At 41.2% G+C, this 124,848-nt stretch overlaps 5 protein-coding genes and 1 non-coding gene across 9 annotated transcripts in view; 5 read left to right on the forward strand and 1 right to left on the reverse strand.

The window, feature by feature from the left end:
• Positions 1-1,783: 1,783 nt before the first annotated feature.
• Positions 1,784-30,975, forward strand: RFX8 (regulatory factor X8). The gene is made up of 15 exons (XM_041468405.1): positions 1,784-1,833; positions 5,176-5,299; positions 8,004-8,065; positions 9,385-9,471; positions 15,261-15,324; positions 16,351-16,485; positions 16,565-16,642; positions 17,167-17,280; positions 17,937-18,087; positions 19,105-19,163; positions 22,261-22,417; positions 23,939-24,033; positions 25,182-25,296; positions 28,934-29,221; positions 30,893-30,975. The coding sequence occupies exons 1-15, from the start codon at positions 1,784-1,786 to the stop codon at positions 30,973-30,975; spliced, it is 1,662 nt and encodes a 553-aa protein (XP_041324339.1).
• A 4,044-nt stretch (positions 30,976-35,019) lies between these two features.
• CREG2 (cellular repressor of E1A stimulated genes 2) lies at positions 35,020-51,455 on the forward strand. Its single transcript, XM_041468406.1, has 5 exons — positions 35,020-35,063; positions 35,118-35,628; positions 37,545-37,714; positions 49,296-49,409; positions 51,148-51,455. Exons 1-5 carry the CDS (start codon positions 35,020-35,022, stop codon positions 51,293-51,295), a joined length of 987 nt encoding a protein of 328 aa, XP_041324340.1. The 3' UTR covers positions 51,296-51,455.
• A 6,558-nt stretch (positions 51,456-58,013) lies between these two features.
• On the forward strand, positions 58,014-80,631 carry RNF149 (ring finger protein 149). The gene is made up of 8 exons (XM_041468366.1): positions 58,014-58,623; positions 65,941-66,191; positions 69,056-69,124; positions 71,936-72,018; positions 72,529-72,625; positions 75,287-75,482; positions 75,839-77,874; positions 80,033-80,631. Exons 1-7 carry the CDS (start codon positions 58,158-58,160, stop codon positions 75,895-75,897), a joined length of 1,221 nt encoding a protein of 406 aa, XP_041324300.1. The 5' UTR covers positions 58,014-58,157; the 3' UTR covers positions 75,898-77,874; positions 80,033-80,631.
• On the forward strand, positions 78,184-78,296 carry LOC121354176. Its single transcript, XR_005955240.1, has one exon. It is a non-coding gene; the product is annotated as a small nucleolar RNA SNORD89 (small nucleolar RNA).
• A 2,040-nt stretch (positions 80,632-82,671) lies between the features above and the next one.
• CNOT11 (CCR4-NOT transcription complex subunit 11) lies at positions 82,672-94,723 on the reverse strand. The gene is made up of 7 exons (XM_041468365.1): positions 94,256-94,723; positions 92,918-93,082; positions 88,335-88,487; positions 87,583-87,785; positions 86,614-86,816; positions 85,256-85,352; positions 82,672-83,023 (listed from the first exon to the last, which is right to left on the reverse strand). The coding sequence occupies exons 1-7, from the start codon at positions 94,659-94,661 to the stop codon at positions 82,826-82,828; spliced, it is 1,425 nt and encodes a 474-aa protein (XP_041324299.1). The 5' UTR covers positions 94,662-94,723; the 3' UTR covers positions 82,672-82,825.
• Positions 94,724-115,879: 21,156 nt separating this feature from the next.
• TBC1D8 (TBC1 domain family member 8) overlaps positions 115,880-124,848 on the forward strand; it is a 49,059-nt gene continuing 40,090 nt past the window's right edge. For all 4 annotated transcript variants that reach the window (XM_041468416.1, XM_041468417.1, XM_041468419.1 and 1 more), the window contains exon 1: positions 115,880-116,110. In XM_041468416.1, the coding sequence (XP_041324350.1) occupies positions 115,984-116,110 (127 nt within the window). In that variant the 5' untranslated portion in view covers positions 115,880-115,983. The remainder of the gene's footprint in view (positions 116,111-124,848) is intronic.

Consider the following 124,848-nt stretch of genomic DNA (forward strand, 5'->3'; position numbering starts at 1 on the left):
GACAGGCACACCTGAACTGGCAGGAGTGTCCCAGGCAGCACCTACTGCCAGACCTGCTGCAGAAGCTCTGGGAGTACTTACATGGCAACACCGCAGCAGCCTTACAGCTGCTGCAGTAACCACCCTTAGTTCTTACAACAGCTACTTCAACCTGAGAAAGCTTTTGCTCTACAGTATTTGCAGGAGTATTTGCTCTCTAAATGCCCCACAGAGGAGGTCAGTAGACTGCAGACAAACAAAATCAAGACCAAAAACCGCAGTCACTGAGGGAAGCTTCCGCAATCAGCCATTAAGCACAGTTATTGATGGCAGACTGTACTGGTTACAATGCATATACTAACACTAACCTGGGTTTTTGGCTGACAGCATTTTCAAGGCTTTGGTTCAGGGGCCCTTGAGTGAACATCGTCTCCCCATGGGCTTCTCAACACAGCACGAGGCTTCACAGATTCAAAGCAATCTGTACCGTACATGACATCTGTGTGCACTGCTCCTCAAAAACAAGGTACATCAAGGGACCAGAAAACCAGTAACCTGCCACTTTAAATTCCCTTTCCTGGTGTCGTGCTCCCTACCCCCGCTTTAATATTGCTGTCTACCAACGTGTTGGCTTTGGTCATATTGTCATAACGAAGGAAGCAAGCCAGTCTGTGTCACATATGGGGATTTCAGGAAGCTAATTAACAGGAGGGAGCTGTGGGAGTTTCTGAGAAGCTGAGCTCTGATGTAACCCAAAGCCGTGGACTAGTAAGCTTTTAGATGCTCCAGCCATACATAATTTATGTTTGTCAGTCACATGGCAGCAAGGCTCATTTTGCATAATGGATACTTGTGATGGAAAAGTGCTTACAGGGTTTCAGCAGAGCAGACAGACCTTTCATCTATGTGTATCAAAGAGAAATTAAACAATTATGGGAGTTTGCAGCATCCCTGTTGAAAACTCTGAAAGTCAGGCCTTAAAGATGTACAAAACCCTCTAGGACGGCACTTGTGATCACAGAATCATGGAATCATAGAATGGCCTGGTTGGAAGGGACCATAAAGATCACCGAGTCCCAACCTCCCCTGCCATGGGCAGTGACACCTTCCACCAGACCACGCTGCTCAAAGCCCCATCTGACCCGGCCTTGAACATTTCCAGGAACAGAGTACCCACAGCTTCTCAGGGCAACCTGGGCCAGTGCCTTGCACCCTCACAGCAAAGAATTTTTTCCTAACACATAATCTAAACCTATGCTTAGTTTGAAGCTATTCCCTCTTCTCCTGCCACTACATGATATTCAGAAGTACCGCTGCGCGATCGGCCATTCACACCGCTTTTCCATTCGGACAGAATTCCTTTTCTCGCCTGCAGTTCCTACAAAAAAACAAAAAACAAAACAAAACAAAAAAAAAGACAGAAATCAAAAAACCAAAAACAAGCAAACAAAACCCAACCCCCCCCCCCCCCCCAAAAAAAAACAAACCAAAAAACAAAAAACCAAAAACCACCCAAACCATCAGGCAGCAGAGCAGTGGGTGGGTGCCAGGAATGCCGCATGGCACCCGCCCTTCGCGCCGGGGCCGTGGCTCGCCCGAGCTCTCCGCAGGGCGCGGGCACCACTGCGGGGCCGTGCGGGGCCGTGCAGGGCCATTGGGGGCAGTGCGGGGCCCGGGGTGGGGCCGCGCGGGCGGGCGTTAGCGCCGTCCGTTAGGCACGGCCCCGGCACGCAGCGGCCCCGGCCCCACCATCGCGGTCCCAATGGACGACGCGGAGCCGCAGCCCGCCCCGGAGCCGGCCGACATGGCTTACTTCGGCCCCACCTCCCTCACCTACCTCCCCGTCCTGCAGTGGTGCGTGCTGTCCCTGTGCCCGCCCCCCGGACGGGCCGGGGCGCGGGATGGAGCGGGGAGGTGGCGCGGCGGTCTCTGCTCTCCCGTGAGGCTCGCAGGGTCTGCCTTGCCACAGGGAGTGGAGGAGTCCCGCTTTTAACTCTTCTCGCCGTTTCGTAGGGCAAGAGTGTGGTTTGCTGCAGAGGCCCCATCATCATGGTGATGCATTAACGATACCAAGCAAGCAGGGAAATTTCCCTGAAAGACCATCCCGTGCCACAAGCCTTAGTGATATGGAGGTGGCTTGACATGGGGGAAACGGGGCTTTGTCTCAGCCTGTGCACTGGCCGGGATGCAGCCCTGGCAGCCATCCCCTTGGTGTGATGCTGCAGGGCATCTCCCTGGAGGATCTCCCTGGCTCTACCACTGGTGCCTGGTGGGATCTTACAGCACACAGGTGGCTGCGAGCAGGTGGCACACTGGCACTCAGGGTGATGCTGGATGTTTGAGATTCTCCAAGGTTATTTTTTCCTGAGATGAAGGTCTAACACCTTAATGAGACACTTGGTGTAGTGGAGGAAGGTTGACACCATTGTTTTCTTGGGCTTTGAGAAGAGCATCCTCTGGCCTGTGACAGAGAAACCAGGGTTACTTTGCTTGTCTCCCCAAGCACAAATGAGTCCTGCTCATAAATAATGTTGAAGCTTTTGTGAAACAGTAACAACACGTACAAACTTTTAACTCATCAGCAAGTGGTCTTAAATAATTTTACTCCCCCCATCAGTCATACTGGAGCAGTGGGAGTTAGTCTTGTGTTTTCCCTGTGATATAGATACCACTGCTCCCATTTTGAAAGGACTGAAGAAAGAGATTCATACAAGGTCATTCATCCAACAGGTCTGAGACACAGCATAAAACTGTGTCTCATAAGCAGTCCTTGAAAGGATGAACTAATGATTCTTCTCGTCATGACAATCCTCTTTTCATGTTCTGAAAATTTTTGAATGTTCAGCTTCATTTTACAGTTGGTGCATTTCCAGTAGCAAACCAGATTTTGGTCTAGAAATGGTTTAACAGCAGACTTGCCAACCTGTATAATGGCCTGGCTGCTAAGGGCTCACACAGAATAGGTGGCAAACCCTAAATATTTGGAGTCTGTGTGAGGTCCTAAAATCAATCAGATAAAAACCCCTACACAGTGTGTGGATAGACAGTAGATGAATGGAGGAGGCCTTTCCCCCTGTGCTTTCACTTTAACCTCTAGCTTTCTCCCTTACCACACTTTCATTTTGATTTTTTTGTCTTTATTCACAGTTTTGTTTTGATGCATGCCATAAAAGCTCAGGTTTTGAAAACCTTGGGGCTAATAAGCAAGAAGAGGAGTGCTGTGCTCTTTTCTGTGTAGTTTGCTTTCCTGATAGAAATATTTTTGTATTATGTGTCAGCACTAAGAAGGTGTTTGACTTACTATTTGAAAAAGACTGGCAGCTTAATAGACAAAAAATTTACGAAATTGAATTCCCAAATACTTTGTCGCTAAGTAGTTAGATGCTGAGGAAAAACTATTGGCAGAAACCAGCTACTGGAGCATGAATTAATTTCTCATGCACTCCCAATGACTCTTGTGATGTTATATTAAGGATGAATTTGAACTTAAGGTTAATCTCCTCTGAGACTGCTCAATTGTGAAGAGTTTTGAGATGCTCTAGAAGAAAAAGCACTTCTGCCTGTTGGGAGGCAGAGCTCATCAGGATTCTTATGTAGAATGAATTTCATTTACCTTTTAGCCTGATGATGGGAAATACCCCATTAGAGCAGCAGATCCCCTGTCTTTGGGTGCAGGTTCCTGCTCAGGTCTGGACAGGAAGCCTTTGCTCTTGGATGGTGGGGCTGGAGGTGGTGAGGAGCTGGCAGGGAGCCCAGCACAGCCTCTTGGACTGTTGGGTGAGGAGATGGTCTTCAAGGAGGTATAGGTGAGGCATTTGGGGGTCCTCTGCTAGGCAGAAGGAATGCTGGGGGAAGCAGATAGCATTCTTCAATGGAAAGAGAGGAGGAGGCACAAATAACAGGGAGGTAAACATCATCAACTGCACAGAGACCATATTCTTGCTCAGTCTGTTCTAGCAAGCCAATTTGCCGCAGACCTTATCCAGTGCCTCCTGACAAAGCAACCAAGATAAACAACTGGGTTGCCTGAAGTCAGGGCACTAAAGCAGAGGATGCTGATTTGAAGTCCAGCTGGCTTATCACACCCAGTGGATTGAAAAGTCTGCTTTCCCAACCAACTCGATTGTCAGTAAAGACACAGTGAGTAACTGGCACTGTGCTGCACTGGCATTCAGCTGATAAATTAATTAAATATGCATAAATAATTTGGTAGAACGGAAACAGAGTCAGAGCAAGAAAGCCCCATGATATGAGCAGTGTGTCATGCTTTGAAGATTAATCCCTCTGCTCCTTTGATTCATCTTTGCTCTCGTATTTGCACCGTAGCCTATTATCTTATGACATCAAAACCATTGGCATTATTTTATAATTAAAGATCATTTTTTCCTGGTGAAGATAATATCTTAGGCTAATAAGTAACCAAGTTTACATTTCCCTCACCTTATTCACACAAGTAGTTGCATTTACTTGACTATGACCATTCTGATTAGTAGGATGAATCAGGGATTTGGCAAAAGGATGGATATTTAAACACCTAAGCCTGTTTCAGTCCTGGCAGTTCTGTTATATAGTAACTGTAAATTAAAACTCTGTTCTCCTATTAAACTTGTCCTAAAATCACAAAAACAGAATGTGGTCTATTATAGTTTGTGCACTCTGTCCCAAAACACCATATTTAATATTTTAGGTGGAAAAATTCTTGTATTATTATTTTTGGTATAGTGGATACCCTTCTATTTAGAAGACTGAAGTTAGATCCTTTGATATAACAACATTTTGCGTATGAGAAATTCTAATACTGTCTGTATTGGTGTTAATATTATAATGGCATTACTAAGCACTATTGTTTTAATTTAAAAATTATGAGAACTAGTTAATTTCTTAGCAGAATCTCACATCACCTCTCTTACATGTTGAAAGCAAGGAAAATAGGGCTTTAAAAGTTAAAAGTAAACAGAGAGTATACATGTGTGTATATATATATATATATATATATATATATAAATACATATATGAAAAAGTATATTGTTTCCCAGGATACAGAATAACACAAAGGAAGTAGCTCTTTTTGATTCTATGCTTCTATAAAATCAGAATGACTATTACAGAGCCCACAGTAAATCTGATGAACTATAAAAATCTGACTATTCTTTCTTCTAACTTTGACATAAACCATTGATGACTTTTGTTTTGAAGGCTAGCTGATAATTTCTATTTGTGTGGAGGATGCACTGTACCCTGTCGGCTGCTATATGAGCTGTATATTGAAACCTGCAATCCAGATTTCAAGATTCAAGTACATCCATCCACCTTTGGAAAGGTACAGAGTAGATAGGATATATAGGATAAGAAGTAGGGATGCCTAAAGAGAAAGCCTGATCATCAGCTTTACACACTGCATATCAAAAGACATTAAATAACAGAGAAGAATGAATATGTCATTAATTATGCTTGTGCATTTTCTAATGTATTTCTGCTAAGCCTTGGTGTAGATGCATTTGTACCAGAGGAAAGAGTATTGTTTGGCATGCAGTTTATTTTCTTCAGGGAGCTGGTGCGTGATACACTAGCAAAGATTTCTTTTGCCAGTATATTTTAGAAAGTTTTACAGTTTTCTTTTTTTAACAGCAGAAAATTATGCAGCTCATTCCAAGGAGATGACTCTTCTGTCTTTAAAAGATACCTTTGGTTGTTACACAATTTTATACTTTCCCTTTTCAGTATACTTGAGGAGATTTTGCTCCAAACATGCCCTAAAAAGTTGCTACAGAATCATCCATGCAAAACAAATGCAGATGTAGAACTGAATCTCCTTCTAACAGTTCCACTTTTCTATTACGTACAGGTTGATACAACCCATGGAAATATTGACACTTAGGAATCCAAATTGCAATCAACACCCATAGCTAGTCAACCTTTTTTAACTAATTAAGGAAGATATTGTGATTATTTCTTGTTCAAGACTTCTTACTCAGATTTCAGAACTTCCTATTTTATATGGGTAACTTTCTGTTAATTCCCACAGTAAGAGCTACTAAGCATTGTTTTAACACAAGCCCAAAATAATTTAAGTACAAGTTGTACCTGAAGTCAATTTCATTTGTATGGCTAACCCCATTCTATGAATCATTTATCTCAATTCAGTTGAATCTAATTTTTTTACTGGATAGGTTAAATCACTTTTGCTGAAAATTAATATTTGAGTGAGTGATCTGGTGTAATTTATTACCACAGCTTAATGGATCATCACCCATCAGCTAAGACCACGGGTAGAATTTGCCTGGCTCAGCATAGACATTGGCCATGAAGCTTGTCACCTTAAAAATCTCTAGGTAGCCACTGGAGAGAAATAAGTAGCTACACATTTCCTCAGACTAAGTGAGTCACCTCAGACAGCTCAGATGAACGGGGCCTCAGAACTGCCATTTGTGTTTCTCATTGACTGCGCAGTCTGCAGTGACTATCCCAGACTCCTCTGCCTTGTAGCCATGTGGATGAGATCAATCCCATCCTGCCTGTACCCTTCCAGTGCTCCAGCACAGCTGAGTTACCGCCTGTAAGCCAAGCCTTCATGTGGTTTACCTTAATGTGTTTGACTTTTAAGCTGGGACAGGCACAGATGAAGCGTGTCTGGTGACATGGAAGAGCTGACGAGCCAGAGCTGCTGTGGGCTGGTGCTTGCAACTGTTTGCTTACAGCCTCAACCAACCCAGGGCATTGCAGTGCAAGCTGGCACACCCCAAAGCAGCAAGCTGGGGTGCTTTGAAATGGTCTGGCCTTGTGCACCAAGAGAATGGACCTTGTAGCAAGAAGCCGAAGAGAGCAGGAACCACAGCAATCCTGGTTTAACCTGAGTGCATGTGTAATCACTGACCACAGCCTGTAATGGGCTGAGCTATTAATAATTTACCAAGCTGTAGTAACCTGACTGTGCTCCATGTGTGTGGACTGCAAGGGCTTTTGCAGTCCAGCCCCATGTGGGTCAAACTACGGTGGTTGAAGACACTACTAGTCTCATCTGCCCTGTCCCTCTGCCCAAATACATCACTGTCTCTGTAAGGAATAGCAGCGGGAGGAAGGATATGTCCTGTGCCACAAAAGTCCCAGTTTCATAGGCTGTCCTTTTAGAAAAATGGGGTTATACTATGCTATCAATTTGAGAAAGGGAGCAGCTGGGGTGGGTGCATGCAGAAACGTGCAATGAACAGGTCCATCATAAACCCTAGAGGTGCATGTTGATGAGTCCTTTACCAGGGCTTTGGGCCACCCACACACTGAGCAGAGTCCAAGCTCTGTGCTGCTGAGTGGAGACTCTCCTCACTCCTCGCTAACACGGAGTAAATCCTCTGCTCCTGCTATATTGGGAATATTGGAGTGTCCTGGGTTAGTCCTGGACCCAGGTGTCCTGAGTTAGTCTCAGGACAGCTCATGCAGAATAATCGTAGTGAAGTGGATTATAACCCTGACAGTATCTAATTACTCTGTAGAGCCCAGCCTTGACAGATGCTGCATGACCTCAGTTCACACCACCACAGTGGTCAAAAGGTTGCTTTGCAGCTTGATGATTCAGGTCCTTTTAAGACAGATAATCTGGCCCTATCCTGTCAGTACATCTTCCAAGAGTAAGTGGGTAGATGAAGCCCCTTGGGTAAGTCCTTCATAAATGAATAGGGCTTGAAGGTCTGGCAGAGCATGGGACCGTCAGGGCACCTTCAGGTTCCCCCAGCTGATTGATCTTGCCCTGGCTGCTGGGGATCTCTTGGTGTGAGCACTGTTTTCTAGTGCAAACTATAAAAATAATTCCTACCTGAGAGAGGTAATCCTTTAAATTATTTAGCCTTGGATCCACAAATGCCTGATTGAGTTTAGTTCAACAGTTACCATTTGAGAGGTATGTAAGAACAGGTATTAGCCTGGAAATTATGAAAAGCAAACAAAGTGATTAAAGACAAAAAAGCGTGCCAGATACATTTTTGCATCTTCTAATGAATTTACCAAGTATCTCTAATTTTCTGTTTATACAGCTTATTCAGTTAGTTTTCCCAGGCCTGGTGACAAGAAAGCGGACCACAGCAGGGAGCATCAGGTATTGGGTTTTTGTCCTTTCTTTGAAAATGTTACTTATAACTATTCTAATAAAAAATTTAAAGTGGGTGACTTTTCAGCCCCAACACTGTAATATGTCAGCTGAATTGTTGGTTGCAAGTATGTAACACAACCCAAGATCCAGAGTAATTCATGGTGTAACCAAGGACATTAAAATAGAGTTAATTCCATGAAAACCACCACATCAGATCTGTTTTGGTAAGGCATGATTTCCAGATTGGACTGCTTTTTAAAAGACCTCAGTGCTCCAATTTGTATTGGCTTTTTGTCCTTGCACACATCCATGGAGTGACCCAGCATATACTGATGGTCAATGGAAATACTGTACAGTTTCAAACCATTTAAATCAGACAACTTCAGGTCCTCCTCCTAAACGTCCTTTCTTTTCCCTTCCCTCTCTTCTGGAGCACAGAGAGTTTGATGCATTTTCATGTCCAAAGTTATACTCACATGCTGAACATCTAGACTAGGAAAAGGGATGTTTTAAGCTCATTGAAACTGAATAATTTTACAAGCATTTTGTGTAGCTGTCAAGTATGGGCTTTGAGAACAACATGCCTTGACTTGTTTCCACTAGTCTGGACTTGCTATCAGCTTGAGCTAGGAGATCCTTTATTTTGGGAGACACCCTGGGCTTCTGCTCACAGCAGGCAGGATTTGGGATGGTGTTTGGTGGCCTCCATGCTCTCTGTTCCCATCAGCAGAAGGTTCCCTGCTCCTCGCTGCCCCAAAGCATGGCACTGCTCCCCTTCTCCTGGTGGCCCAGCCTGGGAGGAGCCGGCTGGCAGCACCGTGTAGCAGAGATGGTGGCTCTGTTTCTCACTGAGCTCAGATAAATCTTACAGAAGGTCTGGCAGTTTCCTTGAGTTTTAGCTTGCCATGACACTGAGGGGCCATCCAGTCACTGAGCTACTGTAAATGGCTGAGGAACAGCTGCGCTAAGTCCTTCAACTTCCGCGGGGATGTGGGGACCTCTGTCTGCTCAGAGTCTGTTTCCTGACTTCACTAACTGTCCTGTACAAATCTGAGGCACTCCATTCACTGGCTTAAGTTTTATTTCATTTAGAAGAGGGTATCATTGCAGGACAAAAACTGTTAAAAGGAGTTTGTAAAAAGTTTGTGTAATTATTTTCTGTTTGGGAAAATAAACATTCAACAAAATTTAAAAAAACAAAAAAAACTTTTTCTACTTGATCTTTTCTTGGTTAAATAGAACGATCATCTGCTTTCAAAAGAGGATTATGAATTATTTGCCGACTTGTTGAAAATCATACAGTTAATATTTTTTTTATTTTCTAGATATCATTATGATGGAATAGCTATCAAGAAGGAGTCTTCCTTTTATGCACGTTTTTGCTGTCTTCTGTATGAACAAAATTATCTGAGGTTTGTTTTTTAAAATGTTTTAATCAAAAAATGTCACATGGCTGTCTATATGTTTTCTGTCCATGAAAATCTGTAAATCTTCTGTTGAACACTGACAGTAGCATTACATTTTTGTTCTCATTATAAACACTATGAAAGTGCTGTGCCATTAAATGCTGTGCCCTAATAGACAAGCTGCATTTTGGAAACAGACACTGCCTAATTAGACTTCCAAAAATTTGACATTTTAGCCACATCTTAAGAGCAGGAACTCATGCTGGACCTAAAAGAAGAGCTTAATATGTTAAGACCCTAAATGGGAGCTCAAAAAAAATCATTGAAATGGCATCTTGACATTCTATCACCTTCCTCATTAAACAGTAGGCTGGAGAAATGTGTTACAGTATAAATGACTGCGCTGTTTTGAAGAGTCCTACACACAATCTTGTTATCTGGGTTTTTGCTGCTTGAAACAGTATTTCAAAAATGCTTCAGTCACTTGGTTTTAAAATATCAGATTTTAAAATCACCTCTTGTCGAGAACATCAATTATAAAATGCATAAGACAAGTAAAAATGGATTGCAAAACTTAAAAGCGTAAAGTCCTAAAATGAATGTAAGATACTATGGTAGGTTAAAGGGTAGACAGGAGCATGTTGTGGGCAGGAGAGGAAGAATTCTCGTGGCTGAGCTCATGGTTCAGATAAACAAACCCAGGCTTGAACTTCTTCCCAAGGAAAGGAAAAAAAAAAAAAAAGGAAGAGAAATGTTTTACACTGCTTTACAGTGAAGAAAAAAATTAGGTACAGTCTGTGCCTTCGACTTTGAAGACCATGTTTGTATCCTCATTCTCTTACAGTCATATACATTACTTTAGTGTGTATATGGGTAAATTCTATAATTAGGTTTTCATCCTTTAATATGGAGATACAGCATTATTCTGTGGCATGAATGCTAGGGGCATACAAGTCCATATAAGGACCCAGATATCTGGTGATGCTGAAAGTGTTTCAGTGATATTTTGTATAATATTTACTTAATTGAGTGCATGCGTTGGAAGAACATGGAAAAATTATACCCATAGGTTTGTTGCCTTTCTTCACAGGTTTTATGGCAGGTAATGTTGCAGAAGTCCATAGAGGGACAAGGGTAAATGTTGAGACAGGACAGAGGATCAGGTTCTGCAGATGATCGACTGGCAGTCTGTGAGACTAAACAAATTATTAATAGGAAATTTGAGGCTGGTTTCCCATGTCACACTTATTGAAGGATATCCTTCACTTTCTCTGTACCCAGTATAACCAGAACAGGCCTAAGGTTTGACATCCACAATGAGAAAGGTCTTGTCCACTGTTTAAGGGATATTGCAGGTCTCTGGCTAAGTTTCTTTCCTTTTCACGGAAAGAAAGGTGTTTCCCGGCAGCATCACTTAAAAATAGCAATCTTGATGGGCATAAAAGGAAAGCTGATTGCTCTGGTCGTATGGGAGCTGAGAGAGAGCAGAATTACTTGAATTGTTGCCCTTTTTTTTCTTCCAGTGTAGAAACATGAGGAAAAAATTATAAAGTAGGAGGAACCAAAGAAGCAATGTTAGCTGAGTTTGGGGCAGGTGGAAAAAGAAGGACTTTAGCCACTGCTGGGAGACAGACACACCACATACGCCAGGATAGCTTGTCTTTAGCCCTCCTCATGGAAATGAGCCTTCTCCTTTGTGGGCTGGGAACAGCCTGTGGGTCATGCTTAACCACAGGGGAGATGCTGCCCTGGCTGCTCCAGGCCTCCTCCTCCTTCTCCACAGCTGCAGAAGTGCCTGCCCAGACACCCACTCCTAAAAAACTGTGTTTAATTTGGCCAAGGCAAGAAATAGGATGTGCCTTCCAGGGAAAGGACTGACATCAACCAGCCACCTACTGATCTTGATATTGGTTCTTAAGATAAGCACCTGTCCTATTGAGAAAAGGCTGAGAGTTGGCATTCTTCAGCCTGGAGAAGAGAAGGCTCCAGGGAGACCTTAAAATCACCTTCCAGTACCCAGAGGGAGCCAACAGGAGAGCTGGGGAAAGACTTTGTACTGAAAGAAGGTAGGCTTGATTGGATATTAGGAAGAAATTCTTTACAATGAGGGAGGTGAAGCACTGGAACAGGTTGCCCTGAGAAGCTGTGGATCCCCATCCTTGGAATTGTTCAAGGTCAGGCTGGATGGGGCTCTGAGCAACCTGCTCTAGTGGAAGGTGTCCCCGTCCATGGCAGTGGAGTTGGACTGGATAATACTTCACAGTCCCTTACAAACCAAACTATTTTATGATTCTGTAACTTTTCAGATTAAAAAAAAATCAAAATATAAAGATCATATTCAGACAAAGATCATATTTCTAGCTGCAGTAGAAAAGTCCCTTAACTACAAAATTATCTTGTCTGATGCTCCCTTCATTAAAGACAATTTTAAGAAGACACTAAAATATTGAGGCGAGCCAGACAACTGAAATTGGAACAGCTTCCATTCTAAATTCAGCTACATGTCCCTCTCCCAAGCCAACATGCAGGCCCACAACACCTGGGCAGATGGGTGTCACAATTACTTCTTAGTATCTCATATAGCACAGCAGGAGAAAACAGAGAGAAAGCAGTTGAAAAGCACAAAAGGCAGCTAGAGAAGGATGAGTAGCAGGACTCTGAAAGAAATAATTAGGTCTCATACTAAAAAAGCATCTGCTTCAACCAAATAAGTGAGTTAGTTTCCATTTCTGTGGAGTTTTGTAAATTTTTTTGCAATTAAGTAATGAAGGAAATAACTCATCTTTACTGTCCTATCAGTAGGGTTCAGTACTTTTTGAAAGCAGCATTAATTTTTCATGATCCAATAAAACTGATAAAACCAGCAATGGAAAAATCTATATTGTTTTTTACTTTAAAAAATTGGAATTTTGAAAAAGTAGTTAAAACTTGATGACTCTTTTACCTGCAAGAAGAAGTTGTGTTCTCGTATAAGTAATCATATGTGTAAACACAGCAGGGTATATGACATATAATGTAAATTTTTGAGAGTGTATTTGTGTGGAAATTTCCAAATCAGAGTGAAGAAGATTTATAATGTAGCATTTCAGTGCAGTCCAGTGCGAGTCTGTTGTCCAGACCCCTCTGATGGGATAACTTCTCTGGCTTGTTGCCATTTCCCTCAGGCACAGGCTGGGATATCTGTTTCAACAGTAAACGTGTCCTAAATAGCTACTGCGCCCTCCCATGCCTGAATAAAATCCAACATGCAGATGCTTTTTCTGTCACACCTACCAGAGAGGAAAGTGGATCCCTGAGCCCAGCTGAGACACCACGGCATCCATCAGCCAGTGGGCTGGCAAGGAAAAGAATGGCTCCAAAATTGTGGACTCTTTCTAATTACTGCAAAGGATATTTCTTGACCATGATAGCCAGCAAGTGACATGGTGCTGGTAGTGAGGAACTAGGCTGCTGAAGGATCTGGCAGCCTGGGAGCTATGCTTGTGGGTGTCACAGAAATGGCAGTAAGATTATAGTGGTTTGCCTTTAAACACAAAGAAGGTGTTTGCATTTTGGTAGTCAGTGGGACCTCGCATGTGTCTGGGTTGGAATATTTTCATACAAGGGGTGATGAGGATGGTCTTACACAGCACCTGTGAATTGGTTCATTGAGAGATCTTCAATTCTTTGAAGATATGTGTACCACTGCTCTGATGGCGTTGCTATGAAAATAGTGTAAATATATGCAGCTGTAGTCAGTGAGGTCTGCAAATGTATTACAGACATGAGGGAATATGGTATTTACTGATTTGTATTACAGCAGAATGTGATCCCTCTTGGAATGGGAGCTTTGAGGACAAGCTCTCCCTAAAATGGTACCTGGTCTGGCTCAGAGTACAGCAGTGTTTAAAAACTGTCATTGAATTTTGGTTCTGTAATAGCTGTTTTTTTGATTCTAGTAATAGACAAGGTTTAGGGTCCTGACTGGCTAGTGAAGCAAACATACTATTTTTTCATTAAAAAAAAATATTTTGCTTCCAGCAAATTAACTTTTCCAATCTCTGTGTAATCTGACAGTCAACAGCAGGCACATTCACCACCTTCCCTCCTTTAATTTTTCTTTTGTTCTTCCCATTTGCTTTGCTGTTATTCTTTATTTCATCCCCATTGTTGTATTTCCCATTTTAGCTTCAGTTCCCACCCCAAAGCATTGCCCAAACTCTGCAAGAGAGATGGTGAAACTCCTTGTGATTTTTTTGTCTCCGATTTTCCCCTTCTCCCACCCACCTCCTCTTTTGTGCGTTCTGCCTTTTCCCAGGCACTGCTCTCCGGGGGAAGTGAGCATCTCAGATGTGCAGCCGAGCACCAGGTGAGCCCCAGCCCCCTTTGGTAACAGTGGGAGCTGTTTGTCAGTGTTCCATAGGTGTTTGCACTTAACCAGCACCGAGCTCCTGGCTGGCTGCTGGGCACAGAGGACTCCTTGTCTGTCCTCCGTGTCCCTGTGTCAGGGGAGTGGGGAGCCAGGCTGCCGAGGGAACCCAGGCACTGGAGGCGAGCCATGCTGATACCTGTTGCCATAGCAGCAGCAGCAGAAGATACAGCTGGCCGCCCTCTCAGGGAGAGCAGGAGCTGGAAAATATTCATTAATTTTATTTCACCGGCTTTAGAAATCTACAGGAAGGACCTATTTGAAAGGAGTGTTATGAAACATCTCTACTTACATGTGTTTGCTTTGTCCAGTCACCACTTCTAAAATGTTTGGGCAAAGGAGTCACCAGCCCTACCAAACGTACTCAGCATGAATGTTGTGCCCTGTGTTGGGCAGCTAGATTGGTGGTTTTGCTGGAGCACAGCCTTCAAGGCACAGAGTAGGGCAGAGGGAAAGGTGGCAAGGGCCAGTCCTGTGGATGGCAGAGAGTGGAGAGGAACATTTTCAGTGGCTGGAGTTTACAGGAGCATAAGTTGTTACATTTTGTCCTCTGTCCCTTCAGGGCGTATGGTGGAACCCTGGTTTGTAATGCATCCCAGCAGTGAAACCCAGTAGCCAGGTTCTGGTTAGATTGCCTGCCACCCTTCCAGACAGGAGCCTTGAGTTTGAAATGCTTTCATAGACCGTGAGCAGCTGTCAGCAGCAGATGGAGGCTTGACTGGAGACATCCAATTTTTGCAGCATGTCCCTTTTACTAGCAACATTGCTTCTCCCTCTGCTACCATCAGCCTCACAAAACAGGCAGGGAGAGAGCCAGGAGAAAGTCCAGCAAGAAAGCAGCCTGTTGTGCCTGCTTTCAGCAACAAGCCAGAGGTCAAGCCTTTGCAGGTCTAGGTAAATTCTGACTGTGTGAAAAACCATGGCCAACTTGCAAAGTTAATGGGAAGTAGTCAGAAAGAAAATGCCATCTAAACTTATGTGTGATGCCGAAAATGTAATAACTGTGAAACCTAAAGCAAAAGGATTATAATGTTTTTGTTATTTTCATATTTGTGATAGTTATTACCATTCCAAACAAACTGCAACTAGAAATATAAACCCACGGTTCTGGTGCAAGAAGTTCAAAGACATTGCACTGTTAAATGGTCAATTGTCATTAAACTGAATGTTCCAGTTTAATCCTAAAATTCAGAAGTTGGTCCCAGATTTGTTAGAAAATCATGGGATTGCCAAATGACAAGAAAGGCAGCGGGCTTTGTTTCCCAAATACAATTCTCCAGTCTAGTGTAGTCTATCCAGTTTGAGCTCATTTTCTTGCTAAATACAGAATGAATCAGTGAACTTTTGAATGTTTGTTTGGTTTTTTCTGTTATTTATTTTATCACAGTAGAAGTCCCTGGAGTTCTGAAAATGCAGCTGATTACAAGAAGAATAGACAAAAAAAAGGAACAGTGAGTTTCAGATACATTAGACATAACAAAATATCTATCTGTGTGTTTAATTACAACTTCTATCTAATATGTTTTGATGAAATACAGCTAGTCCATCTTCCTCAAAATAATCTTGGTCTGTGTAATCTCACTACATGCTTAGTTCCCCCACTCCTATTTCATCCATTAGCTAAATATTTTTGTTGTCTTAACGTCAGCTCAAATAATTTTTTCTGGACTGAGAGCAGAAATTGTGGCTGACAGATCAGGTTTTGAATATTAGGGAGTTAGTGGGGCACAGCTTTCCTTGCCTGAGGCCCACAGTAACAGACCCTCATGCTGTTGAGATGGTGTCTTTTCAACACGTCATTTCTTACTCATTGACAACATCTACATGCTCGGAGTTTATTGTCATGAGAAGTATTTAATTAATGGGAAATGATTAAGAAAAAAGAGCAGAACCCCTGCCCACAGAAAAGGGCAGATGCAAAACTAACCTGTGGCAGTTCTCCCCTCAGCCAGCTGTCATGGGATGTCCTGACACCAGGCTTGTTGGATCAGCCAGCAGAGCATGAGCAACAAACTAATGTGGACCAAAGTGAGGAAAGAATGAGAGGCTGGATGTGTGACTTACTTCCACCGAGAGCTTGGGTGCAGTAATGAGTGCTGTGACAATGACAGACAATGGGAAATGTCCTGTCATCCCCCCAGCACAGCCAGCTATCTGCAGCCTTATGCAGAGGGTAACAAGTGTGACACGAGTGCTACAGAAAATATATATGGAAGATCTGTATAGCATTAAATATTTACTGGTTTTGAAAAGAAATTTATGTACAGTTTAGGATTTAAACATTTAGGCAGCCCTTCTTGTTTTTTTTATCCACCCTATTTTCTAAAAAAAGACAAGCATTTCTCTAAAGAAATACATCTTATTATAAAATCATGTCCTACAACTTCAAGAAAATACTTAACACCTTTAACCAAACTGACAAAGTAATTGCAATCTTTTTTTTTTTAATTGTCCAAAATAAATTCTGATGCATCAAGAGTAAGAATTTGCAGTATTATCCATCTGTCATTTATCTGAAGACTGAACAAGAGACATTTCATTACCTTTCTCCTGATTTCAACCAGTTCTTCTTTGGAGAACAAGCACAAAGTGAGACATACCCCTATGAACTGGTACGTTGAAAGTACATGGCCATAAAACAAGTTAGCTCTTTTCCTGTGAGATCATTTTGTACCCTCTTTTTGGTAACAGATTGCACTGCTTGCCAATGACTACTACAACTATTGTCAAGTTATTTTACAAATGGTGAGAGAGACCAAGCTTGACAAGGTATGCTTTTTCTTTAACAACATTTACTCCAACAGCAAACAGCTGTGAGGGCAAAATTGTGTCTGTGTAGCTTATTTTTACTTGATGGTTTGAGCCAAGGTAGATGATGATTTACAGACAAAAGGAGCATTTAGTCAAGTTATTTTAAAATTCTGAATTAACAAAACTTGCTCCAAGAATCTGAGTTTGTACACATATCCTGAGCCTTCCTGGCACTCCAGTAAGTCTGAGCTGAGCACCTAACACATAGCTATGGATACACACCTTTAACTACATCCTCATATCCATGGCACAATTCTTTGTTTCTTTCCTCTTTTGTACACTGCCTGGTGAGGTTCAGCTTGTTGCTGCTTCCCCAGCATGCTTCTACTTACACTGGAGCCCAGCCAGGATGGGCCCAGGCAAAGAGCCCATCTCCATGGTCATTCCTTTGCTTCTGTGTCTGTGTGTTGTCTTACTGAATTATATTTCATATTCCACGAGTGTAAAATCAGTGAAAATTCATAAAGGGCTCTGTGTGACAGGTGGAAGATTGTATCATGTCATTCTGGACATCTCTGCAGCCTGAAAGAATAGAACTGATGTGCCTGCCAGATGTGTGCCACCTGTTAAAAAGCTATGATAGGTATCTATTCAAGGTACTGCACACACATTTCCTTGCTGTAGTTATGCTATTACGTGTTTGTGTCTTTTTGGTAGCTCTAAGGAGAAGGGCCCTCTCTTTCTTTTGTGCCGTACAATAGGATTTCTGTTTATTCCTCAACTCTATCCTTTTGCTTCTTCTGAGGCAGCCTGGTATGGGTTTTGGTTTTGAAAGGAGATTATAGTAGAATTTGGGATAGCTTTCATTTTTCTCCTATATATTAATTTGAAAGTTCCTAATATCAGTGGAGTGTGCTGTTATATGGTCTGTGGTTCTGGCGTGGGGTTATCTGACTGAAATTTCAACTGATGATGATTTTCCAGATTATGAGAGTTACTTTTCCTTTGAGAACACTACTGCATTTCTCAGTAACCTTCCACACAGAAATATGCAGTTTTCTGATAAAAATAATTTGCTTCTTGTTCCCAGCAGGTCATTAAGTATTGTCTAGAAATTAATTCAGGAAGCAAGATTTACTCTTAGGGTCTTTGTCCTTCTGCTAAAAAAGTTAGCTTAGCTCTTTCTTAATTGGAAGAAAAAAAATGTGTTTCTTTACATTTACATTTAAATTATCAATATAATTTTATTTCATGCTGCTGTAAATATCTGTGGTACACCAGTCAAGTGTAGCAGCATGAATTTGTATTCTAGGAATTGGAGAACATCCTACTTCCTGATTTCCTGGAGGAGGTGCCTGCACAACACATAGACTCAATCAGATCATTCAGTGAAAATGTTAAATGTTGGATGCTTAATCCTTTGGGAGGTTTTCCATTACTGCTCCAAACATCCAAGTCTAATGGTAGGTTTGAGTAAGAGAGATATTTTCAAAAATAATCTTCGGTTAAACTGCAGAGAAGATTGTATTACAAAACTCTTAAATGATTTAAAAAAAAATTTAGCTGATGTAACAGTGGTAGTAGCAACAATTAGAGTTAGTTGGGATTCAGTTAAAAATAAATGGTTTTGCATACATGAGAACAAACTTAAGCCAAAAGTATTCCAAATTCATGGTAAATTGAAATGTACTTAAATTGAAATGTACTTAAATCTTTTTACAGATCTGTCTCTTGCCATGATTGCTTTGGCTGTGTAGATGACCAATGATATGCAGCATGCCCTCTGAAACTCAGATATTATTGTGTCTCTTCCTCTTACAAGTGGCTTTATGCTGATAAATAAATTAATGGCTATAGCAGTCCAATATGAAAGGGAAAAAAGCCATAGTCCCGTAGGGAAAATATGACTGACATTAGAAGACAATTGGAAAAAAATCTGTTCTCTACAAAGCTGTGGTATATGTGTGTGTTTGTAAACATGTACACACACACAATTATATTTATACCTATTAAGTTGAAGATTCTGACTAAAACATTGTGTTGGTCAGTTGATCACTGAGTGAAGACCAACTCCACAGAGGTAAAGCAGGGCTCCTGTGTAGGCAAAAGTTTGTGTTAGGATTCATATGCTCAAAGTTGCAGACAGACTTAATTTTGGCATTTCTTACATTTGAATGCTTGACAGGGCATTAATTAGGAAGTATTAAATGAAAATAAGAAAATATTGAAAGACTTTTTCCTGCACATCATGGATTAATAGATTCAGAAGGAAGGAAGAGAGGTGGGCCGGGCAGTTTCTCCTTGCAAGTTTTGACTGCAAGGGTCCCCAGCCCATCCCATAATGCTACCTCAGTGCCCCTGTTGTGCCCTCCAAATCTCCCCCAGGGAACTACTTTCTAACTTAAAAGATGTCTTCATTAATGTATTTTAGACTGTAAAATATTAATGATGTGAAACATCTGCCTCTTCTTCTTTAACAGAAGCTAAAGAGTTTGTAAAAAGGCTCAGGAGACAGACAGACCTTTGCAACATGGTCAAGGTATGTTCCAGAATTAATGGAAAAAAATAGGTTGGAATCTCATTCCTGTGAGCTGTTTGCACTGTTTTTGACATGCTCCATTGGAGAAGAAGTGCAGCAGCATGGATGTTCTTAACTGTACACCGACCGTGTCACGCTCACACTCCCACCCATCTCTTCCCACACTGTGAAGCACGCTGAGAGGACATTTTCCTCACTCTGAATTCTTCTGAAAGCCTCTGAGATGTAGTTGATGGTAGCCCATGGAGAGGAGAACACAGTAGCTGGAAGGGTCAGATGACAATTTCCAGTATCTTTGCCCATCCATGCCAAAGTCAGTTGAGAGCACATGCTGGAGCGTTCCTTCCATTGGTGTCCTTGGATCCTCCCAAATCCTTGGGTTTTGAGGTGGTCTGGGCTATAGCAGAAAAAGGAAGGTCACAAATAGGGAAGAAAGCAAAAGAGAACAGGGGATATAGTCTCTCCTTCAAACATGTACAAGAAGTTTTTTTATATTTTCCCAACATGCCATCTGATTTGAATTGTTACTCAGATGGAAGAAGGGAAGCAGGAAGAAAACAAATGAGGGAGGGACGGGAGGAACTGCATCTTCTTGAACCAATAAATGTAGCTTTTCTTTGTGAGAAAACTTCATCACCAGTAGCATACAAAACACTCCCTCCTCTTACTTTAACAAAAAAAAAAAAAAAAAGAGTAAAAAATAAAAAGCACAGACATGCATAAGGGTGCCTACCCATGCAAAAAGTTGACTTCCATGTAGTACTGAGCACTCATAGTTTCCACTAACTGCAGCAACCCTTGGAGATACAAATACCTGAAAATCTCAGCTTTATGTGCTTCTAAACAGGTCTTTTTATGCATTGAAGAGCATGATCATGAGTGTCACCTATTCCCAGATATTTGCATTTGATATGCATACTTCTTGTTTTCAAGCCATGGTGTCAAAGGGCTGGTTGTAGTAGCTCTTTCAGCCTTCCTTCCCTATTCTTAATGTGTGGAAAAGCTGCAGAGTCAAAACTGGATTTACACCCTAAGATTTAGAGCAAGAGAATTGCAGCAATTGGGGGAAGTTCTCTAGAAGAAGCCTCTGGGTGCTCTGCATCCCTTTTATACAGTTTAACCCACACAAACTGAACACATCAGACTGGAGAATCAGGGTCGAATTTACACTTCTAGCTCTCACAAGTAAAAGTTGTTTGTACCTTCTCTAGAGCCTCTTCAAAACACAAGGGAAAAGTAAGAGTTTTACTGTACTTGACATTTTGGGGTAGTGAGTTCCAAGATTTAATTATTTGTTGTATGAAAAAATACTTTCTTTCATTATTTTAAAATTTCTACCCTTCTTCAAGCAATGCTTTCCACAAACCTGCAACACATCCTGTTTCAGTTATTCCTATCTGAAGGTTAAGTTTATCTCATCTTCTCACACAGGAGTAATTTGATATTTCTAATCAACCTTCTCAGTTTTCTGTCTAAAATGCATCTGGAATTTCCACTAAAGACTGATGGTCAGAGCAGCAGAGTGCTCCTGATGAGAAGTGCTAGAGAGGCACTGTGCAGCTGCAACCTCTGAACACTGTAACCACATCATTCCTTGTAGAGCACTTCACAATAATTCAGCCATCTGGTGAGAAAGTAAGAACAATTTTGGCAGGGTCAACATTCAAAAGAAAAAAGCTAACTTTCCCACCATGTGTAGATAAAGCAGGCTGACAACTGCTACTACCTGGACACGTAGAAATAATTAGAGCATAAAAAGGTGCAAATTCCCTGTGAGAAAAGAATGTGAATATGATGCTTGTCATTTTCTGGGGCTGATTCCTGCCTCTGGTAAGTTGCATTTCAGTGTTGAGAGGGCTGGCTCTCAGTCATTTTGGAGAATCATGTTTAGTATAGTGAAATCCAATGGCTAAAGGGATCAGTCCAAAGTGTTGGGGCATGGAGTCAGGTATTAGCAGCCTACTGAAGGTGCTGCCCCAGTAGTTCCCAGCCTTGGGGTCATGTATTCTTTTTGCAGGCTCTTTTTCTGTCACTGAAAGCTCCAAGTCAAATAAGAGGGGTGCCCTTGTCTTTAATTTATATGGAGGAGATTGCTAAGTGAGAATCAGATTGAGTTTGGTATTTAAAAAAACTTAGCAGAGTGATGAAAAATAGCTGTATAATTTTTGCAAAGAAATGGTCAGCTGCATTTTTTGCTGCTTGTGGGGTCATGTTAAGCACCTGGTGAATGGGATTTGTTAAAACAAGTATGAATCCTGAAGTTTTCTGGAATTTTACAAAACATATTTTTCCTCTGAAAAGCCTGAAGTGCAAAAAAGGCTTTAGGATCTTACTGACTTCAGTATGAAAGACTAAACATATTTGTTAACAAAATTTAATGGATTCAGATTTAGTTTCCTTGACCATTTTCATTGTTTTATCCAGAATCTTAAGGAATATTGTGTGATATTAGCAACTAATTAAAAAGAGTGAAGAGATTATGATAAGTGTTAGTCTGGAAATTGTTTGCAATATATCTATGTGAGTAGTACTTTTTGAGACAAATATGAAGACAGATTCATTCACAAATTACTCATAAGCAGATAACTAGGATAAAATACCAACTAATACTGTTTTAACTAATACCTATTTCTAATGTTATTTTTACTCTCTCAAAGGCTTGAGCAATTTGAGAAAACTTGCAACAATTAAATTGCAACATAAATTAAGGACAGATAACACTGAAGGAAAGTCATCCCTGATACACCATTCCATGCTTTAGATAAAATATCATTCTTTAGTGTAATTATAATAACTCTAGGCAAAGCCAATTGCCCAGGCAATTGCCCAGATAATTCAAGTATGTTAGCCTTGTCTGCTCCATCACAGGCAACACAGAGCATCATTGAAAAGGACATCTCCCAGAACAAAACTCTCTTGAAGACAACTTCAGATTTATCTCCTTTGATCCTATAGCCCCCCACACCCCCAGTTTGGAGACTGGTCATATGAAGTCTAGTATTGAATAAGGGAAGCTTTCCTTTTTAAATTCCCTTATTTGGCTGAGTTAAGGGCTTGAGAAAATGAAAGGCATTAACTGCTTTTTTATTCTCTCCAGACAGTAAGAGCACTCTTGAACAACAACAGCACAGTCACTGTTCTGCGATCAGGCTTGCATGCCATCTTCAATGAGAAATCTCTGGATGTGACTAAAGACCTCTTTCAAGAGAAGTTTAGGAATCCGAAGAAGCGGCAGAAAAACATACAATTAAAATGTAATTAATTGTTGCTATTTATTGTCTTTCCTCTTAAGCCTAACTTGTCATTGTTGAAGGTTCAGCATTTCCTCTTGTTTATTCATGACATCTGCCTTACTGGGAATTACATCTTCCTGTAACCTGAAGGGCTAGAAAAGAGCCAATAAATCTGAGAATCAAGCATGAGGTAATATCCTCCTAACTTTAAAGGTTAAAAATTAAAGGCTTTTGGTTCTGACTCTCTTAAAGCTTTTTGTGACAGCAAGAGTGGGGTTTGTGTTACTGAATTATCTATCTATCTATCTCCCAGAAGAAGGTTGACAAGCAGGGATATTTTTTCATGGTTTCTTTTGACAGGAGAGATGTTTTTAGTCATTGCATTTTCCTCTGTTATTAGTTGAAGCACACAAAATCATTTCTTCTGGCCAGATTTTAAAATACTGTATGCTGAACTGGACAAGGCCTGTTAGCTTTTGTGTCCTTTTGCCGTATTGTGGCCTGTGGGATCAATGTTGTGCTGTAAACAATAAAATACACAGTTTGTGTGCAGCCATGACATAATGATTTGACAACTTAAATGAAAAGGAAGAGAATGGCAGCTTAATTTTTAAATTAATGGTCTGCCATTTAAAATATTGGGAAGAGATAGGCAAGTTGGACTAGGCTGTGCACAGAACTAACTGGGGGAACCTCAGCTCTCTTCCTGGTACATCACCGACTCAGGCACTGACAAGGGATTTGTCACAGACTTTCTGTGACTGCTTTCAGTAGGAATAATAACTTGCCTGCTTCACAGAACCATCAGGAGAACCATTTCAATAATATACATATATATGCTAAACCCAAAACCCCTGCATAGAACACTTATTACATTTTTCCGTTATATCACCGATGTTCTTAGTCTTCCCAAGGTGGTTTTATTGAATTCTCTGTTTTCATTGCTTTTCCAAACTGTCATTTGTAATAAGCAAGGTTTCACTGAACTTGTCCATATGCTTTCTTGAAGGAAGAGGTGTCAATTAGAAGGGTATAAATTCAGGGAAGTGCAATTTACCTTTTGGCATTAGGTGGTAGGTGCCAAACTTGTGGGGGAACAATTGCATTGATATGTGGCAACATTATCCATATTTCTGTTGGTCTACAGAATATTCTGCATTTTCTGTTATTGTTTTAAATTTTTGTTCTCCCATTAACAGCAAGACCAAGATTTCTTTTTTCTCAACCACATAAAATCTCAGATAAATAATTTATCAAATTCCAGCTTTCTCATTGGAACTGTTTTTTCTTGCCACCTTTGCCATGATCATGTCTGGTCAGTGCAGGTATGCTGGAAATGGACATACACATGAATTCTGACTAATTCAAAGTAGCGTACTATTCTTCACTAAAGAAATGGTGTATTAATCAAAATGCTAGAAACAGATGTCTTAATCTATCTTAAGGTAAAGATAAAAGAAAAAAAAAAGCTTAAAACTGCAGAAAAAACCCAAGAGGCAGACCAATCACTTCAAGTAATGATCTCCCTTCTGTATTTCACAGGTCTGAAAAACTTCATTTCTTCACTGACATCTTCCACAGATATTCGGGATCTCCTGAGCTGTTTGTCTTCAGATCTCCAGACTTTTGTTATTAAGGTATAAAATTAATAATTTCAGAATAGAAGAAGTGATCACATCACTTATCCTGCTACATGCTGACTGTCACTAGTCTGCAGGAGCTACATTGCACACTAGCAACCTGACCAGACTGCAGATTTGCATAAATACAATTTATGCAGGCTGTGTAAAAGGAGAGAATTAATTGACATACAAAAATTCCATCTGTGCAAACAACTACAAGCATATTTCCGTGCACATATTCTCTCTAGTGGTTTCAGTATCTGCTCTCATTTCAAAGACATATCATAGCCCCTAATAAACCAAAATTCAGAAGTAATGTGTTGGTATAAATGAAGAAAACACTTCATGGTTCCTTACATCTTTGTTTCACCAAGCTGTTGACTTTTAGCAAGAACTTCTAGTAGAAAGTCTCTAGCTCTTGTGAAAGATTCCAGTATGACCATCCTCACATGTGCACCTTTCAATAGATTACGAACTCTACCACCCCTCTACCTTCACTGACTCACAATTTGTGTCACCGTGTTGTACTGCTGCATTTGGTTGATTACCATAACAATTAACTTGGCTTTGGGTAGTGCTTAGAGTTTGGGGTTTTTTTCTCCTTTCTGAAGAAGCAGAGTAAACTGTGTTGCCTTGGCTTAATTATTTGCTCTTATTTTTTTTCTTTTTAAATGAAGAATAGTTCTTTGCAATTCTGTAGTGCCTCCATCTTACATAACCCTCAACTACATGATGAGAGGGTATAGAGAAGATGGAGTGGGACTTTTCCTGGGGGTTCATAGTTATAGACCATTAGGCAATAGACACAAGTTGCAGCAAAGAAAATTTCCAACAGATACAAAGAAAAAAAATTACCATTAGAATAATTAAGCATAGGAAGAGGTTACCTGGAAAGGCTGTAGAATGTTTATCCAGGAGATACTCAGAACTTGGCTGGACAAGGCCTGAACTAAGCTGGCCATGCTTTGGACAAGACATCAGAATAGGTAATATCCAAAGATGTCTTTCAACCTAAGACATTTTAGGATTCTAATAGGAAAAAAATGCTTGTTGCTTTTTATGCAACCTTTGTATGCAGTTTGAACAAGCAAAATGGTCTGACACACAGAAAGGAATTCTTTTAACCAACTTTATAATAAACCTTTTTTTTTTATTTTCTGCAGCCAAGCAAGAGCAAAGAGGCATTTAAAGAGCAGGCATCAGATTTCATGTTGAAATGGAACCTCCTACTGAGCAATGTAGGCAAGATTCTGACCATCAACAGGACAGACAGTTTTGGTAAACAGGATCTTTGTGACTCTAATTTGATGTGCCCCATTTTGACCTGAGATGGCAGAGGCAATAGATCCAAAAGTACCTAAAGGGGGCAATGAGGGCTGGTGATGTAATGACAGGACAATGGAGAATGGCTTTAAAATGAAAGAGAGCAGGTATAGACTGGATATTGGGAAGAAATTATTTACTGTGAGGGTGGTGAGGCATTGGAACAGGTTGCCCAGAGAATCTGTGGATGCCCCATCACTGAAGTGTTCAAGGCCAGGTCGGATGGGGCTTTGAGCAACCTCTGGAAAGTGCATGGCAGGGGGTTGGCATTAGATGGTCTTTAAGGTCCCTTCCAACCCAAACTGCTCTGCGTTTCTGTGATTCTGTGATTTTAACTGATATAAATGCATGAAACATTTAATAGAGGCATCTCTTCTCCTACTCCTTTCCTTTTATCACCATTCTCCTGGTGATGTGGCTAGCCAGGTCAGGGAAATGAAATGATTAGGTTTTGGCCAAACCAGTTCTCTGAGCAAAACTCTAGGATGAGCAGAAGAGAGGAGAGTAGGAGCATGCGGCTGTAGATGGCAGGAAGGCCGGGACTCCCTCTTTTGGCAGAAGCTGTACTTTGTGGGGAAACAGGGAACAGTACCCTGAGGTGAGAGCCTCTGCTTTCCCTCCATGCAAGAGCTGCACACCACAGCAAAATGGTTTGATGGACACCTGGGGCCACTAATATTCCAAACCGTAAGCATTCCAGACATCTCAAGTGATAGCTCTGAGTCCCCAGGTTCTTTCTGTATAATACAGCCAGAGCAGAGCCACTGCAATAACTAGTTGCCAAAAAAGCAGTTAGTTCCTCTGACAACAGATATAGGCTCATCTTACTTAATGTCTTACACTGACCTAAGTTCTTGCCTAGCCAGCAGCACACCTGTTGAAGGTATTGAACTGACTGAAAAATAGCCACTTCTTTAGCTGGGTTATTTTTCTTTCCTTCTTATGGCTCTGAGCTGTCAAACATCAAATCCATCATAAGCCAGTGCAAGGTGGGAGAAGGAAAGGAACTGTGCAGTTGTGTCCACTCAAAAGAGGCTTGAAGTGATACAAACATGTCTTTAATCAGTCCAATCCCTACCCTAACTGCTCTTCTCTTCACTTGTAACACCTCACAAAGGTGCCATTTCTGCAGAAATGTACTGTCTCCTCTGAGTTACATCTTATCCCAAACTGTATGAAATGCCTTTTAGATTTTCAAAGGAGTACCTTCATATTTTTAACTCTTCTGTTGGATACAACTTCATACAAATAGCCAAAGAAAACCTCATTATTTTCATTGAAATGCCCCTTCAAAACCATACTTTCATGTGTTTGCTATAAATACGTGACAAAGGGATATGCCAAGGTTGTTGCTTTTTGTGTTCTTCAATATTCTTACCCCATTAATGCCTGTGCTTGTGCATGTATGAACACGCTCTTCTTCTGCATCAAGCTGCTGCCTTTTTCCTTCTGTTTACTTGTAAACTGTCTGGAGCAGGATCAGAGTTTTGTTCTGTGTCTGCAGGGAACATAACACAGTAGGGTCCCTCGTCCATCAGCTGCTGCATTACAGTGAGAGTAAAATAATCAGTCCTTTCTCTCTCTCCAGAGGAGTTCTGCACAAAACTCTCCAATGTTACATGCAATATTTTTGGCAATGAATAAATTGAGAATGCATTCCAAGAACTGCACTGGAAGTATAATGGTTATTGAAATCCCCCATGATGAAAAAAATCCTCTTCCCTCTTTCCACCACAAGAAGAGTTTAATGAATTGCCTCCCTGTTCTGCAGTTGTGTTGATGAATGGGATACAATGGATAGAAAACATTTCTTGGTCTGCTGAGTCTTTGTTAAACTAATTACAAATTACATTTTCGCTCATTTTATGACAGTTTTCCTACTATACTTAAATAAGAGTAAAATTGAATTTATTTCAAATATAAGAGATTTAAAAATATTGTTTAGTATTTTGCTGTGATGCTTCAATAATGTGGTCATTATTATCTTTCTTTACTCCTTAAGATGTTGTATTTGATCTATCAATGTCCCTTTTTTTTTTTTTTTTTTTTTTTATATTTCTATTCCTTTAGGACACTGAGTTTTAGCAGACAGGCTGAAGCAGTTATGTTAACAAGCCATCTGGTGTAAAAGTTCTGTACTTGGGAACACTGCTTTCCAGAAATGTCTTAAATCTCAGAATTTCTTCAAAATATGAACTATGTAGCATCCACACTGAGGAAACACAATTACCTGGGGAAATGTGTGTCATCTTAATCCCGTAACCAAAACTAATCTTACTTCTGACTTGACCCCTTGCCTTCTAGCTTGCCACATCCAGCAGACATAATACACTGGCATACTCACACCTCTCAATTTGGGATTGGCTTTCACCCTGTTCCAGCCCAGCTCCCACTTGGGTGATGTCCAAGTGAGATCAGAGGAGCCCTGCAGTTACCCCTGCTGTAAGGCCTCTGTAGACCTCTGCAGCTCCTTCAGCTCCATTTCCTTTCCAGAAAATGTGCCTCTGCACACCTCCCTTACCGAGTTTCATGTCAGCTCACACACCTCTGCTGCTTTCCAAGGCATTCAAGGCAGCACTGCCAAGCCATGGGTAGCCACTGAGTAGTGAGCTGTGCATTCCTCTTCTGCAAGCAAGTTGCTTCAACCTGGGTCCTCTTGAGAACTGTGTTCCTCTGTATTATCCCAAAAGGGAGTGGCAGCTCTGGCTTCATGCTTACTCTTAGAGAATGTATTGAAAACACCTGTAAGACTGTTAGAAACACTCTTGAACTACTATTTACAAATCAATATAGTTTCAACTCCAACCATAAAAATCCCTTTCCTTGTTCCACAGGCAAACAAGCACTTCCTCCTACTTTCCTAGTTTAAGGATCCTCAAAAGGATGAACAGCAGAAGCAGCAGCTTCTTAGACACATATAACATCAAAAGAGAGTATTTTTCATTTTTAAAGCTCTGTAAACTGTGGTCATTAATATAAATTGTGATATCTCCTTGTTGATGTCCATATAAACTAGTTTGTGGGATGCAGAGGTTATAAATTGCTTGATGAATTCCTATGCAGATTTATGGCATGGAAGATCTACTTTTTACTGTAAGGGCTTTCAACCAAGGTATGATTCAAAAGTCAATGGCCTCAGTGAGTCTTTCTTGGCTTTTATCACTTATGGTCCAAGCTGCAGGGTGGGCCATTTAATGTCATAGATACAACACACACAGATGTCTGTGGGAGGTTTCACTTGGGAAGAGGCGGAATGATTTATCTGTCTGAGGAGAGAATGGGGATAATATGTGGTTATTGATAAGTCCTGTAGTAGAAGTGAATGTAGAGGAGGAACTTGAACAAGAAAGTGAACGAACACAACTTTCCTCTCTAGTTAAATAAGGGGAAAAAAATTGCATATGTTTAAAATTAGCAGTGGTGATTATTTTTCTGGGATATTTGGAAGTGCATAACTTTATAAGGACTGTTTGATGAGTGCTAGTCCATTACTTTGTCTAGCTTATTACTATAATGAAACCCTTCAAAAAAGAACACATCATAAAGATATGCAAATGAAGAGGTTGTCATAATTATCTTTGCTTTTCTTTAGGATCCTGGCTTTTGTTGAATATGCTACTTGTTGATTTTGCGGCTCACATTTTCCAGTCCTATATAGAAGAGGAGAAGGAAGAAGGAAATGCCTTGGTTGCAAAGCAAAATGAGGTCCCTGTTCTGTGTGTTTATGAGCCCAACCATCTCTCAGCCTGTTTTGCTGAGGAGGAACCTCAAGCCAATGCTCCACAGACAGCTCTTGTGATGCAGAACCAGAATAACTTCGGATTAAGCGATGCTTTCCAGAGTTCTGAGTTGTTTGGTGAACACAACCACTGTCAGCAAGGTGAAATTAACATTAACTTAAAAGAAAATGATAGGGAAAATGTTATAAATTGGGCAAATTAGGACAGATTGGGAGGTGTGTGGCTAATTGGGGTATTTTCTGCATGTAAAGTAGAACTAACGAAATCCAGATTTGCATGGAGCTGTGTCCAATGTCACTGAAACCTCAACTCACAAAGCATCCTCCACATCCTGCCCCCACCCTACAATATCAATGGATTGTAATCTCAACATCACCCACCTCCCCAGCACCACAGGTTCCTGATTCTTTCCTTAGGTTTCCAGCAGACATCAGGATCTCCTTCTGATTCCCCAGATGTTGTCTAAGGAAGAGCAGTGCTGTTCTGGTGGGCTGGGAGCAGGCCATGGGCTAGCTGACAAACAGACTGCATGTATTTATCCATCAAAAAAGAGAGGGCACAGTGTGGTCTTTCCTCACTTTAGGAAGCACTGAGAGGCTCTCTGCCCCCCAATTATCTGTTACTTTTATCAAAAGATATGAAATATCTTCAGAAATATGAAATACTTGAGACCTTTCTCCTCTACCAGATTTTCTTGCAGTCAGTCCACTGCTCCAAACTTACTAGCATAAGGTGTGACATACAGGTAAAAAACAAGATAGACTCTAAGTCTTCCAAAATACAAGAACACATGGGAATATGGATCAAGCCTCTGTGGTTAATGCAAGTGATGAATTAGACATTCAGCTGTTTTCATATTTCTCTTCCATGCAGTAAGAACACTTGTCTTATGTCTCAGAGAACATGGTGTTTTCCATAAAACTGTGAAAGAAAAATGTTAATCGCACCAGGACTCACAGAGAAAATGACATTTTTGGGGTGATGCTACTATTGTTATTTTATTCCTAAGAGGTATTCAGTTTCCATACACTAGCACAGGAGTGGAAATTGACTGTTTTTAAAATATCTTTATTAAGTATAAGGCCCTGTAAGGGACCCTAATTTTTTTTTAAGTATGCTAAGACTAGGTCAGCAAATAAAATTGGAGTAAGCAGGCACACAGAGGACAAACCAAGAATGATTTATACATGTGATGGGCGTGTTTGACAGCTTTTGTTATTTTTCAAATGTAAAATAAAGACCCATCCTGCCATATCACCTTTATGCAAACTGTGCTGTCAAAATGCAAACTGTGCTGGGTACTGACAATTTGCAAGAGAGCTCTAAATCAGTGATGGTCAGAAATGAGGAAATGAACCACTAGAAATTTTATTCAATATCTGCCCTTTTCCTGTGCTCTTCACTGTGCTGCCTTTTGTATATCCTATGCCCATTGCAGTGCTTTTTGCAGGGGTCATCAAACAAGGGCTTGACCCAGGTTTGGTCTGTGGAAGTAATGTGCTTATAAATATGTACCAGTTTTGAATTTTTTGTACCTGATCACAAGAACAGAGCAAGGCTGATTAGAGTGAGGGATGAGGAATGATCCCTTTCAGAATAAGAGGGGAAGAGTGTAAAATGTGATATGAGGAGTATGAGGACTTGGTAGAAGGTGTGCATGAGGGAGGGACACAGTGAATGACTGAGAAAGTGTAGAAGTTTAAATATCAAATAACCCAACAGATGATGGAATCTACCAGTCCATGTGCAAGATGCTAATAACTGGGATGAAAAAGATATTCTAGTAAGCACTTGTTATGTTGTGGTTCAAGCGCTTACTGTTTATGATGGAGTCAAAAAACTTGAACCTGCAGCTCAAAAGGGCTTCAGGAACTGTGAGAGAGTCAGTGAGTGAGTGAGTGAGCACTTCTGCCCACTCATGCTCTTCAGATGGATGGTGCTCCCACCTTGACTATTGCAGATCCTTTCTTTTGTATAGCAACACTGATGCCATGGGTTGCTGAAAAACACAGTTGCCAAAAGCATCTTGATCACCCACTGCTTTTTATGTATTGTCATCTCTGTAGTTCCTCTGACAAGATTTCCATTGCATGAGGATTTTTATTCTGTGACTTTTGACCACCAAAAATCATCATCATGCTTCCAAGGAACCATCTGTCCCTGCCCTTGACTAATCCCCCTTTGGCCACAGCCCATTCTCTTGGGTATCTAAACCCTCAGCAGCCATAGCAGCATCCATCAGCCACACTGCTGTTTCCTGGACCACATTTCTGCTGTCTGACATATTGCTCAGGTTTATTTCATAATTTTTGCTTTTAATTCCTTCACCTTAGGCAGGCTTGGCAGCTTTCTGTAACCCAGAGCTTTTCATCAGTTCTCATCCTCCACTCCATCCATTGCCAGCATCACCCAACCTCCGTAGTTTTTAATCTTGCTCCACAAGACATTTCTATGCCTTCTCTACAGCCTGTTATGCTGTGGAAAAAAAAAAAAAATCTGTTCATCACACCTCCCCACTCAGCTCATTGAAATTAGTGCTAACCACTTGGTCTTGCTACAAAACCCTGGAAAAATATGAGAGAAGACTGGTAACACAAATCAGAAAAGAATCTCCCAACCTTACCCTGGTATCAGCAGCACCAATATGTGTGGCTTAGCAGATCCCTTCCTGATCTTTTAGTTGTCACCTTTATTCTTCCTCTTCCTTCTCCATCTGTTTCTAGTCTTCCATTCCTAGTTGATGCTGAATATAAATTAGACTCCTCAGCAGGGAGACCATCTTTTCCCATTTATTCTGAACAGCACAGTACATTTATGAATATTATCTTTAAATATGGTTTAAATAATTAATACATAGAATTAATAAATAGAATTAATACTCTGGAAAGCAGAATACATTCCAGGTTGGTGGCATCTCCCAAGGAAAACATTGATTTTATATGAAAAAAAACATAGAGGGCAGGGGGCAAGATAGTAGAAGATTTGTACACACTGGCTTAGCAGGGAAGTGTGGCAGATGAAATGCTATAGAGCCAAACACACATAGTATGAACTCAAAACTGATGAAACCAGTGGCAGTAACAGAGATGCTCTGAACAAGCCATAATCTATAAAAGTGCAGTTCAGAGAAAATTGGCCAGATCTTTATTCCTTATCACGGAGCTTGCAGTTGCTTTCTCTCAGCATGAATAGCATTTTTTTTTTTTCATATAGAAAATCTCATTCTAGGTTTCTGCATTTTTTTCACTTGTTACCAAATTAAAATCCTATTAAGCAGCACACCTGCAGTGGGTTCATCCGCAGAGCAGCGTGCTGTAGCTTTTAATCCAATTCCACACCTTCACAACATACAATATACTGCAAATCAGGGCACGAAGAGACTGAGGGTATGCTATTCCTAGCTCTGTTGGCAGAGAGCAAATCAAACACTTTGGTTTGTTAAAAAGGGAGAAAAAATAGGACATAGTTAACTACTTGACTTGTAGGAATGGTAAGTGTTCATATGAGTGGTCTGTATAAACCAGGATACAGAGATCAAGTGAAATCATTAACAAAAATGATCAAAAAATGAGAGCAAAAACATGACCCTGCTTGAATTCAGTGTCAAAACTTCTGCTGCCTTTAAGAAAGCCAGAATTTCAGCATGAAAAAGCAGTGCCCATCAGGAGAGAGGCTGAGACTGTGTGTCAGCTGTAATCCCTTCTATTCATTTTCAAAACAAAGTGTGAGAAGTGTGAATGATGTATTCAAAGGGGATATGCCCTTCTGCCAGACCTTTGCCATCCTATGATGAACCCCAATGTGTGCTTCCTCTTGTTGGGTTTATTTGATGTAAAATAAGGCTGGATATCTATAAAATACATCAGGTTCAGCAAGTAAAAATAGAGAAGACTTTTTTGTTCAATGAAGGGAGAAAAAAATGATTTACAATTCCTACAGTCAAAACATTTCCATGTTTCTTTTCTAATTTTCAGCACATCCAGGTGATTTAGGAAGAGAAAATTATTATATCATGTACTAAGTTGGATCTTCAAGTTGGAAAGGAAACGTTTCTTACTCAAAAAGATGAAATTATATTTATTTGCCTCCAATGAACAGCAAATCTTCAGAGAAAAGCATCCTGGCTGTAGCATTCTATATGATATGATATATCTATATGATATATGATTCTTACTTTTTGATAAAAGTTTAAGAAATACTGTTTTCATTCTCTTAAAGATCTTTTTTTTTTTTAATACAAAATGAAAAACTGGGCTAGCAATGCAATTATTTTAAGTTGCCATGTGATTTGATTTTGATTATTTGAATAAATCTTCAAAAGATAAAGGTGAAGTACTTGTGGCTTGGTTTTATGTATTTCTTGTATATTTCTGTTGTCAGTAAAGCTGAAGATGTACCTGAGGTAATCATGGTAAATTATCTGGAAGCTACAGCATAAATGAATGACTCTGTGTTAATGCTGCTTTGTGTCTACGGTGTTTAATTTAACATTTATATTTATTGAATAAAAAACCTAGCACTAATTCCTGTCTTTAGAAGTTCCTGCTTTATTTACCATTTCTGCAGGATACAAGAGTCAGTATCTCACATATAATTCTATTAACCAAAATAAAATAGGCTGTATATAATTATACTATTTTGTTATGTTCAAAACTAGGTTGTTTGGGCTTGTTCTGTAAGTAAAGTACAAGCAAATACATTTTTAAAGAGAAACTCTGGCATAAATTCATAGAAAATAGTACATACAAATGATGAGATTTGTATCTTGCATGCATCAGATTGTGTGAGGAAATTCCCTGAAACACCATGGAAATGAGGGGTTTGGCTATTTTTGAAGAGCTTGCCTGCAGTGAGTTGTCTGTGCCTGGTTACTATTTCAAGAAGGGACAACTGCTTCGATATTTTAAGAAGGGACATATCCTGAATCAGAGAGAAGCACTTGTCAGGAGCCTGGGGAGCTTTCACTCATTTTGGGTTTGGAAATCTACATTGATTTTCCGCTCGCATCTCCATTCCTCTGTCTCAGCTCGAGCTCTGAAGTGGGAATCAATTTTCAAAAGTGTGGTATTGCAGCAGATGTAGACAGGACCACGTGCTAAAGGAAAAGGTACTCGTGTATTCAATTCTGCAGATAACATTAAGAGTTTCGTGCCAAAATTACATTTTCTTGGGAAGTATCTTCACAGTCAGAAAAAATTATTATGGTCTTAAGGCCCATTATACCCATTTCCACTACTCCTTAGGTTTTTTATGGTGAAGGAAAAAATGGAACAGGGAGCACAGGAAAAAATATAAGCTAAAAATACTCAGTGTTCTCCAGTCTACTTTTATTTATAAGAGTTTAAATTCTAGATTAGATATACCTGTTCTCATGCCACAATTAAGCAGAAGTTGTGTCAGCAGACTGATCTTGGAATCTGTTCTTCACAGATATGAAAAAGTAAGATGTACCTGAGAACATCTTTTAGATGTACCTGAGAACTTTCTGACAGCAAAGGCTTCTGAGAGATTCATTCTCCCCTGTCTCCTACTGAACCTGTGTTCCTTAAATAATTTGCATTAATGCAATGGAAGTTTACAAGCATGTGTTTTAAAGAATTACAGCTTTGCATTGCCATATTGAACAGGTCTGCTGCCAAGAAAAGAACTGTATGCACATGTGCCTTTATTAAATTGGGCTATTGATATAAACTCATATACATGTGAATCTTTGCCTGATTAAAACCTCGCCTGGAAAACGTTTAATAGTATCTCCATAAATTTGCATATCAAAACCACATCCCTGCAAGCACCAAACTAATGCTGCCTGCCACCTCGGACTTGGGGTATTGCTGTGACTTGACCCCAGTGCCCAAACGAAGCTTTCTCTGCAACGGGAGCGTTCACATGGACGCATGGAGATCTCCCTCGTGGATCATCTCTTCTTTAATAAACCGAGATGTCGCACCGCCTCTGCCCGGACAGCTCCATCTTCTTGGTTTTGTGGGGCGTGTAGAGAACTTAATACAGGCGATAGCTGCTGGACCTGCACCTGAGCCGGGGGCTGCAGCAGTCCCGCAGTGCCCGCAAAGGCAGGGTGACCCCGCGCGGCAGGCCGGGGCTGGGGCGATGCGGAGCTGTCCGAGCGCGGCGCGGCGCGGCGCTGCGGGGCGGGCGGCGGCCGCGGGAGCCGTGCTGGCTGCTGCCGGCGCTGCTGTGCGGCGCCGCGGGGGGGTACGTGGTGGTCAGCTCCGTGTCGTGGCCGCTGCCCGAGGCGGGGGCGGCGGCGGACGAGCTGCACAGCTCCTCCACCGAGGAGGCGCTGCCCGCGCTGCTGGAGGAGGCGGGCGGCCTCTGGAAGCAGAGCTACCCGGCCTCGGCGTACCGCGAGGATGCGGCGCTGGGCTCGGGGCCGGGGCCGCGGCGGCCGGGCCCGGGGGCCGCCCCCTCCAGGATGTTCTCCTACCGGCGGGAGGGCGGCGGGGCGCCGGGACGCGCCGGGAGCGCCCGCTTCCTCGCCCGGCACAGCACCTGGGGCTTCGTGGCGACGCGGGCCGCCCGAGGAAAGGTACGGAGCCCGCGGCGCCCGCGCCTCGCGTTACCCGGCGGACGAGCGGCGCAAAGTCCCGAGGAGAAATCGTGCTCGGAGCGCAGGGAGGGAGGATGCACGCTAAAAACCGCACCAGACAGACACCAAAAAAAAGCAAAATCTCAAGGCCGGAAGGCAGAGCTGCATCGCAGGGTTTGGAAAGGGGCTGTTTCAGGAGGATGAGGAGAAGGAGGAGAGCCTGCTGGGCTACCACAAAATCTGCCCGTCCGTCCAGGTGTACCAGCTTAAAAGGCGATTTCTCTGTCAGGAACAATGAACAAAATAGCTGGTCTGCTGTTGGGGTCATTCTTTTCTCCAGCTTTAAAGCATTTCGTTTTTTAAAGTGAAACGTTGGATGAGACACAGCATCCAGTACCACTCAGACAAAAGAGGGAAAAAAGAGAAATAAGTAAATTTAAAAAAAACCAAACCCATTCTTTCTGTTGAAAGTATTCACAGCTTAGTTATCTTATGATTTTGAATTAAATTTAGAAGCACGCAAGTCTGGCTGAGTTGGTGGGAGTTAATGTTATTGTGCAATACAAAGTAACAGATTGACAAAAAGATACTACTAAATGAATATGATTCGTAATAAAATTTGAAATTCGGGTGGTGGTGTTTGCTGCTTTGAATGCTGAACTATGCTGCCTGTGATCACAATTATTTTTGAGAATCCAGAGTAACATTAACTTTGCCTGACATTCTGACTATATTAGGCAATGGGAACATGCCCTGCAATATTACTGAGAGGGTTTTTCTTTAATTGCAACTCTTAATAATAAACAAGGATTTGTATTTTCTAAATTATGTAATATCATTAAAGCATTACTTCTAAGGAAAGCCAACAAAGGCCATTTATAGGCACTGTAAGCATTAAAACTTTAAAGGCATATAAACATTAAAAATCTGAAAGCAGGCTACCCAGGCAACAACATCATCCAGGGTTTTCTTATTATCTATTCATATTTAATTTGATTTTGTTGTAAAAGATTTAATGTATTGACAGATAATTTTACTGATTGACATTTAATAGACCATGAGGAAAAAATATCTGAAGACATGAAAAAAAGGAGCAATTAATTGAATATCTGTCATTGCTATTTATAGTGGGATGAAAAGCATAGTAGGAGTATATGTCATGCTGAAGCACATTAATGAGTGTCACAACTGGGCAAGGACATTTTTGCATGCATTATAACCACTGTGTGTACACAGGGCAGTGTATGGCAGAAAATCTTTTTGAAAACTTGGCTCCTTCGTGTCCCTTCTCTGCCATGAGGGGAGATTTTACTTTGGCTGGCTTGGTAGTTGAGACACCCCCCCACATCAGGAACTTCATGTTCCTGCCCAGGAAGCTGAGCTGATGTCCAGTTTGACTTCAAAAACAATTCTAGTTCAAATGCTTTCTTGTTTTTGCAAACCAATGCAATCACATTGCAAGTCAAAACCAAAAGAGGAGGCACTATTAGAGTAAAAAGCAGCCTGAATCAAGGCCAAATTAGGCTCTATATTTTTTTGGGTTTAAGGAAAGGTGTGAGCAGTGGTTTAGAGTAAACATTTCCTGGCATCAATGGCAGCAAAAAAAGATATTCATGCACTTAAACATTTTTAATTTGGTAGTTCCTTTAAGCTTAGTGTAAGAGAAAATGTTCCTGATAGTGTCATGGACAGGACTAGAGAGAAGAAATAGAAGCGAGATCTGTTTTCAAAGAAGCATGGTAGATCTAATTTAGAGGAGGTAGGTCTAATTTAGAAGAAATGCTCTCTCATGATGGTAACAGAAAGTGGGAGCAATGGGGCTGGCTGTCCTCTCTGCTAGAGCCCTTGAGGGAATCCCCCACCTTGAAAAACTCTGTGTGCAAAGATGTAACCAGTTGCTTATTTGGATTTTGCAGATCCAAGGTATGCCCTATGGGAACTGTTTACTTCTCAGCGATGGTCCCATCAATAACAGCACTGGAATCCCTTTCTTTTACGTGACACCAAAAGATAACACTGTGACGGATCTTCTGAAGAATCCCATGGCCTCTCTGACCCTTCCAGAGGCAGATGGAAATTTCTGCAGGTAACAGTTTTATTGCCTCTTACCTCCTTCAGTGAGAACAGAGACCTCAGAGCAGAATGCTGGGTCCCCACCTTCAATGATCTGCATTTATTTTTGGCTCTCAGAATCTCAGAAGGAGCTACATGCTCCTTCCTATATTGATTTTGTTTGTTTGTTTGTTTGTTTTCCAGTAAATTCCCCTGGTAAAGCATAGTAGAGAAAAGCAGAGGTGTCACTGAAGTACATTGTAGTATCAACAGGTGGAGTGGCTTTCAGCTTGAACATTAACATACCTAAAGTTTAATATCTTATTGGACGTGCCTACATAAAATCTAAGTGTTCAAGATCCTGTAATAGTCTATAGTTATCTAGCCAATAAAATCCATAGAGTTTTAGAGGCTATCCAATTCGCATCTTTGCTCTGCTGAAAACTCTGGAGGCCTTGCTAAATGCCTCGACAGGGCTCCAGCTCTCTGTGGTCTGTAAGAGGATCTCAGGCTCTCAGTTCACAAGTTATATGCTCAGGCCTGTGACACTCCATCTGATTTCCTCCTCTTCAGAGAATATGATGGAATGTGATATCTTTGCAATTTTTTTACAGCTTGTATATCACCAACAGTCAGTAAATGACCCTCCAAGTGGAAAAAATTCATGTCTGAGGTTTACCAATCTACATCCAATCGCCAGTGCTTCTCTGCAGAGACAGCAGTGAGTTGACTTCTTCTGAATCATGTCATAGAATCTTGGATGGCCCTTAAGGTTTCTTCCAACACAAACCATTCTGTGATTCTAAGTCCAACCCCCTGCCACAGACAGGGATACTTTCCACTATACCAGGTTGCACAAAGCTGCATCCAGCTGGCCTTGAGCACTTCCCAGGATGGAACATCCCTCAGCTTCTCTGGACAACCTGTTCCAGGGTCTCATCACCCTCACAGCAAAGAATTTCTTCCTAGCATCTAATCAAAACCTGCTCTCTTTTAGTTCAAATCCATTATCCCTGCATGCCCTTGTGAGAAGTCCCTCCCCAGCTTCCTTGCAGGCTCCCTTTAGGTACTGGAAGTTTGCTTATGAGGTCTCCCTGGAGCCTTCTCCAGGCTGAACAACCCCAACTGCTCTGCCTGTCTTTTCTGGAGAGGTGCTCCAACCCTATGATCATCTTCATGGTCTCCTCTGGACTTGCTCCAACAGCTCCATTCCATTCTCTGCATATAATGAATAACTTCAGATCCCCAAAGCTTTACATGTGTAAAATGCATGTATGTAACCTCAAAGATGATTCAATTTCCCCCTCCATTCTTGTCTCCTTGAAAAAGACATATCTCTACCATATGTTTGTTTACAGTCAATCATGTGGCACACTTGGCTGGGTCAGCCTTGTGTGAAGTGTTATTTACAAGGGCCTCTTTACGTGACGAGGTGCATGACACCGAAATTGTGTCAGACAGAACTCTGTTACCAAAGCAGGTCTTAGCTGATGTTCCAAGGAGAGAGAGCGAGAGAGGACTGGTAAGAACAAACTCCTTCAGAAAGAAATGGTATTAACAGTTTTTATTCCAACTTAAGGTCCTCTTTGGGGAAGGAGAGGTTTTATCTTTCTTAGATTTCCCCAGCTGAGGATTGCCTTGAGTATCATCCCAGCTCTCAAGCCTGCTAGCTGAGAAGAACCCTGGGAAAAGCAGGGAATGGCAAATATAAAACATCACTGTTACACTTATCTGTATTTGTCTTCAGAATATATTGTTTTCTAGGGAGTTATATGGCGGGAAAATGAAATGTTTCTTAGTCCGAAGCAGTACAGGTAATTTCAGGCTGACATCCTGTTCACAAGGAATGGAAATCATGGCTTCCTCTTACAATGTCAAACACCTAATAGGAAACTTCTATCACCAACATTTGTTAAGGTAATTCAGTCTTGAATGCTTGAGGAGGTCAATGAAGTGCTGAAGTTAACACTGGAATGGTTCTGCTTATTGCTTAGATATTTTCATTAAATATTTTGGATTAATAATTTAGAAAACAAATATATCCGTTCTTTCACTGCAGGCTTAATGGCATTTATTCCTGCTTTCTGAGCTTTTTCATTCAGTCTAATAGTAAACTTACTATCCAGACTAAGTGCTTAAAATGTATTTTAAGTCCTATGTCCTACTACTCAATGCCCTATTTTCAGAGGCCCAAGACTCAGAGAAGCTTCCATTGATGATGTGGTAATGTTGAGCACTTCTGAAAACCACACACCCACTTAGGCACTTAAAGTGTGGCCTTTGATCTCTAACTTTAAACAGCTACTCTTGAAAGTCTTTGCCTCTTATGGCCTAGCAACATCACTGCCCTATTTACCTGTTTGGGAAGTGCCAATTCACAACAAAAGAGAAATGCTGCATGATTTACAGAAATATGAAATCCATATACACCACAAACCTTTGAGGATATTTATTCGATGTCTTTTTATTACACCACTATTAATTTTCAAATCCCTACTCTTTTAATCAGTATGACAGATGTTTGCTGCTGCTTGTTTTGCAGCCAGGGAAACCTGGATTCTGTCACCTGACTCTCCAGTCCCCTCTGCAGCCTGAGACTGTGCTCTCTGGTGAGAAGAGTTCTCTGGGCCAAGAAGCTAAACGTGGATTTCCAAAACAGCTTAGTCCAAACTAATTACCATTTGCCACATCCCTACTCTCCCTCCCCACTATCAGTCATGTGCTACCCTGCCCCCCTCACTTCTGGGCTTTGCCTCAGCCTGAGCTGAAACACAAATGTGAAGAAAATGATCCTGACAGCAAGAATAAATTTTTCTGTTGATCCTTCTTCTTTTCATCCTGTGGCCAGTACTGCTCCTGGCCTTGGAATCCCACCCCCACCCTCCAGCTGACCATATGGTGGGCCTATTTTTGCTCAGTAACCCAGCGGAAACCTCTTGGGTTTTTTTTTTTTTTCTGGATGAGATTTCTACTGTCTTAGTAACTTGAATCAGCTCCTCAAGAGCCAGAGACGAGCAAAGGAGAGGGGAAAGGAAAAGAGAAGGTGGTGAAAAATAGAATATTCTCATTTTAGCAGGTAACCATACTCCAAATATTGAGCTTGCTACTGAATTGAGTACACAGGTTCAGAGTTTGATCAGTGTTCCATGCATTATTTATTTCGTTTTCACCTTCAGTTTCTTTTTCATTATTTCTGAAGTTCTCATCTAGAACAGATGTTGGTTTGCATTAGAGCAAAGGACAAGCAATACAGACAATGAAAAGTTGTGTTTTTATTTGAGCTACAATTTTTGGTTTTGATGGTATGAAAATGTGAGCAAGCTTTGAGGCTGTCTCTCAGCAAGGAAAGGTATAGGCACTGGACTTTACCTTTCTTCTCTTTCCTTCTCCTATAAGTGGGGTCAGAAATTAATGTATGTTTTAAACTAGGAAACCATGAGCGATTTTTGCATTTAAAAGCAGCACCATCTGAAATTGCAGCCCAGCACACCACTGCACTGTTACCCCACTCAAAGGGCCTCTGTGTGACACTGAAGAAAACAACAAGGTGTCAGGCCCTACTGCCAGTGCTTGGGATGGCCTGTTCCCAGGTTCAGTGTGCCCTTGGCCAGCTGAGACAGACAGGCTGTGCCATGCAAACAGCACGCAGCATCCTCAGTGCAGAGCTTTATGTGATGGCTCAAGTTTGGTATAGCAAAAGTCTTCTTTACTAGCACTACATGGGAGGCAAGACCTTTCCCTCAGTGAGACCTCAGGTCCTGCTAGTATTAAAACGGTATCTGTGAGGTTTTCTTTCAAAGGAAAGTGTCATTCTTGTCAAGACATTCTCTTCAAGTGCATCATTAATTGTTTTGGTTTCAAAATAATTATGTAAAACAGCTAAATGAGTAATGTTCTGTGTGAGAAAGTTCATGTCCTTGTATGCCGGCAATGCATTTGTAGCTTGTTTTCATGTGGAACTTCATTAGAATTCCATTATTAATGTACTCTGAGTTGCAAGAATCAAAATAAATGTGAAAGCTGATCGGTGCCTGTAGCCAATGCTCCTGGGAGTATTTGGCACTCTCCTGAAAAATGTTTCTGACCTATTGCATGCAAAAGAAATCTCTGGCCTTTAGAAAGAAAACATAGCTGACATTTCAATGTCTTCGTGTACCTAATGAGTTTCAAGTGACTTGTGTACACCAATTTGATATTAAATTTATTTAGTAGCAAATTTCATTTGTTTTGTTTCAGAACAGACTCAAGTTCCAAACCTTGACAATGAATATTTTCCCTTTCAAGGATGTGAGGAATACAGACTGGCCTTTATGGTGTTCCAGCCTCAATATTTAATCAGCTGGAGAGAAAATTTGAAAACCCTAGACTAATAAGAAAAATAACATTTAATATTGAAAGAAAGCAAGCCGAGACATATCTGACTAGGCACTAATTGCAAGACATTTTAGTATTGCAGTTACAGTTTGGATTCCTCATCTCTGACCTAGAGATTACCATTTCCCAGAGGGAGACGGGCTGCCCCTCTCTGAGAAGACTCTGATGGCCAGGATAGAGACAGCATTTGTTAGTAACTACACAGCATTTTATCTGAAGGCTGATAAATGGATAATAGAGGCAAGAAAAATTAAATGGTTCAGGGCTATAAATAGACTAAGCTGGTATGTCTGTGCCACTGACAAGCTGAAAAGATTGAGTTCCATTCCTGCAGCTTTCAGAGGGAGTAAGACCAAGCCCAACATTAAAGAATAGAGCAGCTATTGTTCTAAACACATTTCACAACACACAGGCTGCTCAGAGGATTCCTCTTTCCAAGTAAGCTCCTGAGTCTGCCTCATTACAGCTGCAGCCTGGAAAACAGGCAATTAATTTTAAATGTGTGTCACCTCCTTGACATCAGGTTCAGCACATTCACAGGGACACACTGCAGCTTTCTTAGAGAAGGAGCAGTTACTGTGGCTGCCATGAACTGGCTTTCATACAAGGGGAAAGCAGCGAGCTTTGGAGTCAGTCCACCTTTGGTTTTTTCCTGCTATTAGCTGAGGATGGTGTTTCAAATCCACACTGCAGACCATGAGTGATTTTAATGAATTCAGATTCCCCTCCTGATTTATGATCTCCATCAGAGCCATTTTACCCACCATGCTCATCTGGTGCTTGAGGTAGCAGATTGGCATGATCAGGCAGATGTCTTCAGTGGGCATAAGCTGACTCTGTAGGTTTCCTAAATGCTGCATGGAAAATGTTGGCAGGAAGTGCTGAGCCACCAAGCCATGGGAAGAGAAGAGGAATTTTGTGGGTCTGGGTTCCTGCTGTGTGGTGGATTGGCAGCATGCACAAACATCCAGCTTCATTCCCTGGGCAATCCTGAGGGACAATAAGGCTGCCATGGGTGGAAGGCACAACCTTTGAGACGTCATATGGCCACTCAACATAAAATTACTGCTGGGTTTGTAGAGTCACTGTTGTTAATACAAGGATTAATATGACAAAGAAATCTGGTACTGTACCTTCACACAATGAGAAATTACACATGCAGAAGACAAAGACTGAATTCAGACATCCATCAATTCTTGAGATCCACCTCCTGATTCTGTGGCACAGACATATTTCTAGTTCTGGTATTTATATTGGCCCTTTTTAGTCATATGCAAATAATTATGTCAGTAATTGTTCCTGAAAAATGTGTAGTTAAAAAAATCTGTATGTAAAAAAATTTTAAAATGAAGGTACCAAATTAGAAAGTCAAACATGAAACCTATTATCATCATGACCCAATGCACACAATACAGCTCTAAATTACTATTTTTCCTGTATTCTTAAATAACCAACTTCCTAAAATCCCTTTTCAGTGTTTCTCTGACTCTGTTTACAAAAATAGTTGATGCTGTGATTCTTTTTTCTTTCTCCATGAATGGTCTACGGTTAAACTATATAAAAGCTTCCTGTCTGAAACACAGAGTTCAGCTGAAGAAATGCATTGTTATTGTCAACAGAGAGAGGCAAACAGACTGGCTTCACGTAACACATTGTAATTAAAACAGTTTACGAAGGATTATCTTCTAGAAAGAATGAAATTATTTAAAACACATTAACTATTATTAACATTAAGATATGAAACACCTTAACATATTAAAACACATGTACTAGGAGCACAGGCTCACTTAGATGAATAGAATAGTCACTATGCCAATACACTTTAGCTCCCTGACTTGACTTCAGATTCAGAAGACCTATTCCAAAAGCAAAGATGTTCTAACTAACATCTGCTCCCAAACAGGGCTGATAAAGAAATTCTTGTCAAAATCAGAGCAGGGCAGATCTGCCTAGCCATATCCGGTTGAAGGCCAGCAACAGCTTTTCAGATTATGAAATTGCTTTCAGTGGAGATTTTGTTTGACGTTCATGCCATGCAGATTAGCAGCACCAATACATTCTTTCTGCTTCAGAGATTGGTAGTTAGTGGTGAACAAATGAAGTGAATGAGAAGAGTAACTTACTTTTCCAAATTAATCACATTTATGAATCAAAATTATATGCACTTTACAGTAATTCTCTAAGGACTGAGCATTCCCTCCCTTCCTTTCTGTAGATTTTTGGGGACAAAAATCCTATGATGCATTTTATATAGTAAAAAATAACTCTGCCTTTTCACCTTGTGCCAGTTTGAAGCTATGTGAAGAGGAGCCCTGTGTAGGGTGTGACAGAGTCACCTACCTTGCATCCATGGGAGGTGACAGGGATGAGCTGTGTCAGCAGCCAATCCCCATCTCCTAATTACATGGGTTTTCATGACTGCTAACATTATAGAAGAGCTTAGATTGTGTAGAAGCAGTCATTGCCCTTATTCCACTCATGAGCTGTGTGCTTTAAAATAGAAAAAAAAAAAAATGTAGGGAAATTGTTCTCTGGACCTTTCTTCTTGGCTCTCTGTCTCTTCTTCTCTGCAATAGGAGAAAGCTCTTTCCTAACTTCTTTTCTCTTCAGCTCTGAAGAAGTAGAGGGACGAGAGCAGTGATTTCTCACACGGCAGTGAGAAATGTGTTCAGGGGACATATTGTGTATCCTCCCAGGGAGGGTGGAAGGTCTTGTTTCCTCAGGGAGTGGAGGAGAAGGATGTCAGCTCCTTTGTGGGAAAATGAGTCTGGGGAAGAAGAAAAAGAATGGGATTCCTCTGTATAGACCCAGAGTGGAACAGTACTGAACCCTCCTGCCTTTCTCCTACCAGTTCCTTCTTGGGAGTACCTGGCTTTCCTTCCCAAGTGCCTTCCAAACTCTTAATTTGCTTTTCCTGTTGATCTGTGGCAGATCAGTGTCACCTCACTAATGGATTGCAGAGGCTGAGAATGAAGATAATACTCAGGGATACTTTGGTCAGAAACCAGGAGACAGACCATCATCAGTCAAAGCACAGATCTCACCTGTGAAAGGGAATCCTAACCAAGTCCCAACATCATCATCTTGTGTGCCAATATAACCACAGCAGCTTGAAGTACAGGTTCATAACGCCTGGACTTGGATAGTTGCTGTATAAAAACCTTCTAATTAAACTCCAAGAGATGGCTAGTGTAGTAAACAATTTAATGAGTAGGTGGCACTCTTTACTCTGAAGCACTCTTGAACCAGGACCCAGAAATTGCGGAAGTGTTACATAGTAAAATAAGTGGGACATGGTCATTAGCAGTGTGCTTTGCAGCATTGCATTTCTGTTGGGAAATACTTTTTACTTGGATGCAGGCCTTTCCTTAAGCTCAGTAAAGCTGGCACCTTTGTAGGTGATATCATCTCACACACTTGGAAGAAAACTGCCTGGACTGGGTCAAACTCTGCATACCTACTTTGCTCACTGTAAGCAGAGGAACAGGAACAATCAATTCTTCTGTCTTCACAGACCAGATGAATAATTAAGATGATATCTCTTAATACACTGTTGTCTTATAAAATGCGTAAACTGAATCTTCTTCCATTTTAATCTGGCCTTCCTAATTTTCTGCAACAAAGCATATGCATTTGAAATAAGCATGAAAAAAAAGAATGTGTTCCCTATTGCTTGGTTTTCTTTCACAGTTACCTGCTTTCTCTTCCCCTCAGTTCATGTTTTACTATGGCATTCATGAAGTCCTCTCCATGGAGGCGGAGGGCTTGATTCTGGAAAAGACAAACCACCTGAGACACCACTTTGGGTTTCCTCAACAGAGCATTATGTCTACCCCGACTCTGCCTCCCCCTCACACCCAGTCAGCAGCACACAAATGTTACATAAAGCTGCTCCTTGCATGTACTTGTTCTTGTGCCAGCAAAGATGAGAGGAACTCAGGGACTGGGAGCTGAATACGTATTTATACAGAGGCAAGAAATGTCTAGTGAATGCATGACTAGACCTCTACAGATGCAAGTGAGGAATGTTTTAGTAAATATCCATTTATTATCTTTAGTAAAAATATGACATAAATCCCTGACTATATCACCTTGCTCCAAGGAAGCAAATCCTGCATTTGTATTAGTTGCACTGGCAATAACACTGAAAACTGAAGACCCATTCACAACATTTAGAAATGGTTGTTGTAAGTTTAGTGGGTTTTGATGGTTTAAGAAGTATAAAAGTAATCAAACATCATTAGGGAAATACTATGCCAAAAAAAAAAGCAGAAGCAGATCCACTTCAGAATATGAAGGGTTCCTTTGAAAAAGAAAATACTGATGCTAATGTCAGATTAGAATACAAGGTTCCTAATCTGAAAAAAAACCCCTATGATAACAGGCAGGCCTGAAAGCAAAACCAATAAAGTAGTAACAGTATGCTGAACTCAAATATATCACTGCCCTGTTCAGCTCTTCCAAAACTTCACCTCACATAATCTCAACAAATAATTTGTTTGAGTCATTTCCCAGAAAAACAAACCGACCCTCTAGAATATTATTCCAATATGCAAAATTCAGTTTGAATAATTTTTACTGGGAAGATAGTATTATTTGTGTCAATCAGTGTAGCACCCTGCTTCATGAGAATGTACAAAAAACTGCAAACAGAAGAAGCCAGGGGAAAAAAACCAAAACATGAAAAAAACCTATTCAAGCTATGGATGCACAGTGTGTGGGCTTTGTTGTCAGCCAAAAATGTGGAGAGCAGCTTTTCATGTCAGTTGTGGAAGAGTCACATCAGACACTAGTCCTGTTAGGCAAAACTTTCTCAGCAAAGACAGGCAGGGTTCACTGCTTAACCACAGCTACATCAGCTCTATAGCCTACTCAAAATCAAATACTATGCTTTCAGAATAAACATGGACTTGCACAAAACCACCAAACAATTGTAATCTGAGAAGGTCAGAACAAAACTTCTCACTGCTCCTGATCACATCCAAAATCTATCACCTCGATCTGCTCTGTGAAACACAGACATCCTTTAATAACAATCTCTTTCAAAATCCTCTCTTAAAGTAATTAACCATATATTACTTAGGAGCTGTGTGCAAGAAAGACACTTGCAATTATTCCTGCTTTCCCTGGCTCTTCAATTGTTTTATGATACTGTTTGGCTGTGGAGGAAATTGTATCATATATTCAGATGCACAGTTGTTTTAAAGCAATTTTCTGAATTGAATTTCTGCACGCAGGAAGTCCCTTTCCTTCATCAGTATAAATGTTAAATATGTACTGAATATATAAACATATGCAGAGGGCTTTGGTTACAGTATTAAGATTTTATTGTTATAAAAGATAACAGTAGATCAGGAGATTGTTTCAAATGGACTTGAACACTTCACCATCCAGGACCAACAGTTGCAAGAGTGTGAATGTGCACTGCCCTGGCTGCTGGACACACAGACCTTCAGCTGACACCCTCTGCAGTGTGGGTGCACTCCCACTCCTTTCTCTTCAGCTGTGTTCACTGTATTTGCCTTAATTTATTTGTGTTTTGGTGGGTGAGCATCTCACTGGGCAGCCACACAACACCCAAAGCCTATGCAAAAGAAATCCCAGGAGCTACAGGTGTCCCTGGGGATGGAGCTGAGCTCCTTAGGGACAGTGCACTTTCAGACTACTGGAACCCAGACGTGAAGTGACATCTTCAGTAGGCAGTAGGAGTCAGTGCTGAGGATCTATGGTGTACCAAGGTGATCATGTAGATCAAGTATTAGTACAAGTTTGTACTCTGCATACACACTGATAGAAATACATCCATGTGCCTGGGCAGGGAATGCAGATTTTTGGGTACTCAGAACACTACTTTCATAACTTAAGAAATTGTACTAGAGAAAATTATAATTTGATGTGGACAGAAAGTCAGAGCCTGCTCTTTGGCCTTGACCCTTCCTCCCATCAGTAAGCATGGGAGAGGGAAACAAATACAAGTGGAATTTGTCCAAAAGTTCTTAAACTGAACATCCCCTTCAACTGCTGCTCCAGACTGAGCAGGACACTGAAATAGTGTCCCTGAGATGATGTGACTGCAAATGGCACTTTGGAGGTCAAGCTGCAGACAGTGGCAAGTGTTTACCGGACATAGTCAAGTATCAATCAGCCTCCTGTACTTCCTTACATATCTCTGTTTATGACCCTCTTTAGAAAAGCAGCTATTTTATCTAGTGAGCTACACAGTCTCTCATAACCATCTGTGGAGAATCTGCAGGTGTTAAATTAGCTGCGGGAGGATGCCCATATGTTTCCTGCATACACTAGACCCACATTGAGAAATATAACCAAAAATTAAGCCATTGCAGATTGCACACAGTTAAGGCTAAAGGGCTCAAGCCAAGATCTTTAAGTAAAATTGTACATGGATGAGATGTAATTTACTGTGAGTAAAACACAGCGAAGAAGAAATACAGCTTTCATTTCCTAATGTAGTTTGTTGGGCTGACATGGGAACATGGTTCCCTGAGACACTAAGCAGTCTCAAACTGCTAGCGACAGGACTTTGGGCTGCTCAGTATTTGCCAGGATCAAGCCTTTGCAGTCATTTCATACACATTTGGTTTTTTGCAATTGGTAGATTTACTTATGATTTATGTCCTTGTATTGTATATGTCAAGAGTCAGCAATTGCCCTGCAGTTACTAATGGGAGTTATTTATTATAACTATATACAAAGAGCCAAGAAGTAACAAGTACCTTCCCTGTCTTGGTCTGAAGGCAATTGGAGAACTTTTCTATTTGGTGTAAAATAGTTGAAAAATGGGTAAAAAATGAACAAGGATTGATTTTCTAGGATAAGCACAATGAAAAGACCTTATGTTTTACATACAGATAGACATATTCATACTCTTTTCTGTAGGCATAGACACAGACTAACCATCTCACTACTTCTCAGAATCCTGAATACAGGCCTGTACATCTGTCTGGGAATACTGCCATTTTCACATTTTTTTACAATCCAATATATACTAATCCAATTTTTGTGATCATAAATTAAGATTAAGCAACTATTTACAGCAGAGCTATATGTCAATCAAGTGTTCCTTCCAGACTTCCCCGTCTACCAAACAGTATAGCTGGGAGTAGAGAAGACCCACAAGGCTTGACAAAGCTTTTTATATGTGAGCAGGAGTCCACACTTCTCCAAAAACCTTTAAAAAAGCAAGTAAGCTGTTATTCATGAGCAATTTTCTCTGTGCACAGAAAAAACGTAATTGATCCAGAGGATCCAAGGTGCGCCAGGCTGACTCTCACGGGACAGATGGTCACGGTGCCTCCAGAGGAAGTAGAATTTGCCAAGCAAGCAATGTTTTCCAGGTCTGTATCTAACAGGCACACAGTAGAGTGCAACCCACGGGTCTGAGAAAAATACACAAATGTGGCTGTTTGGTACAGAAAATCTGAGAAATAACAAGCCTGACCTTTGCTTTGGGGCCATGAAGCATGCTGGCTTCTGTGTGGCTTGGAATGACAGACCTATTAACTCTTGAGGAAATGAAATATGGAAATGCAGTTAGTTAGTGTTGGACTCTGGTAAAGCAAATGGTTTATAATCTGGGGATTATGAAGATATGTCACCTGGTTCCAAGGAGAAATTCCATAATTCCATGGTGTATTTGTTATCTTTAATGATTCTACCCCACCTTATGACAGGTAGTGGACTCAGAGACAGAGCAGAGGTCTGCTGCCTTTGGGTTTACAAATATTTTCAGGGTGGAGCTTACAAGTTTAATTACATCTCCTCATGTCCCAGCTGCTTCAAAGCCATAGTACTGACTGAACAGTCTCCTTTGAACAGATGCAAGAACAACCCAGATGTGTAGCACACACACAGGGTGTGCCCCCATGCCCTTCAGTGGGTTTCCAGAATTAGAGGCGTGAAAAGCCTAAACCTTAGCTGGGGCACACAACTCCCACATGGGCTGCCAGGGATTGTCCTCCAGGTTCACCTTGCCTGGTCAGTCAAATACTGCTGGGAAACTGGGATGAGCTTGGATCTGAAACAGCCCAGAGATGGTATTCCTTCTGACCTACAGGATGGGACTCTGTCAGTGTGTGCCACCAATATCAAAAATGGGACCATGAACACATGGAGCCATATTGACACACAAGCCTTCTTTACAAACTTCACAAGAATTAGATTTCCATGTGATCCAGAGCCCACCAGCACCTCAGCAGAGGGTGCAAGAGTCAAAAAGATAAAGTGAGGGCTGCTGGGGCACATCTAGTGCCAGCAGGATCTGATGCCACTTATCAACCCCAGAATCATAGGTGTTCAAAGGGACAACTCAGAAAATGGTAGGAAACACAATTTTCCCATTGAGAGGGAAACCAAGAGGTTGCCAAACCAAGCACCTCTGCTGCAGGGTCCTGTGCAGGAGGAGAGAGCAGTGAGCCAACGCTGCCCAGACTTGCACCACTTCCCGCCCATGTTCCTGTGAGCAGTGACTTGAACTGTGGTACCCACTCTGTGCATCGCTGCTGAGCTGCCCACAGCTATGCTCGCTGCGGCTTGGGGAGCAGACATCTGCACCCTGTCAGGGAGATTCTGTCTGACCTAGCTGTTAAGGAGATGAGAGAAATGAGACAAAAATACAGGATGAGAAGGCTGTCGGAGGTGACAGCTTGCAGAGACAATACTCTACCTGCTACCCAGTTTTATTAGCCCTCCTTCCGTACCACAAGTGCTACCAAAGATGTAGTATTTTCAGGTCACTGTTTCCTTTAAACAGATACAATCACAACGCTGACATACATTCAAAGAGTCTTCTCTAACTATTTTTCACTTACTCAGAGACCAAACAACACCTTTAGAGATAGGGTTCTGCAGTGGGTGAAGGTGGTGATTGCTGGCTGCCTGTGTTGCAGTTCTGCCCAGATTGAGGTGATGAAGATCACAAACCTTACACCAAGGAAGGGCCAAAAAGATGAATGGTGGTGTTCTCATATCTCAGGTTTCACTCTGGCTGAGCACACCAGGCTGAAGAAAAAAGCAGACTATGCATATGCTTTGGCACATCTTCTAATATTTTTTTGCTTTTCTTTGTCCTTCCAGGCACCCAGTGGTAAGAAAGTGGCCTCGTAGCTATGAGTGGTTCTTCATGAAAATGAACATTGAACATATCTGGCTTCAGAGCTGGTATGGAGAAGTTTCTCCCATTGCAGTAGAAGAGTATTTAAAAGCAGTTCCAAATAAAGGATGATTGAATGGGCTTTGAGATAAAAATCTCCTGAGTTTCCTTTCCAAACACTTTTAAAATTTCATGGTAGATGGTTTCTTTACAGTGATATTTTTCTCTTCTCCCAAAAGGCTTCAAAATAGCCCTGTCTCACATGAAGTGGAGTGAAAATAAATCAACACAGACTTTCAAATTATAAAGGAGAGGTGGATATTAGCCCTACCCTGCAATGTACAGACTTGTCATTTCAAGCAGGCAATGCGTCATCTGAAATGCTGTTTTTAAAACGCTTTGTATCTGTTTGTTTTGACTTCTATTGCTGTGCACCCACAGGGAAACTACACTATGTGCTAAATATAATGTTCTGAATTGCAGAAAATGCAAATTGCCTACTCAGAACCCTCTATGCATTGTGGAGGTATTACTGCTGCTTGGTCTCCCTTGATTTGTAAATACTTTAAGAGAAACTTAATAGCTGCAAATTTAGGTATTTAAGTTTAAAAACAAATTATTTGCTAAAGCGGTCCTCATTTGCTAACTTCTCTGTTCTATGTGTGCTTTTGCCTAATTAGATAATTTGATGTTTCACTTGGAAATTGAGTAAAACTTCTCTCTTTAGCAGAAAAAATGCAATCAGTTCAAACAACACAGCTCCGTATAACTTGTCTCTGACACAAAGCTGGTTAAACAAATTAAAGGCCAAAATCAAATCAGCCCCACAAGGATTATCTCAATACAAGTATAAACATTCTCCTAAGAAGAATTTAAGTAAATGTTCTCAGCTAGCCTGCTCCTGTTGAGACAGGAAAAGTATTTTTAATAGCCTGTAGTCCCAATTTTTTTTGCCTCCCTGCTCCAGCCACTGCTTTATTTTTAACTGGCTTGTGCAACTGATTTTTGTAAACCCTCACTAACTCACTGAGGGGTGGAGCTTGTTCCTTAACTCTGTTTCCTCGCCAAGATTTAAAGTGCTTGTTCATCCATTTATTTTTTAAAGAAGCCTAAAGATGGTAGGTATTTCAGGCCATGAAAAACTGTTTTTCCCAGTGTGGAAAGTGCAAACTTCATTGCAAACACATTATGTATGGGCTTCTCATGTGGTAATACCAAAAGAGTTCAAAGGTGTTTTAATCACTGTCAGCTCTTTCTCTAGATGTCCTCCTGGTAAACTTATTCTGCAGTTCTTAAGGGAAACAGAAGGAAAACTCCCGTGGCTAACCAGCCAAGTCACCACACAGTTTGAAAATTATATGGCTGCTCTCCCTGTTACATTAAGGAGGAGACACATTGAGATGGGTTTTATGTGCCTGTGGGGAAGGTCTTCCAGCATCCCTGGGAGTGCTCTTGAGCTCTGGTCATCAGCCTGCACCACATCTGGGCTGGGGAGGAGCCTGAGTGCCTGGGTGAGTGCCCTGAACTTGTACAGGTTAATCCCTGGGCAGAGCTCAGAGGCAGCTGCATGAGCTGTGATCAGCTGGAAGCCAATTAAGTGTAGCTGAGCTTATTTTGGCTCAGGCACGGAGAGAGAGAGAGAGAGAGAGAGAGAGAGTCATTCCCAGAACAGCTGGGCACCATGCTGGTTTAACTACAAGGGGCCCCAGGGTGCCCAACTTAGCCCTAGGGTGAGTCCCAGCCCCCAGGCATCACTACTATTCCTGATATTCTGTAAGAAGCCAAGGCAAATGAGGGGGGAAACTTTGTTTAGACACTCACTAAGCTTTTTTTTATTCTTGTCTCATTGCCAGAGACTTTGTTAGCCGTGCAGATCTTTTGCAGAGGTAATTACACAAAAGGAGGAAGTGTCCTGCCTGAATCTATTTACTTTTTTTTTTTTTTTCTTGGCAGATGAGCTGCATTTTCACATTTGAGTTTGCCCCTGAATCTTGCATTGTGTAATACTGAAGCAAGATGGCCCATCCTGTACAAACTTATAGAATACCATCAAGTGAAATCCTCCTCGATTCCTATAATTTTGCCATGAGGATCTTTGTCTGCTATGGATTTGATGAATTTAATCATTAGGATTAATGAGATTTTAAAACTGAGTTCAACAGGAAGAATACCAGTCCTTGTAAGAGAATTTCACAAGTGTGAAATTCTGTGAAAGTATAATTACATATTTCCTTATCCCAGTTCACTACTGTTCCCAGAGAAACCCGAAACCCCCCTTCTGCCCCCCACTCCTAAATACACACAGATTAAGCAAATCTAGAGTACAATCTTAATGTTTAAACAAGCTGAAGAAGAGAGGAAGAATTTTAGAAGTGCTACTGTTACTGTACTCCCAATTTCATCCACATCTCCTGGCAACAGTGACATGGTCCTATGTCCTATCCAGTGCCTTATTAACAAGCCTTGAAGCAGTAAGGGGTTGTGTCAAGAAGGTTCAGAAGAGCTTTAATGGTTTAAGAAGTCAGTGTGTACTAAGAAAGGTTTTGAATTTACAACACACTACTTGTTATAGGCTGCCTCCCTGCACACAGAGATTAATTGGAGTCACTTCTGTATTGTAAAATGACACATTCATCAAGATGATTTCCTGTATGGACCTGCTGTGAGGCTCTTCACACAACCTTAAAAATTGAAATGCTGGGGACATGTAAAGTGACAAAAGGGGCCTGTCTTACATCACCTGTTCTCATTTCATGCTTCCTTCACCCAAGGAATAACTACCATGTGAGTCCTTGAAAGTCTGTAGAAATTCATCAAAAATATGACCTACAGATTTTGAGTGGAATTTTCCAGACCAAAAAAAAAAGGGAGGGGACAGTAGTTTGCTTATTTGGGCTTTATATTATTATTTATAGGTTAGTTCTAATTTTTCTTCAAACAGACAAATGTCTCAAGTAGTATTGGTCATCACATGGTAAGTGATGTTTATTGAAGCTTTTAACCCAGAGTTTTATCTGAAATACTACAATAAAACCATACTTCCTTAAGACTGTCAAGTCTGATCTTGCTTCAGTTCAAGTCAATATCAAAAATCCCCTTTATTTATTGAGCTTTAATTATTGGATTAAACAAGCATTTTCAAAAGTCTTGATAAGCTCTTATGCATTTATTAAGCATTTCAACTAGCTGATGTGTAATTTCCATGTGTTCTGTATTTTCCTTATTTCTGTAGCTTCCCAAGAAAAAGTTTGTGCAACATGGTTAAAATTTTACCTGTGGTATTGGAATATTCAAAAGATGTATTTAGTAATTTCTGTATACTTGAAAAAAAGAAAAATGAAGTTGAAAAGTTGGGTTCTCACTTCTTGCTAATTTGGACAAAAGAAATGCAGGTACAGGATTTAGGCACAGCTATTTTGAACTGCTGCTCTTGTTTAATCAAAGAATGCTCTGTTTCTGATGAAATTTTCATCACTTTAGTGGTTGAAATGCAACCTGTCTCATTTCTGGATGTGTATTGCAATTTGCAATGTACTTTGATTTCTAAAAATATTGAAAGTCGTTAACAAAATGGCCATGAAGAAGAAATGTAAATAAAACAAATTTCAAAGCAGAAACTGTATAAGGATATTCTTCAGTATAGCATTGGCCAGAGTAACTCACATTGTGCTAACAATCATTACAATTTCTGTCTGATCTGAACATCTGTTTTGGTTTTTTCTCCTTGAGTTTTCCTGGACCAAGTTAATTTCTCTCAAAATATTTGTGGGAATTGAGACTCCAATTTGCCTTTTCTCTGGGGAGCAAAGTCTAGCCAAACACCTTTTATCGTTCCTTCATCTTCTCATTTATTGTGTTCTTTGCTTTCACTGTAGCAGTTAAATGTCACTCTTAAAGTTCACTCTTCTTTTGTGCACGTAGGAACTGAGCACTCATCTCTTGGGTGTGCATTAATAGTGTTTCGGAAGTTTCCTCAGTGCTATTTCTTCCCTTGCCAGCCCTGCTGTTACAAGTTCTTGTTACAGCTTGTTCTCTTCTCTCCACTTTCCTCTGATGTGTTTTCTTAAACCAAGTCTGACAATTTACCTCCTCATCTTGTTTTCCCACACCACCTCCTTTCAACAAAATTCAAGCTTTCATACTAAAATTCCCACTTCATATCCAATAAAGATGAGAATAGAATAGAATAGAATAGAATAGAATAGAATAGAATAGAATAGAATAACAGCCTATGTTAGGATCAAATAACAGCCTGTGTTTCCTATTTACACTTCAAATCTTTCTCTTGCCACTGGTTGGACTGCATTTACAGGAAGAACTGTGACCATAGTTCAGTAACCTGCACAAATCTCAGTCAACACCAGCTTCTTATTTCCAGTAATCTGTATTTTTAAAAGAACATTTCCTGCAGCTGGTTTCTTCCTTTTTACATTTATCCCATTTCTGGAGTGATGTCTATTCTGACTACACCAAGTGTCTTTATTTACAAAAAACAAAACAAACAAAACCAAACAAAACCAACAAAAAAAAAAAAAAAAAAAACCCAAAAAAAAACCCCCAAAAAAAAAAAAAAAAAAAAAAAAACCCAAACAAAAAACCCCAAAAAACAAACAAACAAACAAAAACCAACCAAACAAAAAAACCCCAAAAAACCCCCAAACACACAAAAAAACCAAAAAACAACCAAAAAACCAACCAAACCCTAATTTGAACATTTTTGGAATCACTGAAGTACTTTCATTTTTAATCTTCTTTTTGCTAAATACTGAATTTGCGCTTCTTCCAAATTGTGTTGCTTGTCATCCTTCAATAAAGTTCACCTTTTACCTGTCTTCTCTCTGCCACCACCTCCACATGCCCTCTCCCATCTAACATTTTGCTAGATGCTCCTGTTTCCTTCTCCACTTTTCTCTTTTTTTCATTAACCCTAATTTTTCTATGTTCTTCCCTCACCTTCCAAGTTCTCCACAGCCCCTTCCACATTACTGTGTCTGCTCAGTCTTGTCTGTCTTCTTCATTTTGCTACCTTAATCTTCTTGTCACTATGCACAGTGCCTTTGGAGGGGTTCTTAACACTGGCAAGTCTTATTTTGGGAGAATGCTAGAGAGTAGGTTCAAGGAATACTTTGAGTTTGAAGGTATTTGTTTGTTTGTTGGTTGAAACACTGCCCCTGGAACAGAAATGGGAACATATTGGCCTTGATGCTGACACAGAATAGGGCAGTTCATCAAGCTCATTACTTTTTCCAATGATATCTTCTGCACAAACTATTCCAGGCTCTGTTAGGCCTGTGTCAGCACCCACAACATATAATCATGATTAGGAAGGACATCAACAAAGTTTGCAATGCAAACGACAACATAGGTAACAGTGCAGGAACACACAACTGTTGTCTCCTGAAGGAAAACAGCCATTCAAAAAAGGCTGGTAGCTAGTGGAAACAAGTGATTCATTTTAAAAGCTGCGAAAAGATACAGATATGTTCCATGAAAAAAATACGGAAGACTTGTGTTTATTCAAGAAGAGGTGCATGTCAAATACTTCTATTTAATGGAAAACAAGTCCGTAGAATGATCATGTCTATTCGGTACCGTAATACCTTAATTGTACTTATACACTTTTCCTCCAGACACGGTACAGACCCTGTCACCGTTTTTCATTGCCCTGGAATGAGCTCTCCTCGGCACAACAGCACAGGCACCGTGTGTATCTGACCGCGCGGAGCTCCGTTGCCTTTCCCCCGCATGTCTGTGCACCGTTGTGTTCTTTGCTGGCTTCCGGCCACCTCTTGTTCCCTTGTGTCCTTGCTTCTGGTGCTCCAGCCTCCCTCCACTCCTCGGGAAGCCCTGCTGCAGCCTCGAAGGAGGGCGAGGTGTGCCCGGAGGGTGCGCTGGTGACTCATTTAAGCTGCCGCTGTGTCCCTGCCGGGCCGGTGTACGGGTGTGCGGGGCTCGGGCCGCCCGCCGTGGCAGGGGAAGGCCGAGCAGCCCCCGAGGGCGCGGTGGCAGAGGACGGCGGGTGCCGGGCAGGGCCAGTGGCCGCTCCGTGCAGGAGGCGCTTCAGGTTGGTCCCCAGTTGCGTGCAGGAGGCCGGGGCTGAGCTGTGCTCCTTAAACAGCCCCGGCAGACCGGGAGCAATGGCATTCCGGCGTGCATTTAGTAATAGAGCGGCCAGCAGGGCTAGCTAGGGAAGTAATTCTGCTCTTGTGCTCAGCACTGGCGAGGCCACACCTCGAGTGCTGTGTCCACTTCTGGGCCCCGCAGTTCAAGGATATGGAGGTGCTGGAATTGGTCCAGAGAAGGGCAGTGGAGCTGGTGAAGGGACTGGAGCACAAGTCCTGTGAGAAGCAGCTGAGGGAGCTGGGTTTGTTTAGCCTGGAGAAAAGGAGGCTCAGGGGAGACCTTGCCATTCTACAACCACATGAAAGGAGGTTGTAGCCAGATGGGGATCGGCCTCTTCTCCCAGGCAACCAGCGACAGGACAGGAAGACACAGTCTCAAGCTGCGCTAGGGTGGGTTTAGGAAGAATTTCTTGACGGAAAGGGTGTAAGACATTGAAGTGAGCTGCTCAGGAAAGCGGTGGAGTCACCTGGTCTAGGAGTGTTTAAGGAAAGACCAGACGTGGGACTGAGTGCCATGGTCTAGCTGACATGGCGGTGCTCGATCGTAGTTGAATTCGATGATCTCAGAGGTCTTTTCCAACCTAATTGATTTTCAGACCCTGTAGCTGACGCCGGGGCGGCGTCAATCCCCGCACCGCCATTGGCCCCGCCCGCCTACCTTGTGTGCCGGCCCCCCCTCTCCCGGCATGCCGCGGGGCGGGGCGGCCTGGCCCGGCCCCCTGCTCGCCCTCAGCCGCGGCGGGCGGGCTCCGCCCCGGGCGGCACCGCGGGTACCTGCGCGGCGCGGGGCGGCCGCGGGGCAGAGCGCGCCGGCGGTGGTAGCCGAGCGACCTGCGCACGCTTCTCCTGTCGGCGGCGGGGGCGGTCGGGCCATGGTGCGTCGCGCCCGGCTGGCGCTGGTGGCGGCGGCGCTGGTGGCGCTGGGGGTGCCGCCGCCGCCGTGCGCGGCCGCCCGGGCGCTGGAGTGGTACACGGCGTGGGTGAGCACGGCCTACGTGGAGCCGCTCAGCAACCGCACGGTGCACGGCAGCACGGAGAGCGGCCGCTACGGGGACAGCTCGCCCAAGGAGAGCGCTCGGGGCCATGTGGGCATTCCCCGCGGCGCCTCGCCCCGCCACATGGAGGGCTGCGCCGCCGACACCGACTACGACGTGCCGCTGCCTCCCGGTGGCCGCGGGTCCCCCGAGGGTGACCCACCGACCTGGATCGCCCTGGTGGCCCGCGGCGGCTGCACTTTCAAGGACAAGGTCACCAACGCGGCGCGGAAGCGGGCGGCCGCTGTGGTCATCTACAACGAGGCCCGATTCGGCAACAGCACCGTCTCTATGTCCCACCTGGGTGAGCTCCCCGCGCTCGCCGAGGGGTCGGGGGGATCGCTTTGTCTAACGCCGGCCCGCATCGGTGATGCGGCTCTGCGCGGTGAGGAATGGGGATGTAGGGAGGCAGAAATCCCTGCAAAAATGGTACAGAAAACCGCGATTTTGTTTTCTCTTCCTGTAAGGCACGCTAGGGAAAAAAGCCGGGACCGTCTTGTGTCTCCCAAGTTACGGGCCGGGCGTCAGGGAGGAAATGCGGCACAGCCGCATCGGGACCGGCAGTCGTGTGGCAGACTGGGGTGGGAGGCTTGCGTTTCCTTTAGGGATACCTTTTTGCCTGGTACCCTGCTACAGCGGTCGCAGGTAGGCCGCTTTCTGCAGGCCGTGTGGAAACGCACCAGATATCCCGAGGATGCCTTCGGGTGCTTTTGAAGGTACAGCTGTAGCTATTTGAAGATAGCTTTAGAACAGGCTTTGTTGTAATAGCTTTGTCGTCCTCTCCTGCGCAGGTCTGTTGCGAGTGAGAGGTGTAAGCGTCAGGTAATCCTTAAACGCTCGCAAATGCATTAGGAAAACTGAATCCTGGAGAAGGATGTTGGCTTGTCTCAGCGTCCTACTGCTGCTGTGTAGCCTGCAGAAAGGTGCTGTGATTTTTGCCGAGATAGGAATCCAGATGTTGTGTTACCACAGTCCCTGCTTGGGCTATGACACAAAAGACTTGCTGAATTTTTATGGTTATGACAATATTAAATGCTTAAATCAAAGAGGTGAAAAAAAAACCTTGGCAGTAAAATCTGTTTGCTTTTGTACATTTTTTTAAGAAACTGGAAGGTCTTCAGAGGAGGATGCGAAGACAAGGCAAACTAAGTAAAAAATTCTGTAAATGTGTGCCTCACTTGGTTTTGCTACAATGAGTTTATTAGTGCCTGGGCTCTCATTCCTGGTTGTTAGGAAGGGAAGGACCAGGGACTTGGATGAAGTAAAGCCGTAATGTGTTTCTAAAGGAAACAAACTTATTTTCTTAGTGTAGTGAGCTGGAAATCTCAGCTAGGGAACTGTTGCTCTATTGCACTTGTGATTTATCTATTGGAAAACAAATCTCTTGGAATACCCAGTGGCACCAATTGGGGGATTGGAATCATGATTCTTGTTCTTAGCCTACTGCTTGCTTGAGATCAGCCTGGCCCATTTCATATTCTTAGTTCACTGTGAAAGTGGAGGTGAGATTCTAGATAAAATGAACCTTTGGTTTTGATCCTAGGTGGTGATTAAGATACTTTGTTGTGTAATACTGTTTTCATCTGAAACAGTTTTTTTTTTTTTGCTTTCACCCTGTATTGGCCAATCAGTACAAATTCTTTTCCCTCATTCTTCTCCATTCCCCATTGTACGTAAGTATTATTTGCTCTTTTGTTGAATTTTTTTCTGCTTCTCCCATTTTGCTTTTTTTTAAATTTTTTTTTTTAGAATGTTCTCTTTTCTGCTGTCATCTTTGTGCTACAGAAGACCTTCTTGGGCTTAATACTCAGTTTTGGACTTCACTAGTACAGTTACATCTGCCAGTGGTGTAAAGAGAAGTGCTCTCTGGCTGCTGCTTGTTGGGTTTTTTTCCCTTGAACTGGCAGAATGTTGCTAATGAAAGTTCCACCTATGTAGAGTGTGTGATTTAATATAGTGCATATATACAATAATACATTTGTATTTATACTGACTTCATAAATGCAGGTTTGACCTTATGATTGTTTGAATGGGATTATAATATATTGGAATATAATTACGAGCTGTGATGTAGTCACAAATGCTTGCTTCATGGTTGACACTTTCAGGCATGCAAATGTTTAAACACTTTCAGTGCACTTTGGGAATAAAGGGAAAAGGTACTGTTAGTGTTTTAAATCTTAGGCTATTTGAAGGGAGATGATGGAAAGGTCTGTGGAAGACTGGCAGGGAAGAATGTGCAAGGTAAAGCTATGGTTTACAGGATCTACATTTTCATTTCTGTGAAGGGATTTGTGAACTGGCACATAAGGAAGCAAGCTTTCCTTCTGGGAGGAGTGCTGAGGATAAATACTCTGGGAAATCTGCAGTGCAGTTACTGAAGAGTGGAGTTACATGCATAAGTAAAATCCGCTTAATGCGTTTGCAATTAGTGGCACTGCAAATGATGTGAGATGGAACAGTGGTTATGGCTGGTAGAGATGCAGCCCAAATTACGTGAAGGTGATAGACAGCTTTTGTGATCTCAGTGCCATCTTTTCATTCTCCTGGAAAACCTAGCCTTTGAATTTTCTGGGATGTATGTGATACATGTGTGCTATTTTTTTGGTTGTCTTTTGGTGTTTTTAGGCATGTTTCACCCTGAGTTAAAAGAAAGGTTCTTGATTAGGTGAAGAAATTATTTCTCATAGCTGGTGTCAAAGCACTTAAAAAAGGACAAATGTTCCAAATAATCTGTATTTTTCACCTTGTAATCTTCATGAGTGCAGTGAGTAGGCATTCTAACTAAAGTTTTGGAACAAGAAAGTCGAGAATTTCAATATGTAGCCTTGAAATCCTCCCCCTTCTTCCAAAAGAAGGTTCTGCAAATGTGACTCTACTGATATGTTTCATTTCAAGCCTTTGCTCTCTGTCCAAATTACATTGTTCAAAATGCTGGATGACTCCTCTCCTCGAGGAAAGTAATAGTGGCACAATTTCATGTGTGGCTGGGAAGATTTTTCTATTGAAAACTTCTCATTTTACCCAAATGACTGGGGGAGTTGTACTTCATTTACTGAATCTGAACGACAGAAATTCAGACTTCAGTTTTACAGATTTGGCAGGCAGTCCTAACTCCATTCATTTTTGGTGATGATGGTGAACTTAATACAATACAGAAGCTTCAAATCGCTTTCCAAAACCAAAATAAATATTGCACCTAAATATTAGCTGGGAGTGGGTTGGAGAGGAATCTGGAGAGGCAAAGTATGGAGTGTTGTAGAGACCAGACTAAGGAGCGTCAGAGGCTCACTTCTGGTCCAGAAGTTAGGGGGAGGCAGAGGTATATTGCAATGGAAGGAAAACAGGGTCTTCTGGTTCTATAGTGTTCCTGCTACACTTCATGCTGGGCACCCAACTGTCTCTGTATCCCCCCCAAGCTAGGGTTTGGTGATCCTGATCAGAGCATAAGTTACCTTATCATGGACTATGGAATGAAATGCAGTTTTGCTTGAAATGCAGGGATGGGAGGCAGTGGCTGTAATAGTTTGAGGTAGGTCTGGATTAGGGCTTTAATTCATGGTTTGTGGATTTAAGGGAAGCTTGGGACTTAATTTGAGTGTATGACTGGCTACATAATGAAAATGGTCTTTGATTTGCCAACATACATCTAACTAGTTCTTTCCTCCATTGTCATGTTTTTTTAATGCACATATATTGAACAAAACAGATGCAAATTACTTTGTGCTCATGATTCTATAAGTTCTTGGCATCTCCAGGCAGCAGAGTTAAGAGTTATTTTGGCATGTAGTTCAACTCTTTGTTACACTGCTTGCAGGACTACTCAGGATTCTCAAATAGTGCATAATTTCTGTATTACTGCTGTTTTCTACTGAAAGTTTCTGGTACTGTAACTGCTGAAAGGACAGTGGCTAGCTTTAGTAACACATGACTCTATGATGTTGAGCTAGTAATGCTGTTCTGAAGAAGCAGGAGTAACTGCTTATATCTGTCTTATAGATAAAAGTGCATATGTTTTGGCACTCAGGTGGAAAGAATATATATACCAGTGGTTATATATCCTCCTTGAGGCAGGTGAAAATACAACATGCACCAGGGATTAGGTGAGATGTGTTTGGGGACAAGACAAAGCTTGTTATGGGATTGTTAGTGTACTGTTAGCATATGTTTGGAACAGGAGCTAAAAAGAATACTTGGTGTTAGTTGTGGCAGTATTAGTAGGGTGCCTATGCTTAAATAAACCAGTGGACTGACCTTAAACATTTTTACTAAGATGGTGGAACTCTGGGAGCTGTCTGACATTTCTCAGGAGGACAAAAAGTAGGGTGTGTCTGTGATCAGTTTCCGGATGACAGAAAAATATCTTCTTAATCTCTTAGCATGAATGGAAATAAATGTAGTTTGGTGTGCCTTGCAATCAAGATCTGTACCTGTCCTACTTCTTCCTCATCAGTAGAGTGCTGGTTTCCTTTTGCAGGAAAATACTGGGAGTGGTAGCAGTAAACTGTCTGCACTGTCAGGAAACATACCTTCATCTTCAGAGTTCAAAATTTGCCCCTTTTTGCAAGTATCCTAAGGATCTGCCAGCCCTGATAATGTTAAAAAGCACAGACCAAATTTTAAGTGGACCCAATTTTACTGAAGCATCAATCAAATGTAAAAAAAAAAAGTTGTTTACTCTAGCAAAGTAAAAATGTGATTATTTATTGTAAAACTAGAAGGTTATAGAAAGGCAAAGCCAATACAACGTGATTTCAGTAGATGCATATATGTGACTCTTGAAATTTTCTTTATAAATGTGATTTGAGGTATCTGAGTTGTGTGGCAGTTGAAGAAGTTGATGGAATGACTCACCATCATTTCAGTCTTTGAATAATGAGTTTCAGAACAGCAGGCTAAAATTAGCAAGGAATGAGTTAAAACCCTTAGTGTTACAGGCTGCTCAGGGCAACTGCTTCTCTGAGACTGCTCTTGTTCCTTTTGTAGTCATGGATTGCAATTATTCTTGTCTTCTTCCCCTTCTGTCTCATGACCTTCAAGGCCTCTGTGTTTAGTTGCATGTATTTTTTTATAGCAGGTTCATCACCAAATCTTTAAAACGGTTAAAATGCTTTTAATGGGTATTCATTTAAAAATGTATGGTATGCTTATGTTAATTCTAAAAGTGGAAGGTGTCACACTGTCTAGCAGCCATTGTGCAAAAGTAGCCTGACTTTCATTTCAAGGAAATAACTGTCTGATGGTTGGGCATTCTGGTGACAAAGCAGAGAAGGACAATACTTACTATTGTGGGGGTTTTTAAATACTTCAGCATTAGAAATAGTGCAGAGAATCAGATAGCAGGATTAAACTGACTTAAGATTTCAGGACTGAGGTGGAAATTTACTGATTAAAAATCCAGGCTGCCTCTAATCTTGAAACTTCCTTTTATTTCTTAAGCTTGGATGAACCACGTAAATCTTGCCAACAAATTTGTGCCATTCCCTGGCTGTCCTTAGGCACCCCTCCTGTTATTTGTAACTCTTACAATTGATGAAGGACACAATTTGGGTGTAGGGATAGCAGTTCTTAGCAATGTAAGATAAATTCCCACTTTCATATGTTTTTTTTTGCTTGCTTACTCCTTGTGGAGTTGTGCAGGGTCAGAGGGCAGAGTGTTTCACACTCTTCTCTGAGATTCATGAGGCTCTCTGGTAGTGCTTTTGTGCTGTTTCAGAGAGAAGAACAATATTAATTAACCAAGTTGTAGTATGCTTGGACTTGGGGTATCATGTGGATCGACACATTATTGGTGAGCAGAACTGATTAGTGGAACCTGGGTGCTTGTTGTCTGTCTGTCCTCAGCTTCACTGCTTTGTGTCTCCAAGCACACCCACCAAGCAAGGCAACATAGATGGGGTGGATGTTGCTGGTGAGCAGAGTGGGGTGCCTGAGGGGAGGCACAAGTTGATGTAACTGTGACCCTCTTAGGAAAATCCTTTTTTTGCTGGGTCTGGATCTGGTAGATACGGGTGTAGTGGTTCTTAGAGTGGGTGACCAGAGGTGAGATGGTTGTGTTAAGGTGAAGTTGAGAAGGGAGGTTTATTCAGCTAATGCCTGGAACTTTTAATTTTCATCCAGACCAAGTTATATATGCCTTATGGAGGGAAGAGTTCTACATACACAAGTGAAACTTCTGCAAACTTCTTGATAGCAGAGTGGCCAGATTGAAAAGCTGTCACAGCCTGACAGCTTTTTTCCTTCCTCAAATAAAGGAATTTGGTTTAAATAGTTCAGGCAAATAACTCTTTGTCTTAGTAGGCAGAGGTGGCTGAGGCCAGAATGCAGCTTTGAGTTTTGAAAATCCCCATTTGATGTGATGCTATAAATAAGGAAGCCATTTCTTCTGGCATAGCTTCTCTGTAAGGAATCTAACACATCCAGAAGGGAAAGAGGCTTTAACCATTCAGGAGGAGATCTTGTTGCAGGTAGGTAGTCTTTTGTGAATCTAGAAAAGGTAGCTGTAACATTACAGCTTTAGATTTTCAGCTAGGAAAATGCCTCTCTTTTTCTTCCTTTCTCTCTGAATCAAGACTAGTTTCACTTTTTCTCAGAGGCAGGAGAGCAAAGTAAACTATGAAGCTGTGACTTACCGAGGTGGCAGCAGTGTTGGTACACACAAAGTAAGAACTATTCAAATAAAAATAGAACAGAACAGTGAAAAATGTGACATTTTTAGTAGGTACATTTGTTTGTAATTTGTTTTGTATTATTTGGGCTAGATATTTCTGAGAATACTGGGTATTCTTCCAGAAAAAAAAAATGGAGTAAAACACTAGTCACAGAGGTCTTTGGATTTTGCTAGTTGGTCTTGATAGTATCTTACTGGTTTTGGTGGCATTATATTGCCTAAAGGTTTTGGGGTTTTTTTTGAAATTAGGTTTCTTTCATATGAACTGAGAGCTCTAGACATCTAATACATTAGAAAAATCCTTTTGTTCACTGGTCCCAAAAGAGTCACAAAGTATTTCTTGACAAGTCCTTGTCATGAAGTCTCATTACGTTTTGAATATTTAGTATTAAAGAATCTGTAAGCTTAAAGTTTAAAATAATTTATTATTCAATTTATTATTCAATTTATGAATCTTTTTCTCTTTTGTTTATATATCCAGTGTAATTGGGCTAAAGATTCAGATTCAAACTAAATTGAAGTGTCTCTCTATGATGTTCACATACTGTCTCCATCTGCAACTAAAATTCCCACGCTGACAAATTAAAGACCAGCTGTTCCTGAGCTGCAAGCTAGAACTTAAGCTGCTTCGAGATGAGTTGTGTGTGACTTGTCTGTTTTTTCACATGGTTCCACATCTTACTTCACTGTGGAATGATGACTATAGGCCTTGAGCAGTAAAGATGCATCTGTTGAGCTTTATCTTGTGCTTGAGAGTTTTTGAAAGTAAATAAAGGATTCTTTACCAGTAAATTTTTTATCAATTCTGCTGTGCCTGAAAAAGAGCACTGGAGGCTTTCCTATAACTTTACTTGCTGATCTTAACTGAAGAGGCAAATTACCCTCAAGCAAGAATGCCTACACTTTTACTGTGACTACTGACTTCTTTTCTTTTTTTATTCCTTCCAACAGGAACAGGAAATACAGTGGTGATAATGGTTGGCTATCCAAAAGGAATAGAGATATTGGAGCCAGTACGAAGAGGGATTCCAGTAACAATGAGTATTGTTGTTGGCACACGACATGTGCAAGAATACATTAGTGGTCAATCAGTTGTGTTTGTAGCCATCGCCTTCATCACCATGATGATTATATCACTTGCTTGGCTCATATTTTACTATATACAGCGTTTCCTCTATACGGGATCACAGTTTGGAAACCAGGTAAATGGAGCTAATGGCACTTAAAAGTATTGACCTCCTTCTCCTGTCAAATCAGTTGCCTAACTTTGATTGTTTATTGGAGCATTCTTGAAGATCTGTGCCTTCTTCCTATTTTGCCAACCGAGAGCTGCTCAGCAGCAGTCAGTGAGGCTAATAAGCACTATGCTAATTGGCATCACAAGTTTGACTAGTTATAATTATTAGATGCTCATATGAAGTAATGAGAAATACATTTAGCCACTTGTCAACAACAGCTTCTTATGTGATCTGTCACCTAACTGAACTTCCTTCCTTTTGACATGGCAAGTTATTTTCATTCTTCAGTAGTTTTAATTTTGAAAGTACTAACTTCACTAACCAGACTTTTTTAATGGAAAGAGACCATGGTAAGTTTGTTTCTTTTAAATTTTCTCATAAAACCTACAAGTTCTTCAGGGTAGAATTTTTAGTTCTAAAGCTTTATGAAAACTACTTTTGGTACTTGTGATTCTACAACTCCACTGTAGAGTTACTGAATTATAGCAGAGTAGAAGGTGTGTGTGTGGTGAGATTCAGCTCTCTTGGGCTACTCAAGGTACTGAGAAGAGTGAGAGTACTGAGGAGATTTGGAAGGAGTAATTTTGCTCCTTATTTGCCCTTCTCACATTTCTGTACTTAGAAGAAAAAAAAAAGGCCGGCTTTACTTTTTTCCCCCTGAGGAAAGTACTTCATCATAGAACAGTTTAGGCTGGAAGGGGACCTCTGGACTCCTGCAATCAAGAGGGCAACTTATATGGAGTTGTTGATGATGCAAGTCCATGTGAATTTTGAAAATACCTTAGAATGGCACTTACCTCTCCTTTTCAGCTACTGCAGATAGGTTAGGTTTTTTCCATGATCATCAGCAGCTCTACTGTTTGCAGGTTCTTTTTTTTTTTTTATCCTCAGTTCAGGAAAAAATATTGCTTCAATTAGTGCTTAGCATGTGGACTTCTGCTTTTTCCTTGATGATGTAGATTCTAGCTTTGGGTGATGAAGGAAGGGATTTTTGTTTGCTTTCAGCAGTCTGAACTCTGTTTAGGACTTAGATGACTCTTCTAGGAAAATACTTAATTTCTCTTTTCAATTACTGAGGATAACACACAGGACTTTTGTATTGGTTAACCTTGTGGTCTCCCTGAAGTTTTGATTTCCTGGAGTCTTTTTTACTAAGCTTTAAATCTTAGCATTTACTTTCTGAGAATACTTTTGGGAAAACAAAATTTTTGAGAAGCATTTATAGGAAAAGGGATGTGTTTCTGTGTTGTAACAGTTGTTTGGTGAAGAAAGTTGCTTCTTCCTGTTGCCTTTTATATTTAAAAGTTCACACAGAGGAAAGTTCACATGCTTTATGAAACATTGTATCGTGTACTTTAGTTTTAAGGATGTGAATGTGATGTTTCTAAGAAACTTGTGCCACAGACTCTTAATAGGATTTTGCTATTGTCATCCAAATGGCAGTAGATTTTGCCAGTGCTTGTCAGCTGAATGCCTCTTAAATAAATGAAACTGTCTAGCATTAGAAGGTTATGCCCTTTTCTCAATACTTTATCTTCTAAAATAGCCATTGAAAATAAAAATGATACAAAGCTGGAAAATGTTTTGACGATGTTAGTAGAGATGTATTATTAAGAGTCTTAAAGGAATTTTGGAAACAAAAAGCCACTTTCTAATCCAAATCTTGTTTTGCTTGGCTTACAGACTCAATTAAAACTAAAACTTGTGAGTGAAATATGTTATGCTTTAAAGCAAGCTGCAGTGTAACTGCTAAGTGAAGATGGGTATCTTAAGATTTAGTCTAATATTAGTTTAGCAGTAAAATTACGGAAGATCTCCTTGCTACTGAAGATGAAAGCAGGACTGTGCAGAAAAACCTGAGAAGGTGGAATAGGCTTCTGCTGCTGGTTTTGTCCATTTCTGGGAGACCTTTCAGACTACTTATCTTTAACACCATAAAAATTAAAAAATGACAATTTTCAGTACTATAAATTTGTAAAATTTGTAAAATTATAGATGTCATCATAATTCTTACAGAGAAAAGCTGCCATTATGGGTTTGGGTTTTTTTATTCCTTTATGATATTTCTTTACTGTGGGTTGCTGCTAGACAGGTCAGCATCTGTCAACTGGGAGTGTTTAATTTCTCAGTTTCTTGCAGTAGCTAGCACTTTGTCTTGGACTACAGTACTGCTTTCTTTTCTCGCTTCCCCTCTAAGGATAATTATACTGCATAGAAGTCCAGTATGGTGCATCATGTCTGTAAAGCCTTTCTTGTCATCTCCTTTGCATAATGTGTCCTTTCAGTGCAAAGCTTTGTCCAGTACAGGAGACAGTGTTTAACTGAGGGGAAGTATTAATAGCTACAAGCAGCCTTTTGACCTGGTGGTCAGCTGTAGGCTGCCTGGCAGGATTCCACCTTCTCCCAGGCTGGTGCAAAACCTACAGTGTGCTTGCTCATGGGCTTGCTGAACTGGAAGGTCTGGTTATACGGCTGTTGTTACAGCTCTGCTTGCCTCCACAGCCTACACGGGTTTCAGCTTTCCTGTGTGGGAAGGGCCTTAATGCCGGCAGTCAGGATGCGGGGCTGCAGCTGCCGGTGTGCTCGGCTATCCCCGCACGGCTGGGGCTGCTCGTGCGAGCAGGGCACTTACGGAGCCTCAGGAGCACAACTTACTGAACATCTGCTGCCTGGAAATATTTCATAAACAAATTCATTGCACAGAGATCAACTTAATTTTTTAGACACATTTAGAAGGCTCAGTAATCCACGTGGAAAGTATTAAAAAACTTTGAAATGTAATTCCTGAAACTACTGGCTATACTAACACTTAAAAATCTTATTTCAAGGGACATAGGAAAGAAACCAAGAGAGCCATCAGTCAGCTTCAGCTGCATACAGTGAAACGTGGAGAAAAGGTAATTCAGTGTCTCTGGTTATTGCTGTAAGTTTTAAAAATGGTTGTAATGTTTTCAGAGAATTTAAACTAAAATTACCACAACATAATTGCAGCGTGGCATACAGTTCTAGGCTTATGTCAGGGCCTATGCTTAAAAGGCAGAATTTAAAATTAAGGAGTCAAGTCTGAACTACTTATGAAATTAAGGCTTCTTTGTTGCAAATAAGATCTGGTTATACAGAATGTATAGGGGACTGGTACTATAGAGATGAGGAAACATTGTTATCTTTTCAGCACTTGAAAACATCAACAAGTGAATTGCAAAATACTTCCGCACAGTTCTTACAGCTGATGTAATCTGTTTTCTTAAAAGAACATTCATCATCTTATTGATCAGAAGGCCTTAAAAATATAAAAAGCTTTCAAAAATAAAGCACTTGTTTCATCTTTTGACATATAATATGTTAAGGAGCTGTGTAGGCTTAACCTGAAGCATACATTTTTTAAAATACATTTCTATGTTATGAAATAAAGCTAATCTAAAAATTAAAGCAGCTTTCAGGAAGTTGGCTTTGACAGCATACGGCCTAAACTCAGCTGTATTAGAATAACTGAAGTAGAAAAAGCCAACATTTTGAAAGAAAATATTTTAGTTGGAGTTTCAGGAGTGCTGATCCTCGATGCAAAATTAGCTTCTGTCTAGATTTCTGCTGCTACATAGGAATGTTTTTCCCCTCAACCCTTGTCTTACTTGATGAGTTTTTTATTTAAGGACTGATTTACTTGGAGATGCAAAACAAGAATTAGGTTATTTTTAAGTCTATGAATAAAATCAAAGTGAGAAAGGACATTGATATGTAAAAACTTTAAAAGCAGTAGTCCAGCAGAAGCTGTTCTGTTCAGGTCATGTGCTACAGAGAATATGTCCTTCATTTAGTAAATTGGTTTTGAAACTTAAAATATCCCAAAAGTGTCTTTGAACTTCCTTGCCTTTTCCTTCTGTGCTTTCAACATGCTTAAATACTGTATTACAAATATTTCTTACTTTTAATTAGATTATTTTTTGATGGAGTTGAGCATATATTTCATGCTGTGAACAGAGGGATATTCATACTTGAGTTCATACAATGGCGACATTAGAGGTCAAGAAAGACAGAATTGAACCCAAGCCTGTGTAAAGCACTATCAAAGCATAATGTCAGTGTAGGAAGAAAGGGACACAGAAGGGTCATGATGAAACCTGTGTTAAAAACCACACGGAGGATGTTAACCGCTTTTAAAGTTGATGTCCAGTAAAATCCTCCAAATAGGATTTGTATTGTGTGATTTTTGCAGTATACAGGGAGTTTCTTCCAATAAATAGACCCTTGACTAAAGTAAATAAAATGGGGGAATTTGTTGTTATACAGTATGCTGATTATTCCTATGAGTGCCATGCTCATTAAGAAGAGTAGAATGAGATAAGGTTAAAATCTGTCTGCTAAAATAGAGCTCATTAATGTGATTTGAATCAACCTGCTATCAGCAAATTTATGTAACTTACTGATGCAGGGGTATTTTCATGAACAAATATAAATTTGTGTGGACATTTGTTCCGTCTACTCTGTTAATGTACATTTTAAATGGCTGAAAGGAAATATTTAAAGAAAAAAGGAGTCTGTTTCTTTTGTTGTGATGCAATACAGTCTTTCATTATCCCCACTTGAGGCTGAGATATTTAACTAAAAATAGGTCATATATTAAAAGTGTATTTACTATCATGTTGCTTTTTCCTGAGAAGCTTATGGGATTATTGTAAAATGGACGCTCATTTGAGTATGTGCTGCATATGGTGCGCTTGGATTTTGCCTCTTGTACAGAATAAAAAATAACTTGTTATAGAATAAGCACTTCTCTTAACTTTACTTACATGAAGAACAGTTTTAATGTGATTTACTTGGGAATTTAAGGCGTTAATTGTGTAAATTGTTAGCAAAGGAGGGAAGTATTGGCCTTGAACTTGAAAGTTTCCTTGCAGAATTAATTAGTTTAAATGTTTGTATTGAAACTGAAGTGCTTTAGTAAGTTGTAAATCACAAATACTAATTTTTTGGGGATGAAAGCAGAGGAATTTTCCCACTGTCTGTTCTTCTAGTACTTAGAATTTATGCAGCCCAATTAAAGTTGGATTATTTTTCTTGTATTTGGAGCTATCCATCATATTTACACTGCAACTCTAAGCATGGTTTCAAGAAGACAGTAAGACCTGTTAGAAAAGATACTTAACCCTTAGATAAAAGTAGAAATGGGGAAATTATGTTCTGTGTAGTGTGAACTTGGAGAAAGGTTTTAAAACTAAATTAAATACTTGTGTTCTCTTCTGGCTATAAAGGAATATTTGCTAGGATGTGGTAGAAGAAAGAAAAAGGTGAAGAAGAGGTTTGCAGTATTCAACCCCAAAAATCTCTTCCTGCTCTTGGAAATCTTTGGGACCGTTTGTTCAGAATTAGATTGTGCACTTTGATTTGTGCTGATCTCTTAAAGTGTTTTCATCTTACAGCTACCTTCAACTGAAACACTCCTGTGCTCCCATGAACAAAGCCAACGTGTGAGACTTAATGAATTACTTAGGATGCCATGTATAGTTATTTAAATCAGAAAATCTTTGGCTGCTTTTACTATTTGATAACTTGATCAAATCGCCTCTTGATAGAATCTCAAATTAAATGAGGCAGATTTTTTTTATTTGCTATACCATTTAATATATTTTGCATTCTTTGAAGCTATTACACAAAGCTTGTTCTGTAATGAAGTGTGAATGTAATACACTTAAATGTGTTGTCATATTTAGGGTTTAGATGTTGATGTGGAAAACTGTGCTGTGTGTATTGAGAACTACAAACTGAAGGACACTGTCCGAATTCTGCCATGCAAGTAAGTTGTCATAGTTATTCTTTACTCTTTAGCATGTTTTTCTGAAGAAATGGGATAAATTTCCTATTCTTCTGAATCTCTGGTGGCAGAGCTGAAGCTGCAGTTTGTATGTTAAATGTTAAAGGGCACTGTGAGACCACATAACACTTCATATGTACATGGGGGCAAGGGAGCAAGTGGGAGAACTGTAGGGGTAAAGTAGAGCTTGCTTAAATTAGAACTGTACACTGTTGAACTGATAACTGCATGGTGTCTTTGTGGTTATTAGCATCTCCTCTTCAGAAAGGTGGCATGAGCCAGAAGGTTTCCCTAGCTGTACTAGTAAATTGAGCAGCAGCTAATAGTCAAGATTGTAAAGGAACGGTTTATTTTTAAATTTTTTAATTTAACTTTTTTTTGAAAATTTTTATTTTTAAAGGTTTATTTTTTTTATGTGTTAACTTGCACACTGTTTGAAGGAGGGATATGTGGCTTTCATGGTGAGTTCTAAAGAGCATTTCTTTTCTTTAGGCACATTTTCCATAGAACATGCATTGATCCTTGGCTTTTGGACCACCGAACTTGTCCAATGTGTAAATTAGACGTTATCAAAGCTCTGGGATACTGGGTATGTTGCACACTACTTTAATCTTCAAAGTAGAAGTACAGTCTAGGAAGCATGACTTCATGTAACTGTTTAGAATGAGAGCAGCTGTTATCTGACAAGACTTGAGAAGCTGGGAAAAGATGCAAAGAATAATTGAATGAGAACTAGAAAAATAAGGGAATTTTATGGGTAAGAACTTAAATATATCAAGCAGCTTATGAATCTTCTTTGATAATCTGTTTTTTTCTATCTCCAGCTGATGATATTAAGGAATTTGAAACAGAGGTGAGACTGTTTGCTCAGGCTGCAAAAATGTAACTGAATTAAATAAATCTAGAACTTATATCTAATGTTGTTGAGAACTGTGATTCAGAGGAAGAAATTACAGTTTTTCTACATAGAGTGTATGTGTACTTCCACATATGTCCCATGATTTATCCCTGTAAATGAGCTGGTACTTAAAACCTTCCTAAAGACATTCACCAGAAATTGGTTAAGTAGAGAAAATGATGTGCTCTCATTTCTTTCTGACAGCACCAGAAAAGAGAGATGAAGACACATGCGGTAGGTTACTCAGTCACTGTTGATAAATAGTCTTGAGTTCCACTAAAATGCTCTAGGCAAGAATGTACCTCTCTTATCTCCTCTACAGAGATCTCTAGAAAATAGAGCTTGTTTTTTGGTTTCAGGGCCTTCCCTTTCATACACTAGGTCTATGTTTTGACCACCTTGTCTCTTACTTCATTGCAGAGACTTACCAGATCTGTGGAAGAGTGTTAGGAACTACTGTTTTGTTTTGTTAAAGGGGACAATACTCTTGCTATGTAATATGTATATACCAGATTTTGGTGCTTCTGTGTATTAAGTCAGACTTTACCTGAGTTGCAATCTCTTTGTCATGTGGAATAGCTATTGCTACTTTAAGATTGTTATATTAGCAGCTTGGTTTCTGCTCACATTCAATTCTTGGGGTTGATGTATCTTGTATTATATGCAGAAGGACTTATCTTTTTGAATACAAGCTGGAAACTGAAATACTGGAACCTTCAGAATAATTATATTCTCTGAATTTGTGCTGTTGCAGAGGATACTGGTACTAAGCCCAGCCAGGAAGAGTAATAACTCCTCTGCTTTTCACCTAAAATGGTTTTTGGAAAGCAGATTGAATGGGATTATGTTAAATAGACAAACCCAGTTCATTTTACTAATGAAATGAGGCAAATGGGTTCTGTGTTTGCATCAATCGTTCAAGTCTCATTGAAGCTAATGTGGGAAACCATTCAGGAATTTTTTTTCTAGCATAGTTTTCAGTTTGATCCAGGTTGCCCGATCTAGTCTGCAGAGTGATTGCCTGAATTTTTTTACTGATGTGTAGAAAAGAAGCGCAAAGAGCAAGGCAGCTTCTCTCAGCACTTCACTCTGAACCTGCAGAAAAGAATATGCAGCCTTATAGAAATATACTAAACCTTCTGCAGAGAGGCTCAAGGCTCAGTTTTTAGTTATGGACAACAAATACTTCAGATGCTTTTACATATTTAAAGGCTTGAAGTAGAAAAAAAGCACTAAGTCTTATAACGTGGCTTTTGTAAAGAGCAGACTTCAGTGGTCCAGTTCTTTATTATGCTATTTTTTATGAGAGAAAGAACTGTAGTTCAGCACGTCTGACTGATCTTGTAGAGCATTACTAAATTTTGTAGATTCAGTGCTTATTTAACTGTTTTAAGTTTTGGAAACCAAAATCATTAATGCCCCCTCCCATCTGCAGATGTAAAGATTGTATTCAATTGTAGAATGTCTATAGCTCATTAAAATTCAATATGTTTTAAATTATGCTGATTTGATGCTAAAGAAAGAATCAGCGTAGAATTCCTTAAATTTTAAGATGGGCCTTTGCTAGTTGCTCGAGGAAGGGAAAAATACTTGCTAGTAAGCAAAAAGGATAGCTACTTAAACTGCAATATATTTGCTTGTGTATAAATAACATCAGTATATCTATGGCAATGAAGGTAGTGTGTTTAATTGTAGAAACAACTGTATATATAGGACTTTGATCCATTCTGAAAATTAATTCAGAGTTGTATAGCTCATGCTATATAATAGGTGAAATAGATCCCTTTGCCTGTGATACAGATGTTGCATTCCTGCAAAGTGACAAGCCTGTATGTTTGTGATTTTGGAACAGACTTAAAGTTAGGCTGGTGGTAGAGGAGGAGAGAATTTGGTTCTGATGTAAATGTTCATCCTAGTAAAAAAAAAAACCAAACTTGGCCAACTACTATAGTGAAAAAAACAGAACATGGAGACTTCTGCAAAGTCAAAGAATCAATAGGTTTCTTCAGTGGGACTTCGTATGTGCTGAGCCTGCTCCTAACCTTCAGCAATACTGTCGCTACAGTGTTGAAGTAATCCATCCAAAAGGCTGACTGGGTGGATTCTTCCTGTTTGACTCTTGGCTTTGGGGTGGCTTTGGAGAAATGGCTTTTCTTTTGGTTGGCTTTCCTTCTTGCAGTCAGACAATAACCTTGAAAGTGGACAATATCAAGACCATTCCCAGAAGTGCACATGTAATAGCTAAAAAAATGGTCTTTTTTCCAATAAGGTGAGGTTACAAAAGGTGACATGGAGGAATGTTGATGTCTGATGGTAGACAAAACTGACAGTTAAATATGTTTAATTTTGAAGGGGGACCCTGAAGATGTACTTGAAGTTCCAATACCTGAATCCATAAGTGGCAGCGTTTCAGTCGGAAGTCTGAGTATTGCTTTGCAAGATGATGACAGAAACGAAGTAAGCGAATTGTCAGCTTCTTCCACTAATGAGTCTGTATTGCAGTGTACCAGCTTAAAAGAGGACGCAGGGGAAACCACAGCATTGCTTGGTAAGTAATTCATTGTTTCACTGGACAAATCTTAGCACTAGATATTGCATTAGAAGCCCTTATCTAGCTGGTGTGAACAGTTAGTATTGCAGTGCAGAGCAGACTGAGAGGTGTCACTACTGGTCTTCAAAAAATACAAGCAGATTTTCAAGGAACTCTGTCAAGCTGGAAATGACTGGATGTGGGGGAAAGAAAGATGTTAAGCAGTGTCTTTAGAGGATTACCCAGAGAGTCTCAAGAACCTGAGATACACATGAGTATGAAGTTTGTTGCCAGAGTATGGATTAATGTAACAGATAAAGCATATTAAAATGGTAAAACAACAAACAATTTTTCTTTTAATTCCTGATTTCTAGATGTGGATGCCAGTAATAACCGGCATGGAGAACATCTATCTAATGGAAATTCCCACTGAACTGCTTCATGGAAGATATCTTGAATAGACTGTTGAAGAACTATTATTTTTTATTTAATTAGTATGGACTTTTGTCTAGTGAACAGAAAAAAATAACAATGTAAATTATTTTACCTTTCAAACTTTTCTAGCTGGTGTTCCAAAAGGGCTAATAACTAAGAATTTTGTACACAGGAGGATTTTATAAAATCTCCTCTGGATGTCTCATCCTAAAAAAAAAAAAAAAAATGCAATAACCCTTTTTCTGTAAGCATTGTTGCAATGTCATTGTGTTCCAGAGGGCTGTAACAAAGATGAAGACTAGGCAGTGAAAACAATGTAGAATGTGTAACGGTTAAATATTTTGGATGCACTATTTACATTCAATATGTACACATGGAGAACACTTACAAGCTATGACTATTAAAATGTTCTGAAAGTTCTGAACTGTTGTAATTGGAGATGAATATTCTCAGAATAGACATTAACCTTGAAAGAATCAAATAACTTATTGGATATGTTGCATATCCTTTTCTTGTGATGGAAAAATTGCTGTTTGCAACATGTAACAAATACATATTCTATCTTGTAAGGTGTTCTACTCAGCGTGGATGTTGAGAAAGGGAAACCTCCATCTTGCTAGCTTTCTATACTGAATTTGGCAGTAATAAGTTGTGCTAGGTGGTCTTCACGTGCTGAGCATGTAGACATTTAGTATATGCACACTGGTTACCTCTTTCAATCTTAAAACAGAGGTAAAGGGCTAATTATGGCTAAAATATATTTATTAGTCTATTTATAAGAATTTACATAATTTCTTCTTGCTCCTGTTCCCATCCTGCCCCACTTGTACAAATTGAAACCATTTCTTAAGAAATACAAAGTTTGGGTTTGTTTTGCTTTTTCTTTTCCTTTGCATAGAGATGCTGGAATTCTCCTGGATATTCCATCTTAGGAGTTTTGACTGGATTTGCCATTAGCTTTTATTCCTTTCTTTTAGATTAGCAGTACTGTGCCTTATAGTAAAACACTTAAGAAATCTGAAGCATCTGAGAGTACATATAAACCCTGGCATCTCCCATTATGACCTCTTACTCAAATATTTATATACTGTAAGTGGTATAAGGAATTGCTAAACTGTTTTGTAAAGAAATATGTATATTTAAAACACTACTTAAGGGTGTTAAGCAAATTGTTTAGGATTTTAGCATTGTCGTGTTATAAATAATATGCTACATTCCTCAATTTTCTTTTGTAAAGCTGTTGCTACAGATTGCTTAAAACAGTGTCTTTCACTAGACATTTGTTTTAGAGTGCATTTTGTTTTTAAAATGTATATTTGGAATGTTTTTAAGAAAATATGCAATTCTTTTTCTAACTTACATTGAGCTTCAATAGAAGCAATAACTTTCTTTTTTTAATTTTAAAATGAATGTTCCAGAAATGACAGAGGGGGAAATATAATCTGAACTTTGCAGAGCAGATGTTTCACCCTAAATTTCCTTCAAAAAAATTCCTGCTAATGCCTACTTTAAAAAATCTGCCTCTTCCCTGTAGGAGTATAACTTTTAGGTTTACTGGAAAACTGTCAGGTTGTAGTTCTGATGTCACCAGCAGGTGCAAGTTTTTGTGATGACTTTATCTTACAAGAAGCACATGAGAATGGAATATGACTGACCAGCCATCTCCAAAACTGAACAAATAAATAAACAACCCACAACTAAAGCAGACAATGTGTAGGGACACTTACGTCTCCAAAAGAAGCTTATCAACATTTCCAGAACTGCCTTTTTAACTATCTCTTCAATATTAAAAACTAAGTCTTCTCCCTCTTCTTTAACACAAAACTGAACATTGATGTAGTAAATATTGAGAGGGTTTAAATTCTAGCTCAAGGAGGAACCAAAAGAGAAGTTATCAAGAGAAGTGTTGTCAGTCTGTGGATTGTGTCTTGCTGATACCTACAGCACAGTATTCATTCTGGAGAGGAGAATTGTGGTAAGTACTTGAGCTTTTATGTAATACCTCTAAAACCAAAAGCTTTTCTTAAGAATTAAATCTGAGATCTGGAAGAAAGATGGAAGAAAAGCTAAGAAACCTGCAAACTGAAAAGTGTGCTTATAAAATCTGGTGTGTGCTGACTTAAAAAAATATCTGAGTGTGAAGACTCCTGAGGTCTGTTTCACATGCTGCCATTGCACCTGTTTCATTTCAGTCATTCAGAAAATAGTTACAGTTGTTTCAGTCAAATAGGTTTGCACATAGTTGATCTTTGATACAGATAAGTCTTGTGAGGCCAGCTGTGTTGCTGAGGAGTGATGACAAAAGGCCGAATTGCAGTGCCTCCAGCAAGCAGTTTGCTCTCCTTGGAAGCACAGTGACAAAAATCATCCGAAGCGAATCACTAGTCTGACCTCAGTCAAAAAGCTGACATGCATTAGTAAAAAGAGAGGTAGGATGAAAAATACAGGGCAGGAAAAAGACAATCTAGGGAGCTTAAAACTGTAGCAAGAGAAGCTTAGAAACAAGAAGCGTAGGACCTGCTGTTCCAGCTTATCTGTTACGTTGAGTAAATGGGTGTAGGCTGCTGTAGGTAAATACAGGTGCACAGACCTGTATTGCTGATCTGGATCCCCACTAAATTGGATCAAACTGGTATTGCTAGTTTCTGACACTTTACCTACCAAAAGCTTGTATGAAGATCAGAACTAACGAGTGATTTTTTTCTCCCCCTCACCCCTTTTTGTAGGGTAGGTGCCTCCTGACTCCCTTCCCTTCCATTTGGGGAAGCTATAAGCTGCCTCTGCTGCTTCAGCCATGTCCTGTCTAGTGTGGGAGCTGCAGCTGTGTGTGTTGTGGGCTCCTGCTGCCTCCCCCTGCCCTCATCACTTTTCTCTTCCTAGCTGCACAGTTTAGGTAAAACATGCAGGAACTTGTCTTGGACACCTCTGTCCCTTTGTTAGATTTTGCTGTAATCAGGCAGAGTGCTGCTTATTGGAGGCATTCCTGTGGTATCATTATACAAAAAGCTAAACTGCAGAACCCACAGGAAGTCTAAAATCCCTCAATGGTGATGCTGAATAAATCACTTGGGAAGAATCCCTGGCAGGACTAGGGGATGCTGGTTTTTGTGGAATAGATTTTATTAGTGTTGTGTTAATTGATATGGCTTTGCTACTGCTGCTGTTTCTGTTAGGAAGAAATTTAGTGAAGTTAAGTGATGTAATTTTTTTTTTTTTTTTTTTTACAAAAGGGGCTATGAACATGTCAACATGAGTTCCTGTCTTAAAGAAAAAACCGGACGCCCTTTTTTATTCAGAAATTTTAGTTTATTAATAATAGTCTACATATGGCAAACTGGAAAAAACTTGGTAGTAAATAATTGTCTAAACTGTCTTTCAGACTTGATAGCAAGGAAAAATGAACCATAGACATTTCAGATCTAAAAGCATGTTCGTGATTTAATTACTTGCAGTACCAATTTAACTGGAAAGTCTGGATTTTCTTTTTCTAATGACTGCTAGACTGGATTCTTCTTTGGCTCTAAGTAATGCTTGGAGGAGATTCTTGGCATGTACTAGAGAAGTTTGATAGGATAGCAGTAACTCCTTTCCCCTGCCTCTTACCCCACACATTGCATGTGAATGTAGTCCAGTAGTTAGTCTTGTTGCCAGTAATTAGGGCTAGATTTTAGAGGTCTACTGGAAGAGTTGTAGGATAATTTACCTACAGTGGAAATGCCTTTAATCCATGCTGACTTAATCAAGTGCATACCAGTATATTCCTGCCAAAGCTGGCCTGTTGGGAATTCTGGTCCTGTTTAGGTTGCAACTGGCACAGAGAAAAACCATTGCAACACCTTTGTCAAGTGTGCAAAGCTGTTTTTTAATTACCTATTGATTTGGGAATGGTCATTCAGGTTTTTTGGCTATCCTGCAAGGTTCCTCTACAACCAGCCCATTGTAGTTGGGCAGAGTCCAATAAGACTGTCCCCTTGGGTAAGTTGAAAGGATGCAGTTTTATAATAGGGCCATGGTGAATTACAGTTCCTGAAAAGGAATATGTCAGCTTAATTTTTTTTTAACTGAATGCCTGTAAAAAATTGTAACATGTCTCTGAGACTTATCTTTACTGAATGTGTTCTTTTCTCTCACAGGTGATATGTGAAGATTTGAGAATTGGAATTGATTAAAAGTGCACAAATCAAGCTGAAGGCTTTTGGTTTTGTTCAGTATGGGTCCTGATCTCTCCTCAGATATCCTACTGTATTGCAAAATTTGATTTAAGAAAGTTTTTAAAATAGAATGCCTTTATAATTGCATGTATTTGTGTGAAGAGTGCATTGCCTGAGACTGTCCATTATACTTCCATTGGACCTGAAGCTCCTTTTCACCATCTGAAACATGGTAATGTTACTGCATTTTTAAATGAGCATCTCCTTAATTCAGAAGAGCAGAGTAAGTTTCCATCATTTTGTTAGTCTGAAGCTTAACTCCAAAACTTTGAAGCCACTTATTTCGACTATAAACAAATACCTGCAGAGAATTATTTGAATTTGCTAGTCTGTCAAAAACTGTTCACAACAGTCTTTTATTGTAATCTTGAACTAATTCGGTTGCATTGTTTGGATTAAGCACTTGTCTTTTCCATTGTGTATGTACAGTTGTAAGAATGTCAAGTTATGCATTGTTGTTGTAATTTAATGGCTAAAAGCTCAAATTCCATAATAAATTATACAGACCTTTTAAAAAGCAATGTCTGAGAAGGTGGAGGGTTTTGTTTTCTTTGGTACACTTAGGCAGTGGATCTGAGACACACACCACTAGCACAGCACAAAACAAGCTTAACTGATGCTGGGTAGCGTGGGGGGAGCCCCTTTCTGCATGTGGTGCTTTCCCCATGTCACCAGTTCCTGGGAGGGCTGGGTTAACCTTGGCTACCTGCTTTGTGAGGAGGGGAAAAATTGATTGAAGAACTTGTGGGTCAAGATAAGAAACGGTTACCTATTATCATCACAGGAACAAGAGATGTGACTTCATGAAGATTACTTTGAAATGGCAATAAATTAGTTTGAGAGTAGGGTAGTATAGGACTGAAACCACCCCTCTGTAAGCTGCCACTTCTCCCATCTATGGTGGCAGGATGGGGTGGGGGGTGAGCCTGTAACAGGTGATCTGTTCCCTCCTCACCCTTTTGTCCTGCTCCATCCTGAGCTCCTTCCAAGGAGCTGCAATTCTTTAGGAACTGCTTCAGTGTGGATCCTCTCCATCAGGTATAGACCACTCCAGGGTTATCACTGAGCTGCCACCAGCCTGTCTAAGGGGCTCTGCTGTGCCAGCTTGTCGTGGCTGGGTCTGGAACAGGGCAGCCTTCTTCTCAAAAAGGCCACCTGCACTTCCCCAGTACCACAGAGCTCTGAAATTATGTCTGAGACATACCTATGATAAAATCATAAAAGCTTCTTGATATATCCCTAATTCTTGGATTTGTCACAGAACTGTAAAAATTACATTTATCAGTACAACTGAAGCAAATACAGTGAAGATGCAGAACAGCTAGACTTTGGCTGTAATATAATAGTAGCACTATGACATTAGTCTATGACACCAGTGTAAAATGTATGTATATTTTTAAAGAGGGGTACTGCTACACAGAATATAGTCAAACTGGGCTTTAGCTTTAGTAGATAGAAAACATTAAGGTATGATTTTAAACCAGCTTGTGCTCTAAGTGTTGCCACTAAAAATGCCTGATAGCAAATATCTTGGGTTTGGAAGCAGTGTCTAGAATTGGAACAGATCTTAAATAAGTGTTACTTTAGTTGACCAGATACATTTGAACTGGAAAGCTACACAAGTCCAAGCCCTAATAACTACAGAACGTTTCTTGCAGGACTTTTTACTGAAAGATTATACTAAATGAGACAAGAGACTGAAAATCCTATCAATCAAAGCACTTTCACATCCTAAATTCCTTGGAAAGAAAAAGCCAAAAGACCGTATTTACTTTGAATTATTGGTCTTGTAGTTCCTAAAAATTTGAGAAGCAGATGCAGATTTATAACAACTTTCATTTAGCAAGTAGCATTAACTCAGAACTTGTTAATTTTGCAAATTACTTTTCAGTCTCAGGGCTTAAATCTAACAGCAGCTACTCTACTTTTAGTTTAAAATTATAGTTTAGCAGACTCCCTCCCCAGTTTCCCCAATACCTGGCATCTAACATGAAAGCTACTCTGCCTCTGTGCAAATTCGGAAGTGAGACTGGAATTCTTTTGATTTTTACAGAAGAAATGTGACCCTCCTTCCTAAGTGAAAGACTTTTACAAGCATGTAAGGTATGGTATTACAACTGCTGTTGGCATGATTCTGAAAATACTCAGTGGTCTTGATACGAGAGAATATTGCTGTGAGCCTACAGCACCCAACTTCACTTCTGCCTTGTGAAGATAAGCCTTTAGCTGCTTCTAGATATCAAGACAGACTTCCCCTTACTCACTAGAATACATAGTCAGGAGTTCTATCCAGCTCCTAGGAGGTCTTACACAGTGAACAAAAGGTAAAATAAGGAACTTACTTACCTTGATACAAGTTCATTTTAGTTATATGCAAACAATTTTGGACCCAAAGACAGTGAGTGCCAGATTAATGCCTAAATTTGCTGTGAAAGCTAAGTATCATTTATATTCCCTCTGGAACTAGAGCATGAATTTCAGGATACGTATATAACATACAAATTTTAACCATAGTGAAGAACAGTATAAGGCCTAACACATTTCACAAAATCAACCGTCTATCAGAAAAAGCCTTATTTATTGTTCAAATGCATAAAATGCTATTTATAATGTAATTAACATAATACATAATTAATCCAGGGATTTCAGTTTAAAATGTACAATTAATTGGTATAGAACACTAGCAAGAGGGGTTTTTTGCCACTGACAGTCACTTTATTTTGACGTTTTGGTTTCTGATGGATTTTCCCCAGTGTCCAGTGTCTTCAGCAACCTGAAAAGGCCAGCTGCTTCTCGTATCCGACTGAACTCAATGCAGAATGCTTGCACTTCTATAAACAAGTCCTGTACATTAATAATTTTGTTTCTGATTAAAGACTGAAGAAAGACACAAACAAGACGGACCAGGCGGTTCTGAAACATAAGAGAGATGGTTTAATAATCCAAATAAATGTTTGCAACCAAGTCAGGCAAAGGACTGTTGGCCCTCAGCAGCACAAGTGAGGTGTTTTCACTTCAGCAGTTATCATGTAAGCTTTGTACATGCTGCCCCTTCGCTTCCATTTCCCACACTACTACTATATTTAAACAATTGACTGCTTTATAGTTCTTGTACTTCAGGATGCAGGAGCCTTCTCAGGATTAATCCCATGCACAAATGAAGCACCAGATCTACCTATCCACTGTGGTTAACTTATTATGTAATCTCTGAATAAAGGCAAAGAAGAGATAATAGCTGAAGATGATGTCAGCATTTGAGTCTTGCTTAGTCTTATTTTCTACAATAGCACCATAAAGAAAATTGAACAAGTTTCACATCTTAAAATTTCTTATGACCTTATCAGCAAGGAACTTCAGATAGGCAGTGATTCCAAACTTTCAAACTTCCTTTATGGAATGTGCTGTGTTGCTGAATCAGCAGGTAACCCTTTTGCTCTATGTTAGAAGGAAAAAAAAAAATTCCAGGGACACCTAATCCAAGAACTCAAGGCTCATTTCCTGCCTGATCCAGAGAAAAGACAGGATCTTAAAAATGTTCCTCTTTCTTAAGAGCTACTTAGGCAACACCTTGAAAAGCACGACGGGAATTGGAAGTGAAAGCTTAGGAACTGGCACTTAAAATCTGTCACACGTAGGTCCAGTCACCAACCATCTGTTTAACACAGAGCACATTCTTCTCCAAGGACCAATGATAAAAACCAAGTCTTTATCATTAAAGTGTTCTCACAATCTGAAGTATGAGAGAGATTTGGGTTCAAATCTTTCTCTAAAAGCAATTATGTATGTGAACAGTGTTTATCAAACAGAATTGAAGGATGTGACAGATTAAGTTTCCAAAGCATTTCAGATTATTTGACACTGAAAATCAGATATCAGCTATTTTTCCAGGAACTGATCTTGCTACTGCAAAATTTGCTACTTATAATGAGAATTCAGAGACTGAACAACTTATTTCCTTCATTGTGATCAAAAGGCATCACATGCTTTCTCTGCAACACAAATTAGTTACATGAGTAATTTTAATAATCCAGGAGCATGAAACTTGGCAAAAGAGCAAATGCAAGATTACTGGCTGACTCCCAGTCTCTGAGGATCATTTCCAACAGTAATTTTGTACCATGCTTTTTAAACAAAACATCTTGTGTCTCAGCTGCTGTGAGGCTCCATACACATAAAAAAATGTTAGCTCTCAAGCTCTGCATGCTGCTTAGTAATCAGGGTATGTTCCTTGACCGTCGGAGCTCTTTTTTGTCCCATGTGCCTGAAGCACAGCTGCTATGTGCTCTCAGCAGCCCCTGTGAATGCAGTGTCTCACTCTGGGCATATTCTCAGCTGCAGCTCAGGTCTGCTGCTATTTTCCTACTCCACCACCAAATGTAACAGGCAGAGCTACTCAGCAGGTCACAGATCTAGTCACCCATATGTGTCTGGCAGAATCACAAAGCAGAGAAATATCAGCAGCCACCAAAAGATAACACATGGTCAGTCACCATCAGAATGGGACTGAGAACAAAGTGGGGGGATTGCTGCTATCTAAAATCACACTGCAACCCTATCCTGTGCACTGCACACAGCTTTCATTTCCGTAGCTGAAGGACACAGTAGAGCTGGAGAAGACACTAGAGGACACCAAAAAAGCTTCACGGGAAAGGAACAGTTGTCTTGCTGCAAGGAACTCAGGACACTGCAGTCCTTCAGTATCAAGGGGAAAAAGCTAAGGCAAGGACTTGGGATTGAAAAAGCCTTGGAGAAACTGAATACAGAAATGTTTTTCACCAATGACATACCCAGGAAAAGTTCTACTGGGCATCTGGTGAAACCAACAGATCAGTTTAGGAGAGAAGGAAGTACCTCACACAGCATGCAGACAACCCTGAATGCCAGAAATGTGTAAACCTCCTCAGGTTTCCCCTGACCCTCCCTAGTCAGGGATCCTTGGAGTGGCTACAACTTCCTCAGTACCAGCATGCAAGTATGACAGCCTTGGGAAGCAGAGTGTTAGAGGAAAAAAAAGTGCCTTTGAAATAAAAAAAAACCAGTAAAACAAAGTAACTTAATGCTATCAGCCTTATTAAAATCATAGCACATATTTCACAGAGCAACATATGGGATACTTTTTCCTAACCAATTTATTGAAGCACTCACCTGCATATATTTGTCTTTAATCTGTTCACAGGTGGAGATACAATTGGAGATATAAAGATGAATAAATTCAGGTGGGAGATCCACTGCAGTAGTAAGCCTGTTCAAATAAAATATATTCAGTGGTTTATGAAGCCATAAATCTAGTGTTTCTGTAGCAAAACAAATCATATAAGTTAGACCTGTTATATGAGTTTACTCCCAGTTCTGTAACACAGAACTGATTTTTTACAGCTTCCAGATGTATTTCTAGTAATTTAAATTTCTAAATTAAGAGTAAAACTTTTTTAAACTCTGACAATACAGAAGCTAAGTTAGATTGGTTTATAGTACATCTGACATTTGAGTCGCCATTGTTTGTTAACAGAAAGAGCAAAACAGCTCTCTTAAGGTAACAACATGCACTAAATGGAGAACTGCCACAAGGTTACAACAGAATCTGACCAAAGTAACTTAAATCAATCCTATCTCAAATAGTGAAATCAATCCTATCTATCTCAAATCAATCCTATCCCAAATAGTGAAAGGGGGACAATAGGTAAAAAGGTGAAGGTTTTAGTTTCAAGTGCAGTTTCAATTTCTTGTCTTATTTCCCTTAACAATCAGTGTCTCCCCCTGTTTGCACTGACAGCCACTTCGCAGTTTGATGAAAGTTGTTCCTGTGGTAGCTATGCAGTGGGAGAACCAGCATGCCTGACTGGTGGTGTAGCTCTCCTGGATACAGGTAAAAGTTCTACTCTCACCATTCTTTCTCCATGCTGCAATCATTAGCCCCACTTCAGGGCAGTAACTGCTGTCAAGTCTGCACCAGTAGGGAGGCATTTCTTTCAGAACTGTTTCATTAATCAGAAGATATTTAAGGTGCAATTCAACTCTGCTTCAAAGGGACTGCTGATTGAGGCTTATTTGGTAGTTCATGTTCAGTAATTGCCAAGAAATGGAAGAAACTAAGTGGAAACGATATATTTCTGTAAATTTGTGGGAATTAGCTGTCTGAAAAGTATTCCCATTTAGGGGGCTAGCATTCTGTTAAGAAAAGGGGTTGTACCTATCTGCAGAAATTATTCTCAATGAAATCAGAACATGAATGTACAGCAAGGCAGCTGTTTAACAACAGCACCTTTTGTTCACTTAAGCTGCATCAAGAATACAAGTTGCAATTAAGCAGATTAGCCATGTGGCATTAACTGTTTGTAGAGGATTCCCACAATAAGTGCCCTTTGTCCCACTCTAGTCTTCTATCTCCCACACAGACATGCCCCAAGAAGGATCAAAATTAACATTTCCAGATATCCTGATAAAACAAAACTGCTCATTTTACATACTCAGGGAAACCTTATTAGATTTGAGATCATACTCACCGATTTACAACTTCCATTGAATGTAAGGACATGTCCATGTTGACCAAGACAGAAAAATACTCTGTTATTTGACTAGACTGCATTAGTTTCAGCAACATTTCTATAGCTACTAAAGGATTGTTTTCAACCAGGTCTGGCAATTTGGCAGGAGTGAGACCAATATGGTAAACAAGCTTGGGGTCCTTTTCCAGTTCTCCAAGGAGCTGTGAAGAAGAGAAAAAAATCCTCAGTTGATTTTTCCTCAACTATTCATGTTAGTGCTTGAAAAAACTGTTATAACACATCTAAGATCCAGGAGAATGATAGACCTTTAGATTTAGGCTTCTCAAATGAAAAGCACTGGAGGGCTACTTTAAAATGTTTATGTACAGGCAACTGTGTCCATAAAACTATAATGCATTTAGGAGTCTTTCATCAATGGATGGCAAAGAAGAGAGTTAAAAAAATTCCATGATGAATTTTTTTGATTAAAAAAAAAAGAAAAAAAAAGTTTCAGCCTCCTTTAGTTTCCTGTCCAGTAGAAGGAAATCTCAATTTCAAGGTCACTTGGCAGAAAGAGTAGTGCAAATAAAGCTTATTTTATAGTGCCAGAATAATGATTATGAAAAAGGCCCACTGAAGTCAGGAGTAATACTATCAAATTGAGGGGAAAAAAATGTTGTTGCTATTTCTGAAGTAATTATTTATCAAAAACTTTCACAGAAGCATGAGCAACTTAGTTAAACAAAGATTTTTCCACACAGAAAAATGTCGGCACCACTCCTGATCAACTGCAACTACATCAAGTCAATAGTATGAACATTATCTTCCTAATTCAGACAAACCCAAGTCAAAATTTTTGGATTTTTACAATTTAAAAGTTTCCTGAATCCTAACACAGACCAATGAAAGTGCTCAAACTTTTCTAAAACACAGCAGTTAATAGCTTCTTAGAGAATCATTTTAGACAGGAAAGTGCATCAGCCTTACCTGTGTTTGCTGTGGGGAAGTCAAAGGACTTTTAAAAGCTTTTGCCATTATTCTTTTTATCTCAACTCCAGTGCTGTTCTTAACACACATTGACTTATCCCACTGAATTGTGTGATCTGGTTCAATTGGATTTAGCCATGCCAATTCATCCTCACATATATGGAGTGGAGGTGGTGGTCGAATAAACTCTGGTCGAAAGTGACCTAAAAAGGCAACAATAGGAGACGTTTTCTTAAGCTTTGGGTTTTCAGTTCTGTATCAGTAAAAAACAGAAGATGCCCCAAAAGCCTCTATTTCTTTAAGCTATGATAACACTGAGAACAGCATTACAATCCTATTTGCCTGCCAGAAAAACATTTATTCTGATTTTTTAGGGATACTGTTACATACACCTGTTTTTCTTCTTGATTCAGATCACTGTGTTACTGATCCTGTGGTCTTTTTCCCTTCCACAGTAACTGCTTCCTTGGGAGGTGTTACGAGCCAATGCAGACCTCAGTGGAGGGACTAGCATCTTGTTCAACAGATGACATGGGGAAGGGCTTGAAGACAGACTCCAGATTTCTAGAAGTCTGTAAATGTGAAAACTAGAATCTGATCTAGAAACAATCTGATGCAGTCTCACACCTTCATTCACCTTAATTTCCATTTCGTGCCTTGAAAATATTTCTGAATTCCTTTACATTTTATCTGAAGTTTAATAACACAGTATGTTGTGAGTTACAGAAACAAAGATGTGAAAATGCACCTACTTTCTATAGGAGGCTTCAGTCCACTCACTAATGCTTCTGTGATCTGGGAAGCAACAGAGCTGTCAAAACCGGAGTTGGAAGAATCTGGGTCAGGATCGCTGAGAATGCTAGGGAAGCTGGCCTTGCTCTGTGTTGGCAACTCGGACTGACGTTCTGAAAGAAGAATATTAAACCATAAAATTGGAACAGAAATGCCTGGAATACTAAAAGTAGTGAGAAACAAGCAGCTTTAGAAAAGAAGTGGCTTAAAAAAACCCTCAAGAGATAATATCAACATGAAATTTAGTACAGTCGGGCAGTCAGCAGTCTGAGTGCCAGCTGACAGGCAAGGACAGAGGGAATGCAGCACGGATAAAGAAGAAATAGATGTTAATCTGAAACGTAGTCCTGGCTTAGAACAGGCACATAACTGATGTAATCTACATCTAAAAGCAGCACATTAGTAGGTTCCCATGCTACTCCTCAAAGAGTTCACCTGCAGTATCTGGTTTTGTAATCATTTCTCAGAGAAGGAAAGTGAAAGACCTACATGGATCCATTTACAGACGATGATGGTCATACTAGACCTAGAAGTCAGCTATTCAGATTTACCCAACAAATTTCTGTGGCATTGCTTGAGCTCTTTGTACATTCGCTGTCAAGCCAAAATCAGTGCTTTAGTGGTAAACAATGGAGTTTTAAGGTTACATGATTCTGCAGACATCATCACTAAAGCAAACCTGAAAGGAGTTAAAATCGTCCCACAAGAGACCAAATTACAGAGCATAAATAAGTTACAGAAAAATAACATTAAGGTTAGTGTATATACAGTTGAAGACTTGAACAAATTGGCCAAAAAGGAAAATGTGGGCCTCACTGCTTGCATTTCCAGATTTTTATGTGCCCTTCTGTCAGTAATCTATTGCTCTTCTGTATTTGGAGACTTAATGGCTGATCTTCTGTGTTCTCTGTACTATTTTGAGAGATCGTGTTTTCCATTGCTTTGGCAAAGAAAACTCCAAAGGACAAAAAGCAGAAAAATCCCCACTACAGAATACCACTTAACATTCCTCTCCCCACCCTGTTAACAAAGAACACTAAGCAGCACATTATGCCTTAAGCAATCTGAAGTCCAATATTGCTGGTACCACACAAGAAATCCCTTGAAAAAGTTCCAGATGAAACTAAACACCACTCAATTTCCTGGCTAATTGAGTGAGTGCTGTTACATTTTGTGTAGCCTAACACTTCTAAGCAAAGTGTGCTTGCTCCTTTTTGTGCAATCATGTTCACCCTTTCCAGCTGCCCACACACACAAACTATTCATATGACTCCAAAGAAATCTGCAAGAGATGCTCAAAACTGTGAGTGACAAGAGCATAATGAGAACAAAGTTGTTAATTTTTCTGGCTTTCTGTCCTACTTTATCCAGCTTTTCAGATAATGCAAACATGCATATATGCTCACTGAAGCAGCACAGCAGGTAAAGTTTTCTATTAAAGGCAACAACTACAATACTTTTCAGAAAAAAAAGAGTGCATTTTAAAGGCAAAGTCCAAATGAGATGGTTTATAAAACATATTTTCTACTTAAGCAACTATTTCAAACTTCATCTCATGAGTATTTTCATTTAGCCCCTGAACAGAAGGGTTGATTTACCAAAAGAAGTACAGGAGTGGAGGAGAGGCATTGGGTGTCCTTTTTCTATCTTTTCATTAACAGTCTCGGACTTAAATCCATCAGTCATAAGTCACAGATTTGTTTGTATCCTCATAATCTGAAATTACTAGTGATGTTAGACAAGATGGTTAGTGATACTTCACTTCACTGATTTGAGAAGCCTCAGTTATACCTGATACCTGAGCCCTCAGTTATATGTGCTGAAGCTCAGAAGTTCAACCTCACTGCTTCAAGAATAAGGGCAGAATCAACAGCTTCAAGTAAGCAGAAGAATTACAACATGGTGATTTAACAGAAACTAATACAGCACCTTCAACACCTAAGACATTTAAATTTTATAAATCTAAACTGAAAACAAATCCTTAGGTTCCTTTATGGAGCTTATTATTTTATTTTTACAGGTAAAAAGAAGCTTTCTTTGATTCTTAAAGAAAGCTCAACAATGTATTAAAAGCCTTACTTTCACCCAGGTCAATTACTCCCCCATCAAATAGGGGTTAGCAGACAAACACTGAGGAACACTTTGCCGGGAGGCCCATCCCTGCAACTAGGAGAAATTTTTTTTTTTTAATAGGGTAGCACACCAGATGAACAAAAACATATTGTATGGCAGTACTAAAGTTTGAATTAGCTCTCTGCAGACCAAAGGGAAGAGAGAACAAAACAATTCGTGCCCACAATGCTAGATTCCAGCATTCTATTTTTTTTTTTTTTGGTGGGGGAGGGGCTGCTGATGGAAAAAAGAAAAACGAAAATAGAGAAATTAAAAAAAAAAAAAACCAAAAATAGAGAATCTACCTTAGAGTTGCAAATAAGCTGTCACAGTGAGCTCAGATTCAGAGGATAAGTGTTTTTGTTTTCTTTACAAAAAAAAAGGATTGGGAGAGATAAACTGATAACAAAAAATTGAATGTTTTCTAAATTATTTAATTTGATTTTGCAGGTATGTGCTAAAGTAAGTCAAAATCATACTGCTCTGGACAGCCCTGAACTCATCTCAAGGATCATACTTCTGAAAAGCTACCAAGTGTTATATCTATGACATTCTGTACATTTCTGGGGAAAGGGTGTAAACAAAACACCTCAAACATTGCATCTTAGTGTCATCATCCAGCATCAGCTCCATCCTGCATATTGAATAATTAGGAGAAATATACTGAAGACTAGTGAAAAAATCAGACTTTCCAAAATACAACAAACAGAAGAAGCATCATGATTTTAAAAGAAGTAAAAGATTTATCTTCTAAGAAAGTGATTAGAAAGCAGACAGTTATTCTGGAGACCTACAGCAAGAAGTCTGAGAAAGACAGCACAGAGCTTTTTCAGATGCAGCTGGTTTTGTTACATAACTTCTACAACTGCTTGTAAGCAACTGTGCACTTTTACTGGATTATGTAAACAAGGATATAAATTTTATACAAGCACCATTAATGACTTTGTATTCTACTTTCACCCATCATTATCTTCTATTTTAAAATAAAGTATGTGGCCTAGAGCACACATTCACCCAACCACAGTTCTGAGCTTTCCCAGAGAAGCTGTGGATCCCCTTCCATGGATATGTCTAAGTCCAGGCTGGATGGGGCTTTGAGCAACCTGGTCTATTGGAAGGTGTCCATGCTTCACCAGTGGGTGAAGGTGGAAGTAGATTATGTTTTTTTCCAACCCAAACCATTCTGTAATTCAATGATTTCATCTTTAATGAGAAGAAACTATTCAGAAGGCAAACACAGTACCAAGGGGAAAACAAATAAAAGCACCTTGAGGCTTCTTAAGGCATCACATATGCCATGCACTAAAAATGACAAGTCACCTGAGGCTTCACAAAATTTTAATTCGCTAAGGTATTCTACAAAATACAGACAGGATGAACACAAGAAGGACCAGAAAAGTTTGTCTCATCCACAATGGCATGTTAGGGTGTTCAATTTGCATTTTCAAATTATCCCAGCCTGGAAATAGCAGCTAAGGAGAAATCCACAAGACATTTGTAGGCTGTGAACAAGGGACAGTATACCACAGCTTTACCAGTCAATGTCAGAGTCCACAGGAAAAAAATTACAACACCAAGATACAACTGCAGGACACAGAAAACCTAAATGGTGCCCAACCTCAGAACAATAAATCACATTGTACAGGTACAGAACTGAGATGGTCAGTTTTCAAGCAAGCAGGTCTACTGCAACATACTGAGGGAAAAAGGATTGTTTTTAAACTGGTTTCTTGTTCCCAAGAACACATATTTCATCTTCGCTCCAGATGTGACATGAACAGTCATGTCCCTCCTCCTGTTCTCCTGTCAAAGGATAAGCATCACATTGCTTTTCTTTTCAGTCTAGTAAAGCTGGATCCCTTTCCAACTCTTGAGCTAACAACAAGGCCTAACTTTGCAATAAACCAAAGATATAATTATAATAGTCAATTTTCCAGGTACAGCTGAAGTACTGGTATGTAATAGTAGCATTACAGTTATGCTTGTTCTCTCATAAAAGAAAGACTGCAAAGGGTGAAAAGGGATGAAAATACAAAAAAAAAAAAAAAACCCACAAATAACTAAAACAAAGCAAACAAACAAACAAAAAAAAACCACCAAAAACATTCCCCCAAAAAATCCATCCCAAAAAAAAAACCCTCATAGCTTTAGATGAAAATCTTCCTATACTTCCTATACTTGCAAAATATTCTTGTATTTAAGGAAATTACATATATGCCTAAAAAACTACTTGTTAAGGAGGATAAAAGAGTTAGGCTGTAATCTCTGCCTGAAGTTTCTCCAAGTGCTTGAAGAGCAGGAAGGAAGACCTTAAAGCATAATTCACACCTTTTCATGTGGAGGACAGACGGGTGTTTCTCAGGTAGCCCACAGTCACGTTCCAATGAGAGCTTCCACCCCTAAGAGCAGCACAGCCACAAACCTTCCTCACCTGCTAATGCCAGCTGCAGCCCACTGATGTCCACTGACTGGGCCATGTTCCCCACATCCATCGCAGCAATCTGCCGAGGAGTCTTCTTGAACAGCTCTCTAGGAGGGGCCAACATCAGTTGTGAAAGAAAGAATTTTTCTGGAGGAGTTATGGGAGGTAAGAAGCCTGTGGAGACACAATGAAAAACAATCCATGGTTTTTAATGTAGGAGCATTAACAGTTTCCATGCTCTTCCTGTATAACAAGCAAAACTAAGACAAACTGATGTGTTATTTATGGCAAGGTAGGTGCAGCTGGAGAGTCTGTGTGACACATACAGAACTGTTTTAATGCAAAATACAGCACTACATGATCAGTATTACACATCACAACATGCCACAGCTGATGCTAAGTCACTCGTGCTAGTTCATTCACACAATTTCCAATCCAGACAAAAAGTGAGCTATTTAGTATGAGCTGACACTGCAATTCACGGATTCAGAGAATGGCCTGGGTTGGAAAGGACCTTAAAGACCAGCTAGTTCCCACCCCTTGCCACGGGCAGGGACACCTGTCCCTCGGCCAGGCTCCATCCAGCCTGGCCTTGAACGCTTGCAGGGATGGGCCATCCACAGCTTCTCTGGGTAGCCTGTTCCAGTGCTCCAGCCCTCTAACCAACTTGGTGGTCCTCTCTGTAGTCTTTCCAACAGGTTATTTTTTTTAGAAACTGATTTACTCGACACTGGTAGTGTCATATTTACTGAAGAGGAAAAAAGTGTTTCACTCTTATGTATTTCTCTCTAACAGTTTTGTTTCACAGCTTTAAGGCTGTCAGAAGCCTCCTATCACCTCCAGCTTTCTCCCAGAAATTTCAGTGTTATCACAGAATCAATTAGGTTGGAAAAGACCTCCGAGATCACTGAGTCTGACCTACGACTGAACACCACCATGTCAACTACACCAGGACGGTGACTGCACCACCTCCCTGGACAGCCCATTCCAATGCCTAATCGCTCTTCCTGTGAAGAACTCCTTAATCCAGCCTAAACCTCCCGTGGCTCAGCTTTACACTACGCCCTCTTGTCCTGTCGCTGGTCGCTTGGGAGAAGAGGCCGACCCCCACCTGGCTACAGCCTCCTTTCAGGCGGTTGTAGAGAGCGAAAAGTAGCCGAGCCTCCTCTTCTCCGGGCTAAACAGCCCCAGCCCCCTCAGGCAGCTGTAGAGAGCTGTGAGGGCCAGGCAAGCGGCCTGGCTGACACCAAGCCCAGAGACGCCGGCCGTGCAGGATTCCCACCGCTTTCTCCAGGAGGGCTCCAGCGCCGCCCCGCCCGGCCCGCTCCCCGCCGCGCCGGGACACACCTGAGAGCGGGGTGCGCTCCGCCTCGTCGCCGCCGCGCTCGGGCGCGGGGTTCAGGAGGTGGGCGAAGACGGCGGCGAAGGGGTTGGCGGCGAGGGGCTCGGTGCGGTACATCTCCCACAGGAGGTAGAGCGCGGTGAGGCGCTGCGCGGGGCTGGGCAGCAGGTCGGGCTGCTGCAGCAGCAGGACGAGCACGGAGCCCAGCCGGAAGTGCTCGGCCTTCCCGAAGTAGTGGTGGAAGGCGCTGGAGAGCCCCTCGAAGGTGCTGCCGCCCGCCTCCTCCGACACGATGCTCAGCAGGCTCGACAGCTCCTTCGGCGACAGGCTCATCCTGCCGCCCGCCGCCGCCTCGCCGGCCTCCGCTGCCCCCTGAGTGCCGGGCGCCGGGCTGCCCCCGCCCCCGGGCATCCGACCGCGACCGCCGCCGCTCCGGGCCCGGCGCTCCCCGCCGGCCGCGCTTTACGGCGCTGCCGCGAAAGGCGCCGGGGNCACGGGCCGGGACTGCTCTCGGCCCGCGCCGGGGGCCCGCGCTGCCTCCCGCGCCCTGCCCGGCTGTGGGGCCGGGGGTTCTCTCGTGGCCGTGCCGTTTAACGGCGGAGCAGTTACACCATGGATTGGGCCCATTGAAGGGTCTGGAGCACAAGTTCTATGAGGAGCAGCTGAGGCTGCTGGGGTTGTTAGACCTGGAGGAAAGGAGGCTTAGGGAAGATCTTCAACTCTCTACAACCGCCTGAAAGGAGGTTGTATCCGGGTGGGGGTCAGACTGCTCCCAGGTAACCAGCGACAGGACAAGAGGACACAGTCTCAAGCTGCACCAGAGGGGAGGTTTAGGTTGGACATTAGGGATTTCTTCACAAAAAGGGTGATCAGACATTGGAATGGGCTGCCCAGGGAGGTGGCAGAGTCACTATCCCTGGAAGTGTTTAAGGAAAGACTGGATGTGGCCCTTGGTGCCCCAGTGTAGTTGACAAGGTGGTGTTCAGTCATCGGCTGGACTCGATGATCTCAGAAATCCTTTCCGATCTAATTGATTCTGTGATTCTGAAGGGCTGATGTTCATCCATATGCTCATGGGGCTCTCAGCAGAGCGGCAGGGTGGTGAGCAGCAATAATGTGTGTCTGCGGGTCAGGAACTGAAGCACATCCCTATGATATGTGATGATCTGTTTCACTGGCTTATCCTGTGGCAGTACATCTCATGGGACAGCAAGTCACTGGCTTAACCAGAAGAAGTGCTGAGGGGTCATGGCCTGGAGGAAGGGCTTTCTGTGGAATGTGCTGAGAGGAGAAGAGCTTAGGAAGTCCTGAGAGCATGCACTGATTCTTCTAGTAGTAGTACTCCTCCCAAGTCACCCAGTCCTAAGGATCTTGGCTTTCCAGACAGCAATACATATGTAAGAGATGGGATTCAGTTTCTAAAGTAATATAAATTGAATGCACGTGTTCCGCATATAGACCAAGTAATGGAAGTGTTCCGTATTTCATGTTTCTGATGGGAAAGAAACCCAGATCCCAGACGTGTAAAGGATTCACGTACATACAGAGCTGTTAAAAAAGGATGGGGCTGTGAGGAAAACCAGGTCTACAGCCAGGGGAGGCAAGATCTGAAAGCCTTGTTGATAGAGAGTTACCAGCCGACTGGATCACAGTGAGAAGGCTGCTTGCAATACGTGCTGCTAGAAGAGTAAGGCAGATGGAAGAGGACGCCAGTGAGCTCCCTGACCTGGCTAGGGTATTCAAGGAAACAAAGCATTATTTGGAAGTTTAGGCCTATTTATAGTTTACTAACAACTGCAACAGGGACTTTAATTGTAAGATTTAGGAAGAAGATCAAAGCATTGCAAATAGCTGAGGAAGTAAACTGTATGTGTGTGGTAGGGCTCGATGGAAAGCTTGGAAGAGCACAGGCCTCAGACCAACCAGCAGGTTTTCTGTTTTTGGTGTGCTGACAAAAGTTGCACTTGTTAATTTTTGACATGAAGTTTATGGTTAGAAGTTATTGGATCTAAAGTTGTCCCTCATATTGAGGGATGTCTTGCTGGCTGGATTAGCACCCAAACAAACCTTTGATGCTTTTGTCCAGGTGGTCTTTTTTGTGCAGCCTGCTCCTAATAACAAACTCTGCTGAAGACAGCAGAGCTAAAAGAAGAAACATATTTAGAAAGAGAAAGCTGCTTCTTCTTTTCCTATAGATTTCAGAATCATAATTCACTCTTTGATATTGTGCTTACTGGAATAACGGATGCAAAACTGCAGAAATGGACTTTAGAGAAATAAAAAGTTTATCTGATGACTGAGATAGCAAGAAAAATGTGCTCACTATGTGCACTCATGTGCTCACTAATGCAGCTATATGAAAGCATTCAATGCAAATTAAAAGGTTTCATCAGAACAGAAAAGCTAACAGTTTAGAAGATGGAATACTTAATAGGAAGTGGGATGGGCCCAAGCATCAGTTGACAAAGGGAATTTTGAAGTCACAAAGATTTTAAAACGGATTACCATTTCAGGGTAGGAAAAATCTTAACCTAAAAAAAATAGATGAGAGTAAAATGCTCTTGGAACAGAAAGCGTAGTAAGCAAAATAGTGTTTCTGTGACTGCTCAGGGCACTGTATTTTGTGTACACACGAGTGTGTTGGACATTCTTGGGCTCAAAACTTGTGTAATGAAGAAGCAAGAGTGTGTGGTACTAGTGCAGACTCAAATAAAAGGAGTTCTTGGCCGGATCTGAAATGGATTGCATTACACTCAGGGAGGAAGGTTGGGGCCCCAGCTCTCTTGGTGGGCCAGGGGGATCAGTTCTGAGATGCCTCAGTGCAGCACAATCTCATGGTATGAAAGGAAGACTTCAGTTTTCTCCCTTTGCAGAACAATGCCTCTGGGAGCAGCTGAGCATATTCCATTTCTTTTAGATGGCCTATGGAATAGCTATTAAATGGTCAATATAAGCATAAAATACACCTGTCATTTTTCATGCTTGACTTTAAGGAAGAACCTCAGTAAAAATCATGCTTTGAGTTCCTAAAGAGGGATAAAGAGTTTGGGGCTGTACTTAAATTTCTGACTCTCAGCCCCCTTGTGTAACCCTGCCCTGTTGGCTCAAACATGCTAATACCTATTAGCCCAGACACAGAGATCCCAGACTGAAAGTGACACAAGCAATCACTAGGTTGGGAGATTACCCTTTGCAAATACAAATAAGCCTTTACAAAATGATTTGGCTGTTAGAATGCAATTGGTGTAGTATTTAAAAGAACATCAGCTTTATCAATTTATCAATTACAATTTATCAAGCTTTTGATAAATTGTAATTGTTACTGGAAAATTAGATTCACAACCAAAGGACAACAGTCAGATTTGATTTCCTGAGCTAAGGGCAAGGCTATTCAATTTAACTGTAGAAGTTCTCTTTCCTTAAAATTTATTATATTATTTACTATTTGTATTGTTTACTATTATATTTTAGATGATGCATAAGAAACACAGAGTACATTGCAGGTACTATAAAAAGAATCCTAATGAAGGATAGATGGAAAAAGACAACATTTGGAAGGAGCAATAAAAATATTAAAGAGCTATCCAGCCACTATTTTAGTTTCTTCTAGCAAAGAGGCTGAATACTCAGGAAACAACTCCCAACAGCCTATCTTTTATCCCCACAGTTCATTTAGGAAGGACACAGGAGGAAGGAATTAAATCACACCTTAAAGTCAAAGGGTGAATTAAAGCACTTCCAGATTGTTCTGTTTATTCTCATGAGAATTCTCTCTTGTACACAAATTCCTTTCCACAGTAAAGTGACCCATCCTGCCTACAGTATATTTTAAATAGCAGCATATCAGAGAAAGGAAGGAGAAGATGCATTTTGTATACATCTCTTCTAGAGATGTATATTTCTAGCAACAGTTAAATGTTTTCTTCCTAGTTCATCTCTTCAATTCAAAATACAAGGCAGGACCACCAATACAGAAACAGATTTTGTTATTCCTGGAGTAATCAACAATATTGGCATGCTAACAATGCCTAAAAGTCTTCCTGAGTAACTGTATGAGAACACATCTTCACTTGTTAGTCAGCTCTCTAAGCTGCCAAGGTATCTTGGATACAGCTTGAAAAGCACTTAAGAAACACCAAAAATATCATTGCATGAATGGCTTCATAAGTGCTGAATACTGAGTGGGTTAGAAATAAACATGGTCACTGCTGAATTCTTTAACTACTGTGAGTTTTAGTGATGTCTCTGCATTTTAAGTCACACGTGATCACACCTGTAAATTAATGTTAGTCCACTCTCTTGATTCCTTGAGTGTTAGATGCTCCCAGAAGAGACAGAACTTTGGCCCAATTAGATTTATTGGTGAAACTCCTACAGGGACATAGTGGCGTATAAAAGCAGAATAGAGTGTGGTTATTTGCACGTGTCTTTGGATGGGCTCTTCTTCTGACAAGGAAACCCTTTCCTGATTGCTCAGAAACACTTTTTCCTCCAAAAACTGTTTGAAGCAAAATAATATTCTCATTTGTCCTTTTTTTTCTTGCTCTTTTTTTCAGACAGGATTTTTTGGAAATCCATTTGTAATTTAAAAATATCTAAGCATATGTTCTGTGTAGAAACATTCAGTCTGTGCATTGCTTGGGAAGTCTTCACTGTGAACTTTAATTTGAGCACTCAGCATTTTTAATTTGAGCTATGCAATTGCATATCTGATACAAATGGAACTATTTCCGTTCCCTGACTCCCTGACTTGATTTATGCCTTATGGTTCTGTTTTCATCCAAAATCAATTTCAGTAGAATCTTTACTTATGCAGATAAAATTGCAGGAGGAAGTGCTTTATGTTTAAGCTACAAATTTGAAATCCACCTTCTGAAAGAATATTCAATAATTCTGAACTGATTAGAAAGCTCTTGTTCAGGAAGTGGGAGATTCAGGTTTTCTTCATCTCCCTACAGGGATTTCAACTCCATCCCAGACTGTGGCTATTAGGAGTAGAGGGGAATGTTTATCTCCTTTGGCTGGAGTTATTTTGCTTTGTTTACAGGCATTAAAGATTCACCACAAGAGGAAGGGAGAAAAAGCAGGATCTGATGGATTTAATGGAGTGTGACATTCAGGATGGTGGGTGGTGTGTGTTGTAGTCCTGCTCCAGGAACAAGGCAAATATGCACTATAGCAATCGGGTGTAAAAGCATAAAAATACATGTGTGAAGGGACTTGAAATCTGTTGTCCCTCTTGCCCACTCAAATTCCCAGCCACTGGGAGAGTAACTTCTTCCCAGTCTTTCCCTTTAGAAAGAAAATAAAAACATTTTGTAAGGAATCTCTCTTAGTCTCATATGCATACATTCATATGGTGATATACTTTCAGTAGCATAGCTTCACACGTTTGCCTGTATCCTGAGTTCCATGTCATTCACTTTCTCATGTTCACGTATGTTTCTAACACCCAGTGAGCTCTTTCAAGGGCTTTCTATCCCAGTGCCTACAAAGTTGCTCTTTTGCCTCTTTATTTCTTTTTAAGTAGGTCGCACATTCTCAAAGTGTCTTGTTATTCATCCCATCTCCTGGTTTATGCTGAAAGCTTTTAAATGTGTTTTAATGATGCATAACAGCAATATAATGAGCCTAATAGCATGCTATTGATTTTCATTTGAAACACTGACATTTGAACATTTCAATAGCCTTTTAACAGTGTGTATATTTAATGTGATTCAAAGACAAGGCAAATGCAATATAATATGTCTCTACTAAAAAAAAGTCACATTCTCTATTTCCTGACCCTCTTTTCCCTTCTCCTGCAATATTTTTGGCAGTAATCCACATTGGAAATATATAAATTTCAGTGTTTTTAAAAAAGGAATAATACTACTAATAATTTTATTTTCTTATACCATAATACTTGGTACAAGAAAATAAAAGGGAAAACCACAAAATTTCAGTATACAGACACAGCTTTGCTTATCTGTTCTGATCACAATGAAGATATTAATGATCCACATGCAGTGAGTGCTGCCAGAGAATGCCATGAGTTAGCTCTGGAGTGAACTGCCCAAGGATGCCCTCTAGACAGTTCTCACGCTCACTTGGTGAACTAAGAAACACAGAAAGAAAAATGCCGTCAGCAAACATACACATCAGCATAAGATAGCAGCTGCCTTTTGATGAATAACTCAGCACTTAAATCATATGAAGAGTTTTGTTTCCAGGAGAGGTTTTTGAGAAGTCAACAAGCAAGATGTGAAGCAGCCATACACTGTCCTGACCACCCTGTGTGTGTGGCTACTTGGACATAAAACTAAGAGCAGCACTGCCAGGCTCTACTGGCAATATGTTTTCCTAGTGTTATATGTAAATACCTTCATTTTCTGCTACTGTGACATTTTTTTTTCAGAGAGTGTTTATCAAAAATGAATACAGGTCAAGTTTACATCATTACACCTTTCCCTTCTGTCTTTTCACAGCCTCATTCATATTCTTTGCCCATCAGTCATCTGCACAGCACCATAAATGTGCATTACGCTGTCAAGATTTTAGGAAATACAGCTTCTGTTCTGTGGGTTGGTTGAACATAAGGTAATACATAAAGAAAGAGAGAAAAGCAAAGGACCAGGGAAACAAGGAAGGCCTATGCCTTCAGTTTGCTTGCCTTCCTGATGTTTATCTTTCGGTTTTCTGGCCACATCAAATAAGAGGATCATCTGACAAGTCATGACTCAGACCCCATTGCAATTGCATATAATTAGACAGGGGTTTTGCTATCTAGCTTAAAAAAAACCAGCTGCTTTCATTATCATTTGGTTCAGATGTTTTTTCAATCCTGTGCTTTTCTTTCAAGAAGATGATGTAAGTAAGATCAGGAGCAAATTTTGTCAGACTATGTAAGTGATTTTGAAGTCTGAGATGCTTTTTGAATTATTAGTAATTCCCAGAATGCACCTTAGACTGAAATTATGATACAGAATTTTCAGAGGTTACCTAAAAATTCAAAACTGTTTATCAAATAAGGTACCTAAGACAGGCATCTACATATTTTGTTGTTAAAATGTAAGTTAAGCTCTATTCCTGCCCATACCAGAGACTTTTCTAACTAGAAAAATAAATGAGCAAGAAAACCATCTTAGTGTACCTTGCGTAGGTGGTGATATTAGTAAGTAACTCTGCTAAAAGCAGTAGAGTGGGCCATGGATATTAAACCAGTCAGAGAAGAAATCTCTTATGCATATAGTTGAAAACAGAAGAAATTACTGTTACCTTTTATTTAAGTCACATGAACAGTCTCCAGAAGAAACTAATTCTCTTGGCTGATGGTGGAGGGATTGTAGAATGATGACCTCAGACATCTAATTTTTGACCTCTAAATCAGTCCCATTCCCTGGAGAAGCAAGATCAAGTTTGACACCAAGCTGAGGTCTAACTCCTGATCAGAGCCCTAGTCGTACTTGCAGGCAAGATACTCCTTTTCTAATCTTCCAGTGCTGTGTTGCATCCCTTTTCCCAAGACTGTGCTGGTTTTTCATATATAAAACTTAAATTCTCCAGGATGAGGCCTGCCTCTAGTGATAGTCCTCAGTACATCGATTTCTGGGACTGTGCAGTATCCCTGCAATGGAAATTCTGGCATGTCTCAGGAAGAAGGGGCTTCCATGCATAGGCAGTTGAAGCAAAAACTAATGGGCAGTGCAAAACCAAAGGGGTTGTATAATACAACTGCTTCTTTCTGCCCACCTGCCCTGGGGGAAGTCTCCTGTGGCTCCTGCTTGTTGGCACTTGAGTCTTGCAACAATCAGAAGTTTCTAGAGGATGTGGAACTACTTTGTTCCCTGTCTATTAAGCATGACCGTAAAAGTCCAAGTCCTCAGTGCTGCCAGTTCAGTGAAACTGAAAGGTAGTAAATTCAAATCTCATAAACAAAAAGCATTTTATATACAGCATGTGTACAAAGAATTTACTACTACACGCTGTCACAGAGGCCATGGTTGTAAGGAGGCCTATGACACTTTCAAAGATAACAAAATATCTAGAGTAAATTCAGGAGAGGAGAAATTTAGAAGGTGCATAAGTGCTTCTTCATCTTACACAGTTTCTTAATGATGGATGAGATCTTTTTGGGGATTATTTTCTCTGTTGTAACTTGTCTTGGTCACCATGAGACAGGAATTTCTAGACCATAAATCTGAACAAATATAGCAATTTCCGTGTTACTCACTTACACCTGAGAGAGTCTGCTGATCATAAAATGCACCAAGGGTTTGATCTAAAGCACATCATCCATCACTGATGCAGTAAAACTGCACGCATTCTGTGGGGCTCTGAAAAATTGCCCAACGTGCAGTTGGTTTGCAGGGCAGAGATGTGTACTCTTGGGTAACGTGGCATTGGTGTACAAGGCCCTGCATTCATTGCTCTGCTCTCATTTGCCTAAAAGAATCCCAGATTGTGCAACTCACGTACCTTCTGCTCTTCCTTTTAATTCTTTGCTCAAAATCCAGTGCAAACTTCCTCTCTCATCCTGACTATTTATAAGTATACATAGAAACAAATGTTTTGTAAAGATGTAAGAGACATTCTTCTTTATTCCCAGGGGCAAATAAAACCTTTTATTTTTAGCCCAGTTTCCTAAGGAAATGAGACTGATGCAATCACATTGTCTATTTGTCTGTCTATCAAATTGGCCCCCTTCCCCCCTTCCCTCCCCCCATCAACTTCTCACCAGTAATTTCTTCCAACCAGATCTGAAAGAAACACAAAATTCTTTCAAAAGTGTTAAATGCACACGAGTTTTATGGAAATCAGTGGGTGGGCCAGAGGAGAGACCTTATCAGCTCCCTCCTGGGAGAAGTCAGTTCTGGCTGAATTCACTGGGTGGGCAGCAAGGGCTGTCACCTTAGGTGTAGCTGTAACACCACATGATGCCCATCGTCCCCTGAAGGCAGAAGAACAGGAGTCACTGGGCTGGGAGTTCAGAGGTACTTCTGGAGAGGCTCTCCTGGGTACTTGGCAATATTTCAGGGGTGGGGAGAGAGAGATATGGTGGCAAAGAGGAAAGGAAGGGCAGGAATGGGGTTGTGGGACTTGTGGGATGCAGAGAGCAGAGCACACTTTAGGGTTTTCTTTATACTCCAGAGGGGCTGAATGTTAAAGTCATATTCTGGGGAGTTTCTCAGTGCTGGCTCAAGGAACATGATGAAAAAGAAATGCAAAGCCAGTGCTACAGAAGGGGACATGAAAAGCAATATAGTTTTCAGACAGCTTCTCCAACTACGTCTGACATCTACTAATGCCTTCCTAACATCTTTACTGTGATGTTTGAGATTTTTTTTTTAAACAGAGAAATTGGTAAGATCATTTAAGAGACTAAACTTCCATAAGTTCCTCCCTATTCACTAATATGTTGGTCAGCAGCTAACATTTAAACAAAGAGAGAAGGTCTCTTGTCATAGGTCTGGGAAGTAGCTTCTTCTGTTAGGGAATTCCAGCAAGTCAATACTCTAAAAATACTTTTAAAACAGTCTTGGTGACATGCCTTTACTTCAATTGTCCTACCCTTCCTCACAAAAGGCCAGCTATTTGCCAAATACTTTCAAGCTTAAATCTGGAGTACCTGAGTTTGGAGACTACTGTCTTGAAAGGGATTCAGAACAGGTTAATGGATAAAGATGAGATAAAGTTAAAAAAATATGACCCTATTCTGATGAACAAAGTAAATAAGAACATTCTCTTCCCCCCTTCCCACTTCACAAAAAAAAAAATAAATTAGTCTTCTTAGATAAGATGACAAAGCAAGAATCTCTTGGGGGAAGGGGTGGGGAAGAGAGAGGATAAAGGTTCCTGTTCTCCTGCAGGTTCTTATTGATTTTGGGCGTAAGTCCAAATTTTGTAACATGTAGTTGGACTTGGAGTTCATGGGAAAGAAAGAAGAGTCAGGAACTACCTACAGCATGAACATCTTCCTGTCACAATCACAAAGTGTGTGGTGTGCACAAACATGCCAGCTGCAGTGCAGAGGTAGGGGTACTTGGCAGTATTTCAGGGGTGGGGACACACAGGTGTGACATCCTTGTGGCATCCTTGATTTCTCTGTCCCTGCATATCTCCAAAGATTGACTTTCTTAATTGATGCCCTGACAGAAGTTGTGAAGGTGCAGAATTGTTAATACAAATGGCCCAGAACACATAGACATCCAAACAATTGATGAACAATTTTGCCTTCAGCAACTGAAATAATTTTGCAAATATTTAATATATAATTAAACCTTCTTTTCCTATCAGGTGATCCATCCTCAGCATATAACTTTACATGCCAGAACAGAAGAAGATGGTGAAGTGGATCAAATAAAGTAATAATGTGTAGAGTCTTTCTATTTGTAAATATACTGTCAGAAATAACCTGAGTCCCTTCTCCAAAAGGGAAGCCCTGGATTTCTTCAGGATCCTTGTTTCATGCTCTATGCATCCCATGCTTGTGTCCATAAATGTTTCCCTGTGGTCAGCCACCATCTGCAGATCTGTGTCCCTGAATGCCAGTTGTTCCTGCATTTCTTGCAGAGATCACACCAAGGACAGACACATGCAGTCAGTGTAGCTGGAAAAGTGCACTGTCCCTCAGCCAGCTACTATTTCACATGTATTAGCTACTGGAGCCTGTGGTTTGGCATCAGCACAAACTTCTTTCTATCACAGCATTAGAAGTTGTCTAATCAACACAAAAATGGTTACCTAAGCCTGTCACAGTCACCTCCTGGTTAGCATGGTGACCTGTACATGCACCAGGTCCTGTCTCTGTTTTTTTACAGCAGTTTTGGGTCAAAGTAAGGTCTTCAGAGGACTCCAAGGCAGAGTTCCCTATGCAATAACTCTGTAGCTGCTGCTTATCACCCCTACTCTAGATCTTGATGCAGTTTCACAACCCTGCAGCACCAGAAACCTCAACTGGCAAGCCCTGAGGTAAACAACAGCTGTCAACATTCAGCAACATAAGCAGCATCATTTCTTTGCCAGGACCCATCATTGTCAAGTAAGAGTTAAAAAAGACCACTGCTTAAATGCCCTTCATGGTCAGAGCCTTCTGTGTGCATCCTTCTGAAATAACATCACAGTCCAAAACAGGAACAGCTCTTTCAATGGTGCAGGATCCATGCCTGGGCAGCAGCTGGAGAGGACAGGAGAGAAAAAGCTGAATCAGAAGTACTTTATTTTTAGTAGTTGAATAACGGACTAGGAACGTCTGTGAGCTGGAGTTGAGGAAAAACAAACACATCTTTCCACAGCACATGGTAAAACATTTCCTTAGGTACTTCATGCTGGTGATAATTTGAAGTCCTAGCCCCCTCCCAGAACTCCTCATGTGGACTTGTATCTAGAACTGTGAATTAAATGTGTGCCTTTGGGCATGTTTGGTTTGTCTGGATATCCACACTTAAATATGTGAGCCATTTCTTACAGCAAGAAATGAGCAAAAGTACAACTTGGCAAAACTTGTGTGGCAGAACTGAAAGCAAAGCATCAAGATTCCCTGAGTCCCAGGGCTGCTTTGCAGTGAGAAAAGGGCAAAGCAGTAACACTACTGCCTTGATTTCAGTTTCTCCATTAGCTCACTGGTTTCACCTTGTAGGTATGGATGGTATACCTGTATGGATGTGTGCATTCCTGTATTTTGTAGGTATTGTTTTTGTCTTCAGAAGATGCCATGCCCTACAGCAGGTTTCTCAGTTTACAACATCCTTCATCTGGCCAGAAGCAGTTGCTGCAGCTTCTGCAGGCCATGCCAGGTCAGAGTAAACTCTATGTCCCATTGGCACAAGGCAGATGGACTGAGAGCTACTTTAAGACAGTCTGATAGCAGGGCAATACTTCAGAAAATGCTGTTTTGTTGAGGTCCTGAGTCTTGTTGCTGGACAACATAGACTCTTCTGAGACAAGCCACTGTGTCCTTCAGAAGACTTAGTCTGTACCATGAATGGAGCAACTCTCACACACCTACCAAGGTGAGCATAACCTTGCAAAAATGAGCACGGAGAAATGTCAATAGTGTGCTTACATAAATGGTTTCAACTGGAAAAATTGAGTTTGCTCAGTGTGGTTTATTTATGATCTGAACATTGAGAGCATTTCAAACATCTACTTGATCAACAAAAGAAAAAAACACTCTGTATTTACACAGTCTTGTACCAACCTCCCCTTTCCCAGTAACTCTCAAACCTGTGGCTATTTTCAACCAAGTGAGAAAGAGGGATAGAGGCCTGGAAGAGATGGAGCAGTAAAATCTCCATCAGCTGGAGACCTGGTGGAGGGGAAGGGCTCTGCCATGGAGTCTGCCCTAATTTTTGCTGCCTGTTTCCTCAACTCTAATCACTTTTCCTGCTCTCACTTCTTGGCCCTTTTGCAGCTGTGTCAGACCAGCTGGCCCTCGCAGGGAGGCTTTGGGAGAGAGTCTGAACCATGCTGGGAGGAGGGGAAGCAGGAAACACTGCAGGAAGAGGGGACTGAAGATGTAAAAGCAACCATGGGGACATGGAGAGAGGGTACAGGGAGACTATTATAGTAAGGGAGGGGCAGGAGAGCAGAGGCTGTTACAGGTTTTGTTGGTTTTGCTGGCTGCTAAATCCTCTTCTTTGACATGTGAAAGGAATGTGAAGGTGCAAGACAACAGGAATTAATAAATAAACAGTAGTTATCAGTGCTTTTCAATTCCAAGGGGTTTATAAACATTAATGAACCTTCATGAGTTGTTGGACAGGTATTTAAGCCATATTCCATTTTCATAGATAAGGAGATGAAAGCTCTGGCTCAAGTCCAAAGTTTTCAAAAGCAGAAACTACTTTTAAGAGCCCTCCTTGATGCTCAGCATCAAACCTCTGAAGGGATTGATTTCACAGTTGTCATCAATGTCAATTATATGCTATTTACTTCTGCAAAGCTAGGTCTAAACATGCACACTGAAAAGCAACAATATCTTTTGAAAATTCAGATTCTCTAGGCCTTTTGGGTTCTCCCAAGGTATGTAAGGAGAAACTGGTTTATGAGAGAAATAGATATGCAAAACCATTTTTTTTTTCTATTGCACCATGACAAGAATGGAAAAAAAAGACTTTGCTGGGCCTAAGACACTTACAGAAAGGGCAAAGCAAAACAAAGATTAAAAAAAAAAAAAAAAGAGTTCAAGATCTATTCCTCTGTGCAAATGGGAAAGGAAGCAGAGCATGTTTTTAAATCTTTCTACATCTCCCATAAAGACTAGGCAGATGGTTTGGGTGCATTTCTGTAAGTGTGTGATGAATATTTTATCCCTGAAAAGAATAGAAAAATGAATGTGTATGTAGTCGCCAGCTTCAGTGAGTGAAGAAACAATGGGACTTCATCAGAAACCATGTGATTTGGTAGTCTAGAAAAGAAAAAAAAAATAGCAGTATAATAAAAAAGGAGAAGAGAATTGTAGTTATTTTCTCTGGAATCATGCATTCCCAATTTGAATTATTCTGTGGCCATGCAAAGACTAACACCTTGTTAGCCTACCTGCAGAAACATAGGTGGTGAAAAAGCCTCCACATTCTGTTAGAATGGCAGGTGTCACATCTAAATTAGCCATCAGGCAAAACAAAAGCAGATCACGGAGTTTTCACACAGAATATAGCAGTCAGGTAGGAGCAGAAATGCAGTGCTGATCAAAGACAGCAAGTTCAAACCCAGTCCTAGGCATGTGCAGCACGATTCCTACCCGGCAATATCAGCGATGTGCCAAGCTCAGCTCAGCATAGCTTTGAGTGTCATAGTGGGAAGATGTAAGAATCACAAGAGAAATGCTCCTTTGGGGATCCCCAGTGCATAAAAAAGAGGAAAAGGTTGCCAGAAAAAATATGTTAAAGGGTGCCTCAAAGGCACTCACACATTTTAAAAGTTGTCTCAGAGTTCTGACAATTCTGCGACAGCCAGGCTTGTGCTGTGACACAGTTTTGCCACTCCTGCAGCCGAAACTCCCCACAGGTATTTCAAAATGCTCAGAAGGTGAGCAGAAGTGGTGGTTCCTCCCTACACCTTCTGCTGTGCCACCATGCCCAGCACAGGCAGCACCGGCAGCACTGGCAGTCCCAGCACACTCACGCTGATGCCCCTTGGGTGATAATGTGATGCTTCCACCCTTGGTGGAAGGTGCCAGCTGTCTGCAGCTGCCAGACAGGCAGGCAGGATTCACAAAAAATGGAAAACAGTAGAGCTTTATGTAGCTTCAAACTGGTTGTAGAGTCCCTGTGTGCACAGGGTTATGACAAATCCCACGGAGTACGGTGTCAGATCTTGTGGCATACAGGAGGGATAGAGACCATCATGACTTCAAGGGACATAATATGCTTTCATGGGTTTCTGTTATGCAGCTCTTGTGAGGCATCTCTGACTGAGAAAAAGGCACAAGTAATTAATGATTTTAAAAGGCCTTACTGTCCACACAAGTTGATATTCCAGGGGATCAAAGGAAGAACAGGGTAAGCACCCAAAAGAAATTGTTAAAACAACAAGAACCTCTGGTTCCAAGTGCAGCCAAGGAAAATGGGAATTCTTCCAGTTTCCTAGGCCATACTTTTAGCTAAGGCAAATTGTACCCAGATCCAGCAAAAGACAGCTATGGTAGGAAAACTACTGCCCATCTCCATGCAGAAGCACGATGGGGCACTATAAACAATGCTGGCATACTTTTGGAGGTGGTTTAAGTTTGGGATTTTTTATTCCCCAAATCATTAAAGTATTGCTGAGCTCCTGAAGACTTTTGATCTTGGAAGACAAATTAGTATGGGAATTTTGGATCAGGAAACAGTGCTGGAGGAAGCTGCTGCTGACAGAAGCCATTCTACTTCAGGCTTCCTTTGAGACTGCCTGGCACAAGTGAATGCCAGCAGCTGCATTTTTGGTAGCGTGTTAGGGCAGCAATGCCTTTTTCCTATCAAGGTAATTTGCTATTGCTGCTGAAACACCACTGCTCTACAGAAAACTGCAATTAGAAAAGGGGCAGGTTGCAACCTCTGTTCAGGAAGTTTTGTCCTCTCTGCTCTTTGCTTTTCACCTTGTCACAAGTTATGGAGCCTTTGAACCTTTGCTTTTGATTGTGCCTCCTTTGTTCCTGGCTCTGCTAATTTGCTCTGTTGTTTAAGGTCTTGTATCTACCAAAAGGTAGGTTGCTTGATTCATTCTCCCTAAAGAGCAGAAATGAATTTTAGGAGGCTAACTCTTCCATTCCCACTACACTGCAGCAACTTATGCCAAGCCAGAAATAAATTGTATTTTTGGAATGGAGTTTCTTATATATGGTTGACCATTCCTCTTCTTTTGTACCAAAATAATTTTAGTGTCTTATCTCAATGTCAAACTGGGTAGTATATCAAAATCCTGAGAGGATGGGGTCTACCCATAGCTATATCTTGAGAATGAAAATGAGGATGGGCAGGGAGGGTATCCTGGGCAGTAACTTGAGAAATACCTTCTTCTTTCCATCACAACTGAAGTAATCTACATCATCTCCTCCCAGCTTCCTGGGGTCACTGCCACTGTGCTGAACAGAGGTCTTCTGCACCTACTGAAGGTGGGGAGGAAAGCTGGTGTGACTGAGCTCTGGCAGAGTGCAGACGCATTATTAAGCATTGGTGGAGAGGGTGTCAAGTAGTGGGCAGGGCAAGACAAGGCCTCACTCCCCTCCTGTCCTTTGGAGAAACAGTGACCATTGAAGTTTCCTTCCTATCACCTTCATTTGGTTTCCTTCCTATCACCTGTGTGCTCTGCAGGGATCTGCTATCTATGAGTAAAGGGCTAAGGGATTGTTTTTCTCATCCAGTCTTTTGGAGAACTGGAAGTTTAGTGAGACAAGAAAAAGCTGGATTTTACTGCCTTAAACCACATGTATGTATTATTTTAATCATGTGTCCTGAGAGAGGCTGTTTTCATAGGAAATGTTTGTTAAATGCCTTGAAATGTGATGACCTTTCCAGTGTCACAGTAATTGTGTGGTTCCCAGAAGAGCTTTGATAGTGCTAAATTGCAGAAGTGGGTTTTACTACTGGAAGTGAGGAAGTGATGCTGGAAGTAAAATAAGAAGTGGAATCAGCCACATAATCATTTTGGATATTGCTGTTCTATTGCTGGTACTTGAAATATGAAAATGCTCATTATAATGTTATTGACAGGGAAAAAGCCAGGAAATATTATTGCATAAAACTGTGAGTCAGAACTTCTAATGTGTTTTTACAGTGTTGCCTATAACTTAATTACACTTGCTCCTGAGAGTGTATTTTATCTTCTTATATCTTCTTTATTGCACAGGCATTAATTTAATCAGAGATAATGAATGAAACCTCTGGAATTAATTACAGGTTGTAACAGTTTTGTTACTTTGCTAGAACAGGCAGGAAGACACAACCATATGGACCCATAAACATTAGCTGGCTTTTGCAATCCAGCCATTACAGGAGAAAGACAATGAAGATTAAATTACTTGGAGATGAAGCTGAGAATGCTCAGGCAGTATGAGTGTTTCTGAAACTCAGCAGTTCTCGGTGTGGAAGACCTTGACTACTACATTTCTGTGACCCTTTCAAACAAAAAACCACCTTGTGTTTGAATCTATTCAAAAGATCTAAGCTTAAGAACTGCTTTCGCAGATTCCCAGGATCTGATCTCTCTGGCAGGAGGGGTCTTTGCAGTCCTGTTTCAATGGAGGCATGCTGCCAGGATTTGGGATCTGCGTGTGAGCTACCGTGATTTCCCTTTGGGCCCTCTCATCTCTGCCAAACTTGAAGTGGACTTTCTGTGAGTGAGAAGCAAACATGGCTCCATTCCAACAGCACAATATCTGGGAGGGTGTCTGACAGGAAAAAACCTTGCAGAAGAGCCTTTCAAAGTATCTTTAAAAAATCCCCTCTTGTAGGGGATTTCTGGTGGAGAAAAAAGTCATTACCTCTGCTTAAAAGGCAGATGGTATTTTGCTTGGTTGCCTAATCTTTCTGATCACAAAGTTAACATCACAGAGTAACTCCATCATATATGAAATTATTTATCTTATACTATTTCTAAAATGTCTCTAGTCTGGTCCTTGGTGTGTTTTTCACAATAAAAAACCTTTCAGATCAATCTGATTTGCTTAGTAAGCTTAGTCTTAATTAGTCTTAATCTAATATTCTCCTTTTTAAAAAAGCAAAAAAACCAAATCTCTCATGCTGTATTTAGTGAACCACCTTTTTAATGCAATAAATACATCATCTTCTTTGTATTTAACACACAGGTTCTTGTAGGCAGCTATTTTGTGCTTCACTTCAGTTGTCACTTTCAGCTGAGCTACACATATATCACACCACTGCAATGTGAGCTCACAAGTCAGCTTTAAACCCTTAATAGTTCCCGCTGTTCTTGTATTTTCTCTGCTACATCTGCATTTTTCAAATATTGAAGTAGTCTGAAATTAATGTGATATATCAAGAATGGTCCCATCGGACTTTTGTAGGGAAGGACTGTTATCTGCCTGGTCTGTGATGGGCATTTGTCTACCCCATGCAGGAAATATAATCCTACATTGTATGGAAAGCCTGGCAGTCTGAGCAGTGGGGCATTTTGGGTCTTGAGAGTTCTTTCAAGAGTGAGCCAGTGCCTGGAGCAGCGTGCTGAGGGCTCAAGGCTGCCACTGGGCACTGACCCAATGTGTCACTACATCTCTCCTTTGTTCGGTGTAGGTGGGAGATAAAGTCTTTTCAATATGGTGACTCTGAAGACTTGTGGCTTCATTTCCTCAGAAAAATCCCTTCCCTGCTCTCAGAGTGCTCAGTGGTTTTTAGCCCAGGGGCTGTGGATCTCTGCATTGGAAAATGGCTTCAAGGGGACATACCACAAAGAAGAGTAAAGGTACTGATGCCTGCTGTCAACTGGTCTACAGGAGGCTGAAGCTGCAGTGGAATACTTTTGGGGCTGCAGAACATAAAGGGTTGAAAACAGCAGCTGTTTAATCTCTGTGAGGTGTGGGTTTTTGTTTGGTTTTTTTTTTTTTGTCCCCTGAAAGAAGTATGTTTTAGTTATTTTCTCCTAGATGTATTAGCCAACAGTTTGAATTTCTAGTGTTATATTCACTAATGTGTATTATTTCCCTAGCACCCTAAACATTATTTCCCTGCACTCACTGCTGTCCAAACTCAGGATCATCTGACAGTTTCAGCAACTCTGTCTTGGGAATGGAATCAGCTCAGTGATCAGGGTTTTTCAGGCACTAATAAATGTACAGGCTAAAGAATCAAAACTGGAAACATGATTGGAAATGTGATTGGACTGTGCACCTGCAGAATGATAACCAAATTCCAGCAGTCACAATATGACTAAGGAACTAACCTAGCCAAAAACACATTAATAAATTAAAGTTTTCAACTACTTTAACTAGTTAAAGCCATTCACTACAGAACGTCTGACAGGAGTCAGGGAGGGAGCAGGGACAGCCTGTTTTTGTGGCAGCCCATATCATGCACCTGCAAGCCCTGGAGCCTGTCCTGGAGCACTGTACACTCGCAGTATTCCCAGTTTGTTCAAGGGTTGCCAGCCCCCTCTGAGGGTTTGGTACCCTCTGCAGAGGGCCAGCCAGGCAGGAGGCCCAGGGCACCATGGCTGCCTCTTTCCTGCCATCATTCATTTTATGTACAGGAGGAATTTGCCTTCCTTAAGCACCTCAGTGACATCCAGAATAAAAATTTCGATGTTTGATGGATGAAAAAGATGAAGTCGTGTGAAGTTAAAGGGCATGACTAGTGCTGGGAAGGCAGTCAGTGACAAAGGCAAGAAGGAAAAGCAAAGTTTTCCCTGTGACTGTTCCCTATGCTGTCTAGACTCTATTTCATGGATGCTCAGAATCTCTGCAGTTTATTCTGGGTATGACTCATGCTCTAACATAATCTGAATGGCAGACTGCCTTGTGCTACTAGCACTGAAATTTAAGAAAGATACATAGCATCATAAATAACACAAACACAGTCATTTCAGAGTGTGTGCTAAGGGTGGTATAAGGCCAGAAACCTCATTTTCTTTCTGTTCTTTCCTTTCAAATACATCTTTATTTTTTAAAGCTATTTTTCTTCAGTCTAGTAACCTTAAGTACCTTCACAAAATTGAGTAAGATAGTCCTATCTTTTCTAGACTTTATCAGAGAATAAATAAAAAGGTATATAACTTCTCTCAGCACTCTGATTTTTGTCTCATAATCTACTAGATCCTCATCCTTCCTGGTTTTATGTACCTCTCTAGACACCAGCATTTTAAAACTATTGCTTCACAGGAGACTTCAGAAGATCCTCAGATCATCCAAATCCTGTTCAAATACTGGTTGTGAAAATAGTCAGTACATTACTGTAGGACTTTCTTCATGAAATAAACTTACTCTTAGCTTTTGCCAAAGACTGTCTAGTTTTCAGGTAGAAGCTGTGCCTCAGGATGTCAGGGACTGCCATGTCCGAGGCCATATTGGGAAAGAAGGATGCTCCTGCTTTCAGTAGATGCATTTATTACAATATATATTACAAAGTGCTTTGTTTTACTGTCATCCTGAATAAGTTCTCTCTCATCTCATCCATCCCCCTTTTGCTTCTCTGAAGTAATTTCTCAGAGATTCTTTGTTAACTATCTGCCACCAGTTCTATGTGTTGGAAAAGCTGCTTAAAGGAGCATGAGCAATCCCATTTTGATTGAACAGGTGTTGGGCCAACTTGGATGTGGTTCCAAAGCCCATGGCTCTGAAGGAGTACTCTTGGTGGGGTCCAAGAGAAGCTTGTCTCAGGATGTAATTAACAGAGGCAGATATGCATGAGACTGGATCCTTAACTGCTTTATTCTTTTGCTAACTCTTAAGCTCAAAAGGACCTCAAAGGTCAGCAACTTGCTTGGTTCTCTTTTAAATTATGTCTCAAATCAGCCTGCCCAAAACCCAAGCCTGAATGTAAAAAAAGCCTCAAAACTAATAACTGAAATTAATATTCAAGTATCTGCAAAGGGAAGAAATATTCACCATCTCACTTCACTCACTCACTTCCAAGCATTTGAACTTTCAGTACTTACATGTCTTCAGGATAGTTCTGGGGGCAGGGGAAATCTCTGAGCTATTCTTATCCTGCAAGAGCATTTAAAGTAATTTCTCCTTAAGTTCTCATTAATTTTTAATACATTATTATGTGGATGTCCATCTTGTCCTTTTGACAGTTTTATTTTTATATCAGACAAGTAATACGCTCAAAGTGCTTGCTTGCTGTTCTATGTATGGAAATGAAATCGTTGCTTCACACAGAAATTGCAAAGAACACAGATCACACAGTGTTTACCAGACTGCAGCTGAATACAGAATTTTGACTATTAAATGATCCCACTGGCAACTCGAAAGCAGTCCACATGGCCACCTTCCAATTCCCAGCTAATAATTACTGCTGGCTGCGCTGAGTAGCGCACTGCAGCATTGGTACCTTTCAAAGAGTTGGTACACAACTTGTGTAACGATAGGCAGAGGTTGGGAAAGTGAAGGGCTTTATCCCTAATCGAAATTCTCTACTTAGAGGGATCCTGGCTGAAATTTAGGTGTGATTTAACCCATAGTGACTGAGGTCTTTAATCTAGAAGAGTGAGGTTTAGCAGCCTGCTAATTCAGTTGTTGTATATTAATTATTTAATATTTGCAGTTAACTGGAAAAGGAATGTGACAGAAAGTACAGTGGTCATGTTTTAATTATAGAATAACAGAAAGGGTTGTGTTGTAAGGGACCTTAAAGATTTAGTTCCAACCCCCCTCCCACAGGCAGGGACATCTATTAGATCATGCTCAAAGCTCCATCCAGCCTGTTCTTGAACACTTGCAGGGATGAGGCATCCGCAGCTTCTCAGGGCAACCTGTACTAGTGTCTCACCACCCTCATTAATGACAATCTGTGTTAATAAAAATGTAAAATACAGTGTCAGAGGTTTACCAACATAACGTGTGCTGCAGCAGTAACTATTTGTGCAGGTTCACAAACGATCCAGCCAACAGCTCAACCGCAAGCAGTAACAGATTATTTTTTAAAATGAGAAAAAAACCCAAACTGTAAAATTAAGATTCTGACTTTTCCCTTGCTATACGAGGTTTCAAGCATCGGCCTTTAAATACCAAAGCAGCTGCGGGTTCACGCTTTAGGCTCAGGTCTAGAAGGAAACAGGAAGGCAGAGACACCCCCATCCCCCCAGGCTCTCTCCAAGCCCAGGACACCCTTTCCTTCCCGCACTGCTGTCGGCTCCGCGGCGGGGCACATGCCGGGGGTGCGGGGATTGGCCCAGACGCTGTAAAACACAGCGGGAGCCGCCCGGCTGCGGTCCCGGCGGCAGGGCATCCTCCGGGACACCGGGCTACCGCGGGAGCCCCGGTGAGCTCTGTGTGGGGCTCGGGGCGCCACGGGACCCCCGAAAGGGAGAACCTGGCCCGTCTCCCTGCTCCCCCTCCCTCCGGCCGGAGCGCCCCGCCGTTCCCTCCGCGGGTGCGGAGCAGCACAGCCCCGCCGCACAAAGCCCCCGGCTCCGCGGGAAGGGCGGCCCGTGCCCGGGCTCCTCCCTCGGCCCCTCCCCGGCGGCCGGGCCGCGCCGAGGGAGCCGGAGCCGGCGCCGCGCAGCCCGCGGGGGGCGATGTGACCCGGGCGGCCGGGTGCGGTGCCGTGCGGGGCAGGCGGGCTCGGAGGGGGGAGAGAGCGGGACTTCGAGCCGGGGGAAGATGTGGCTGAAGCCCGAGGAGGTGCTGCTGAAGAACGCCCTCAAGCTGTGGGTCACGCAGAAGAGCAGCGGCTACTTCATCCTGCAGCGGCGTCGGGGCCACGGAGACGGTGGCGGCCGCTTCACGGGTACCTGCTGGCGCGGGGGGTCGGCGGGGCGCCGGGCCGGGCCGGGCCGGGCGGCAGATCCCCCCTGCGTCTGCTCCACGGGAACTTGGCTGTGTCGGGGCACCCGCCGGCGGGTCGGGCTGCGGGAAGCGGGAGCGGCCTCTTTGTTCGGGCCGTGCACGGGTGGCCCGGCTCGGCGATAGCGCGGTTCTCCGCCGCGGGTCCCCTGCCGCGGGCGGTGCGGGGACAGCCGCCGGCCGGGAGGTGGGGGCCGCCCCAGCTCCCCACGAGCTGCCTGGGGAGCAGCTTCGCGTTTCTGTAGCCTTGAGCACCGCTGAAGCCACTTTTATTGTAACTTCCCCGCTCTGCCCTCCCGATGGGTTTCTCGGCGTGACTAAGGGCGGGCGCGGAGCCCGTCAGGAGGTGCGGGGCCGGTGCCCGTGGCCGGAGGATGCAGCTGGGGAGAGTCGGCCGAGGTCCCTGCGGCCGGCGCTGAGAGGTGGAGGGATGCCGGGGGCACACAGTGGGATGTGGTACCCGTGCCCCTCCGGACCGTCCGCGACCTGCGGCTCGCCTCCCCTTTCTATAACGAGAGCTGTATAAGTACACATAGGGCTCCTGGCTTTTGAACCACAACGTTACGGCCCGGGGGTTGTGAATTCACTGTTGTGGTAAAGTGCGTTCTGTTTTATTTTTTGCATTAATTCTGCTGCGGGTTATGGTGGCTGTAGATCGGGCACGTTGTATCCATGTGGCACTCCAGATACGTGTAGTGAAGGATATGCAGGAGAAGGATCTCGCTCTACCCTCGCAACAGTGTGGATCCGTGAATAACTCCAGCCAGAAGGATGTGTTAGGCTGCGCTGACGTTGTAGCGTAGGGAATTTGGGCCAAACTTTTGGTTCGAAGACAGCAGCAACTGCATTCAAATAAACAATGCTTTGGAGAATTAATATCGTTTAACAGTGTAGTTCTTACTGAAAAGCAAACGAGGCTGTTTTGAATATTATAAAGTGAGAAGTGTTAATGGTAGCTTATATATTTTAAAGAATTGTCAGGTATTTTCAAAATCAGTATTTTCTATGGAGTTTTAAGAAGCTGCATTGCCACATTCAATTTTTATTTTATGAAAACCTTTTTTTTTTTTTTCCTGAACTATTGACCCTTGCCATTTGCTTTCTGCATTGTTGCCTTTTTAAATTGGAGCTTATCCTACCTGTCCATAAAGTGCACAGAACTTGAACTGTGGCTTGGTAGATTGCATGCTATCAATGTATCACTAAAGAAATGGAAGTTTTGCCAGCGAGTTAAAACACTTAACCTCCTATTTTCTTCTGCCTGTCTGTTTGGAAGTCAGGCCTCTCTTTGGTGACAGTAAAGACGATGTGGATTAATTTTCAGAGTTAAAAATAGCCGTTTACAGCTGCTTGATTTAGGTCCAGGACAATCATGAGGTTCAGTTTCACAAATGTTAATGCCTTGCGCCTGAGCTTTTCACAACAGAAATTTGCAAGCTTAAACCAAACAAACTGCTTTTCTCTCTGGTTAAGTTTCAGGTGAATCATTTTGCTGAATCTACAGTGCACAGGCTTGCTCAAATCTCTTTTGGCTGGCAAAGGAAAGCCGCTCCTGTCTTGCACATTTTCCAAGGGAACTGTAGATTCTGACAGTCTCTTAAACCATTTGGAAACGTTTGTATTTAAAACGGCTTAGGAATGTGAGTCCTAAAACCAAATGCAGGAGTTACAGAGCATTAGATATGGCTGGGGTTCGGTCATTTTTTTCAGTTTTTACTTGCAGTGAAGGAAATGGAGATGGGTACAGAGAGACAGCAAGGCTTTGCTGCTGTGTTTGCTTTCAATGCAAAACTTATCTCCTGATTCTTGCTTTACATGACTATAGAGACCCTTAATTAGTACCTGTCTTTTCCAAACTGCAGAAGGGCAGTAAAGCTCTGCCACATTTCAGAGTATGATTTACCAAGTGGTAAAGCCAAAAGCTGGAAGTTTTTGTTTGTTTTACTGGGGAGGCAGAGCTTAAGTGAGAACAATATCCAAATCTGTTTTCCCTTTAATACCATGATCCCTGGCCAGTCGCAGTTACATTTTATAAAAAGGAAGAAGTTTCAAAGATGTGACGATTCAGTACATGAGAGCAGGTGCCACAGCAGAAGAGAATCTCATAGCTCCTGCAGGGAGGAGGAGGCTGCATATCCTGGGGCCGTGTTAGACCTGTGCAGGATCAGCAGAACAAAACTCTCAGAATATTACATTTCCTGCGAGTGTAGATGGAGCAGCTGACCACCTGTGACATAATTTGCTTTCAGCAGGGTGGAAGGGTGCAATGCCTGAGTTGCCTTTGTGCATGTTGTCGCAACATGGTATTTGTACTGAACCTGTGTGAGGACATCTGTTTTATGGCCCAGTTCTCATATTTGCCTGTCTTTCTTCTAGGACACTTCTTTGTTCTTACCAGGGCACTTTAACTATTAGGTAAGAGTAAGTTAGCACAGCTGGAGGGTGTATTTTATGTGGATTTAATTCCTGAAGAATGCACTAAAGATGGTCTCTTGCACAAAAGTGCTTTTCCCCATATCTGTGTTTCTTTGTGTGCTCTGTTTTTGTCAGACACTGAGCAGATGTTTGTAAGTGGGAGACTCTATTTCCTACTGTTATTTAATTTGTGTCCTAGGGCAGTTCCCAAATGCACACTGGGCTTACAAGCAGAGGGTACAAACAATGATGGGGATTGTATTTAACTCTTCATTGCTTGACCAGTCTCATTCTGGTTTCTGTCTTCCTAAGGGATATGCTTTTTCAAGTAAATGTTTAACTTGCTCCTTTACCTGGATCTCTTCTTGACAGCTCTGCTGGTCAGAGACTTAATAAGAAGATTGAAAATGTTTAGAAATACTTTAAAAATTGGAATTGTAATTTTTAAACTAATGACTAATTTTAAGTTATAGATTAAAAAAAATAATAGCTCATCAATATCTGTTGATTTTGGGGTTTTCTTTGCCTAATTGGAGAGCACTGTAGTGATCCCTACAGAAAAAGATTTGTGATGTAGCCATGATTAACAGATCAAAGTTAGTTTGATTTAATACTTACCAATGTCTTTGGTTCTGAGGTTACATATTAATGACAAGCTTGATATGACAGTAGTAAAAAATACTGTCAAATGCCTTCTGGTAAACACTGCAAGATGGTTTAGCCTTTAAATTAATTGCTCCTTTAATTTTTAGGAAGGGATATTGAAACCTTCATGCGCCTTCCTCTTTGATTAGTTTTTTGCATTTTGACAGAAAAACTGCTTGTTCTGGGATATGTTGGGAAGGTTTTTATCATGACTGCTGGACTGAGAGTAGTCTTTCACTCTTCCCAAGCAGCTAGTGTTGCAGTTTTTGTTTATACAGCACTTCACATTGCACACTCTTAGCATATAAAAACCCACTTAGCAACACTTGTGAATTTTTCCTTTTATAAATAAGGTTAAATATGACCTTAAAATGAAACCTTTGTTTCCAGCAGCTTTCTGCCTGGTTGAGATACAGTACTTCTTTAACTTCTTGCTTGAAGTAGATCACTAAAAGATTATGTTTTGTTCCTGTTTTGCCTGTTTTAAATTTAACTGTGAGACTTTTCCCTACTCTTCTTCTAGCTTCCATTTTCAGCTCAGGGCACTTTCCAAGCTGGATGTAGTTTTGCATTATTTGCAACTTGCAGAGGATGAACATTTTAAAAGGAAACGAATTTATTTTTCAGCTCTTACAAAGCTTTTTGGTTCACAACTTTAAATATAATAGACTGGCAGAAAAAAAAGCATCTTCTGTATATGAATCTAAACCTTATTATTGCTTTAAATGTAAATGCGGTAGGCATGGTAAGTACATTTCTAAATTCCATCTTAGGATTTAATTTTTTCTTTTAAATAAAGTTCTTGCAGGGCAATAGCTTTTGAAATCATCTACCTCTTGGTTGTGAGTGGAGAACTCACTAGTTTGTGTGATAAGACCTTTCTTCCTTATTTTCCCTTTGCTTGGGTGTTTGTTTTTATAAGGCATACAGAGAAATGGTTACTGATAAGCTCTGGAAAATTTTCCTGGAAATTAAAAATTAAAAGATCTTTTGCTGCTCTTTCGTACTCTACTGTCCAAGAGTCCTGTAGTCATTGTCAATAGCTCAGCTTTTAGTGGCCCTGCGCATCTCCCAAGGTCTGAAGTAAATAATGTCATAATGGAGTCTGTTTCTGGGAAGGGCAGTAAGAGGACCACAGTGGATGAAGATTCCTGCAACTCAGATGGGGAATTCATCTAGATTACCCCTGTTCATTACATTGTAGCAGAAGAGGGTCCAAAATACACTTGGATTTTTACTAGGGAATGCAAATGAGAATCCCTGTAGTATTTTTGTACTTTCTGGAGGGGCAAAAGGCAAAATGAGTAGCATATTCATAGAATCATATTAAAAGGTCTATCCCAATATAGTTTTCAAAAAAGCATTCCTTTTTGTCTTAATATATGTTCAGGATAAGTTAGTCTCAATCTGAGAGCCAGTGAAAAAAAAATCCAAACCCAGCAGAACACTTTCATTTTAAATTAAGCAGTTTGAGGAGAGGAAGATGCCACAATACTGACGTTAATAAAGGATATTGGTAATGGTTACTATCAGTATTCATGGTTTTGTTTCCTTAAGGAACAGCTCTAGGAAGCCTTGCACAGGAGAAGGAGAAATATGCATGCTTTATTGAAAGCTTGGACTCTTGTCAAAACATTATCTAGCCTTGCCCACAACTGGAATTCAGATCAGGTTTTTTTCCCTTTTTTCCTCTCTTTATTTTACTGTAGCATTTTTTTTAAGGAGAATGCATACTTACAAGACCTTTCCCAAGAGGATGGCTTCTCTGTTACACTATTTCACCAAGATGCATGAGCTGGAAGGAAGCATAGGAGCAGGGTGCCAAGCTACTGCCTGCAAAGCTGGGCACCCCAGTTCCTGACTTCTGAGCCCCCTGAGCTGTGTGTGCCTCTCTGACCCCCTCTCCTTACTTTTCCAGGGTGAGTTACCTGCTCCTGAGCACTACTGTGGTGCTGGGATGGCTAAGGTGAAATACAAGCAGGTGCTTGTGTTGAAATGTTAGCAGTGTGTTAAGTGCCAATATTAAAGGTGAGGAAGTACCTTTACTTGGAGAGGAGGGCCTGTGTTGTGTCTGCACAGGGACTGACCACCACTTTTTGCAAGACTGATCCAGCAAACACCTACAGTGGCTTTTTATTTTCATGATGTGGAGGCCAAATGGCACAGAAAAAAAGGCAGGAAAATCTTAGAATTATTCGGGCTGGAAGGACCTTAATGACCATCTAGTTCCAACCCCACTGCCAAGGGCAGGGACTGCTCCCACTAGAGCTCAGAGCCCCATCCAGCCTGGCCTTCAACACTTCCAGCACAGGGCATCCACAGTTTCTCTGGGCAACCTGATTCAGTGTCTCACCACCCTCGTAGGAAAAAAATGTCTTCCTTATAAAATAAATGAGCATGTCAGTGGTGGCAGAGTTAATGTAGCACTAGTTTGGTCTATTCAGCATTATTTACAGCGCCCACCAAAAAAGATACTTTTTTATATTCCTCTGAGTACTGGTGCATGTCTGAATAATTTACAGGGCTGCAGCAGCAACTGTTATATCCCATCTTCTTGTCCATTTTCAGGTGGAAAACAGTTTCAGGTATTTTTACTTGTAACATGAGAACCAAAGCATTTGGCTCAGCGGCCTTCAGGGCTATAAAAATAGGCTTGGCTTGAACTGGACTGATGGCAGAGGACTGAGATAAGCAGCTGTGTGTGCCTTGCCATGGCAGCATGCCCACCTGGGGAAACAGCCTGTGGGGAAGCTGTGCTGGGGAGAAATAATCAGTGCTCCAGGGCGGGGATGCCGTTTCCACCATTCCAGGAGAGACAGTTCATAATTCATCTCACTTCTTCCTCCTGTGTGGTCTCTCCCTCTGCATTTGTTGGTCTGACACAAGCGCTTAGCATCACATGCAGAGGTGTGGGAGTCATGGGGACCATGGGACACCAACCCCCATAGTGAAATGCGTGAGCTCCCCACATTTCTCATGTCCACCTTCCCCCCAGAGCACTGGGACCTAGGCACAATGATTAAGTATTTTGTTAGAATTTATTTCTATGTACCAGACTGAAAAAAGTCCCAATTCAACAGAAACCAATTTACCCAGTGGCAGTGTTTGATCTGGCAAGGTCTGTGCTAGAAGTAATGTAAGGGCTTGAATGTTGGGTATTTTCCTGGGTGAATAAATACTTGGAGCATTAGGTCTTTATGCTGAAATCTAGTGTTGTCTGTGCTTATCTTTCAGTGTGGTGAGCCCTTATCGTTTCAAAGGAAACAGAGCCTTCCTTCAACCGTTGGAGGAGTCCTTCATCCTTTTTCTTACATACTTACCCAAATAAGTTCTGCAACTCTTTTTTTCTGGTGGTAGAAGTGTAATAAATACTTCTGAATGGGTGCTGCACTGGATCAAAACCTATTTATACAATTTTGCAAAATTCAACAAAGACAGTGTGGTTGCATTAAGCTGTTGTTATTAGCAGCTTTGTGTAACTGATGGTGTTATTATCCATCAAAAACAAGGATTTTAGGGTGGCCTGAGTGAAATCAATAACCTGCTAAACATCTGAGTTTTGCACTTTTAGAGAAATCAAATTATATCAAAGACCTGGAGATGTCCCCAAACATTTATGCTGGGGGCCACCACTGGCCAACAGTGCTGCCCTGGGCTGTATCCTACCGTGGTGCGGCTCAAAAGCTTCCACCTTAGCCTGTAATGCCTGGTACTCTCTGGGTGGGCTGTAAGAGGTGAGGATAGAGGCTGCAGTGGTTCTCATTGCATCTCAGCCCTGGGTCTTGCCTTGGGCCACCCATGGGGTCATGGTCACAAGTTAGGGCTCCTGCATGGTGCAGTGGTTGGGGCCTGATGAGAACAAGCTTCATGGTCCTCCCTCCCTCTCTCAGCAAGGACATTGGTCCTAGGGAGAGTTTCTGAGATGCCTTGCAGAGCCAGGCAAGCAATCTGCTCTTTGGTGCTGTTCCAGGAGTGCCCTTTGGCCAGGCTGAGCTTATCCTGGTTGGTGTGAAAAGCAGCTTTCTGTTCCAGCTGGAGCCCAGGGATGGCAGGGGGTAGGGAATGGGTACATCCATGTGTCCTTCCCTGTGCTCTGCCTGGTAGTGGGCTGTTCCTTCAGGCAGTTTGCTTGCCTCCCCTAGCATGGCTAATTGCTGCCCACCATGGCTCTTCTGAGACACTAATTGTTTGCAAATCATTGCAGGATGGAGGAAGCTATGTGGAGAGGTGTAATTAGGATTCAGGGTATGAAGTGCTTCTCTGCCTCAAAAGCCAAGATTATCTGTGCTTTATTGAAGCTGTTCAATTTCACTGTCCTCAAAAAAAACTCCACCTTTATTGTTATGATCATATGAATTGTTTGATTTGTTCTTTTCTCCCAATTCACATGCCTAAACAGCTTAGAGTGATTCTTGCAGCTATTAACTCTCCTTGTAAAACTGAAGCCTCTGGGAAGCAGCCTGTACTGTTAGCTCCTTCCACTTCGTGGAAGAGCTTTCTCCTTTCCAGTAGGAGTACAGTTTTTTTCAGACAACTGGCTTTATTTTTCTTTCTTCCCCCTGCTTTCTCTGGTGGAGCAGATGTAGCAAGCAGCAGTGAGCTCCCAAGGATGAATTCGAAGGCATGCTTTTTCCTTCATGGTTTTGCACTGGAGCAGTGCTGCTCTGTGACTGTAATTGTAAATACCCCAATTTACTGGTTTTGTCTTACAAAAATAACTTAGTCTGACTGAAAAAAACCAGGATATGAGTACTTAAAACATGGCTTTGGCATGATACGAGTGTGAGTGTAGCCACCAAGTGCTCTTTTTCATGTCACTGCAGTTCAGCCACTGCAGTCCCTGGAGACCATGTGGTGCCATAATTTTCTTGACTTTGGAAGTGCCTTGCAGGAACTTTGGAAGGTTCTTGCAGCTGAGAGAAACCTCAGCTTTGGAGTCGCTGAGCATCTTGGCAGTCTGGTTTGGGTCCTGGTATGGTGCTGGTCCTGTGCCCGTTTTCTTGGAAGGGCTGGATTTGGCAGATACTCTTCAATCACGCATTGTTGCGCATCTGTCCATCTGAGCTGGTCTCAGGTGCAGTGGAAATCTCAAGTATTTTTTCTTTTTTTTTTCAAAGTAGACTTAGGAGAAGTGGAAGGACAGTTTTCTCTCTGCTTCAAACTTCTGCAGCAGTCATTTTGTTTGTACAGTGACTAAAGGTGTTCCCCAGGATGCTGGAGATGCAGGCTGGATTCTGTCTTCTCTGTCACCCCTTTCATTTTGGTAGACAGGATATAAGTGCTTGATTTGGGAAGTTCAGGGCTGTGTGGGAGCAGGTCCCTCTGTGCATCTGACCTGCTGTTCCCCAGATTTTAAAAGTCAGAATTTCTTACTGACCAATTGCAGGTACCACATGTAATTGCTTCTTGGAACTACACTGGCTTTCATTCCCCACTTTGTAATGATGGATGAGTTCATGTTAATCAAAAGTGATTAAATGTCTTAGTTAAAAACCAAGTAGATCTGAAAGGATAACAATGCTGAGTGTTGTGACACCGCAGGCTTCCTTGTCACTTAGATTTAAATCTCCTTTTTTTTCTTCTCCCTGCCCTTCTTCCCCCAGTGCCCCCCTTTCCCCCCCC

The sequence above is a fragment of the Pyrgilauda ruficollis genome, unplaced genomic scaffold (assembly GCF_017590135.1).
Source record: "Pyrgilauda ruficollis isolate IOZ18807 unplaced genomic scaffold, ASM1759013v1 scaffold22, whole genome shotgun sequence".
Lineage (NCBI taxonomy): Eukaryota > Metazoa > Chordata > Aves > Passeriformes > Passeridae > Pyrgilauda > Pyrgilauda ruficollis.

Coding starts and splice junctions, on each gene's coding strand:
- RFX8 (XM_041468405.1), top strand. CDS start 1,784: ATGGCTTACTTCGGCCCCACCTCCCTCACCTACCTCCCCGTCCTGCAG. Junction 1,834..5,175: donor TACCTCCCCGTCCTGCAGTG/GTGCGTGCTGTC, acceptor TTTGTTTTGAAG/GCTAGCTGATAATTTCTATT. Junction 29,222..30,892: donor ACACAACCACTGTCAGCAAG/GTGAAATTAACA, acceptor TTGTGGTTCAAG/CGCTTACTGTTTATGATGGA.
- CREG2 (XM_041468406.1), top strand. CDS start 35,020: ATGTCGCACCGCCTCTGCCCGGACAGCTCCATCTTCTTGGTTTT. Junction 35,064..35,117: donor AGCTCCATCTTCTTGGTTTT/GTGGGGCGTGTA, acceptor CCTGCACCTGAG/CCGGGGGCTGCAGCAGTCCC. Junction 35,629..37,544: donor CGCGGGCCGCCCGAGGAAAG/GTACGGAGCCCG, acceptor TGGATTTTGCAG/ATCCAAGGTATGCCCTATGG.
- RNF149 (XM_041468366.1), top strand. CDS start 58,158: ATGGTGCGTCGCGCCCGGCTGGCGCTGGTGGCGGCGGCGCTGGTGGCG. Junction 58,624..65,940: donor CGTCTCTATGTCCCACCTGG/GTGAGCTCCCCG, acceptor TCCTTCCAACAG/GAACAGGAAATACAGTGGTG. Junction 66,192..69,055: donor GATCACAGTTTGGAAACCAG/GTAAATGGAGCT, acceptor TCTTATTTCAAG/GGACATAGGAAAGAAACCAA.
- CNOT11 (XM_041468365.1), bottom strand. CDS start 94,661: ATGCCCGGGGGCGGGGGCAGCCCGGCGCCCGGCACTCAGGGGGCAGCG. Junction 93,083..94,255: donor GGAGCGCACCCCGCTCTCAG/GTGTGTCCCGGC, acceptor GTGTCTCCACAG/GCTTCTTACCTCCCATAACT. Junction 85,353..86,613: donor TCAATGGAAGTTGTAAATCG/GTGAGTATGATC, acceptor TTATTTGAACAG/GCTTACTACTGCAGTGGATC.